The sequence below is a fragment of the Felis catus genome, chromosome D2 (assembly GCF_018350175.1).
Source record: "Felis catus isolate Fca126 chromosome D2, F.catus_Fca126_mat1.0, whole genome shotgun sequence".
Lineage (NCBI taxonomy): Eukaryota > Metazoa > Chordata > Mammalia > Carnivora > Felidae > Felis > Felis catus.
The window spans coordinates 64,041,982-64,186,160 of NC_058378.1; the positions used below are offsets into that span (position 1 = coordinate 64,041,982).

The window sequence follows — 144,179 nt, forward strand, 5'->3', positions numbered from 1 at the left end:
TATAAATTTTAGGATTTTTTTCTACTTGTGCAAAAAAATGCCATTAGAATTATGATGGAATTATGATAAGGATTGAATTGAATTTATACGTAGCTTTCTGTATCACAGATGTATTAACAATCTTAGTTCTTCCAATTCATGAACATTAAATACATTTCCATTTATTTGTGTCTTTGGTTTCTTTCATCAATGTCTTATAGTTGTCAGTGTATAGCACTCCCCTTCTTGGCTAAATGTTTTCAAAAATATTTTATTTTAAATTCTATTGTAAATGGAATCATTTTCTTATGTTTCAGATACTTTGTTGTTACTGTATAACACTGCTATATTTTTTATGTTAATTTTGTACCTGGCAACTACTAAATTCATTGATCTAATATTTTCAGTATGAGTCTTTAGGTTTTTCTCTCTACGTATAACATCATGGTACTTGCCAATAGAGACCATTTTACTTCTCTCTTTCCAATTCTGATGCCTTCCCCCTGCCCCTCTGCCCCCGGCTGATTGGTCAAGTTGGGACTCTAATACTCTTGTGTAGGAGTAGTGAGAGTGAGACCCTTATCTTGATACTGATCTTAGAGGGGAAGTTTTCATCCTTTTATTATTGAAGATGATGTTAGCTGTGGGCTTGTCATAGATGGCCTTAATTGTGCTAAGGTATTTTCACTCTATACCTAATTTGTTAGAAGATTTTATCATTAATGGATACTAAATTTTGTCAAATGCTTTTTCTGGATCTATTGAGATGATAATGTGATTTTTTTTCTTTCATTCTATTAATGTGATTTATTATATTGACTGATTTGTATATGTTGAACCATCTTTGAAACCCAGGGATAAATCGTACTTGATCATGAAAATTTTTTTAATTGCTAATAACTTAGTATTTTATTGATATTTTTGTATCTGTATTCCTCACGCATACTGACCTATAGTTTTCTTTTCTAGTAGTGGTTTGTTTGTGGTTTTTTGTTTTGTTTTGTTTTTTTTTTGGTCTTTCCCCCCCTGGCTTTGGTATCAGACAGTGCTGACTTCATAAAATAAGTTCATTTGGAAGGGTTTCCTTCTTTTCAATTTTTTCTGTAACATAAAGGAGGCTTGCCATTAATTCTTGTTTAAATGTTGCTAAAATTCACCTGTCAGTACATCTGATTCTGGGCTTTTTTTCTTTCTTTTGTTTAATTTTTTTAATGTTTATTATTTTGAGAGAGGGAGGGAGGGAGGGAGAGAGAGAGAGAACATGAGTGGGGGAGGAGAAGAGAGAGAGGGAGACAGAGAATCCAAAGCAGGCCCCGGGCTCAGAGCTGTCAGCACAGAGCCCGATGTGGGGCTCAAATCCACAAACCATGAGATCATGCCCTAAGCTGAAGTCGGATGCTTAACCGACCAAGCCACCCAGATGGCCCTGGGCTTTTTTCATTGGGAGATTTTTGATTACTTATTCAACCTGCTTACTAGTAACTGGTCTGTTCAAATTTCTTATTTTTTTCTGATTCATTATTGGTAGTTTGCATGTTTCCAATAATTTTTCCATTTCTTCTAGTTTGTCTAGTTTGTTGATGTATAGTTGACCTTTTGTGATCTTTTTATTTCTATGGTATTAGTTGAAATGTCTCTTTTCATTTATAATTTTGTTGAATGTGTCCTTTTTTTCTTTCTTGATCTAAGTAAAAAGATTTGTGTTTTTGTTTATCTTTTCAATGAACCAACTCTTTTTTTGGTTAATCTGTTGTATTGTTTTCCAGTTTTCTATTTTTGTTCTATGATTTATTATTTCCTTCCTATTGATAACTTCAGGCTTAGTTTTTTTTTTTCTTTTGTTAGGCTCAGTTTTTTTTCTTTTGTTCCTTAAGGTATAGACTTGTTTATTTGATATCTTTTGTTTTGTTTTTTTGTAGGCCTTTATTGCTATAAAATTCCCTCCTAAAACTGTAGTTGCTGGATAAGTTTTGGTGTGTTGGGTTTCCATTTTCATTTTTCTCAAGGTACTTTTAAATTTACCCTTTATTTTCATTTTTTTTGTTGTTGTTCACTAGCTGTTGAGAGTGCTGTTTAATTTCCTTATACATATTAACATTCCAGTTTTCTTCCTGTTTTGAATTTCTACTTTTCTACCATTGTGGTCAGAGAAGATACTTTAATCTTTTTTAACCTGCTAAAATGTGTTGTGCATTCCAGAAAATGTTCCGTGTGCAGTTGAGACAAATGTGTATTCCCCTGTTGTCTGATAAACATTATGTATATGTCTGACAGGTCTATTTTATCTATAGTGTTTTTCAAATGCACTATTTCCTTATTGATTCCCTGTATGATCTATTTATCCATTATTGACAGTAGGGTACTAACATCCTCACCTGTCATAATGCTGTTTATTTATCCTTTTACTTCAGTTATTTTTTGCTCCATATATTTGTGTTCTGTGAGTTGAGTATATAAATATTTACAATCATTATGTTGTTGGTGTATTGACCCCTTCATCACTATTTAATAATCTTCTTTCTCTCTGTATCTTAAGGTCTACTGTTTTTTCCTGATGGAAATATAGCTTCACTGCTTTTTTTTTCTTTTGATACCATTTTCTTGAAATAACTTTTTCCATTCTCTTTCTCTAACTCTGTGTGTCTCTAAGGCTAATGTGAGTCTCTTGTAGCCATAATTTGAATTTTTTTTCATAATTTTACCTTTAAGGTATTCTTAAAGCTTTTGATTAGAGAATTTAATCCATTCATGTTTAAAGTACTATTGATAAGTAAGGACTTACTATTGCTGTTTTTTTTTTTCCTGACTGCTTTGTAGACTAGTTATTCCTTATATCCTCCTGTTGTGTGTGTATGTGTGTGTGTTGATATCTTTTGGTATCAGTAAGCTTTGACATTTTTTATCATGTTTATTTGTATATCTACTATAGATTTTTCCCTTGCAGTTCTCATAAGGTTTACATAAATATCTTAAAATTATAATACCCTATTTAAACTGATAACTTCACTGAATAGAATTCCTAAACTTTACAATTTAACTTCCCCTCATATTTTAGATTATTAATGTTAGTTTACATATTTTATATTGTGTAACTAATAACAGATTATTGTAGTTATGATAAATTTTAAACTACAATTGTAGATAAATTACCCAAATTACCATATTATAGAATCTACTTTTATGTATTCACCAATATCCATGAGCCTTATACTGCCTTCTTATGCTTTTACAATTTCAATTAACATCATTTTTCTCAGTTTTTATCTCTCCTTCATTTCTGAAAGACAACTTTGCCAAGTATAGAATACTTGCTTGAGAGTTTTATTTTTCAGTATTTTGAATATACCCTCTCATTTTCTCCCAGCCTGAAACATTTCTGTTGTGAAATCCACATGTAATTTCTCTTTTCTCTTGCTGTTTTAAAGATTCTTCCCTTTACTTTTGACAATTTAATGTGTCTCAGTGTAGTCCTATTCAGGTTCAACCTATTTGTGTTTTTTTTTTTTTTAATTTTTTTTTCAACCTTTATTTATTTTTGGGACAGAGAGAGACAGAGCATGAATGGGGGAGGGGCAGAGAGAGAGAGGGAGACACAGAATCGCAAACAGGCTCCAGGCTCTGAGCCATCAGCCCAGAGCCTGACGCGGGGCTCGAACTCACCAACCGCGAGATCGTGACCTGGCTGAAGTCAGACGCTTAACCGACTGCGCCACCCAGGCGCCCCGCTATTTGTGGTTTTTGAGTCCTCTGGATTTAAGAGTTCATTTTTCTCCCCAGTTTTGGAAAACTTTCAGCCACTATCATTTAAAATATACTTTTGGTTCTTACTCTTTCTCTTCTAGAATTTACATAACGTGGATAATGTCAATTTGATTGTGTCCCATAAGTGTTATAGACTTCTTTACTTTTGTTCATTTCTTTTTGCTCCTCTAATTGGATAATTTTAAATGTCCTTTCTTATATTTGAGTGTTTTATTTTTTATTTTTTTTTTCCCTTCCCATATTTGACTCTGCTTTGGGGCTCTTTTCTGAAGTCTTCAGTATAGTCACTGTATTTTTTAGCTCTAGGATTTTTTATTTGTTGGTTTTTGATGGTCTCTATCCTTGCTGAAATTCTCATTTTGTTCATGTATTGTTTTCCTATTTTTGTTCAGTTTTTTGTCTGTTTTTATACTTCATTAAACATCAAGGGGAGGATTATTCTAAAATCTTTGTGTGGCAGTTCATATTTATCCATTTCTTTAGAGTCAAGCTTTATTAGATTCATTTGTCATGTCATGTTTACCAAATTTGTCATGATCTTTGATTCCTTACATTGTTATCTATGCATCTGAGTAAGTGGTCGCCACTTCCAGCCTTTACAGGTTTGCTTTGACCTAGACCATTCTTCTCTAGTCAGGTCAGTTGGTTTTCTAGATGCATCTTCTAGGCAGGTAGGACTTGCTATCAGGTTTATTTTGGGTCAAGGTCACTTTCTGAGCTTTGGAGTAGGAGGGTGCTGCCGGCTGAGAATAATTAGCTATGTTTGATGGCTTGGTTCCCTGCCTAGAAAAAACTACTAGAGAGGTTCTGCAGTCACCTGGGTTTTCTGGTCAGGCTTATTATCAGTCAAGACTGGTACTATATTGAGCAGTGAGTGAGACTATGAATTAGCTTCTCTGCCCTGGCAAGTCAGCAAGGAGGGTCCCAGGGACTGCACAAATTTTTCTAGGGGACCTGAAACAGGCAAAACTATGCACTGAATTTTCTGACCAGATAGAGCCAGTGGTTTTGCTCTGCAAATGGAAAGAGACACAGGTTTTCTCTGTGTTTATATGCCACTATATGTATGGCTGTTGGATAGGCAGTGCAGCTTGCTGTGTGCTTTGGTTAGGTTCTTTGGTCAGGCAGGTTGAAATATTTTTTTCAGCAATAGGTGGGGCTACCCATTAGTTTCCCTGCCCAATGGCAGTAAAAGAACTTGCTTTAAGGCTGATAAAGTTTTTGTGCATATTACTGAATCAAGGCAACCTTTGCCCCAATCTCCTTGGCCAAACAGAGCCATTGACTTTGCTTTGCAGACTATCACCTCTGCTGCCATTCTCTCTGCTCAGTGAAAAAGTTGGTCTACACAATGTTTTAGGTGTTCTGGCCAGGATTTCTGGTCATGTAAGGCTGGGAGCTTCAATTAGCAACAGGCAGGGCTGTGACTTAACTCCAATGCCTGGTCAGGGCAGAGCAGGCTCTGGAACTTGCAAATCTCTTTATTTGAGAACCTAAATTATACAGAATAGCACCCATCAGGTTACCTAGTCAGACTGTGCCGTTGATTCTTCTGATAAGCAAAACTGCTGGTCAGGAATACTCTTTAGGTGCTATGGGTAGGAATTTGGTCTGCCAAGATCCAAATACTGGTTGTGGCAAATCTTTCCCTTCCTTCTCTGTTATAGTTAGATTTCTAGTGGTCAAGGTCCACAGATCCCCCTGCAATTCTTGTGGGGCAAGACCAGAGTGGGTACTTCCAATAAAGTGACCCACAGTTCTGGGGGTCTGGAAGTGTACCCTGGGCTCTGTTTTCCCACTAGGAGAATAGCATGCTCAGTGGCATGATACTGTGCTAGCCTAGAGGAATGGGCAATGTGGTCAGTGCGTAGTCCCTCCTCTTACTCTTCCTATGTGGTCTCTCTTGGTCTGTGTGGTACAAAGATGTCGAAATTTTGTGGTGGAAACATTATAATATTTATTAATTATAATGTATAATTAATATAATTATACATTATAATTATACATATTATTAAATTATACATATATACACACATACATGCATATATATACATACACATACATACACATATATGTATATACTACATATATGTATATGTAAACATATACTATATATATGTAGTACATATATACTTTTAGAGTTTGACATGTTCAAGGAGCATTCACATTGAGCTATCTCCTGAAAAGGTGAAACAAGAAGCTAGCAGAGGTCAGGACTAGATATATTGCAGATTTGGGCAGAGATAGATTGTAAGGGGAAAATAACAAAATGTGAAGAGTTCTTAAGGACAAAAGAGGAAAATAAATAGGATTGGGGTGAAAAGATAGGAGTTTAGTAAGGGACCTTGTGATTTTCAGGTTCAAAAGAAGTGTAAGAATGGATTCACTGGAGGGTAAATGTTTTAGCTCAAGAGAGAGGTCAGAACCAAAGATATAAAGTCATTGTTATAAAGGCTATATCATAGAGCTATGTATGGAATGACTCAGAAAAAGAAAAGACAGGGAAGGAAAGACTCCAGGAGAGCTCTGCCAAAAAGGAAATTGGAGAGAGGAATGCGGTGTACACTTATAGAAAGTGAGATAATAAAGAGAAAACATTCACTTTCTAGTGAAAGAAGAGAATTTCAAGAAAAAAAATACATTGACATCAACAGTGTCCACTATCCTGTTAATGTCTGGATATGTAAGGACTAGATTTTCCATTAAATTGGGTAGTTTAAAGGTCATTAGTATACTTAGAAGACCATTCCTAATAGATAGATGCAACAATCCCATGACCTGAGATTTACAAGAAAACATTATAAAAAAATAACTAAAAAGGTTAATACTTCTTTACCGAATGTAGACATGCAGGAAAAATTGTTTGCCAAAATGGAAAATGTTGGGGTAATAAAGGGAAAAGTGAAGGCACAGGGGAGGAAAGAGAAAGAGACAGAAAGTCAAAATCACTGACCCCAAGGAAAACAGTGATAGAATTATTTGGCACTTTTATTTGCATCTCTATTTATTTTTATTTCCTTTCTTATCTTGAGGAAGAAAAAAAAAATGGCCGTTCCCGAGTTTTTAATGCAAGCTCTCAATTTTCTTTGTTAAGAAGAGACAATGGCATTGGCTGGGGTGGGGGGGGGGAGAACCTTGAGGAACAGAAAGATCTAAAATAACTTTATTATTTAAGATATATTATGGTACAATAGAACATGATCATCTCAATAAGTGAAGAAAAACAGATACTGTCTAAACACTGACACTGCTTATTTGTGGTGTAACACTATGTAAGTAACTCCCCAAACCCAAGCAGTCTGAAAAATTGGGATAATATTGTTACATGGTGAAAATTAAGAACTCACATTCATTGAGTGCATCCAGTATTTCAGATTGTAGAGCAATATCTTGAAGGGTATTTCCATTTATATTTCTATATTTTAATTTTCTAACTTAATTGTAAGGATTCACAATGGTATGTACTATACCTGGTATAGTTTTTTTATGTTTTTCTCTACTCAGCATGGAGAATGGTACACAGTGAGAGCTTTAAATGTATTTGAATTCTCTAGAATTTTGAAAACATTTCTTTGGGTCAGTCTTGTGTCTCTTAACCACAATAGGCTTTTTAGAGTGGGAGACAATAGTACAAAGGAATTTTTCTAGAAGAGACCAGTAACTAACAACATACACTATGAATTAACATTTTTAGAGTAATGTAAAAAAAATCCCTTTGTTGTCTGTTACAGGTCTATTATAAGCTTATGGAGAGTTTGGGCTTCTATCACTTCTATAATATTTCAGTGCTTAAAGACTTTCATTTTGACTTAATTTTCTACCTATTTGCATAAAGTATGTCTTTATTTGCTCCCTATCTAAGTTCTCTCATTCTTATATTTTGTGTTATATTAGATATTTTGCTAATTTTACGGGTTCTAGTCTTATGTATGAATATATTTTTTCCATTCTTGGCACATGTATTATATAATTACATATCTATGAAGCCTTGGACATCTTAACCATTTTACCTATGTTTTGTGGAATCAACTCTATTCCTTTGGATATTTCTTTCTCTCCTCTAGGTATGGAAATTAATCTTACATTCTATTGCAATTATAAAATTTACCTCAGAATCCACTGACACTTGTAACAATAAATTTCTAAAAATAAGTGAAGTCATGTACAAATGACATATGATACAGTTCTATTGTTTCCTGGGATGATTTCACGTCAAACAAAATTAGAATAAGCTAAAGCTTTATATTTGTGAGAGAGATACAGCTTTGTTTTTCCTCTAATTAATATACTAAAGCATAGCCTATTGAAGATGTTGTTGATGGAAAAGATCTAAGAAAGCTTTTTGCCTAGGGTTTCTTAAAACAATTTTCTATAATATTTTATCAAAACATTCATGGAATCTCGACAAATAAACCAAAGCAATTACACTTTGATATGTTACACGTGGGGGTCATAGCTCTTCTTTCCTTTTTCAGCTCTCTTGTGGATGTGAAGCAACATGGCGCCTCCACAGCATAGTGCAGTAGTGAAGAGAATATATCTTCATCTTTGAGAGTATGGACGGACGTAAGTAAGTGAATGATCCTCCCTTTTAAACTGCGATGATCCAAGGTTTTGTTGTCGGTATTTGGAGGCTAATATATTCCTAACTACAAGTAACAAATTCTACTTGAGGATGTTCTTGAGTTATCAATGCGTCCAGTTCTAGTGAGTTCTCTATAAGAAAAGAAAAAAACAGTGTACAGGCATACTTGAGACATTGCAGGTTTGATTCCAGACTACTGCAATTAAGTGAATATTACAACAAAGCAAATCAAATTAATTTTTTGCTTTTCCACTGCATGTGAAAGTTATGTTTACACTATATTTTAGAATACAATTGCATACTTAATAGGCTATCTAAAAAAAAAAAAAAACAACATATATACCTTAATTTAAAAATACCTTATTGCTACAAAAAATTCCAGGTTGGAACTTTTTTGTTGGTGGAAGGTCTTGCCTCAATGTTGACGGCTGCTGACTGATCAGAGTGGTGGTTGCTGAAGGCTGGTGTGGCTATGGTAAGTTCTTAAAATAAGACAACAATAAGGTTTACTGCATCAAGTGACTCTCAGGAACAATTTCTCTGTAGCATGCAAGGCTGTTTGATCGCATTTTACCAATAGAACTCTTTTTTTCAAATTTAGAGTTAGTGCTCTCAAACCCTGATGTGTTTTATCAACTAATTCTACATATATTCTATATCCTTTGTTGTTTTTCAAGAATCTTTACAGCATCTTCACCAGGAGTAGTCTCCATCTCATAAACCACTTTATCCATCCATTAGAAGCAACTCCTCATCTGTTCAAGTTTTATCATGAGAATGCCATAATTCTGTCCCATCTTTGGGCTTCACTTCTAATTCTAGTTCCCTTGCTATTTTCACCACATCTGCAGTTATGCCCTCCACTGAAATCTTAAAGCCATCACAGTCATCCATCAAGTTTGGAATCAACTTCTACCAAACTCCTGGTAATGATGATGATTGACCTTTTCCCATAAATTGTGAGTGTTCTTAATGTGATCTAGAATGGTGAATATATTCCAGAATATGTTCAATGGGCTTTGCCCAGGTCACTATCTGTGGCAGCTATAGCCTTATGAAATGTAAAATTTGAATCCTTGATCCATGTGCTACAGAATGGATGTTGTGGTAGCAGCCATGGGGAAAAAACAAAACATTAATCTCATAGTACATCTACATCAGAACTCTTGGGTGGCCAGGTGCATTATCAATGAGCAGTAATATTTTGAAAGGATTTTTTTCCCAAACTGTAGGTCTTAAGATTGGGCTTAAAATAGTCAGTAACCCATGTTGTAAAGAGATGTGCTGTCACCCAGGCTTTTTTGTACCATTTATAGAGCAGAGGAAGAGATTTACTATAATTATAACAGCCCTAGGATTTACAGAATGGTAAATGGACATCAGCTTTAGCTTAAAGTCACTAGCTGCCACAGCTCCTAACAGAGTCCGCCTGCCTTTAAAAGGAGGCATTGGCTTCTCCTGTCTAGCTAAGACAGACCTAGGTGACACCTTCTTCCAATAGAAGGCTGTTTTGTCTATGTTGAAAATCTGTTATGTAGTGTACTGCCTTCAATAATTATCTTAGCTACATCTTTTCATGAAGCTTCTACATCAGCACTTGCTGCTTCACCTTATACTTTTATGTTATGGAGATGGCTTCTTTCTTAATGAAGCAACTGCTGCTAGCTTCAAACTCTTCCTCTGCAGTTTCCTCACATCTCCAGCCTTCACAGAATTTAAGTTAGAGTGTTGCTCTGTATTAAGATTTAGCTAAAGGGGATGTTGTGGCTGGTTTGATCTTCCTTCCAGACCACTGAGACTTTCACCATAAAGTTGTTTCACCTACCTATCATTCAACTGTCCACGGGAATTGCACTTCTAATTTTCTGTATATTCACAACTTGGCTAATTCGTGCAAGAGGCCTGGCTTTTGGCATACTTTTCTCACTGAGCTTAAAAAGTAAGAGATGTGTGACTGTTCCTTTAGAGGCCATTATAGGATTAGCTAACGGACCTAAATTCAATATTGTGTCTCAGGGAATAGGGACACCTCAGGAAGAGGGCGAAGGATGGCTGCTGGAAAAATGGTGCTGATAGACTTGCTCAACAAAGGGTTGCCACACCCCCTCAGTTCGTGCAGGCGGAAAAAAATCACAGTATCTGTGAAGTGCAATAAAGTGAAGCACAATAAAATGAGGTATGCCTGTATATTGTGTATACCTTATTTTTTATTTTTTTTAAATCAAAATGTAGTGTTCTGTGATCCAGAATCCATAATATATGCTGGGGACTTATTGCAGTCAAGAGGACACAGGCTAGGGAGTAATGGGAGGGAGATATAGGAAGACATTGATACTATTTATTTGCACATTAACTACAATATTTGAGGAACATTTTTACAGTAATTTCTTTAAAAATAAACTTTAAAACACTGGCATAGTAATTATATATATCTGCATCTATCTATCCACACACAGCATTTAGAGTTTTAACTGGTCAATTAGTAACACCAAATCTCACTTGCATCTATATTAAATACATAATTAAAGTTTCCACACACAAATTTTATTGGTCAGATAAACCAATCACTGATGGATCGATCTATATCTATCCATACATATCCTGTAATGGGAGTCAAGAAAATTTTATCTATTTCTTACAGGTTTATAATATGAAGGCTTGGCCAACATAATTTTTGAAGAAACCTTTTACACATATTCTTCTTTCACTGTGTTTAAGAAATCCGTCATTAATCTATCTTCCCTTAAAAAGTATTCCTAAGAATATTTCTAATTAAGAAAAACTTATTTCCATTCCCCACTAATTCATGATTGATATGTAACAAGTAAACCACTTTATTTGTTCAAGTGCTAATTTTGATGTGGACGACTCCCCATAGTCTATGCACCTTTGCTAGCAGAGACACCAAAGCGAAAATAATTTAGTAATAATGAAAATTAACTGTAAGTAGTTGCCTCAAAACTGACTGAATGTGGCTAAAGGAAGAAAAATGATTCATTTTTAACTTATTTATCTGGTAGTGACTTCCTGCTCTAAGTAATCATGCATGGGCATATTGTTATGAATATTCAAAAGGTTTTTTAACGGCTTAATAATTTTTCTTCCTTTGTTTCTAGGAACAGAAGTCATAACACACACTGAAATAGAGTATCACACTTGTCAGCAGCAGATAAAGTAATGTATCATTTGATGCTTTCTCTATCCTCCATGGCACCAACAAAGGCAGACCTGCCATCAAAGGAAAGCATCACTCCCATCTGGGTTTTAATGCAGAAATAACACATAGCTGACTTAGTCTGGGTTCCCTTGATTAAAGTTAGAATATCCAAAGTAAAAGTTTCACTCACCAAGAGTCCTCTCTATCAAAAGCGTGTCACAGATCTATTTGAAATAGATCATGTGTTAGCTCCAGGTTTTCTCAGCAGGATGTTTCTGCTCACTTCCTTCCTGAGTATATAGAAACTGGTAGTTGGCAAAGTCACCTGGAATAAAGAAGAAGAATCAAGTTTTGTTCATTTTTGCTTCACATCTAACAACTTGATGCTTTTGTTGTGTAAGTTCCTTTTTACCTGGGGAACTTTTACTCTGGGAATCACCCTCTGCCCTTCTTTGCTCACTTTGTGCCCTGGGATACTTGCTTCCTTACCTTCTGGCTTCCAGCTGAGTTTGGTCAACAGGAGGCCCTGTTAGGAAGTGGAAGAGAGATTTATGTCTTCTCCTGTTTCACTGATTTGTCTATAGTGTTTGGTGAATGCACTGCATGTTTATTGGTCCTAGGGAAAGATTTTCTTTCAGAGCTTAACATTTTCTAAAGGCTCGTGTTGTACAGCCTCACTCTTTCCCTCCAACAGGCCTAGAAATGGTAATTGTTTGTTTGCCTCTGTTGCAGTGGTGTGCATCATCATTTTGTTGTGGTTTCATTAGCCCTATCCCAAATTCTGTGAAAGCTACTGTAGGTTTAGAACCCTTTCGATTGAGTCTATCATTAAGAGTCCCAGAAGGAAACAACATACTCAAAGGGTTTATCTAAGCAGCCTCAAGAACGCATAAAAGCCTTTTGCGTTTGGCTTATCTTTAAGGTCAAGTATATATTCCTCAGGAAAGCATTATTGTCACTATTCTACTTCTCTTCCATTTTGCATTAGTGGAAGGCAAAAATATAACTTACAAGCAAGTGATTTCTAATCATTTTTTCATGCCTCTAGACATATACCACAAAATATTCACATGTTCAATTCGTTACTAGGCACAAGATAAGGTTGATACCTGCACAAGGTAAGATTTTGCCCTTTTCTGCTTAAGAAAGCCTGTCATAAAACAAGTGTGTGAGAATACAGTTGAGACAGGTGGAACACTGAAACTGTGCAATGTTAATTTTAAAGAAAAGTATTTTCAAACTTTGTTAGTAATAACTCATAATTTTCAAAATGCCACAGGTTATCGTGTGGGTCACCTATGCTTGAGTCATGAACAGCTTTTCCTGAGACACAGATGGACAGATAATTTTCTTTCAGGAACTTCCATCAGCAGATGAGTGACAAAGTGTGCTACTTCTTCCACTAATTACAGTAGGCTGGCCCTTTAGGTATGACTCAAATGTGAATGGAATAACACTGCCACAAATGCAAATATGATAGATCATTCAAAACTCTTTGAGTATGTTGTCATTATTTGCTATCTAGAATGGAACAAAACTGCAGAAACAAAGCAAACTGTTAGAAAGAAATGTGAGAGAAGACATGCCTTCTTGGCCAGTTACCACCAGGTTCCTTTCATTAGAACTGCATAATGCTCATCAAGCATCTACTAAAGATTGTTTCAGAGTGAAATATGCATTATTAATACCCACTCAGAAAAAGACTGACAAGTTTGAGAAACTTAACAGAAGACCAGAGGGGAAGGGAAGGGGAAAAAATAGTTTCAAACAGAGAGGGAGGCAAACCATAAGAGACTCTTAAATACAAAGAACAAACTGAGGGTTGATGGGGGGAGCAGCAGAGAGGGGAAAATGGGTGATGGGCATTGAGGAGGGTACTTGTTGGGATGAGCACTGAGTGCTGTATAAAGGCAACGAATCATGGGAATCTACTCCCCAGGCCAAGAGCACAGTGTATATACACTGTATGTTAGCTAACTTGACAATAAATTATCTTTTTAATAAAACACTACGCTTAGTTCTCTAAACATGGTTTTTGGTTCTCTGTTAAGAAAGGATCAAATTGATTCTATTAGAATTATCTTTGTTAATGGACAAACTCAAATGTTTTATAAGTTCAGTATTTCAATCTTTTAATGATATTTCTTACTTGAAATCACCACTTCCTGACATATTCACAAGTAGTAGTGTGCTTGCATATTTATATCCTTGGCTTCAGGTAACCATACAGATTTGCACATAGTTTTTTTCATCCACAAATTTAAATTTTGCCATATGTGAGCCGTTTTATCACCCATTAGCAAAATCATTCCATACAGTATCTTCAACAACTGGAGACACTACAGAACTGGCTTTTCAAGTTAGTCTCCATTGTGAAAGGGAGTACCTTTATTAAAAAGCTTTCCTAGTTTTGACATTTCTTGCTTCCACTTTAGAGAAATATTAAATATTTTAAAGAAAAAATAGGTTGAATAAAATGTTTGTTTTTCCTGCCATGTTTCCCTCACTATAGCATATAAAACCCCTCAAAGAAGTCCCAGCATCGAAAATGCCATGAAACAATAAATGAAAGACACTAACATTAACCCCATTTTCAGGGAAGGCAGCTAAAAGACTTGAAAGGTTTTCGTCTCTGTCTTAGGCACTTACTGTGCTAGTAAGTGACACAGTCAGGACTTGCAAGACTAGGTTCAATTCCCAAGCTCCTTCTAATGGACCAGCAGTGTCCTGGTGAAAATTATACCAGCAAAGGAATGGCAGAAGTGAGAGCATAGGCAAATCCTAAAAAATGATTTAATAGTCAGTGTCATCTTACCTTCAGAATAAAAGGAGCTAAAGTATGACTTTTTATTAGCTTCAGGTAACTGCTTTGCCAAAGCCAATTAGTAAAATACTGTAGATTTCTTCACCCTGCTCCTGAGATTCCCATTATGAGTCTGCAATACAACCCAGGAATTTGGATAGTGAGTGATCATACTGGATGATACAATATGAGGGCTCAAGGGCTATACTTTGAAAAATGTTGCCATAGAGAATATAAAGGTATAACTTAAGATTTATTACTGGTCATATAAATTTAAAAAAATGAGTTTTCTCAGTGTCCAAACAGATGGACTCATTTGCTTGCCACTGATACTTATTAAATCTAATTCTAAAAGTATTTAATTAAAATTATATGTAGGAAAGATTGAGAAATTAGAGGATTTAATAAGCTGGTTCTTAGAACTAAATAATCTGGTATTACCAGTGAATATAGTCAAACTGATAAGAGATCACCAGTGTCTGGCAGAATTCTCCAGAATGTGGTGAGATAAAAATTAAATATTTCCTCAGGTTAGAGATTAGTTTTGAGTCTAAATGGATACAAGAACCATAGAGACGTTAAAAAAGATTCTTCTGAACTCTTTTGTACTCATGTGTTGTGGTTGCAAATTTCAATAAGTAATGTTCCTGACCCTAGAGATACCTCTATGAAGAGAGTAAGAATGACCTTCTTACTTCTCCCCACCTTCCACTCCCCTAGAACCAGCCCTCTGCTGTCACTAACTGGAAGGGACTCCTAGCAGAAGTGGGAGGAGCCTTTTTCCTGTACTTCACCTTTCACCCACTAGTCTCTTATGGCATAGAAAAGACCCCTAGTGCCCACTTATTTCACATAGTTTATTTCTTGGTTTTAAGTACAGGTAGTGAAGTGTAGATTACTCAAGCATGTGGGAAATAAAATATGGAACTAAACGACTTATAGAAAGGACAACTGCTTATTAGAGATCTATAGTCTGTGTGTGTGGAGGGGAGGCAACAGGTGTGGTGCACGAACCTGAATTTTAGTATTACAAAATAAAACCCAAGTCCTTTAAAGATAATCAAAGGCTAAGTTTGGTCTGAGCAGTGTTTATGAGCTTTGAAGGGCATTAATGGCAAGATCAGTAAAGCAATACTAGAGACTCCAGAAATGGTAACAGAATGAAGCTTAAAAATCTGTACAGGGGCTCCTGGGTGGCTCAATCAATTGAGTGTCTAACTCTTGATTTCAGCTCAGGTCATGATCCCAGCCATGAACTCTGTGCTGAGCATGGACCCTGCTTAGGATTCTTTCTCTTGCTCTCCCCCATTCATGCTCTCTAAAATAAAAATTTAAAAATCTGCACAGTTACTAGGAAACCTTTGTGTTTGGTTTCAAATTGAGCTTCATATTTTTTTCAGATGTTACTGGAACAGCACATTTATAATTGAATTTTCTCTTTTTTCTTAAATGTTACCAACCTTCTGTATGATCATCAGATCATCTAAAAACGTTTAATCTGTGCAGTTTTATATTATTCTTTTTTGCATAAAGATACTTTTTAATAAAAGCAAAAAAATGATAAAGGAACAAATGTATTTTAGACAGACCTTGGAGTCTTGGTACTTTTTATTCACTGTCTTATCAAAACCATGTTAATAACATTTAAGGTTATTTTTCATCAAGAGGATCAAGCAAAGGTTGTCGACTTATCCTCAATAAATAAATTAAAATATAGACATGGATTTTACCTAAACTTGGCCAAAGGAAGTCAAAAGCCCCATAATTCCATCAGCTCCTACTTTCTGATAATGTTACTTAGATGCATGTAAAGAAAGTTGTTTTTTGTTTTTTAAAGCTTTACATTAGTGGTAAGTTTTTCATCATGAACATTTGAATCAATCTATAGCTAATATTTAACTTACTATTCAAAAATAACTCCCCTTCCCATATATGAAACCAGTAATGAAAGGTTTAATAGGACTAACTTTTCACCCACATCTCTTTGTTCTCAGGCTGTCTGCCACCATGTCTCTGTAAGATAACATTTATGCCTAGCACCATGATAATAAAATGTTGATTTAGTTGTTTTACAGGGACTTAAGCCTTCACAAAGACAGGACCACCAACCTTCTCTTTGACCATGGTGTGCATCAATGGCTGATGGATGAACTTGTGATGTAGAAGGGCCTAAAAATCCACCCTTCAATATGCCAAGAATTCCATGCTCTTGTCCTGTATGCCATGGCCATGTAAGCAGAAGATTTGCACTGGTACAGACAAAGTGACTTTAACCTTCCTTTACTATTAAGTTTATCTGATTTTAAAGTCATATAGCTCCTTTCCTCTATACACACATCCTTCTTTCTTTTACCTTAAAAGGTCCTTGACTATCCCCTTTCCAGGAGGTGGATTTGCTCTCCTGGCTCATTGTTTGCCTGCCTCTCAAAGCCTTTCTTTGCTGCATTCTTGTTGTCTCAGTGACTGGCTTTGCTTTGCATCAGGCAAACAAAGTTCCGTTTGATTAAAAATTTGGTGAGCCCGCCAGAACCTCACTGCCCATGGTTCATTTGCCCCAGCCAATGGGAATCCAATGAGGAATCCAAGCAGCTTCCTAGACTCTGTCCTAGGGAGAGTCCCCACGGCCCTACCCCAACTGGGCACCACTGTCCTTCGGTATTTAAGTTAACCCTTATGACAGGGATGTGATTTTTGGTTCCAATTTGAACAGACATCTCTTGGTGAGTATTTTGTGTGTGATGGCACATGAGCTTATTTCTTACTTTTCTGTCATTTGGCTTCTTTCTCCCTTCCTTTCATTTGCCTCCAAGTAGGGCTTTGGGTTTGTTGCCTTAGCCTTTTGCTTGCTTAAGAAAGGTTGACTAGGAAGCCCTTTGGTTCAGTTGGTGAAGCCCCAACTTTTAGAGAGAAACTAACACCCACAGAGGTTCTCTGGGCTTCATTTGTTTTGTTGCTACAGCTTTGGGTATCTTTGGATAAAACCAGCCATGTTCTAAGTGGAAAATAGGAAATGCAGCTCTTTTGGCTGTATTCTCCAAAGTTGAGCAATGTTTAGTTATAAACCTATAAAAACAAAAAAATATGACATTCTTTTGCAACACTTCTTGGCCACATATTTGTTAGACTCTGGAGAAAAATAGCCAATTAACACATCCGTAACTCATAATACCATGCTACAATGAGATTTGTTTTATAAAAGGGAAAAATAGGATGACATACCTTATGTTCCATCTTTTATGATTTCAGAATATCAGAATAAGCCAGCTCAGGAAAAATGTAAAGTTTTACTCCAATAGCACAGTGACACTCTGAAGTATGTGCTACCCAATCCTAACCAGGGAAAAGAGGATATTTTGATTAGTTTATTGAATTAAATCCCCGTATAGCTCCTCCACTCTATGGAGGTGACAGAGTGCCTGTCCCTCCCCAGCAGCCCTAGTCCTAAAACCTTGAGCCCCAACTAGGCCCTGCACCAGTACCTTCTACCTTGGGGGGCCAAGCGGTAGGAATGGCCTTTTCTTCTCATTCCCTACAGGGTGCTCAATTTTATCAGCGAGCCACTCATTCCCAAGGAGGGCAATATACGCTAAGGTAAGTCCCACTTGGAGCTTTGATGGCAGGGGACAACCTTCAGGAAAGATTTAGATCCACTCTCCATTCTCTGCCTTGTATCTGTTTAATTGAATAAGCAATATGACTATTTATAGAAATGACTTCAAGAGGATGAAAACTTTGTTCTCATCTATTTTGTCACCCATGACCTCACTTGGGCAGATGTACAAAATTTATTAATCACTCTCCTTACTTCTGAGGAACACTATATGGTGCTAAAAAAGCTAGGGAAGAAGCTAATTGGCTGCTGCTGAAACCCCCAATCACCCCCTAAATGCTGATGCCATAATGGTTCTTCCTAACATGGATCTCAACAATGCAGACAAAGGGAAGCTCAAATACTATTGGGATTTTATTGTAGTTGGATTTTTAAAAAGGGGCCCCAAAACGAAAAACAAAGTTTTTAAAAAAAGCTCAAGAAGTTAAGCAAAAACTTCAGAATTTGAAAAAAAAAATTGAGATATCTGAGGCACCAGAAAATTTAAAAATGAGCAATGTTTATCAGGCAAGGTGACACAGACATTCAAAAGAAACTCCACAAGTTAGAGGATTCATTGGGAATGCCTGTATTACTGTTGGTTAAAATTGCCTTTAATGTTTTTGACAGCAGAAACCAAGTGCAACAAAGAAAAGATCACTGAAAAGTGAAACAGCAGGCTATTTTGTTAGCTGTTGCCCTAATTCAAGGGAATCCAAGACCAGGGTCACTACAAGGATGAGATCAACCCAAGGTAAGAAGTTTGGGGTCTCATCAGTGACCCTACTGTAAAGAAGAGACCCATTGAAAGACAGAATGCCCAAGCTCATGAGCTCTCTTGAGGAGACAGAGCCCTCAGCTGACCACCAGATGGTCGAAATGTCAATAGTGACCTGGAATGAAGGGGCCTAAGGGTTCCTGTCTACCTTGCAAAATCTGCCATCAAAAGGAACCCCAGGCTATAGTGGCAAATAAGCTCATAGATGTTTTGGCTGATATTAGGGGCGCCTATTCAGTACTAAATACCTGGCCCTCCTGGTATTTCAAATCAAACTATGGATGTAATGGGAGTTTCAGGAGAAGTATTGACTAAAACCTTATACAACCACCCTGGACTGACACATAGGTCACATTCACCTTAAACATAATTTTCTATATATGTTGAATGCCCTACCTCTTCACTAGGTTATGACTTATTAACTAAACTGAAATGCTGAAGTTACTTTTGTACCTGGGTATATGGATATAAAGGTAGCATCAGAGCAAGCTTGAGCCTTTCAAGCAATGTTACTCCATCAAGGTGGAAAAGTCGTATCAGAGCTGCCTGAAGACGTCATTGAAAATGTAAGATTGGATATTTGGGCAGATAGCAAGCCAGCAAGAGCAAAACTGGCAATATCCATACATGTCAAATTTCATGATGGGCTTAAGATTCCAAACCTCAGACAGTGCCCCTTGAAGGTACAAGCTAAAATGAACATCAACCCATTCTCTCTCCCTCCTTGGAATTTGGTCTCACTTGTCCTTATCACTATACAATACACCTATTTTATCTGTGCAAAAACAAAGCACCCAAGACTTGATTTGTGCAAGTTAAAAACCATTAACCAAATTGTAGTAGATATTCATATGGTGGTACCCACTCCACATACTATTAACAACTTTGGGGACATTCAGTGGTTCATTGGAGAGGATTTAAAAGATGCATTCTTTTGCATCCCTCTCAGTCTAGACACCCAAAACTAAGAATAAGCAGCAACATTGTGGGACAACCTTTCCTCAAGGCTTTAAGAACTCCCCTCCAACACTGGGGGGAAATATTAGCCAAAGAGTAAAAGGGCCACCAGTTTCAATGAGGAACCCTTTTTACTTGGTTTTTGGTTGCTATCAAGACTAGAAAATAGTCTCACCTCAAAACATGATTTTGACCCCGAACTTTTGGTTACTGACTACCTATTCAGTGTTTTTTTCCCTCCAATATCTATCTGTTAAATAGCCGGGCTATGAAATGTCACAGAGAAAAATGAATCTTAAGGAAAGCATTACCACTACTCAAATACAGTCATGTACATTCTACTGTATCTTGATTCCCAATTTTGAACTCCTTGGTAAACCCCTGTATGAAGTAATTAGAGGTAGAGGAAATGGGCCTCTTAATTCTGAAGAATGCCATAGGCATTCCAAGTTACTGAAGAGAAGCTATTCAAAGCTTCCACTTTAGGCCTTCCAGAAAGTATTTTATTTGTCCATGAGAGGCAAGAGATCAATCTGGGAGTTCTAACCCAGAATTGGGAGAACATAAAAGTAACTATTGTGTATTTTTCAAAACAATTGTACCTAATAACTAAGGGATGGCCTGTGTGTTTGAAAGCAATAATGGCCCCTGTGAAGTATTATAAGCAGCAGAAAGATTTGCTTTAGGGTAGCCTATCATACTGCAGACTCTACATCATGTACTGGCTCACTTCTGAAAGATAAGGCAAATATCAGGCTATCCTATTGAACAATCTCAAAAAAACTTTCTTCCAGCCATTCCAATTTAATGGATCTACTTGTGGAAAAACGCTACCTTGCAATATTCTCGGATGGGAATTTTATTGAACAGGTACAATAAAAAATTAGCTATGCAGTGGTGACCCATCAACAGACACTGGAAGTTCAGAAACCTTCCCTTCAGGTACCTCTGCTCAGAAAACTGAGATAGTATCTCTCATAAGAGCCCTCTATTTACGTTCAGGACAAGAGAGTGACTGTTTTTATCGATTCTATATATGCTTTTTCAGTGGTTTACACACATGGATCCATCCAGAAGAAAATGGGTTAACTATAGAAAATAGAAAAATTATGCCAAAGAAATTTTACAATTATTGAAGGCTGCAAGGAGGTAGCTATTGTCTACTGCTGAGGAGACCAGAAATCAAACTGCTTGGTTGTACCAGGGAACAGTGATGTAGATCAAGCTTCCAAGCTTAAACATCTTACAAAAGTGATAATTAGTCATTCACCAAAGCACCCGTTATAGGTGAGATGCTACTCTCCAATGGATCCTAAAGTATACTGTAGGTCCCAATCTTCAGAAAATATTTAAGTGATAGTCCAAAATCTACTAAAAAACCTTTCTGCTAAAAAAAACCCAAAAATGTAAGTCTGGGCTCCCACCAACTCTAAAAGGTATACCCTCTACAGTCAGTGATTTTATAACAACACTGGCAAACAGACTTTACCACAATGCCAAAACAACAGGTAATTTTCAATATTTGCTAGTATTTGTAGATACTTTTGCAAGTTGAGGTGAAGCTTTCTCATGCATTTAGAGAAGGCCTCAAGGGGCGCCTGGGTGGCGCAGTCGGTTAAGCGTCCGACTTCAGCCAGGTCACGATCTCGCGGTCCGTGAGTTCGAGCCCCGCGTCGGGCTCTGGGCTGATGGCTCAGAGCCTGGAGCCTGTTTCCGATTCTGTGTCTCCCTCTCTCTCTGCCCCTCCCCCGTTCATGCTCTCTCTCTGTCCCAAGAATAAATAAACGTTGGAAAAAAAAAACTAAAAAAAAAAATAGAGAAGGCCTCAAAAGTTGTCAAGAACAAGATTATTCCTAAATTGGAGTACCACTAACAATGCAGAGTAACAATTGAGTGGCATTTGAGTGGCATTTGTGGTGAAAGTAAATGGAAATTACACACTTCCTGGAGACCCCAATTGACTGGGAAAACAGAAAGTCCATACACTTAAAAAAGCTTTGGCACAATTAACTTGGAAAATGACCTGCTTCTGGCTAGAGTAGCCCCTACAAGTAAGGTTGGTTTAAGATTGTATGGACTGCCATAGGTTAGACCCTTTCTACAGTCTTTTCATGACATAGGAGTTCTTGAAGGCGCTTAAATTAGGAAACTGGATACTATCAGGTGCATTTAATCTTTAGGAAATACGCTAACTACTATATATAAATTTGCTTCCTATAGGTTGATATACCCTACAGATGTGCTCCTGCACCACTAAATCCCAGAGACTTGGTGTTATTGAAGATTGGGAAGAACAGGCACCCAGAAGAGCAACTCTAACCTCCTTGAACAGGACATTTTGAGGTGCCATTGACTACCTATTCAGTAAAACTCAAGAGTATTAAGCCATGGATTCACCACACCCAAGGTAAGCTGGATCCACAAGAATTCACAGGTCACCTATACACCGTCAGCAAGGAAAACATTGGAAAGAACTGTGCTTGCACCAGAAAACTTCTGATGTACCTGAAATAGCTATTTAGTACAGCTGGTTGGAAAGGAGCAATCTATGGTAAGTAAAAAATAACCTTCTCATCTACGAATAACTTATACATTATCAAAGGTATTCTTTTTTTGCATTGCATTTTCCTATTGTTTACAAGTTCTCATGCTTGGGAAGATCTAGGATTTCTCAAACTTTGGCCAAGGCTGGCAATCCTCCTCACTGTTGGATATGTCACCCTAAGGCACAGTGTGTGACCACAGCAACCCAATAGTAATGCCTATCATCAACTTCTTTCTAAGTTTTCAATACATCCAAATTGACAATCTACATTAGCATATAGGGTCAGATTAATTAAGTTGGCTTTCCTCACTGTTGTCATCTCTCATTTTAACTATCCCAAAATATTGGCTCCTTGCATTCAATAATTGGGATCCACCCCAAGAAGCTTGAAACAGTTACTAACTTCACCTCTTGTAAAAACAATTAAAACTTTTTTCCTTTCACCACCTTCCAGAGACTTTGTGGAAACACTCTTAACAAACGTTGCTCATCTGATTCTGCTCCTCTTGGTACAATACTGACAAATAAAAAACCTGGCCCCATGGGACCCCCACATCCTCTCCTCTCAGTTACGCAAAACTTAATCATACTTATTGGTTCCAAATGGTACCTTTAGTAATTTCACAGAACAAAAGTATTAAGCCCCCTGAATTAACAGAAACACTGTGTGCACCTCAGGTTACTTTTATGACTAGGAATATAAACACTTCCCTTGGGAATATGAACATTTAAATGGCTGGAGCATGGGAAGTACTTGTCTTTAGGACTTTTGGTCACCCCTTTTAGATATTATAATTCTGATAAAGTCAGTCATTTGACTGTTTTTCTGAAACTGTTTTATAGGTTAAAGTGAGAATACTACAAAACATTCTCATTATTTTTCCAGCAATCAGGAGGAAAAATTTTGGTACATATTTGGGAGACCATTACTTCCATGGTGGAGAATTATATCACGTGAACATATAAGTAGAAACCTTTCAATAACTTTTGGAATCATAGTGAATAACACTGCCCAAATCATACATGGAAGCCCAACAAAAGGCCTTCGACTCTTTGGCTAGAGTAATTTTAAATAACAGAGTAACTTTTTATTTTACCAAAACAAGGAAGTTTTTGTGTAGTGGCTAATTCATCACAATGTACACGTACTAATATTCCCTCCGAATTTAAAATTCCTTTTGACAAAGTGAGACAAGTTACTTGGTTACAAAAATCTCCCCTAAAGTCCAAGAATAGACTTGGGCTGGTTTTTAGGGATATTTTCCTGGATTCCCCCAAGAAATTAGGAATATTCACATGAAATAATCTTAGTAAAACTGACTTAACTCTCCTTCTTTGCAACTTAATCATAAAATGTGCTATAAAATATTGTACTGAAACTGTTAACCAAAGAATCAGTAATGCAAAATATTGGGTTTTAACCTAAAAATAAGGAATATTTCCTAATGAGTGCAAAAAGTCTCATTCATCTAAGTCTGATCTTTACCCTCTTTTAGCAGGAAGGAGCCAGAGCCACGATGATCCCAATTTCCTCAAGAATGAGGAATAACAAAAAGACTGTGGGGACTCAAATCAGTAACCAAAGAGTTAATGGAACTAAGAAGTGCAACTACAACTTTTTACCAAAATCAGCTTGTTCTCAAAATGCTGTCTGCCACTGAAAGGGTGGGCCTACGCCTGCCAACTCCATCTTGTTCTGTGTCCTTCACCTTGACCACACCTCCTCCCCTTGAGCAACCTCCCCCTCACCTGCCTAACAGGACTCGGACCCTTCCCCAGCCAATTGGCTGAGGCCATAGCCATTACCTCACCAACTGCCCCTAGATCCCTATAAAATCTTTGTGCTTTTGAAACTCGCTCGCTCTCCCAGGTATCTCACGGCTGCGTCAGTGCAGGTAGGGGATTGAGCTCGAGCTAGCTCGAATAAAGGCTCTTTTGCTTTTACATCGGACTCGGCTCCCTGGCGGTATTTGGGGATCATGAATTCTGGGCATAACACCACCATGTTTCTGTAAGATAACAACATTCTTGCCTGACACCATGATAACAAAATAATGATTTAGTTGTTTTGCAGAGACTCAGGCCTTGACAAAGAAACTGGCCAGAACCTGTCAGGACTACCAATTTTTTCTTTGAGCATGTGTAAGTATCTCATGGATGGACTTCTGATGTATAGGAGCCTAAAAATCCACCCTTGGATCATGCCACGGATGCCATTTTCTGGTCATGGATCACATTGCAACGTATGCAGAAGATCTGTGCAAACAGCGACAAAAAAATGACTTTGAACCTCTCTCAGTAACTTCCTTTATCTGATTTTATTGTTTATTTAGAGAGAAAATCTTAAACAGGATCCACACTGAGCACGAGCCTGATACGGGGCTTGATCCCATGACCTTGGGATCACAACCTAAGCCAAAATCAAGAGTCACATGCTTAACTGACTAAAAACAAATAAACGGGGGGGGGGGGGGGGGGCACCTGAGTGGTTCAAAGTCTTGTAGCTCTTCTCTCCTGTACCCAGATTCTTTTGCCTTTAAATATCCCTCATTGTACCCCTACAGGGAAGCAGGTTTGGGGCTTGCTCTTCCATCTCCTCATTTGGCTGTCTCTCAAACCCTTTCCTTGCTGCACATTGGGCAACTAAAGTTGAGTTCAACTAAATATATAGTAGGCCCATGTGGGGAATAAATTTAAGAACTCCCTGGGCTTACACCGATGGGTTAACAAGGAATAAAGAATTAGAAAGCCATAGGATGCTTACATCCAAGCTTGGGCAAACCAGATTAGGTAAATAAGTATAGATAGGTTGGGACAAAGGTATAGCAAGTAAACAAAATTAGGTATTCAGGGTAGAAATGCGCCCCTCCCCGCCAATTTAGTACAATAGCAGAAAGCTGCTTTCACAGGAAGAAAGGACCAAATTAGGTAAACAGGTAAATAGGGTTTATAGACCCCTTAGAGGTGAAGTCCAGAGCAGAGCTAATTAGCAAAAGAACCATACCTTGTTGACACTGAGGTAGCATGCTCTTTCTTGTCACCTAGGCCAGTTTAGGGAAACAGAGGTGGTGCCTCATATCTGCCATAAACAATCCTCTGCCAGGCACCAGGATTTTGTTTTGTATAAACCCAAACCCCTAAGACCACGTATCTTCAAAACCCCCTTTTCCTCATGCCCATGAGGTAATCTTCAGTTTCACTGTCTCTTTGTGCACGTCCATCACCATGTTTGTAAGCCTTCTGATCCTAATAAAGATCCTGGGGCTCATGTCTTCTTCCCGACATTAGCTATCTCTTGCATTTTTTTAAAAAAAAAATTTTTTTAACGTTTTATTTTTATTTTTGGGACAGAGAGAGAGCATGAACGGGGGAGGGGCAGAGAGAGAGGGAGACACAGAATCAGAAACAGGCTCCAGGCTCCGAGCCATCAGCCCAGAGCCCGACGCGGGGCTCGAACTCACAGACCGCGAGATCATGACCTGGCTGAAATTGGACGCTTAACCGACTGCGCCACCCAGGCGCCCCTATCTCTTGCATTTTAATCCTGCATCCCGCTTTCTTGCTGGACAAGAAAGAACTCTAGACCCAGTGTCTATGACAGCCCCAAATGTAAAGTGAAGAGGCTAAGACTTATTTTACAATTATGTAAAGAAAGTGAAGTGGCTTTCCCTCCACCCTGTGGAGGGTGGATGCCTTGAAATCCCACCAGTTCCTCTACTTGAGACACTTTCTCCAAAGTTACAGGATACAAATGCAGATTATGAAAGGTAATTTATCACTCCAAAAACACCCAATACTTCTTTGAGTAATCAAGTAGAGTGGGAACCAGCAAAGGTGAATTCTAAATGACAGAATACTGGGAAGAAAAATGGAAACACCGATGTTCAGAGATTAGAGGAGAGCAGGCATAAATGCTATATTTTTGTTACAGCATAAGCAAATCAGGTCACAGAGGATGAGGCCAGGGCTCTATGGAGAAAGGTGCCAAGAAAGAACATAAAGAGATGAAACCAACATTGAATACAAACATAATGTACAATTTTGTAAGCAGCAAAACCATGTTATAGAAGAGCATCTCATAATCTGGGATTTTAATAAAGATGCATTAAGTGTAAAAAGTTGATATAAATGGAAAGTTTGTACGAAAGTATGAAGCAAGCTGTCAGGAGACCTTTGACAATTTGAATAAAAATTAATTGGATAAATATGTGTCTCTCCTTCATTTGAAATAGATATGTATAGAGATTTAAGCATTTATTTTTTTTTCTGAGCTTTTTTGGTTTTAATCTCAGTATTGAGAGAGTCACAAGAATGGAAGGTCCTCACTTGCAGAGATTAATGATTTACTACTGCTACAAGCGCAGTAAGAGTACCCATTCTCAAGAGCACTGCCTGATCCTGAATGATCATCTAGATCCCACGAGGCTTTTTGGGCTCATAGAAGCTTTTTAGCTTGGTTTTTCCTGACATTAAAGAATTTTTAAGTATTCCTGTATGGCCAGATGATGGTGCTAAGGTTTCTTAACTTGACATACCCCTCAAGTTACTCTCTCCCCTCATTCCAAATTCCTGAGTGAATCTCTGGTTCATATACCAATGTCTTAACATTGATTTTGAATCACTTACTCAGACTCTATAGATATATAGAATACAGATATAGAATATATAGACATATGATATGTAGATAAGTTACAGATGGAGAGACAGATCTCAGATAATTAAATAGCAAGTGTTGATAAGGACATGATACATTGAGAATTAGTAGGGAGAAATGTAAATCGGTCCAAAGACTTTAGAAACTAATTAGACATTACTTCCACTTTTGGGTATGTACATTCTGAATAAACTTGCATTGGTGCACCCCCCCCCAAATACATGGAAACAAATGTTTGTAGCACACCATCTAAAAGAAAATTCTAGAAACCAAATTTCCAGTAAAAGGAGAATGTATACTAAACTGAAGTGTATTTTGAAAAAGTTTTGGGAATAAATCAAGTATAGCTACCTGCATCAACATGAATAAATTGTGTCAACAATATTGCTTGAAAAAATTAAGTCACAATAGAATACAGAGTCTAACAGCATTTATATAAAGTTCAAAAACACTAATATATTTCATATGGAAATACTTAGATACGTTTCTTAAGAGAATGATAAACACATGCTCAAAATAGTGGTTATCCCTGTGGAGAATTGAGGAGGAAGATGATCAGGGAGGGACAAAATGTATCAATAGTATTCTGTTTTTAAGCTGTGGTGAGTACACATGTGGCCTTTTGATTATCTTTTATAATGTATAAATATGTTCCTATCTATAAATATGTCCCTATACTATAAATAAATAAATATATGTATGTATATATATATGTGTGTGTGTGTATATATATATATATATATATATACATATATACACATATATATATGTATATATGTATATATAGTGTATTTCAAAAACAGATTTAGGAAATTAAAGTTAAAAAATTTTAAATTGTATCAGAAATCTCTGCCTTGACAGAAAACATGAATAGACACTTCTCTAAAGAAGACATCCAGATGGCCAACAGGCACATGAAAAGATGCTCAACGTCACTCCTCATCAGGGAAATACAAATCAAAACCACACTCAGATATCACCTCACGCCAGTCAGAGTGGCCAAAATGAACAAATCAGGAGACTATAAATGCTGGAGAGGATGTGGAGAAACGGGAACCCTCTTGCACTGTTGGTGGGAATGCAAATTGGTGCAGCCACTCTGGAAAACAGTGTGGAGTTTCCTCAAAAAATTAAAAATAGACCTACCCTATGACCCAGTAGTAGCACTGCTAGGAATTTACCCAAGGGATACAGGAGTACTGATGCATAGGGGCACTTGTACCCCAATGTTTATAGCAGCACTCTCAACAATAGCCTAATTATGGAAAGAACCTAAATGTCCATCACCTGATGAATGGATAAAGAAATTGTGGTTTATATACACAATGGAGTACTACGTGGCAATGAGAAAGAATGAAATATGGCCCTTTGTAGCAATGTGGATGGAACTGGAAAGTGTTATGCTAAGTGAAATAAGCCATACAGAGAAAGATACCATATGTTTTCACTCTTATGTGGATCCTGAGAAACTTAACAGAAACCGATGGGGGAGGGGAAGGAAAAAAAAGAGGTTAGAGTGGTAGAGAGCCAAAGCATAAGAGTCTCTTAGAACAAACTGGGGCACCTGGGTGGCTCAGTCAGTTAAGCGTCCGACTTCGGCTCAGGTCACGATCTCGCGGTATGTGAGTTCGAGCCCCGCGTCGGGCTCTGTGCTGACTGCTCAGAGCCTGGAGCCTGTTTCAGATTCTGTGTCTGCCTCTCTCTCTGACCCTCCCCTGTTCATGCTCTCTCTCTGTCTCAAAAATAAATAAATGTTAAAAAAAAAATTAAAAAAAAAAACAGAACAAACTGAGGGGATGAAGGGTGGGTGATGGATATTGAGGAGGGCACCTTTTGGGATGAGCACTTGGTGTTGTATGGAAACCAATTTGACAATAAATTTCATATATTGAAAAAAATAGAAATCTCTGCCTTGAACTGAAAAAAATATATATATAAAGTGAATAATACACATATTTGACTAAAATGGTGCTATTGACAAAGAATACTGAATATTATATCTAATATGATAAAATACATAAAGTCATTTTCATCCATGGTAAACACTTAATATATGATAAACATCCTCCCCCTTTCCATCATCACAAAAAAAGCATTTAGCATTGGATAATAATAATGATTCAAGAGAACACAATGATTAAGAGTGGGAGTACATGTGTGTATGTGTATATGGGTATGCGCATGTTACTTAGAGGTCATGGGTTTGAATATAAGCTCTGGGTGTTATGTGAGTTGCCCAATTTGTCCTCTGTGCTGTTTATTTTTAAAATTGAGATAATAGGTATTATATTATTGTGATGAGTAATTAAGATAAAACTAGGTGAGCTATTTAATAATTTTCATGCATCAGGAACTGTGTTGAATTCTGTGTATAAATTAATACAAATATCAACATGACAACAGCACTAATTTCTTAGAATTATATTCATCTACTCATACTTTAATCCACCTATTGTTACTGAACTTAAGAGGTAACTAGAAAATCCCAAGGTTGGCAATATTGATAATTGTTCGAATGTCTCATCTCTTGTTTATAACCTACAATTGCTTTCTTTTTACTAAGAAAAAAAGATTGAGTCTCTATTCTGATTTTTTAAAGGGGGAAAAAGCACAGAAGATTTTGAAGAAAGAATCACCAGAACGATCATATACACATTCCTTAAATTAAACAACCTGATTAAATGCCAGGCTGAATTTGATTTACCATATGTTAGAACGAGGAAAGATTATTTTGAGGCCAGCTTAAGGTCTAAGTATTCACTGCATCAGAAAATAGCAGTCTTCAGCTCAGAACTTAGATAGACCTAATTCAAAACAGGATTAGACATGCATAAAAAGTTCCACTCAATATAATTTTGTTTCTTCAAGTGAGTACACTTCTAAGTACCACCTTTATTTAGCATGACCTTTGGCAAACATTTCAATATGACTTTCTGACAGCTTCAGATTGAAAAAAATTGTATTTGAAGAAACACATCTAATTGTAATATAACAAAGAAGCTTTTCTTAAATTTCCAGTTCAGATTCAATACATCTAGCCATCTATTAATAATGATAAAAAAAAAAAGAAAGTTCAAGGAATTACTCTGACTCCAAGACTTAGTGTAAAGCTATAGTAATCAGCACAATATAGTATTGGTGAAAGAATAGACACATAGATTAATAGACACTAAATAGAGCCCAGAAATATACCTTAATAAATACAGTCAATTCACCACTGACAAAGGAAGAAAAGCCGCACAGTGGAACCAAGATGGTGTCTTCAACAAATGACACTGGAATAGCTGGATATCCATATGCAAAAATACCCACAAGACCTTGTGCTCATCACAGAAGTTAACTCAAAATGGATCATAGATCTAAATGTAAAATTAAAAAAAAAAAGGAACTCTAAAACTCCTGTAAGACAAACATGAGAAAGCCTACATGCCTCAGTTATGGTGATGCCTTTTTAGGTACAACAGCAAAGATACAATCCATGAAAAAAAATGTTAAACTGGAGTAGATTAAAATCGAAAAACTCTGCTCTGTGAAAGACTATATGAATAGAAGACAAGACACACTGGGAGAAACCCATCTGCTAAAGGTCTATTATCCAAAATATGTAAAGACCTCTTCAAACTCAACTAGAAAATAACAAATTTGAAAATGGGCCAAAAAACATTAATGCACTCACAAAAGAAGATATACAAATGACAAATAAGCTTATGAAAAGATGTTCCACATTGTTCATCAGAAAAGTACTAAATAAAACAATGAGCTACAATTAAGCATCTATTAGAATAGCCAAAACCTCAGACAGTGACAATACCAAATGCTGATAAGGATGTAGAACCATAGGAAGACTCATACTTTGCTGTGGGAATGCAAACTGGTACAGCCGTGTTAGAAAGTAGTTGGAAGTTTCTTACAAAACTAAATACATTCAGCATATTAACTAGCAATTACTCCTTGGTATTTATCCAAAGGAATATAAAACTATGTCACATACACACACACACACACACACACACACACACAAGCTGTACATGGATATTTATAGGTTTATTCAGAATTGCCCAAAGTGGAAAAAACCAGATAACCAAGATATCCTTCAATAGGTGAGTGGACAAATAAACTACACCTAGACAATGGAGTATTGTATTATTCAGTGCTAAAAAGTATGAGCTATCAAGCCAAAAAAAAAAAAAAAAAAAAAAAAAAGGAGAGAGCTTAAGTACATATAAAAGTGGAAAAAGCTTTAAGAGTTTGTTACCACTAGACCACCCTTACAATAAATGTTACAATAAATGTTAAAGGGAGTTTAAAATGAAATAAAAGAAGGCTAATTTGTTACAGGAAACATTGTCAAAGTATAAAAATCACTGGCAAAAGTAAATATATAATTAAATTTAGAATACTTTAACATAGTAATAGTGGAAAATACATCACTTTTATCTCTAGCAGAAATGCTAAATGATAAAATATTAAAAATAACTATGTAATTTGTTAATAGATATTTATTGTAAAAAGATGCAAATTGTGACATCAAAAATAAAATGGGGGAGAGAGTATAAAAATGCGGAGCTTTTATGTGTGTTTGAAGCTTAAAATAGAGTATTATAAATATATGTTTTATGTAAGATTGATGTTAATGACAAAGGAAAAGTTCACAGTAAATACATAAAAGAGAAAGAGAAATCAAAGCATACAACTACAGAAAACTATCAAATCACAAAGGGAGAGAGCAAGAGAAGGAATAAAGGATTTATGGAACAAATGGAAAACAGTTAACAAAATGACAGTAGTAAATTCATACCTATCAATAATTACTTTAAGTGTAAACGGACTAATTTCTCCAATAAAAAGAGAACAAGTGACTGAATGGATAAAAACAAAAACAAAACAAAACAAAACAAAAAACCACTATGCAATGCCTATAAGGGACTCATCTCACTCTAGAGACACACTGGAAGTGAAGTGATAGAAGAGGGTATTTCATGCAAATGGAAGCCAAAAGGAAACAGTAATAACTAGTATCCAACAAAATAGACTTTAAGCCAAATATTATAAGGAAGAAGGTAATTATCTAATGATACAGGTGTCAATCCAAAAAGAGGACATATATGCAAATATTTGCCCAACATAGTGAGTATTGACATAATAAGTCAATACAAACAGCCCTAACATAAGACATAGACAGCAATAATATTAGAGGATTTAATAAACCACTTTCAACAATGGATAGATCATCCAGGCAGAAAATCAACAAGTAAGCATTGGACTTAAAGGACACATTAGAACAAATGGACCTAGTAGGCATTTTTGGAATATTCCATTCAGCAGCAGCAGAATACACATTCTTCTCAGGTACACATGGAATCTTCTCCAAGATAGTTCATATGTTAGGTCACAAAACAGGTCTTAAAAAATAACATCATGTCAAGCATCTCTTTTGATGGCAATGGTATGAAAGTAGAAATTAATTATAAGAAGCAAGTTGGAAATTTTATAAATATGGAGATTAAACCATAATTTCCAAAAAAAAAAGAAAACACAAACAATGACTCAGTAAAGAAACAAAAGGAAAACAAAAAAATATCTTGAGACAAATGAAAATGGAAATACAACATGTTAAATCTTCCTAGATGCAACAAAAGTAGTTCTAAGAGGGAAGTTCATCAAAATAATGCCTGGATTCAGAAAAAGTCATCTCAAGCCAGTTAACTTTGCACTTCAAGGAACAAGAAAAAAAGAACAAAGTAAACTCAAAGTTAGTATAATGAAGAAAATAAAAATGATCAGAGGAAATAAAAGAAATAGAGACCAAAAAGACAATAGATAAGATCAATAAAACTAAGTGCTAGATTTTTGAAATGATAAGCAAAATAGATGAAATTAGCTAGATTTATCCAGGAAACAAAAAGGAAAGAACTCATAATTCTCAATGAAAGAGAAGACATTACAGTGATACCACTATAACACAAAGGATCAGAAAAGACTACTTTGAAACATTATATGCTAACAAATTGGATAACCTCAAAGAATAGATTCCAGTAAACCTACAATCTACCAAAAGGGGATCATGAAGATACAGAAAATCCAAACAGAGCAGTTACTAATAAAGAGATTAAATCAGTAATCCAAAACCTCCCAACCAGGATCAGACTGCTACACCAGTAGATGTTCCTACCAAACATCTAAAGAACTAACGCCAAACCTTCTGAATCTTCCAAAAAAATAGAAAAAGAGGAACGCTCCCAAATTCATTTTGACACCAGAATTAATCTGATACTAAACCCAGATAAGGATACTATAAGAAAATTACATGCCGATTTCTGATGAACATAAATGCAAAAGTCATCCACAAAATATTAGCAAAGTGAATTCTACAGTGTATTAAAATGAAATACCATGATCATGGTCATAATCAAGTAAGATTTATTGATCCCATATTAACCATGTTAACAAAATGAGGAATAAAAATAGTATGGCCATCTCAAGAGGTGCAGAAAAAACATTTTATGCAATTCAACATAATCTTATAAAAATTGCCAACAAACTGGGAACAGACGGAATGTGCTTCACTATGATAAAAGCCATGTATGACAAGCCCACAGCTAACATCGTACTCAATGGTGAAGAGCTGAAAACTTTTCCTCTAAGATCAGGAACAAGACAAGAGTGCCCATATTCACCATTTTTTTTTCAACATAGCATTGGAAAGCCTAGCCAGAGCACAAAGAGAAGAAAAAATCAAATAAAATCATCTAAATTAGGAAGGAAGAAGTAAAATTGTCTCTCTTTACAGATGACATAATATATTAAAAAAAAACAAAAACCTAAAGATCTCAGAAAAAAATCTAGGACTAATAAGTTCAGTAACATCACAAGATACATAATCAGTGTACAAACAATTTGCATTTCTATACACCAGTGAACTGTAAGAAAGGTAATCTAAGAAAAACATTTTATTTATAATACCATCAAAAAGAATAATATACTTAGGAATACATTTAACCAAGGGAATAAAAGATCTGTACACTGAAAAGACTGGTGAAAAAAAATTGAAGAGGTTATAAATATATAGAAAGATATCCTGTGCTTATGTGTTGGAAAATTAATATGTTAAAATGTATATACTACCCAAGTGATCTACACATTTAATGCAATCCCTATCATAATTCCAATGGTATTTTTCACAGAAATAGAACAATCCCCAAGTTTTAATGGAACCAAACAGATCCCAAATAGCCAAAGCAATATCAAGAAAGAGCAACTAATTTAAAAGCATCATACTTCCTGTTCAAGTGGTAATACAATGCTATACCAATCAAAAGGTATGGTATTGGCATAACAGCAGACATTTAGATAAATGGAACAAAACTGAGAGCCCAGAAATAAACCCATGCATGTACGTTTAGTTCATTTATAAGAAAGGAGCCAAGTACATACAATGAAGAAAGGATAGTCTCTTCAATGAATGGTGCTGGGAAAACTGGACAGACACATGCAAAAGAATGAAACTGGACCACTGTCTTACACCACTCACAAAAAATGACTCAAAAAGGATTTTATACTTCAGTGTAAGACCTGAAACCATAAAAGTCGTAAAGGAAAACATAGGCAATCACTCCTTGATATTGGTCTTGGCAGTGCCTTTTTGAATTTGACACCAAAAGCAAAAGCAGTTAAAGCAAAATTTAACAAGCAGATCATCAAACTAAAAAGCTTCTGCATAACAGAGGAAAACGTCAACAAAATGAAAAGGCAATCTATGAAATAGAAGAAATATTTGCAAACCATGTATCTAATAATGGATCAATATCTGAAATATAAGAATTCACACAACTCAATAGCAAAAAATAAAAATTTAAACATTTAAGAATTTTTAAATGGCCAAAGGATGTGAATAGGCACTTTTCCAAATAAGACATATAAATGGCCAACAGATACTCAATAGGTGCTCACTGTCACTAATCATCTGAGGAATACAAGTCAAAACCACAATGAGGTATCATAGTGGTTAGAATTTCTATTATCAAAAAGACAATAGATAACAAATGCTGTGGTGGATGTAGAGAAAAGAAAACATTTGTTCACTATTTGGGGGAATGTAAACTGGTATAGCCACTATGGAAAGATGTATGTATAGTTCTTTATTTCTTCAAGGAATTAAAAATAGAATTACCATATGATCTAACATTCCTATTTCTGCAGTTAAATATTCTTTTCAAAGGAAAATCTTTATTTCAAAGAGATAGCTGTACTCCCATATTTACTACAGCATTATTCATGACAACCAAGGCGTAGAAACAATGTAAATGTCCATAGACAGATGAAAGGATGGAGAAAATGTGGAATGAATACATCTGTATCTCTTTATCATCTATCTATCTATAAAATAGAATACTATCCAACATATAAAAATAAGGAAATTCAGTCATTTGCATCAACTAGAATCACCCTGGAGGGCATTATGCTAAGTGAAATAAGCCAGAGATGATACTGCATATATGTAGATTATATTTTAAAAGTACAAACTCCTAAAATCAGGGTAGAAAAGTAGTTGTTGAAGGGTAGGGGAAACAAGGAAGGTTGGGAGAATGGTACAAACTTTCAGTTATCAAATGATAAGGTCTTAGGATCTAATGTATAACAAGGTGACTATAGTTGATAATACTGTATTATATACCTCAAATTAGCAAAGAGTCAAATTTTTTTTTAATGTTTATTTATTTTTGAGAGAGAAAGACACAGAGCATGAATGGGGAGGGTCAGAGAAAGGGAGACACAGAATCTGAAGCAGGCTCCAGGCTCGAAGCTGTCAGCACAGAGCCCGACGTGGGGCTCGAACTCACAGACTGCGAGATCATGACCTGAGCCGAAGTCGGATGCTCAACCGACTGAGCCACCCAGGCGCCCCAGCAAAGAGTCGAATTTAAATTCTATCTCTTTCTCTCATGCATGCACGCGCATGTGCACATTCGCACACACGCGCGCGCGCGCACACACACACACACACACACACACACACAATGAAAAAGACAAATATGTGAGGTTATAGATTTGGTAATTAACTTGATATATGGAATTCTTTTCCAACAAATATGTATATAAAAACATCACATTGTATACTTTAAATATTTTATAATTACATTTATCAATTTACTTCAAAAAAGCTAAAAACAAAAAAAGATCAGCTGGTAAGAACAAGGGGTGGGAGAGATAAATTGGCAGAGTGCATAGGATTTTTAGGGCAATGAAAATACTCTATTATAATGATGCATGTATGTCATTATACAATTGTCCAAACCAATAGAATACAAATAATGAACCCTAAGGTTCACCTGTGTGATGATGATTTGTCAAAGTAGGTTGGTATTTGATGAAAAATATACAATTCTGGTGCATAATGTTGATAAGAGGGGAAATCACTGTACCTCTTACTCAATGCTGGGGGAATTCACTATATGAGGTCAGGGGGGGAAATCACTGTACCTCTTACTCAATTCTGCTGTAAGCCAAAACTGCTATTTAAAAAAAAAAAAGCCTTTGAGCACCTGGGTGGCTCAGTTTGTTAAAGCCTCTGACTTCTGCTGAGGTCATGATCTACAGTTTGTGAGTTCAAGCCCCACATTGGGCTTTCTGCTGTCAGCACTTGGACCTCTTCAGATCCTATGTCCCCTCCCCCCCCTTTCTTTCTCTCTGCCCCTTCCACAAACTCTCTCTCTAAAATAAATAGGTTTTTAAAAATCTAAAAAAATAAAATAAAATAAAGCCTTACAAAGAAAAAACACAACAATAAAAACCCTACAAATCACCAAACTGAGTATGGTTCTATTCTTCAACAAGTACTATCATATGACTGTCACATTGACTAGCATATTGCCTGGATAGGAAGATGAAGTGTAGGTCTTTAAAAGAAGTCTATGTCTTTAAATAAAGTGTATGTCTTTTCATGAAAGTTTTGATCATCGGGTGATCTAAGGAATTGCCAAATCACTCTATTAAACACCTGATGCTAATATCACGCTGTATGTTTACTAACTGGAATTAAAGTAAAAACTTAAAAGGTTTTGAATACAGCAACAGCATAGCTTGAGTAAACAGGAATGTCTCAAAGCAGCATTGACATAGATCTACTTATCAAGGATGTCATTTTGTGTATTTCCTTACGTCAATAGTCATCAGAGTCTAGGAAAAAAAAGTTTAATACTATAAAAACACCACCAGTCTTTTTCCATTTCCATTCTTTTGTATTTGCTTCTTTAAGGAAAAATATAATTGACAGCTGATTGTAAATTAAATACAACTTACGGTCTGCGAGGGCCATACACTCATTCTCTATCAAAACAACAGGCCCCAGCAGAATAATTCTATGTGTATCCCTACATTTACATGGTATGACCTTCCTCCTAGACCCAACTTAGACACTATAGCACATCAATACCACTGTCACATAACATAATACTCCCAGTTAGTTTGGCTTCTTGAATTTAGAGTTCACTGTGGCATGGTGATTATGCCCACAATAGTGTAAGCCAAAGCAGCTTTCATAATCAAGCCTGAATGAACCACACCCATGGAAGTTATTTCATCCAATTCTAGATCAGAAGAGTAGCATGCCATTGAGAACTGGCCTCCACTACACATATTCAGAGAAGCCTAGTGATATACTTGGAGATGCAGGAAATTAAAGCCCTATGGATTTAGTTAATAATATTTGTTAATATAGTTTGTTAATATAATAATTTGTTAATAGTTAATAATAAGTGGCTACAGTTAATAATGAATTCTATATTTAAAGATTGCTAAGAGAGTTGGTCTCAAATATTCTCACCACAAAAAAGCAAAAAAATTGTAACTATGTGATGTGATGGGAATGTTCATTAACCTCATTGTGGCAATCATTCCACAATTTATATGTGTATCAAATCATCACATGATACACCTTGAACTTACAAAATGTTACATGTCAATTAAATCTCAATAAATCATGAAAAAAAGAGATAAAATCTTAAAAGCAGCCACACACAAAAAATGACACATCACACAGAAAAGAACAATAAAAATCAGGCTGACTTATCAGAAATGATAGAGACCCAAAGGAAAATGAAATATTTTTTTTCTTTCTGTGCTTTCAGTATCTAAACTGTTCACATTCTGTAACTTTCAAAAATATGAATGAATTCAAAGGCACTGAAAGCAGGAATTCAGATTACTTGTGTGCCAATGATCATTGCAACATTACTCACAATACCCAATAAGTGTAAACACAAATATCCATCAACGAACGAGTGGGTAAACAAATGTAGTATATCCACAGAATGGAGTATTATTCAGCCTTAAATAAAGTACTGATACTTGCTACATCATTGATAAACTTCGAAAATATATATGTTAAATAAGGCAGACACAAAATGACAAATTATTATAGGATTCAATTTATATGACTTACTGCAAATAGGTAAATATATGGAAATAAAAGTAGAGAGACGGGGAGAGGAGAAGAGGAAAAATTGGGGAGTTATTACTTATTACAAAGTTTCTGTATAAGATAATGAGAAATTTTGGAAATAGTGGCAAATGGCAACACAATGTTATGAATGTAGCTAAAGCCACTGAATTGTATATTTAAAATTATTAAAAAATAAATAAAATGGCAGGGCACCTGGGTGGCTCAGTCAGTTGAGCATGTGACTTTGGCTCAGGTCAGGATCTCACAGTTTCTGAGTTGGAACCCCATTTAGGGCTCTGTGCTGACAGTTCAGAGCCTGGAGCCTGCTTTGGATTCTGTGTCTCCTTTTCTCTTTGCCCCTCCCCCACTCACACTCTGTCTTTTTCTCTCTCAAAAATAAACATTAAAAAATAACAATAAAATAAAATGGCAAAATCTCTGTTACATATGTTTTACAATTTTTAAAACATCAAGGTAATATACCCTAAACCCTTGAATTGTATGTTTTAAATGGGTGAATTTAATGTTGTAAATATCTTAATAAAGATGTTAAAAAATTAAAGGGAAAAAAGTCAAAAAATGTTGACTAGAGAAAAGATAGGAAAGAAAAAACATCCTTCTACTTCTCAACAGATTCTTCTGAAGGTGAGTGGTAGGTGGTACAGGCTGTCCCAAGTTATCCCATGTGACTGAGAAGTCGTTGTGGTTTTGTGTTAAATTGTGGCCATCTTTACTTCTTTATTCCTAGGTACTAGGATTATACCACCTATACCATTCCCTCCCCCTGGCACACTGTTAATGTGTAAACCTTACTTCTGTGTTTTCAAGAGGGTCCTGGTTAAGACATAAACCAGGTATGTAGCAGATAAGTTTGTTGTTAGCATAATTTACGTTTCCTGGCCCAGTTTTGATTTCAGCCCCACTGTGGTTCAAAATTTCATGCATACTGAAAGATTCGTATTTATCTCTCCTTTTCAACCTCAGGGCACTTTCTGAACATGGGAGAGTTGGCTTAGTTAATGTATTTTTTTGCAAAGCTCTAAAGAGCGTTGGAGTTAATACCCCTCAGGGACAACTCTCAACTCGAAGAAGCTCCCCATGTTTATCAGACATTGAATACAAGGAGGCATTCCCTTTGCTTCACAGAAGGACCAGTGGAATCTAGCCCTCAACAACAACTTAAATCTCACCCTTAATTCAAATTGTTCTTCTTTTATCTTTCACCTATTCTATAATTCTTCATGGAACAACCTTTCAAATAAACTGCCTTTTAAAATTCTATTCTTCGAGCTCTACAATTGGCAAGACCTACACATTTTTTTTTTCCGGAAGTAGTCTTAGAAAAAATATCCTTTAGGATAGAGTTTTGGAACCAGATTCCTTCCTGTCCAGATGTCAGTTATTGATGACAGTATATAGGGTGATGATAACCTGTGATGTGTGATGCAGTATCACAACCACCAATAATTTTACTTGTGGTGGAACTGAAATGACGTACAATAAGAGGAAACATAATGTATGCATTTGTTCTGGCACTTGAATGGTGTGAGGCAATGGTAATTATAAAGATTAGGAGGTAGCTGGCTTTTGTTACATTTCTTAAAAGACTTAAAAAAAGAGGATGGCATGGTTAGGTCTGCCAACTAGCAGAGCATGACATAAAAGCCTGAAGACTGTGGCATAATTTAAAGAGACCTTTCAATAAAGCCAGTGCTGTGCTAAAAATTAAGCTCAGAATTTAATTGTTAGCAGAATAGCAAAGGAGATCATATACTATCTTGGCAGGTAGCCCAGGGTAAAGTCAGGGACTTCTGTAGGACCTTGGTATTTGTAATTAGTATGTAAATGCCTTAGTAGATTCCTGGGAACCTCCCATTTTGGCTGAAGCTTTGACACCTCAACCGCACTCCTGGTTTAGTGGTGACTATCTTTGTAGGCAAAAATTTGCATTACAGGATGCTGCCATGGAACTGAGCTCGCAAGTGACAATGGGCATAGAAGAAGCCAGGTAGTGACATTTAACTATCAGATACAACACTGACTTTTTTTTTAACTGGAAGATGATAACAGAGCAGCAACCAGGCTGTGCTTTTGTCTACAGATTTGGTGGCAATGACTAACAGATGGGTTTCTTGGGTAAGATACTAAGGCAGTTGATAAGGATACTGCTTTTCTTCTTATAAAAGAAAAAAAAATAAAAGAGCTAAGAAGGCTGACAGAAATCTTAAAAGTATTTCCCTCCCAGTTTTCAGATGCAGTTCCCGCCAACTGAATGGGAGACCAATTTCTACTTGGGTAGGGCCTCTGAAATGTCATTACAAATGAATACAATCATCCTATCAGTTCTTCTCCAAAGAGAACTTCAGCCACATATCCTATAAATGTATATGAGTGAGAACTTAAGAGGGGATACTAAATACAGGGTCTGAGCAGACATTGATGCCAGAGAAGTCAAAATACCATCATGGACATCTTACATAACTGTCATACATTCTCCATGAGCTTCCAAACACACTTTTATCTCACAGTAGAGGGAATGGGCCCTCAGATACACCTTATGGTTTTTTTCCATACATGACTTCAAATTTAGAAGTAAATTTAATATCCATTTATGCTAAAAACTTTCAGCAAGGTGGGTATAGAGGTAACAACATACCTCAACGTGACAAATGCCATATATGACAAGCCCACAGCTAATATCAATTGTGCAAAGCCAAAAGCTTTTCTTCTAAGATCACGAACAAGATGCTTGCCACTTTTTTTTTTCACCATAGTACTGGAAGTCCTCACCAGAATCATTAAGCAAGAAACATACATGCAAGTTATTCAAATCAAAAAGGAAGAAGTAAAACTGTCATCATTTGCAGAAGCTATAATATGATATATATAAAATCCTAATGGCCATCACAAAACCATTATATAAACTCAGTAAAGTTTCAGGATGCAAAATCAATATACAAAAATCTGTTCAGTTTCCACACACTAGTAACAACAACTATCAAAAAGAGATTAAGAAAACAATCCCATTTACAACTGCATCAAAGAGAATAAAATAATAAAAAATAAATTTAACCAAGGAGATTAAAGATCTGTATGCTGAAACTAGAAGACATAGATGAAAGTAATTGAATAAGACACAAATGAAAAAAATATTTTATGTTTATGGACTGGAAGAATATTGTTAAAATGTCCATACTACCCAAATCAGATTCAATGTAATGTTGATCAAAATTCCAATTGAATTTTTCACAGAAAGAGAACAGTATTGAACTTTGCATGGAACCACAAAAGACCCCAAATAGCCAAAGCGATATTGAGAAAGAGGAACAAATCTGGAGGCCTCACATTTCCTGACTTCAAACTATATTACAATGTTATCACAATCACAATTGTATGGTATTGGCATAAAAACAGATATATACATCAGAGACATTTCAAGATGGCAGCAGAGTAGGAGGATTTAGAATTGCATTGACCCATGAACACAGCTAGATAACTACCAAATCATTCTAAATACCCCAGAAATTGACCTGAAGACTGACGGAACAAACTCCACAACTAAAGGAAGAGAAGAGACCACATCAAAGAAGGTAAGAAATGCAGAGCCATGGTTTAGGGGAGAAAGGATCATGGGTCCTATGCAGGGAAGGGAGTCATGGTTGCAGAGAAGGATGAGAAAGAGAGGAACACACAGGGGGACATACAAGGGGAATGTTTCCCCAAAGCCACTGGCTTGGAAAATGAGAAGCTGAATTTCTTGAGTTCTTGCAACCAGTGGTGTTAAAGCTGGAGTTTTAAAGTCAGCAAGCTTGGCTGGATAGAGCCCAGAGAGCACTCCACTGCACTTGGACAGAGGGCAGACAAACAATCCGGGGATGGATCGCGTAGAAATGGTGATCTGTGGAATGTCTGCAGCACACAGAGGGAGACTGTTCACTCTTCTCAGGATGTGTCCCTGAGAGGCCATTTTCTTGGAAACACTTCTCTGAAACAAAGACTGGCTGGCACCATTTTTCTCTCCCATCCTTCAGCATAAACATAGAGCCACCTGTGGGAAGCAACACAGCACTAACAATAACTACCTACATTGCTTAGACCAAGCCCCACCCATCCCACAATCTGATGGGGCTGCCTTTCTGAGTCAAGCTAGTCTCAGTCCCAGTGTGGTGCTCCCCAGCTCCAAAGACCAGGACAAACTCCTGCCCATACAGGAGACTTCTGCAGGGCCTCAATTCTGGTGGAGTTAGTGTTCGGTCTTATTTCATAAGTGGACCAGAGCACACCTGGTTAAAACTTGCCACAGTCAGGCCAGGGACCACACACTGCCCGCAGCAGGCAAGGAGAGCCTCTGCAATTGACTGGCTCAAGGACACAGCAGCTAAAACACCACAGCATAGCACAAGTGGCACACTCCCTGGAGATAACTCCCTGAAGCACCAGGCCCTGGGCACTACTTGATCTCTTCTTAAGGCCATTAAGAGCAGGAGACCTAACTGGCTTTTCTAACACAGAGAAGAAAGCAGAGACTTATACAAAATGCCAAGATGGAGGATTTCATCCCAAATCAAAGAACAAAATAAGGCCACAGCCAGAAAGCTAAGCAAAACAGATATCAGTAGCATGCCTGGTGGAGAATTTAAAGCAAAAGTCAAAGGGATACGCCATAGGCTTGAGAAAAGAATAGAAGACATCACTGAGACCCTTACAACAAAGATAAAAGAGTTAAGGAAGAACCAGAGATTAAGAGTGCAATAAACAAGATTGGAAACAGGCTTGATGTAATAAACAGCAGTCTGGAAGAAGCAGAGAAATGAATTAGTGACCTAGAAAACAAAGTAATGGAAAATAATGAAGCTGAACAAGAGAGAAAGAATTATGGAACACAAGAATATATCTAGGGAACTCAGTAACTCCATTCAACATAATAACATTTCTATTATAGGAGTCCCAGAAGAAGATAGAGAAAGGGAGCCAGAAAACTTATTTCAAGAGATAATAACAGAAAACTTCCCTAATCTGGGGAAGAAAACCAACATCCAACTCCAGGAGGCACAGAGAACTCCCATCCAAATCAACAAAAGCAGGATAATACCAGGACATATTTTAATTGAATTTGCAAAATACAGTGATAAAGAAAAAATCTAAAAAGCACAAAGACAAAAGAAATCATTAATTTACAAGGGAAAACCCCTAATGCTAAGTGCAGGCTACTCAACAGAAACTTGGCAAGCCAGAAGGGAGTGGCATGATATATTCAAAGTGCTGAAGGGGAAACACCTGCAGCCAAGAACTGTCCACCCAACAAGGCTATCATTAAGAATAAGAGAGATAAAAAGTTTGCCAAACAAAAACTAAGGGAGTTTGTGACCACTCAACCCACTCTGCAAGAAATATTAAAGGGGACTCTTTGAATGCAAAGAAGAGACCAAAAGTGACAAAGATAGGAAAGGATCACAGAAAATCTCCAAAACAATGACAAAATAAGTAATACAATGGTAATAGATACATATCAGTAATTACTTTGAATGTAAATGGATTAAATGCTCCAATTAGAATCTATAGGGTGTCAGAATGGGTAAAAAAAACAAACAAAAAACACATCTATATGCCACCTCACTTTAGACCTAAAGCCACCTGCAGATTGAAAGTGAGGGGATGGTGAAAATTTATCATGCAAATGGTTATCAAAAGAAAGCTGGAGTAGCAGTACTTCTATCAGACAAACTAGATTTTAAAACAAGGAATGTAACAAGAGACAAAGAATGGCCTTATGTAATAAAGGAGACAATTCAACTCTTATAAATATTTATGCACCGAACATTTCATAGAATTCAAAGAACATTCTAATTGACATACCATTTAAGAAACCCATTTCCACTGGGGTACCTGGGCAGCTCAGTCTCTTAAGTGTTGAACTCTTGATTTTGGCTCAGGTCATGTTCTCATGGTTTGTGAGACTGAGTTCTGTGTCAGGTTCTGGGCTGACAGCATGGAGCCTGCTTGGGATTCTCTCTTTCCCTCTCTCTCTGCCCCTCCCATGTTCATGCCCACTCTCTTTCAAAATTAGTGAGCTTAAAAAAAAAAAAAAAGACTTGTTTTCAGTTTATGACCGCAATGAGCCACATACTACTATCCTACTTGGAAAGTCACTGGTTTTGGTTTTCCAAAAGAAAATTTTCCTTCTACAATTCTGATTTGAATGTTTTCCTTGCCTTAAAAATGGAAATTAAAAAAAATTTTTTGAATATTTACTTATTTTTGAGACACAGAGTGTGAGCAAGGAAGGGGGCAGAGACAAAGGGAGACACCGAATCTGAAGCAGGCTCCAGGCTCTGAGCTGTCAGCACAGAGCACGACACAGGGCAAGAACTCAGGAACCATGAGATCATGACCTGAGCTGAAGTTAGATGCTTAACCAACTGAGCCACTCAGGAGCCCCTTAAAAATGGAAATTTATTAACAAACCCATTAATGTATGTATGTATTTTATACAAAATGTTTTCGAGATGCAATTCAAAATCTGTCTTAGAGATCATTTTTTCTTTAATAAGGTCAAATACATGTGTTATGTTTTCATGTCATGATCTTATTTTTAAAATTTCTTTAGTTTTGAGGCAACTTGATCAGGTGTGAGTATAGGCTGTTGTAGAATATGAATTAAAATATACCAGTCAAAAATGTTACTTAGTGAACAAATTGGGTATTAGTAATAGAATTGACAGAAGGGTTTGATAATGGGTTTGGGAAAATTCTTTCAGAAAAATTAAAAATTTAAATATGCAAGAATATTCTACATACATATTAGACATAGTAAGCTAATTTACCTTTCCTATCTTGAATTTTGATATTTAAACATTTACGGCATTGATACTCAAGTATTATTAAAATCAAATATTTTATATCATCTTAAATGTTTTATTAGTCAAGAAGCTATAGAGTTAGATATTTTATTTTCCTTCCTTTTTTAATTTGAATTTTAGTTAACATACAGTGTAATATTGATTTTAGGAGTAGAATTCAGTGATTCATCACTTACATACAATACCAAGGGCTCATCACATCAAGCGCTCTCCTAAATACCCATCACCCATCTAGCCCATCGCCCGCCCACCTCCTTCCAGGCTCTGCACCTTGAGCACAGAGTCCAACATGTGGCTCAGTCTCACAAACTATGAGATGGTGACATGAGCTGAGATCAAGAGTTAGTTAACAGACTGAGGCACCCAGGTGCCCCAGCTGAATAATATTCCACTATATATATATCCTACATCTTTATAAATTCATCAGTTGATGGACATTTGGGATCTCTCCAAAGTTTGGCAATTGTCGAAAATGCTGCTATAAATATTAGGGTTAAAGTATCCCTTCAAATCTGTATTATTGTATCCTTTGGGCAAATACCTAATAGTGCAATTGTGGGATTGTAGGGTATTTTATTTTTAGTTTCTTGAGGAACTTCCATACTATTCTCCAGAATGGCTGCACCATGAGTAAGAGATTTTATTTTTTTAATATTATTTTGTAATAATTATATTATCTTCTCAGAAACAAGCTAAAAATCATAAAGAGAAAATTATGTTAGTAAATTCATTTTCAGGTAACATTTCCCTGAGATTTCTTCCATCTACTAAAACTGTTACTGCTCAGGGCACCTGAGTGGCTTAGTCGGTTGAGCATCTGACTGTTAGTTTTGGCTCATCAAGATCTCACAGTTCATTCGTGAGTTCTACCCCACTTCAGGCTCTGTGCTGACAGTCCAGAGCCTGCTTGGGATTTCTCTCTCTCCATCTCCCTCAAAAGAAGGATAAATAAACAACAACAACAACAACAACAACAACAACAAAACTGTTACTGCTTATTGGTAGGAAATAATGTGTTTGACTCTTAGTAGTATGAGTTTGTATATAATTTAAAAATATTTTTTGATTGAAGGTTACGTGAGGTCTTTTCTGGCAGTAACTCACTCTATAGAGTAACACTGTACAGATGATGTTCTTAAAACAATGAGCTATTAAGTTTACACTAAAAAATATAGGAAACTCATCAAACAACCTATAAATAGCTGTTATTAAATATGGAATTTTGACTCCTTATTCCTAAGTGGATGAAAGAATAAAGAAAATATGGTGGGTGGACAACATGTAAGTTTTTTGTATGTCTCGCATCCATGAAATGCAGCCAGACCAACACTAAACCATCCTACAGACCTCAAAAACTGATTGGAGGATTAACACAATAATCTGCACAACCTGAACCACAGAATTATGCAATGTGAAATAAGTCAGACAAAGACAGGTGGGTAAATTGGGTGAAGGAGGTTAAAAGCTACAATCTTCCAGTTATAAAATAAATAAACATGAGCATGTATTATACACCATGGTTGCTATGGTTAATACTATATTGCATCTTTCAAAGTTTATGAGGAAGTAGATCTTAGAAGTTCTCTTCGCAAGAAAAAATAGTTGCAACTTTATATGACAGTAAATTTTAACTAGGCTTACTGTAGTGATCATTTTGTAATATATACACCTATCAAATCATATTGTACACCTGAAACTAATATTGCTATATGACACTTACACCTCAATTAAAATAAAACAAACAAAAAGATTAGCCTAGATCTGGCACAGATTTTGAATTAGCAGACAAGAACATGAAAACAGTTATTATAACCATAATATATGTGCATAAAGGTGATTATTGACATGGAAAATACTTAAAAATACCAAACATAATTTCTAATAATGAAAACTACAATTATTATGAGAAAAACACCACTGGATAAGATTAACAGCAGATTAACATCACAGAGAATAAGACTGGTGAACTTTATGACACAACAAGAAGAAAAATCTAAAATCAAAGAGAAAAAGACACATACAAAAAAAATGAACAGAGCACCTATGAAAATGTGATACAACTTCAATCAGCTTAATGTACATGTAATTAGAAATATATCCAGAGGAATTATTTCCAGATTCCCAAATCTGATGAAACTATAAATCTACATATCCAGGAGGCTTAATGAAACCCAAGCACAAGAAGCATAAAGAAAACTACACCAAGATGTATCATAATCAAATTACCCAAAACCAATAATATAGAGAAAATCTTTTTTTTTAATTTCTTAAATGTTTATTTTTGAGAGAGGGAGGGAGGGAGGGAGACAGAGAGAGAGAGAGAGAGAGAGAGAGAGAGAACACGCGCACATGCATGAGTGGGGGAGGGGCAGAGAGAGAGGGAGACACAGAATCCCAAGCAGGCTCCAGGCTCTGGCTCTCAGCACAGAGCCTGATGTGGGGTCGAAGTCACCGACCACAGATCATGACCTGAGCGGAAGTCGGAGGCTTAACCGACTGAGCCACCCAGGCACCCCAAGGGAACATCTTTTAGATGGCTGGAGAAAAGATGTATTACATACAAAGGAACGAAGATAAGGATGACAGCTGTTGTCTTGACATAAAAATAAGCCATAGAGAGTAGAGCACTATCTTTTAATTTGGGAATGAAATGAGAAAGGGATTCTAAAGGAGCATAAAGTAAATTTTGAGGGTGATGGTATGTTCATTATCTTGATTGTGATAATGGTTTCACTGGCCTATACAGATCAAAACTTCTTAAATGTTAGACATTAAATATGTACATTTTATCATAGGTCAATTATATGTCAATAGAAGTATTTAAAAAAATAAATGAAACCAAGTTCACCTTCACCAATAACTAAATAAATATGAATCAAAACAATGAGGTTTGTTCCTGTTTCATGTGTCTGAATACATGATTTTGACTGTAATGATTAATGATCCCGATAGTCTAGGTAAAACATGGCACTCAACTCAATGAACTTATGATAGAAACAACCCTTGGGAAACCAACTTGGAAGCCTCAGAAACTTTGAACCATTAATTCCATGCCTGATCATCTATATGGAGAAAATCATCCCAATGATAGAAAATATTTCAACCCACAATTATTTTCAGTGTGACATTATCTGTAATAGTCCAAAAAATGGACCCAAGCTAAATTGCTCATGCATCAGTCCAGATAATAAACTCTAGGCTACACTATGAAAATAAACAATACATTGGCTCTGCAGAAACAGAAGTTTATTTCTCCCTCACACAAAGATGAAGGCCAAGGAGTCCTCCTCTACTCATTCACTGGTCAGAGATCCAGACTCACTCCATCTCATGCTTCTGCTTTCTCAAATGTGGCATTGTGTCAGGGGAAGGCAATATAACAAAATCATACCTTAATTGTTACCACATCATTTTACTCATAGTCCATTGGCCTAAACTAGCCACCTGTCTCCTAACCAGTAAAAGAAAGCCTGGTACATATCATGGAACATATGGAATAGTACTACAAACTCTGCTATAACCCACAAGAAGGGAATTGGTTTTTAAAATATTGCCTGGCATAGATTAGACGTTGAATATCCACCAATAATATTATGTAGAAATTTAAAATAATGTTTAAAAAACTGGTAACATAAAAAAATGTTCTTAGTATGTTTAAAAAATATAATTTTACACATGTGAAAGTTAGGTAGTTATAGTTCCTTCCTAGGGTTGATGTGAAGGAAAAAACAAAAACGGAAATCAAACCCCAAACAGATATGCATGTTGAACTCTTGGGTCAGTGCCTAGATCTACAAGATGGTCAAGAAATAACTTGTAATATTTATTTTTGTCTGTTGCCCTCATTACCTAACTTGGTATATATATAAAATCATTTTCTATTCTTCTCAAAAGATCAGGACTTTTGCTTGTTCAGTGATATATTTCTAGTGCCTAGAAAAAACAAATAGAACTGCGTAAGTAATTATATTAGTTGTGAGAGCACCTTTTTGTTGTTTTGTTTTAGTGGCTATCCTAGATTTACATACTTATTATTGTCTACCCTGAATTAGTATATTCACTACATCTAGAATAATCCAAGAAACTTTAATAATTTTATTAAACCCTTCCTGTGGTTTTGCCATCAGATATTTTCCTTTGACATGTTTATGTAAGACACGGATATTGTTTTTCACACTCAGTACTCTTTCTTATTTACCCCCATGTTTTTCTTGTCTGTAATCCTTTATTCTTTCATGTAGTTCAAAGCTTCCATCTGAAATCATTTTTCTTCAGCCTAAAAAACTTCTTTTCAGATTTCATGCAGTGTGACTGTCTGGTAATAAATTCTTTCAACTCTTGTTTGTCTCAAAGAATCTTCACTCTGCCTTCACTATTGATGAATATTTTCACTAGGTATAGGATTCAAGACTGGAATTCTTTTTTTTTTTTAAGTACTTAAAAAAACGTCATTTTTATTGTTTCCTGGATTTCATTGTTTCTGTTGAAAAGTCACACATCACTTTATTGTTCCTCCTTTGAAGGTAATGTTTCTATTTTCTCTAGCTGCTTTAAAGTTTATTCTTTAATTTCCAACAATCTGACGAGGAGGTGTCTAAAGGTGACATTCTTTACATTTCGTCTGTTCCGGTTTCACCAATCTGGGATTTGTGGGTTGTGATCTTTTACCAGGTTGGGGCAATTCTCAGTCATTAGGTCTTCAAGTTTTGTTTCTTCCTCATTCCCCCTCTCCTTTTTTTTTTTTTTTTATGTATATATGTTTTTATTTATTCTTAAGAGAGACAGAGACACAGCATGAGCGGGTGAGGGGCTGAGCGAGAGAGGGGCACAGAATCCGAAGCAGGCTCCAGGCTCTGAGCTGTCAGTACAGAGCCTGATGCAGGGCTCGAACTCACAAGCCCTGAGATTATGACCTGAGCCCAAGTCGGACGCTTAACCAACTGAGCCACCCAGCCGAACCCTCAACTCCTCTTTTTATGCGACTCCACTTCCATTGCATTAGGAGACATAACCATGTCTCATGTGTCTTTCGTACCCTCTTTTATTCTATTTTATTCCCATCTATACTTCAGTTTAAATGCTTTTCTCTTGGGGCGCCTGGGTGGCACAGTTGATTGAGCATCCAACTTCATTCTGCCCAGGTCATGATCTTGTGGTTCTCAAGTTCAAGCTCCGTGTTGAGCTTTGTGCTGACAGCTCAGAACCTGGACCCTGCTTCAGATTCTGTGTGTGTGTCTCTCTCTCTGTCCCTCCCCACCTCATGCTCTTTCTCTCAAAAAAAATAAAAAATGAACAAAAAATTAATAAAAAAAAAATAAATGCTTTTCTTTTGACTTATGGTTGAATCCCTTAATCCTGTTTTCTACTGTGTCCAGATAATTTTTATATTCACAAAACGGGTATTTAATATTGTATATTATTTTTTAATAAAATAGCCAAGTTATTAATTTTACAGCAGTAATTCTGTATTGGAATTCTGAAGGTTTTCTTCCACTTTTAACCATCTTTCCCTCTATTTCAACACTTTTAAATAGTTATTTTAAAATCATGTCTCAAGTCTAATATCTAAATAAATTGTGATTAAGTTACTTTTATGTGTTTTCATAGTTTCCTATATACTAGTCCTTTAAATAATTATGTGCTTTCTTTAGGAGCACGTATACAAAAAATAATTATGTGTCAGAGTTTTTGATTGGATGCCAGTCGTATGGCTTCTATAGAGTCCCTGAGAGATTATACATATATCTCCCCTAACATCATGATACATATAACTCCTCTCCATCCTGACAAAAAACAAACAAACAAACAAACAAACTTAAGCATTATAGTTCCTCACAATCCTTTGCAGAGATTAATTTCACCCTCAAAAATCTATGGAATTTACAAAAATCAAAGTATTGTTTTGGAGGACTAGTAAGTACATTTCAGTGATATCCACAATCCTAACTGTTCTGATAGGTAAAGGACTATTTCCTGGACCCTGTATGTGGCTATTTGTATGAAAAATATGTTCTTTTCAAAACCCACCCATAATGGAAATTTATTTCAGTTTGCTTTTACATGGGAAATAGAGCAATACACATTCAGTGTCTCAACCCAGGGTTAACTCTTTTGATTTCTGTCATGATACAGTCCACAGGAATGTGAAATAAACTTTGTATTCATGCCTAAACTTTTTATTGTTCACATCAGGTCTAATCAGCAGCAATCTAGGATACAATGAAGATGATGCTTTGAAAATTGTGCCCAAGCAGGTCCAGAGAGTACAACTCAGTTTCACGAACAAAAACGACAGACCTATGCTCCTTACTTATATTGCACCAATGGTCATGGCTGTGGCCTTGTGTGTCATTCCCTCCAGGAAGATGGATGAGGAAGAGAAAACTCAGGCCTGCTGTGCAAAAGCCTTGTCTAGCCAATAAATAAAGCTGAAATGTTATTCTGCCATTCTACCACTTGTCTGAGGATTATCCCTAAAAGAAAGTGGTGAGAGGAACTTGTAGAAATACACTTGTTTGGGGCGCCTGGGTGGCGCAGTCGGTTAAGCGTCCGACTTCAGCCAGGTCACGATTTCGCGGTCCGTGAGTTCGAGCCCCGCGTCGGGCTCTGGGCTGATGGCTCAGAGCCTGGAGCCTGTTTCCCATTCTTTGTCTCCCTCTCTCTCTGCCCCACCCCCATTCATGCTCTGTCTCTCTCTGTCCCAAAAATAAATAAACGTTGAAAAAAAAATTAAAAAAAAAAAAAGAAATACACTTGTTTGATTTTTTTTTTTTTTTTTTGCAGGGGGTGGGGGGGAGGGAGGCAAAAGAGGTCTGAGGTAAGGATATACATAACTCATGAAAAATTACAATTATCTTGGCTGGCTGGTCAGGTGACTGGAAAAAAATTGGGAAATCAAATCCAAGAAGTTGTGGGAGTAGATGCATCTTCATGGATCCATGCTAGTGAGCACCAAGGACATGAATATCTGGGTATCATATCAATAAACACAAAGAAGACCCACTGCGAAGGAGGCACACAATAACAAGTGGACAGAATGGCTCATCCAATGGGTGTTAGCCAGCTTCTATATTCTGTCCATCTCTGCTTGTGCTACAGGCTCAGAAGAAGTATATCCATTTTACATGGGTGTCTATGCATGATCCCAACAGGAAAAGCCCATCTAAGTAAAGCTAATTTATCTACTAAAACAGCTGAACAGCAGACACATCATCAACACAATTCCATTCTGAGACCCCAGTGGAATAAAGTCCTTTGAGGAGATTGGTTTACCATTTTCTATCTAGTTGAAGACATTGGATCCCTTCTACCCTATAGGGGGCAATTTTATATCCTTATTAGATTTGAAACTTACTCTAGATATGTTTCCCTTCCCTTCTCAAAGAGCTTATTATAGCAGCACTATTAGAGTACGTATAGAATGTCTATTACACTGGCATAGACTACTGTATAACATCACCTGAGACCAACTGGCCAAGTTTGCAGTGAAGGGGGAGTAGCAATTATTGCATTATCACTTAACTGACTTTACCACACAGTGCATCACATGGAAGTAATCAGTCTAACAGAATGTTAGAGTGACCCATTAAAGGCTCCACTAAGGTTCTAGGGTAACATTCTGTCCTCCAGAATGGAATATATACAACGAACCAATAGCCCATATATGCTGCATCTCCAGTAGCCAGATCACACAGGTCTGGGAGCTGAGTTGCAGAAGGACTGATCCCTCCCACCATCACTTCCTGGTGAGCCACTTGCAAAATTTGTCTTCTTGTACTCCTTTAGATAAGAGGTCTTGGTTCCAGTGGGGAAGGTGTATTTTCACCAGAGGGCATAGTCAATGTTTTCTCAAAACTAAAATTACAGCTACCACCTGTTCACTTTCGATTATTCATGATTTTATTGTTACTTTACTTTAACTAAAGAACTACGGTTACTGCTATATAATGGCAGGGGTGGGGTGGGGGATACAGTTTCTGGAATCAACAGAGTCATTGGGAGCTCTTCTTGGTACTCATTAGGTAACTATGGCCTAACAAGGGCAGAATTCCTCAGGAACAAGGCTGAGTCACATCAGCAGGCAAGAACTATAAAACACTGAAGGGCTGACAAAAGATGTAGGGATGTAGAATCAGCAATGGAGGAGGAAATTGAGGATTTCACATGGTGTAAGCACCATCTGCAGCAGTAGGGTGTGTAATATATTATTTTAATTTTTTAATGTTTATGTGTTTTTGAGACAGAGAGTGAATGGGGAAAGGGCAGAGAGAGAGAGAGGGAGACACAGAATCCGAAGCAGGTTTCAGACTCTGAGCTGTCAGCACAGAGCCCCACATGGGGCTCAAACTCATTAACTGTGAGATCATGACCTGAGCCAAAGTTGAATGCTTAACCGACTGAACCACCCGGGTGTCCTGGGCCTGTAGTATATATTTAGTGAATTCTTCCCACATATACGCTTTTGAAGAGATTTTTTTCTGGCCCTCATCTTCAAAAATCAGTAAGACATTATATCTATATCTCTATATCTCTGTATCTCTATATCTATCTATATATATAGAGAGAGAATGAATCCTAAGCAGGCTCCACGCTCAGCATGAAGCCCAATGCAGGGCTTGATCCCACGCCCCTGACCTCATGACCTGAGCTGAAACTAAGAGTCAGACACACAGCTAAGTGAACCACCAAAGTAACCCCAAGATGGAGATAATATTGAGCAAAAGTGGATCTGAGTCATTCAAGGGAAGGTCTATACGGATGCATTTTCTTTTATTTATTTCTTTTTTTTTTTTTTGGACAAATTCTGATATCTGATCAGCAGTGATAAACATTTTCAGGCAGACAGCACCCCAACTTAAATGCATACTGTGTGTCTTTTTTCTGATTTTATGTGTCAGGGCCTTCCTCAAAGCCATGGGATTCTAGTCAGCCAACATAAAAATGTAGTGCAGATACAAGAGACTTGACGCTCTCAGAAGCCGTTCTCCACTAGTGGGGAAAAGGAATCGAGTCATCATTGCCTACAGAAGCAACCATAATAATGTACTTTTATATTGTTTACCTTTGTTTTTTTTTCCCTCTCCTTCTTGGTCTCACTTTACTTTCTCCCTCACCCTATCATTTCACTGAGATTCTGAAGCTCTGTTTCCAGAGTCTGGTGTATAGAAACCAAAATCAGGAGAACTCTATATACTTTCTACCTTCCATCCCTTCCCTGAGTCAATAAATACAGAACAGTAAGAGGTGGGAGGAATTCTAGGAGAAAGAGGAAAAAAAAAATACTTACAAACATAGATTAAATCTAAAAGGTTATATGTGAAACACTCATCACTATTTTTGTGTCCTCATTGAACCTAATCATAAAGAAAAGAAAAATAGTAATTTTGTCTATTTTCCCAAAGCTTTTAGTCACCATTCCAAATACAAATTATACTGTAGTTAGACAAGAGCTGTGTGCCTGTGCATGCGTATGCACAACTCTGTCAATGTTGGGAGGGAAGTAAGGAATGCCTTTCATTTATAATCTACTTGGCCTCTGTTCACATAATCTCAAACCAACCTGCTAATTCAGAAAAGTCATCATGTTCCATAATACCCAGTTATCTTTATTTTTACTTTTCAAACTTCTTCTAGAATGATATAGACAGATCCTTTGTTCTCTATTTTCATCTTCTATATAGTACATATTTTTATCTCTGCCAAAATTTCTTTGTACTTGAAAAATCGATTTTCATCACAGGGTGAGTCCTGAAGATGCCTGGAAAATAAATTCCACCTCATAAGCAGAATTCCAGCATACTCTGTGGTTCTCTTTCATGGAACCCTAAAGTTATTCTCAGTGACTTCCTCCATCTGAGCATTCATCTGTATGCGTCTTTTAGATGACTGAATTCACCACTCATTCATCTGGCTTGGGGAACTGCAACCCTGTCCATAGGTGGCATTTTCAGTATTTTGAGATAAGAAAAGGAACAAATCTTCAAGCTTACCAGAAGGAAAAAGTCCAGGAAATTGGACGCTGCTATACACTCCTGTACTCAAGGCCCAATTATGAGCACAAAAATGATAAAAAGAAATAATACCCCAAAATGTTAAGACAAACAGATTTCATTACATGTGGGACCTTAGCAGCAGGAACTGCAAAAGAGTGTGAGAAAGGTTCAGGTAATTAGGATTAAATGCAAAATAGTTTAAAACATTAACGACACCCTGAGAAGCACTGATAAAATTACTTGAAAAACAATAGTGCTATGATATGACAATTAACACCTATTTCAACTCCGTATGGTAGGTGTTCACAGCATGAGTAGAGGTTTGAGGGATTTTTTCCCCCCTGAATGGGAACAAACAGTTTGCTGCACAAAAGAGAAAACAGTGCTATTTGAATTGCAAATTTCTGCTGCAATCATTTGTTTCCCCTAATATTTTTTAGACTGGCTTGAAATTTGGACTATTCAGCCATTTCCAGTTGAAATACATTGTCCTTAGTCATAAGCACCTTGAAACACAGTTTACAAGATCTTCAGAATCTCTGCCTTAGAGTTGTAAGCAAGCATATGCTAAGAAAAAAAAAAAAAGGTTAGATTTCATTTCTGATTGCCCTTTTGTCACTATCTACCATTTCTCTCATTAATATGTTCATTTAAATACAGAATCAATCTGACAATTTGCCATTATGTTTTTACCACTGAGCTGGAATCTCTCAAGTGGAATGAGATCCAGGATATGCTAGAAGCCTGACATTTCAGGATCTAGTTTTTCAAAAGGCAGTGCATTCTTTCTACTAAAAGAGAAAAAAAAAAAAAAAAAGTAAGGGGGGGGGCATATCAATGTTATCAATATTCTTAACTATTTACTAGGTTATCCAATTTTAAGTGGCCACCAGAAAGAGAAAAAACCTTTTGTCTGAAACAGTGCAACAGAAATAAATGGGAATTAATTGAAAGCCAATGAATGGCTAAGGAAAACAACCTGCATCCACTTAGTTTGAAGCTACTCATCAGCGTTTTCAACTGCTCTCTGAACTACTGGATTCTTATAACTATGATAAGAACACTCTACATACTCTAAGAAAAGTAGCAGCTTGAGTAAAGAACAAACTGCCTTTTAATTAGGTAGTAATTTAAAAGAGCTCCCAGGTACACACTTGGTAAATACATTGTAATCATCTATTCCAGCTGACAGTAGTTTCCTGCTCTCTAATTTCATTTCATATTGTATGCTGGCTGGACAGCATGGAGTATATTGAACAACCTGTCAAAGTAAATGTTCATTCATATATAGCCAGTTAAGGATATCTATTAACTTCTGTAATAATGTAATATCCAAACCAAAATGTTTAAGGAGTTTTCCCTACACCCCCTTTGGTGGTTCAAAGGAGATCATTCTCTTTGGTGGTGGGTGGTGGGAAGGAAAGGGCACGGCCATGTTTTGGAAAATGATTTGTATTCTAGAATTACCTCCCCAGAATCTTTGATATTTCCATTTGTAATAACAAGGATGAATTTCACTTGTAGATTTCTTTGTACCTGGCTATCTCAAAACACTTCACAGATGTCTCATTCTTACTGACTTACCATCAGGTATAAGGAACCAGGCAGAGCCTGCCATGTGTAATTTGTCATCTGTACTTTGTCTTCATAAGACAAGTCATCTGGGGTAGAACACAATAGGCCAGACCCTGACAGGAAGAGTGTCTTTTCACCACCAGTGGATCAAGCAGGTGGGTGCAGATTTTCTTTAATAGGTATTTTTGGGTCGACACTTTGGTAACCTGAGTCGAGTCACTAAAAACAGAATAATAAAGCATACATCCAAATTGAAGTTAAATTTTGTGTCTCTGACAGTCACAAAGTTCTCTGGTACAACAGGAAAGTACTCAAAACCCGTGAGGAGCATAGAAGTGCTTTTGGAAAAGCATTTGTTTATCAAGGTTTTTGGAAACAAAATATTAATAAAAAATTTCACACCATTCTGACAAAGACAAAAGCTCACTAGTAGGGGCTGTATCTAAGTAGCTTAGAACAAAAAAGTGGAACTGAAAGCAGTCACAAGAAAAAAGCCTCTCACTGAGACACAATAGACATTTTTAGGGTGGTGGTAGTATTTTTAAATAATGGTCTATGTTTCAACATGAACTATATTAATTTACAAAGCCAAGAATATCCCATTCCTCCTGGATGGAATAGTCACACACGGCATTTGAAAGTAATAGATGCTAAAATATTATTACATCCATTCTAAGAAATTACAGTGCCCAACACGCTCCTAGGACCTCATGCAAAAGCCACCACATCAAAGAATAGCAACCGTCCCATATTGCGTTGCTGCAAGGATTGCCTTCTCTGCATGAAAATTAAGCAATGCAGACTGATACTCATTATGAAAACTGCACGAAAAAAGATGAAGAACTTGGATATAAAGAGCCATGAAGTAATAACAAAGACATTAGGGTCATTTAAAGGGCATGCAATTCATTCATTAATTAATTAAAAAATGTGGTTTCTACTGTCATGGTTCATTGGTCAGTGGCCCCATTATCCTGTATCAAGTAAAGTGCTGGTTTCTCTTCTGTTTTATACCACATTACTGATAGACTTTCTACTGTTGCCACTAAAAACACAATTTGCAGGCACCATGTTGATCAATGAGATAGTTTGGCCAACGTATTAAGATTGCCTGTTGGTGCACCTCAATCTTCCAACCTTATCTACTTATTTGTTTTGCCATATCTTCACACTTTTAATTATCTCATTTCTAATTCAAACTTTCTTCTCTCAGACTAACACTTTTATTTATCTATGCAGGTCAGCCTTCCACAATCTTTTTTTTTTTATGGCTTCTTAATCCCTTCGTATTTAAAATGCGTGCACCATCATTGAAAATGGGAAATGCAGAATATTTTAATATGCACAAATAGATTTTTGTTAGATCTTAAAGACCCTCTGCTGAGCACACAGCTAACTGGAATTTTTAGACTTTCTTATTACATGAATATCTGTAGTCATTTTAAATTTGGGGTAAAGGCATTTGGATGAAGTTTGAAATACAGTTGATCCTTGAACAACATGGTTTGAACTGCATGGGTCCACTTACACACGTACAGGCTTTTTTTGTGTGATAAATACAGTATGGTATTGTAAATTTATTTTCTCTCCCTTATGATTTTAATGATATTGTGTTTCCCTAGCTTACTTTATTGTACAGACACACAGTATACAATACACACCAAATATGTGTCAATGTACTGTTAATGTTATTAGTGTGGCTTCTGGTCAAGTTAAGTTTTGGAGGCGTCTATCTTTATACATGGATTTTCGACTGTGGGGAGAGTCAGTGTCCCTAACCCTTGCAAAACTGTAGTATTCAGTAGGCTATCAGTACTATAAATTGGGTAAATGAATTATGTGTCCCCACGTCATTGGCATTTTTTATTTATCTTCTTTGGATGCAAACACACCCATTTATATAAATTCTGTCTAAAGATTAGAAAGAGATGGCAATACACAGAGATACCCTAACAATTTTCCATGAATTTAGAATCTACTGGGGCTTTAAGTGAGTTGTAAGTATGAAAGAACAGTCCACTTCTCATGCCTCAGTATATTTCTCTGGCTATGACAACTGTTCAGTAAGGAGTTCAGATGGAGTAAATGCCAGTGGGCATTATAATTCTTTCAGATGTGCTATATAATGAGGTATCAAGATTGGGTCTATCTGTCCAAAGACAGAGATGTGAAAGTCTAGGGAACTGAGAAAATCCATATTGTGGCATTAAGAAAATATTTTTAAAAAATCAAAATAGAGTCTAAGACATGAAGATTCATGGCAATAATACGGTCCTAGAGATCAAATATAATCCTCGTCCACTTCTGAGAGCTTTGTGAGGGTTAAAAGTTATTAAAATTACTTACTAATGTTACTCATGCAAAAAAGGAAAAAAGAGATTTTTGTACAGATAAAAATATGAGTGGCGAGTGAAGTAAGTATCTGGAACATCAGCCTACACCCTGCAAAGGGAGAACCAAGCTTTCACATAATCACCTAAGGTTGACTTCGAGTTCTCTTTTGCAAATGTTTCCTATCTTGATATCCTGGGTCATCCTTCCCTTTATAATTCCACAATTCAGAGGTTTGACTGATTAGCCCTGCTCAGACTGGACTCACCCAAATGGGGAAACATCACAGTACCAGAGAATACTACAACACCCACCAAAAGTCTGTGCTTTGAGGCAAGAATGACACTAGGGCTTACCCAGCAGTCTATGCAAACATGAGATGCTTGGCCATTACTGCTGTGGCTGCTGGTGTGGTTCCACTGCTCATGGGTTAGCCAGCTCATCTTAACTTCTTCCCCTTTGCTGATAGAGACAGAGCTGATGGCCCCAACCTGAGAGGCCAAGACTGTTACACTGACATTCAAGAAGTGATAGCATCTTCCTTTCTGGACTTTTTGACTGTCAGTTGCAACAACAGGGTTTACAATATGCTGAGATGCCAACTGCCTTACAAAGAGGTAGTATCATTATTGACAGCATTTTGCCACCTCTATCAAGTCCACAGAGTATGGTCTGCTCTGTCCAGTGCTTTCCGGTGGATTGCAAGGAAGTCTGTTGTGTGTTATTGGAGGAGAAGTCGTACTTCTATATCCCTTAAGTCAGGTCAGCACACTGACATTTCTTTGAAGTTTCAGAATTCGTACAGCAATTCCAAGTGTGTTCCTTATACTCACAAAATTTCTAAGACTCAGACCAGGTACAACTGCTTCAAAATCCAAGTTCCTGTCATTACAACAACGTATAAACAAATATGATCCTGCAGAATAGATGCTCTTACCCTCCAGCTAGACTGTAAGCACCATGAAAATAATATTCTTGTTTGATTTTGCCAATATATCATCGCATTGAACAGATACCTATGTAATAATTGTAGGTGATCTCCAGCCTTATATAAACTGCATTCCTGACAGTTTTATCCTTATATATATATGTTTTTTCAATTCAAGCCATTACTTTACCTGGGAAGACCTTTCATATCAGGATTAAGTCTTACATTTTTCTTTTAAACAAGGTCATATTCTATCTTATCCCAGTTGTCTTCCCAGCAGCTCCACTCAGAATTTTAACCTCCTTTCTCCTACTCCCTTAATATAGTGATGACAATTTGATCACTTATCCTCTCCACTAACTAGCAGTGCCATTTATGTAGTTTTCTCCGTCATTCACTAGATCGTAGGCATCTACAGGCTAAGACATTAATGTTTGAGTTCAAGAGTCTAACCAGTAGCTGACAGTAGGTATTCAATAAATGTTGGATTGATACAATTTATACAATTTGTCATTTTAAAAAATAATGTCATATAACAAAGAAAGAATCATGTATTAGGTCATACTCCCCTCTAGGCCAAACACTACATATACATATACATATACATATACATATACATATACATATACATATACATATACATACACATATTCATATACATATTCATATACATATTCATATACATACACATACACACACATACACACACACATATATATACATATACATACTTATGATTTTAATAAGGCAACAGCATAGTGCCTTTCCTAGAGCAGGTCTCAATAAGTATATTAATTACATAACTACAAATGCAATGAAAGTATTCATGATGCTTAAATTATTAAAGGACTAGGTGAGCATATCTGTCCATTTTATTATGCTATTGATATTATGTACTGAAGAAAAGTGATGGGGTTAAGGAGTCCTTATCCAAAAAGAACAGCTGCAGGGCAGAAAAATGCCAGCATTTAAAAAAAATGCCCTTTGTCATCATCTGTCTGGCAGTGCACTGACAGAGTGTCACCGATTAAGAAAACTACCTCGTGGCTTTCCCTTAATAATACATCACATTTCTCACCACATTTGTTGTTCGTCTACAACATACACTCCCACACTCATTGGGGAACTTGTAATTATTTGACTAGTATCCAGTTTAGGTAATACCAGGGGAGCCATAAATCGTAATTAGAGGTTTCTAGAAAGGCTTTTTAATTTGTTACTCCACATCTTATTTACGTTCTATGCTATATGTCACTGAAAATATACCAATGATACAGGGACTGGATAGGGAACATTATGCACATTATCACATGTGTTATAAAAATGGACTTTTTCCTCCTCACTAAGGTTGCTGTAAAAAGTAAGAAGCTAAGGGCTTTAAAGCCACAGGGCATCAGGTAGAAAAATGTGCGGCTGTTCTAAGACTGTGTGGGGTGCATATGTGGGTTTTAGAGGACTGAGGTTGGGCTTTGGTACCTAATTGAAGCAATTCTATAGATTCCAGGTGAGCGTGAAAATCTGCACAACCCCAGCTGCAACAGCAAAACAGAAACAACGGAATGTTTGACTGATTCCCCTTCCTTTCTTCAAACCATAACGAGAAGATAATTAGTTTTGGGGTTTTTTTTTGTTTTTTACATTTTTTAAGATCATGTTTTCCTTAAGGGACTGCCCATGTTCCCACTTCCCAAGTGGAAAAATAAAACTTGCAAACAAAACAAAAAAAAATGTCTTAAAAATATTTTTTTCCAAATCACTGGGACTTTGACTTAATAGTGGATCTATGGCTTCATGAGTGGTTTTATTGTATAAACCTGCAGAGGTAAAAAATGGCTGTGTATCCTAAAGCCAAAGTGGTTTTTCCATCCACATGTAAGGAAAGGGGTTTTCAAATCCTCCAATTTTCAGATTCTAAAAAAATCTGCACTCTTTCCATGAATCCTTGTGATGATTTGACTGACCTTCATTCTCTTGCTTAAATTTAGATCCGTACCTTCTTCACTAGTAGCTGATGATGTCAGTGCTTCCTTGATTACATCCACGTCTCATAAATCATTATTTTTTAATTAAAATCTAAGCAGCTCCTGAAGATGGGACTTCTTCAATTCCATGGTATGTATAAATTTGTTATTTCAATTTCGCTGCAACGGATCCTTGGCTATTTTTCTCCAAAGCAGCACATGTGTTATTATGTGCTTGATATCTGCCTGAAAATCTTGCATTTTTCTTAGTATTGCGAACAAGAAGCTTGATTTACAAATCTTTCACTCTCTACAGTGCCTGCAAAGCTGATTTTTTGGTGAAAGATCTTTTAGAATATGGTGACATTTTTATGCAAAGAGATAATCAAAGGAGTAGTGAGTAAACTATCAAAAGCTGCAATTGTACCCCCTACTTTAATTAGCTTAGATGGCAAGCAGAATAATTTTTTTCAAGATTTTAAGATTTCAGACATGACCTAAGACTTTTCACCAGGTTTAGAGATAAGCTCATATTGTTCTAACAGAAGACTGACTGGGAAAATGCCAGATTTCTGGTTTAATTTGTTCCTAAAAGACAGCAAACAACCATGTAAGTATGCTTTTTATTTGCTTCCAGTGAAGCTCTAAAAATTAAGGTTCAGATCTTGAAAGTCTGTGTACTATTTGCTCAAATTATGTAAATAACACAGTATTATATGTTTTAATAAGTGTTTTTATATTTTAATTTAAAACTGAAGACTAAAAATATTGCAGGTGTTCTTTTTTGTGAGCTTTTTAACAGGAACCGAATGCCCTGATGAGGCTTTTTAAACCTTAGGTTTAGTAAACTTTGCACTGAATGTTTGTCTTTTTTTTGTTTTTATTCTAGTAAAGATTCCTTTACTAAAGCTTTCTTTAAGAGTTGAAGGTAGAGATTGACAACAAGAAGACTGCAGGCCAAATCTACCCATCCACCTGCTTCTGGAGATAAAGGCTTACTGGAACATGGCCATGCCCTTTTGTTTACATACAGTCTAGGAACACTTTCACTCTGTACAGGCTGAATTGCATAGATGCAACAGAAATCCTAGGGCCCACACAGGTTAAAATTAAGTGCCAGCCCTTTCCGGAAAGACGTGTCAGCTTCCGATTTAAATAACTTCATTCAAAGTAGGTCCATCTGCCTGAAAAAGTGTCAGTTTCCTTCAAGTATCTGTCAATACCACCAAATGCTTCAGAAAACATGTGCTGAACAACAGCATACTTTCTCTTCGTCTTGTCCTCTCAGTTTGCCCAATGCAGAGGAGCAAGGCAAATCAACAGATCTCTGATAGAATTAGAGGAGGATGAACAGGAGGAAGTCTTTCCTTGATTCCCTTATAAAACTTTTCTTTTTTTTTTTTTCTTTTTTGGCCAGTATAGCTTTGCAAATGTATCAATTTCCAGAATGTCTTTACACTTCTTGCAGAAAATGCCTTTCCTCTACAATTATTTCAATGATTTCTTAATGAGAATTCTTTTACACTGGCACTTACAACCTACTCCTGTCCTCAGAAATTATATCAAGGTATCTTCCTGAGTCATGTGCTATGTGTCAAAAAAACTCCTCTGACTTTCCCCTCTAAGCGTGTTAACCTCTAAAAAGGCAGACATCGTCTTAGCCAGAATTCATTCTCGATTCAGAGGGATGATTCCGGGCACAGCAAAAGTTTTTCTTCTCAAGTGTTCAATTACATGAAACTCCTGCTTTGCAAAACATTCTATTTTTTCCTTGTAAGTTAGAAATTGTGTGTAGAGTGAAATTTTTGATTTAGAGGCTAGCTCACTTTCATGAAGGAATTTGGTGGACTCGACATACTTTATGTACAGATATATGAGACATTCTATGTGTCATTGTTTCATTTTTTAAGTATGATGAAATCAATTTCTAAATTTGAAAAAAAAAAAAATACCCCAAGATGAAAGGGTCATGTTAGACAGGTCTTTCCCGGGGCGCCTGGGTGGCGCAGTCGGTTAAGTGTCCGACTTCAGCCAGGTCACGATCTCGCGGTCCGTGAGTTCGAGCCCCGCGTCAGGCTCTGGGCTGATGGCCCAGAGCCTGGAGCCTGTTTCCGATTCTGTGTCTCCCTCTCTCTCTGCCCATCCCCCGTTCATGCTCTGTCTCTCTCTGTCCCAAAAATAAATAAACGTTTGAAAAAAAAAAATTTTAGACAGGTCTTTCCCCTGATCCTATGTACAGACTCGGTCAGCCATGTTAACTCCCACCTCACCCTCCTATGAGGGTTGTCAATGGACCTGTTGCAGTGGGGTCAGCTGTCAGCTGTTCATCAATAAAAATCACAGCCATTAATATTATCAAAGAAGAGCAATGTTGTAGATCAAAACATCTTGCAGCTTAAAATTTTCTTTCATTTATTTTAACCATTATACTATTTTTAACATTTATTTACTTTAGAGAGCCAGAGCGCAAATGGGGAGAAGGTCAGAGAGAAGGAGAAACCGAGAGAATCCTAAGCAGAATCCACGCTATCAGGGCAGAGCTGATGTGGGGCTCAAACTCACAAACCAGGAGATCATGACCTGAGCTAAAATCAAGAGTCAGATACTTAACTGACTGAGCCACCCAGACATCCCAACAATTATATCTTAGACAAAAATTTTAGTATCATTATCTTCTATGGGTAGTCATCATTAAATATGCAATATAAAAATGTAAGAAAATTAAGAATCCAGAAGCCTCCTTGGTAGGAGGATAAAGGAAAGGAAACAAAGGCTAAAAAAATAAAAGAGATTAGGCTCAACAGAAAACATTACGTTCATTCTCCCACTCATATTCTCCTATTGAAATCTCTCAGTCTGGTGAAAATTAACTCTCCATGTTCTCTAACATACAAAAAGAATTAAGAGTAACCATCTATGCTGTGGGGTGAACAATGGAATGGCATGCAGGCACATTTACTGAAATGGGTAAGGGTAGAAAAACACATTTCTGTGGAAAATTGGGAAACCTATCAGCTCTGAGATGTTTCAATGTCTTAGCACTTTAGTCTCCATTTCAGTGTCCAATTCTAGAGCTCAAGGGAAAGTGCATGATTCAATTCAAAGCTGAGCGTCATCAGAAACACAGTATTTCAAGCTTCTTGGAGGTAGAGATAGATACAGTGTATCTGAGAAGACTCAACTTTCCAGTATCCAAGAGCAGGTAGAGAAGGAACAGCTGTGAGGGTAAAAAGAGAAAGAAGAGATACCTAAGCCTAATTTACATGATCCCACAATCCAAGAAGGCCTGCGTTAAGAGGCTGAGAGACACAACATGTCCCCATAACACAGAGCGGTGTGCTAACCGCTGCTGCTGAGATGTTAAAGCAAGGTGCATACAGAGAAACAGTCCCTTGATTTGACCACTTAAAAGAGCAGTTTAGTTGGAGATGCGGACAGAATGGAGCAAACTAAAGAGTAGCTAGTAAATAAAGAGGATAGAACATAATGAGTAGGGCTCTGTCAGGGGATATCTACTTTTTGCAGACCAGTTTTGCAGCATCAGTGTGATGAACTCAGATCCCCCTCTCACCCTGATTGATAAATAATCAAACAAGGCGGGGGGGAACACACTATAAATGATATAGTTGATTGTTTCACTTAATATTATTAAGGCATCTGGGTGATGTCTGAACCCACCAAAGCCATTTTGGCAGGAGGCTAAAGAGAGAGGACAGCATGTTAGAGTAGTACATGACCTGCTAACATGAACTTTGCCTGCTTGTCAAGGCGAGATACCTTGCTGTGGCCATGGATGGGGAGCTGCTTATAAATTTATGGTCAACACTGAATCCATGATGATATAGTGTCATGTTCCATTCAATAGAAAAATTGGGGAGGATGAAATTTATTAGAGGAAAATTTTTTAAAAAAAGTCTTTGTCCAAATGAATAACATAGGATATACAAGCATGAGGGTTACATCTCAAAATGACATGCTCAGACTTTTTCTACATCATTTTGTTGGACTAACAGTGTAGGGCCTGACTCAAGAAAGCCCCTCAATTCAGACTTGCAGTTGTGGAAACAAGACAGTATACCTTTCTAAAGCTTTATAATGATACATTTAGACTAGAGCCATAGACCTTGTGAGGGTGAGGGCGAAAGGAAGGGGATTCAAAAGCAGGATACAAACTTACGGATTAAGGGGCGCCTGGGTGGCGCAGTCGGTTAAGCGTCTGACTTCAGCCAGGTCACGATCTCGCGGTCCGTGAGTTCGAGCCCCGCGTTGGGCTCTGGGCTGATGGCTCAGAGCCTGGAGCCTGTTTCCGATTCTGTGTCTCCCTCTCTCTCTGCCCCTCCCCCGTTCATGCTCTGTCTCTCTCTGTCCCAAAAATAAATAAATGTTAAAAAAAAAAAAAAAAAAAACTTACGGATTAAGGTACTGCAAGGAAGTACCAACGGGTAAAAGGAATTATTGACAATGGTTGTAATGTGCAGTAATTCAATTTACTCTGCTGGATTCTGCCAAGGGAGATGCGTGGGTGAGACCAGTGAACGACCTGCAGAACACAGCCATTTGAGTTGAACTGTTAAGTCTATTGTTGCTATTTCAGAAGTCTAGAGAGAATAATCTGTTTATTTACTAAATAAAGTACCTGGATTACAAAAATGTGTGAAACGAACTGAATTTATAAACTTGTTTACAAATTTATAAATTTGTTTAGAGTGGAGACCCATTTTTCACAGAATAGGTACAATACAAGGATGTTACCATTCCAGAATATTCATTAGGAACGCATTATTCCCTGGGTCTTTTAGGACGGTAAATCTGTTTTGTGTCTGTAAATGAACTGGAACTTGTTGCATACATTCTCTTCCTGCAAGTTGTCCATCAATTCCGTAAATAAAATTCCTGATTTGAGGTTATGGATCGTGAAGCTGACTGGAACCAGGTAGAAAACAGACAAATCTAGTAGTAAGGTATCTTTGTGGTCCATGGTGAGAGTGCAGGGGTGCTATTTCTTTGCTGATTGAAGCACACATTTCAAAACATTTTGTGCCTTTATTAATCACGAACATGATAGCCAAGTTTATGATGATGGCACTGAACTGTTATCCTTTTAAAAAAGGAAAGATTAATTCAAGAGTGATTTAGAATAATGCGTTCTTGCAGGAAATCTTATCTGTGACTTGAAACACACTAAACTTTTACTGTATCACTACATTTTTTTTTCCCAGATAAGCCTTTGACAGAACTCTCCACAGAGGAACCAGCCAGTTTATATGGAGAAACTTTTCTGACATAATCAGAATAATAGCATCAGAGTAACAGATAACAATTACTGATTGTTTACTCATCCCCACCATGGGCATGCATATATACCTTTAACTGGTAAAAATAGCCCATGAAATATGTACCTTCCTTATCTTTAATTTACAGATGAGGACAGTGAAGGTTAACTAGATTGAGCGATTTACTCAAAGTTGTACCATTTACAGTAGACTCTGGAATGGGGTGGCGGGGAAAGGAGGGGTTTACTCCAGAGCCTATGTTTTTAAATTCACTTGTCATACTGTATAGCCATGAGACCTTCAGGTTTTGAACCAAGACTATGAAGGCTTGAATCCCAGCTTGGCTCTATGGACAAAGTACCCTATTTTCTTGTCATGCCAGTCTTCTTACTGGTGGAGGATAAATAAAGGAACTGTGGTAAAGACAAAATCAAACAATGTATGTAAAATATTTATAATTATCTCTGGTACTTAGTAAATACTTAGTATACAATAGGTCCTAACCACACCAAGAGCACAATAATACTACTGCATAACTTAAAAATATTTGTCAATCATTGAAAAATGGGTGTTGATTAGCAAAAAAGTTACAGAAAGACATTTCAAGTTTAGGAGTTAGTGACATGAATTATGAAGCTCAAACTAGAACTTTTTGGTGGATCTTCCTACTATCCTGCTAAATTAATAATTTTAAAGGGACAAACGAATTTTCCAGATTCAGCATTGTCACCATGTGCTTTTCTAGCTTATGAGTGACTTTGGCTGAAACCCTTCTAAAAGGATTAAACTTGTCAACTGTAAAACAGATGGAGTGACCATGGTTCTTTCTCTGAATACATTTTGAAGGGGGAACGAAATTGGAAATCTGTCAGAGAAAACTAAGTTTACATTCCAAACTCAGCCTTAATCCAAATGAGTCCGTTTGTTTGGTCATGAAACCAAATGAAACTCCAACCCGTTGTTTCTCTAAAACCACCATCTTGGACTCTAATCTTTAAAAAGTTCATTGTCAACCAACACTGAAAGGGTGGAAAACAATCCAGGGTGCATTTTCTTCTCTCATTCTCATCATAAATTTGAAAGCAACTTCTACCTGTCAAATTGACTTTGACTCATATGAACAGAACAAGTTCACCCAGTGAACCATTCAGCAGTAACAAGAGGTAACACATTCTTCACAGATGCCTTAACTCACTGCACACTTCGGAGACTAGAGGAGAGTGTGGAATGGCGGGGTCAATTTAACAGGCTGGATTTCATTGTCAGGAGGTTAAGAACAAAGAGGATTATCCTTAAAGGGTCACACTAGACAAAGTGCTGAATTTCCTATAGAAATTTGTAACAGATATCACTTATGTGTTTATCTAGTATCATGTATTATCTCATACATGAATCAATTGCAGTGAGGGAATTTTCAAGGTCAAATGATTATTTGCCTGAACAAAGTAGGAAATTTAACAAGATATAATGGCCCATACTGTGAAATATTCAAAGAAATGGTCAGTGGCAAACCATTAAAATTTAATTCTTTAAAAATGTTTTTTAATTTATTTTTGAGAGATAGAGTGCGAGTAGGAGAGGGGCAGAGAGAGAGAGGGAAATACAGAATCTGAAGCAGGTCCGAGGCTCTGAGCTGTCAGAACAGAGCTCGACGCGGGGCTCAAACCTATGAACCGTGAGATCATGACCTGAGCTGTAGGGGGCTGCTCAACCGACTGAACCACCCAGGCGCCCCACACCATTAAAATTTAAAACGGAACTCTATGGGCAAACAAGTTGAATCTCTGCATACTATAGATCCCTCATGCGGATTCATAATACACATTAGCAAATATAAATGCTTTCAATACACGTGCAATTAAAAGAATCAATTTAGCTTTTTCTACACACAAGTCATCCCAAAATGTATTTACCAGGGAATCCTATCCTGGGCTGTCTTTGCCAGATGAAAAGAATAGCACAGTTAGGAGCTAGAGAAGTAAGCATAGAGCACATAATGGAAACTCTCAGTTTTCTGTACCAAATACTGGTTCCTAAGTACAAAGTGCGGGGCTAGAAAAATAGGTTGCTGGAGGAGTGGATATGAAATAAAATAGGCTTGAGTGCTAAGCAAAGGAGTTAGTTGTTGCTAAAATTTAAAATATAATATTAATAAAAACTACCACTCTTATAAAAATAAAATGCATTCAAATCTATTTGAAAAATAAAACATAATAGGAAAAAAATCACTTATAATTGAACCAAAATCATTTATAAAATATAAAAGTGGGAAAAACACAGACTTATAAAATGTCATGAAATTTTTATTGATTTAAATAATTCATACATTCATATGTTCTATAAATATTTTGAGCACCTATTTTGTAACACACACTTTTCCAGCTATTGAGGATACAGCAGTGACTAAGACAAATTTTCTAACCATGATGGATCTTGAATTCTGGAGGGAGAGAAAGAATAAATATTTTAACAAATAAATATGTAATGTGAAGTAGTGATATAACAATAAATAATCCACATTCTTGTGGAATCCTAGGGGGAAAGACTGAAAGGAGACCAACCAGTAGTGCAATGTAGTGTCAGATAACATTCAGAATAATTAAAGGAATAAAATAGGATAAGAAGATGGAGATTGGAGTTGAGAGAGACAAATCATTTTAATATGGTGGTCAAGAAAGGTATTTCTGAAGAGGATACTTTAGAGCAAACATGAGGGAGTTAAGAAGGAAATCATTTGTTCCCTGTTCATAGAAACATGGGTTAATTTTAATTTTTTTGCTAATACAAAAAAATAATGATCAACTACTTTGGTATCCTTTTGCACATACAATGAAGAGTCTCTTTGGGGTATATGATGAAAAACAGGATTCAAGGGCTGTTTATATTCTAGTTTGCCTGATACGGTCTTGTACGTGGCACACCAAAATGGCTGTTCAAATGTTCATCCACCTAGTAGTACATAAACGTAAAGGGATGAAAGTCTTCTTCTCCTATCAAAGGATCTGTGGTCCCAAGAGGGTGAAGAAAATCCCAGTTATGTTTTTTTCTTGTCCTCCCCTTGGCCAAAAAGCTAGAGCTTCAGTTATTCTGTTCTATTATGTTCCTGATGCTGGCCAAGTCATAGGAAGTACATGGCAAATTCAGTAGCTCAAGTTCCACATTTGTGGCCAGGGCACAGAAGAGGAAACCCCAGTGTACTGGATAGTATCACAGAAAATTTGGAGAGGGAGGAGCTCAGGAATGCATGCCCCTATGGTTGCTTGTGGACTAATGGGCTCTAAATGATCTAAATCATTACTCACAGTAAGAGATCGGCAAGTGGGTTTAAAAAAGTGACTCATCTGTGTGCTATCTACAAGAAACTCATGTCAAATGCAAGGTTATATTTGGGTGAAAATTAAGTGGATGGAAAAATATTTCCCACACAAACACTAATCCTGAGAAACCTGGAATGGATATATTAATTTCAAAGCAGACTTCAGAGTAAAGAAAATTACCAGAAATTAAGGGAGTAATTATATAATGACAAAATGTAATGGCATCATGACAAAAGGTTAAACCCAAAAAGAAGCCAAAATGGCTTGAAATGTATATAAACATTAGAAGAGAACTTGGGAATACGAAGCAGAAACTGAATAAAGAGAAAAAAAAAGAAACTAGTATAGCTGTGGATGTCCTAATCAATCATAAATAGAACTACTGGACAGAAAACCAGCAGATATGAAAGAAGTGAACAATATCATCGACCAATGGATTCTAACTTATATTTATAAAATATTCCACTCCAAGAAGCAAAATACACATTGTTTTCAATTGTGCATACTTTAACCAAGATAAATGTATTCTGGTTCATAAAACAAAGTTTAAAAATATAAAATTAAAGTCCTAAAAAACATGTCCTCTGACCATACTGAAATTAAAATATAAACCAGAAAGATAACAGGTAAATCTCCCAATACTTAGAAATTAGACAAAGTAGGGGCACGTGGGCGGCTCAGTTGGTTACGCATCAGACTCTTGATTGCAGCTCAGGTCATGATCTCACAGTTCATGGGATGGAACCCCACATTGGGCTCCGCACTGATAGCATGGAGCCTTCTTAGGATTCTCTCTCTTCTTCTCTCTCTGCCCTTCCCCTGCTTGTTCTTTCTCTCTCTCTGTCTCTCTCCCTCTCTCTCTTTTGCTTTCAAAATAAATAATGAAAACATTTAAACAATTAAAGAAATTAAACACAATGCTTCTAAATCATCTGTGAGTAAAGGAGAAAGTCCTAAAGGAAATTAGAATATATTTTAACTGAATGAAAATGAAAACATAATATATGAAAATTTGAGGGATGCTAATCAGTATTTAGTGGTAAATGGGTAAGAGTAAATGCTTATTTTAGAAATCAAGTCTCAATTAAAAGTAGTACAACCATTTTGGAAAAAGAGTTGGTCAGTTTCCTATGAAGTTAAACACTATCCTGCCCAACAATTCTGTTCCTAGATCTTTACCACGGAGAAATGAAACATTTCCACACAAAGAACACTTGAAAATGTATATTGCTCCTATATTTACTATAGCAAAAATAACTGGAAACAATCCAAATGGCCACAAATTTATGACTACATAATCAAATTATGCCATATCCACCCAATGAACAAACTTTTGATGTAGGAAACATTGTGCATGAATCTTAAAAGCATTATGCTAAATGAATGAGGTCAGGCACAAAAATGTTTTCAGAGTAGATGGCCTTGATTTTCTCCCAAACTCAGGGGACAGCATTCATTATTTGTTTAACCATGAAAAAACATTATCTGATGCCTTTGCATTGAAATCCTTTAATGTATTAAGAAAGTTTTCTTCTGCAAATACATTGCAAGTATTTATGTTTGTTTAATTCTATTGATTTTTTTTCTTTATTGAGAAGAATTATTTCTCTTTATAATAGATTTTTAAATCTTAAAATCTTCACTGGGGGAAGACTTACTTGGCCATGTTATATGCATTACAAGATTAAATTTGCTAATCATTTTCTATTTTTGTGTTCATTCTCAGGAGATAATTCTCTTTTCTTACTATTATTTAGGTACTGTTATAACGGATTATGATAGCTTTATAAAAAGGAGAAAAGGTTTTCTTTTTTTCCTGGAATCACCTTTCCTGCTCTAAATGTTTGTTCATCACAAAGTCACTGGAGCTTAGATGATTTTTAATTATGAATTCCTTATTTTTAAACAGATGAGGGCAGGTCATTTTAACATTTTTTCTTCTCTAACTTTAATTTTGCAAAACAAAATATTAGCTTCATCAAAGTTGTTAAATTTATTGCCATGAAGTTGCTCATAATATCCTTACAATTATTTTAATGACTATAGGCTCTGGAGAAATGTCCCTATTCTTCAACACTGTCCAAAATTCAGCATAAATGTCTTTTAAAGAATAAAATCAGCTAATTTTTTACTTTTACAGTAAAAAAATTCTACAGGTTCAATTCCCTAAGTGGTCCACAAAAAGCCAAGAACAGCTCTGCCCATTTCTTTCATGCTGCAGGAGAATACTTTGCCCATCTATACCAAGAATATACAAGTGCCCACAGTAGGAAACCGGCATTTTGCTCCTTCTACTTCGCAGAAGGTACTATTTGTAATTTTGTCCTTTTAGGTTTCTTCGCATCCCTTGCTTTCTACTGGATTAAAAAAAAGTGGAACACACCTAACATCCAGATCTTAGTTTCAAATACAATGCTCTAATAAAAGTAATTGGCTGATTCTTACACCGGGGAAGGAAATACACAAGATCAGCTAGAGCATCTTATAATAACAGAAAGAAGTACTAAAAAAATACCACAAAGGGGATATCACAAAGAGATACAAGAGCCAACTAAAAGAGTAATGGACACAACTAGAGCAATTTGAACAAAGTAAGACAGTATTGGATGACTACCCAAAGTATAAAATAAACATGCTTGAGTCTCCGGTGATATATGACTATGACTGAATAAATAAATCAATGAGGGACAAGAGACACATCTCTCATGCAGAATAAATCCAGGTAATTTATGTAGATACTCCACCCTCAAGGAGGAGGAGATAATTTTCTACTCCTTAAGTATGAGCTGTGCATAGTGACATCCTTGCAAAAACTTTAGTATAGAGGGTAAAGAGAGGAGATTTAGAATGGAGAACTCAACCAGTATCGCCTCAGCCAGTTGATCTAGATCAACATCAAGAGTGAGGTTGATACTACTTACTCTTGATACAATGTTACAAAATGAAACTTAAAATCTGTGCTTTTCCTACAAAAACAACAAAAATCAAAACTAAAACCATCACCGTAATATAATCATGGGGGAAAACATCAGAAAAATTCCAATGGGGGCTATTTTACAAAACGCCTGACTAGTACTCCTCAAAACTCTTGAAGTCATCAAAAACATGGAACATCAGAGAAGCTGTCACAGCCAAAAAGAGGCTAAAGAAATAGGACAGCTAACTGTACTGTGATATATTTGATGGAATCCTGTAACAGAAAAAGGCCATTTGATTAAAAAAAAATCAAGGAATTATAGCCTATGAATGTGAAATACTAGCAATGTATCAATATTGTTTTGTTGGTTGTTACAAATGTACCCTGCTAATGTCAGTTGTACACAGGAAACTGGGTACATGAGTATATGGAAACATCATGCACTACCTTCTCAAATTTTTCCAGTAATTTTGAAATTGTTCTTAAAAATAAATTCTATATAAAATTTTTAAGAATAATTAAATAAATGATTCTGTAGTTCATCTTTTTGGGGGGTTCGGGGGGGGGGTTTTGTTTGTTGTTTTTTTTTTTGGTGAGTGAGGTGCTGTTAAGATATCTGTATCTAAATCATTTTGGAATGTGTTCATGTTCATTTGTTCTGTTATCTTGCTATTTGTTTATTAACATTTAGCCAGTTTTCTTCACACTATTAATTTATACTTGCTTTCCATGATCTTTTTTTTTAAATCACACATTAAATTCTTATGTAATTAAATCAATCAAACAGGACTTCTAGTGATCTTTAAGCAACTTCTCTAGCTACCCATTCTGGGACCTATTCTGTTGGACTTTTAACTGTTTATTTAAAGGTAATTTATTTTAAAAAGTTATCTTTGGTCTTCACTCACACATCTCTCCACCCAAAGGGAGCCATGACTCCAATTCCACTACCCCCAAAACTAAACCACTTTAATATTCCTCATTAGAAAAACTGAGTGTTTCCAAAACTCATTGGCTCACAGAACATTTTTATTTTAAGCCATTTGTCAGACTTTGTGTTTCATAAAACAACTACTCATACATCACTGACATAAACAAAGCTAATTAAAATTCAACAAATATATGTATCTTCTAAACTCAGCTAATAATCATTAATTCTTTTCATCTTTATCCATGTATTTACTCATGACTTCTTTGAAAGAAAAAGTACAAAAATTGTAGTTAGTATTGTACCTAAAAATCATCTTTAAATCCTCATTTCAAAACATAGACTACAGATCAAGTGAGAAGACATGTACATAAATTTTAAGATATTGTTTGCCACATATTGATATAATGGTTGTAGAAAATGTTTCAGTCTTTGGATGGGAGACTCACTAAGAAGCTCTTGCAACAGTATATTGATTCCTTAATGCTTTCATTTCCTTTAAATCTACTCGTCTTGATCTGGCTCTTTACTGTAAAAACTTAATCACAGTAGTTATTGGTTCACCACTTTGTGGTCTTTTAAAATTTTCAAGTATCTCTGATTACCATCTGAGATTAAATAAGGTAACCACTGACCTTGGCAGGTAGATGAAAGAACAGAGCAGTCATACTTCCTTACATCAACAGTGTTCTCAGAATTTTTTTTTTTTGTTCTGCAGTCTCAAATGTTTTCCCAAGGATGCCAAGCAACACTGATATGAAGATATTTCCCCACTAGTTTATATAAGGACTGTATTGTGCATTACATTATGAGACTCTAGAATATCTTTCCCCAACTCTCAGAGTATCCCCTTTCAAACCTGCATTCGTACCAACGTGTTTTATTCTCCCTACCTCTAATTTTAGCTGTGTATCATATAGGATGAAGACAATGAATTCATCCTTATCTGTATTTAATGTGATGATAAGCACAAGACTGAGGTATAGAGTTAGGAATTACAGGATTACTGTAAAATAAGGAGAGTCTTTGAAATCCCACAAAATCTGCCCACACTGGCTAGTTATCCAAATTCTGCCACTCACCTGTTAGATAGGAAACCGTGATTGATGAGGTAGCTATAGGATATCATTACCCTTACCACACAAGTATGATCATGTTTGGATTTTCTGCAATCACATTATAGGGATGATAGAATTTTTTCAATACTCAATGTTAAAAAACAAAAACCAAAACAAAAAAACAGGATGACATTCTGAATTCTGGAGATATGAAGATGTTATTAGCATCCCTTCACACAAAGTTCCCAAAGAGTCTGTGTATGTATGTGTTTGTGTTTATGTGTGTATAAAATGAGATTAAATTTTGTATTATTATTTTTTTTAATCTGTGGCTTAAGTTTGAAATATCAAAGGAAAATTTCTTTTACAAACTGGCCTAGGCCGGCTAATGAACTTGTTTGCCCTCAGGTAGCTTGGTTTAAGAGCTGTAGTGGAATAGAACAAGTTTGAGAAGTGCTCTGTTCTGGGACTACTCAAACCTATGAATTACACTCCATGTTAGCATATGAAGGAAGATCAAACACACACATCCTCAAACGGGGACAAAGGGAACAACCACAGACAGGTGGAGACCAAGGAAGAACATTTAATGGGGAAAATGCCAAAGCAATACAAGAGTCAACGGAGAGAGCTCCTGAGGGCCAAAACGGAAGCAATCGGAGAAACTGAAATTAATACAGTAGTATTAAATTTCCACTTAAAGCATAAAATACACATGAGCCCACAATGATACAAATCATCCACACAACCACACACATAAAAATATTTTTTCTTTATTCCACACAAATCCAGACTTTTCCACAGTGCCTATAGTTTGGATTAGAACCACATTTTAATATTTTTCCAGTTGTCATCATCTATTCAAAGGGCTTAAGAATGTGTGATGGACTCCAACTGGACTTGAAGTAAAATGTTGATGGTACCCCACTGATCCTATTTCCTATGGGAACAAAAACCCTCACCGCCCTGGGATAGACTAAAAACCCTCCTTTGCTGATCTTAGAGCTAGGCTATCCTGTTCCTGCAGGAGTACTTCTTGCTCAAAATGACCCTTCTGATTCTGGTAACTATATGAGAACTGTCTTAGCATATTATTAGAGTGCAGCAGATACGGGAAAGCAAGGGAGATGGCACTCATTTCATTCAATTCAGTTTTGGTTAATCTGCTGCTTTCCTGTGCTTCAGTCCTCTGTGGTAGGCAAGGGACTTTGGAGCTGTGTTGGCCACAGTCTGCAGGGATTGGTAGAAAGATCATGCAGCTAATAACGGATTACCTTCAAGTTTTGCCCAAAACTAGACCCAGGAACTTAGTTTTCCATTAAAAAATGGATTCACAAATGGATGCCATGTTGGTTCCATCCACCATTTCAACAACTTCTATATCAAACTTAGTAACAACACAAGAATAGAAGATTTGTGCCTCTTGATCAAAGTCATCATAGATTTTGAAGAGCCCACAGACAAATAATTGTACATGGTCCTAGAGAAACCATCAAAGCCAGTGGAAAAGTCTGTGTAAAATGAAGGCAGGGATGGGGCGCCTGGGTGGCTCAGTCAGTTAGGCGCCCGACTTTGGCTCAGGTCATGATCTCGCGGTCCGTGAGTTCGAGCCCCGCGTCGGGCTCTGTGCTGACTGCTCAGAGCCTGGAGCCTGCTTCAGATTCTGTGTCTCCCTCTCTCTCTGACCCTCCCCCATTCATGTTCTGTCTCCCTCTGTCTCAAAAATAAATAAACATTAAAAAAATTAAAAAAAAAATAAAATGAAGGGAGGGGCTGGTGCCATGGCTGATTATGTCATTGAGGTGACTCTGCCCTCACTTGGTCCTGTGTTCCTGGACTGCTTGGGCCCTGAGGACCTCCATATACCTTTAGGAAAAACTACCAGCTTTTCCAGTAAGATATCCTGTACTAGGATCCAAGGCAAAATGCAGGTCATAAAAGATAGTTCACAGCTTTTAACCAAGTACAATACACATTTGTTTGATATGGGAAAGTTAGCCTCGAGATTAAAGACAGACTGCGGACTTAATTTTTAAACAGGGAAAACTGAAGGAAATAGCTTTAGTCAGGTCTTTAAAGTTAGACAAGAAATTACATCATAATAGAATCAAAATTCCAGGGTGGATATAACAAGTTTGCCTCAGGGTTGCCTGTGAATGATTTACTCTCAAAGTGGGGATTGGAGATCTTTAAGTCCCTGAACTCTGCCCACTCTCCTGCTTCCTTCTTGTCTCCCTGGGAGCCATGCAAGAAGCTTTAGAAGACTTGAAGCATAGTCCTCAGAGCAAACCTGTCTGGAACTCCCTGGAGAAAGGGTATCTGGCTATGGGCAGAAGCACCAGCCTAAGGTTCTAACAGTAACAGAAGAGAACAGTTATAGAGTGGGACATTAAAATAGCTAATAGCTGAACCAGAAAAGGAAAACTTCCCATGGCATGTTCAGAAGTTACAAGGTACCTTCAGAATATGTAAACAATGATGAATACATGTCAATATTGCATTGCTATGGACACACACACTCTGAAAGGGAAATTTAACTCCATATTCAACAGAACTCCAGAACGGACGCAGAGTCTCACATATCAAAACTCAACTTACAAAGAGTTCTTAAAGGTTTACTTCCTTGAAACAAAGAGGACACAATGTTTGTGTTTGTTCATCAGTTCTGAGTATTTTTCACTTCTGTGAACAAAAGTTTTCTTTTTATCCAAAAAATTTTCCTGGAGAAATGCCATGATCCTTTAAAATGCATATCATTAGTTCCATTTTCCAAATGGCTAATTTCAAACAATAAAGTTTTATTTCTGCTTCCCTGCTGAGTGTCATGTTTTCTCATATACTCAGAGTCAAGAGAATCCTCTGCCCTGCAGACCACAAGGCAATTCTTGGAGAAGGTATTCATACGCATCCTTCCTCCAATGTAATTCTTACTGGCAAAGTAATGATTTTGAATTGTGAAACCGTAGCCCTTTTTTCCCCATAACAAAATTCATGTGATTCCACATAAATGTTGAAATGGATGTAATAGCATGTGTTTGTTTAATCCAAGAACATGCATGAATGGTATAGAGAGCAAGTTCCCTTATTTGCATGCCTGAATTGTTGGTCCTTGGTTTATAACTTGGCTCTGAAGGTTTAAGGATTTTCTGAACACTTTGCAGGGGCATAGCAAGTCTTGGTACTTGAGGTGATAAGTTTAAGAAGACACTTATAGTGACTCCTGCACTGGGACAGGAGCAAAACAGAGAGTCATAACTGCTACTTTCACTTGTTTCAACCATGGATGATGCTCAGTCCAGATTCTTATGATATAACCAGTTGAACTTTTGGAATTAAATGAAAAGGTCATGCCTTAGGACATTGGAAAATCCAGTGGTACATGAGTCATTTGCACATAGCATTGCTCAAATATTGCATAGAGATTGGTCACAGTATATTTAGGAACTATAACTTCATGGACTCTTGCAGCCATTGAATTTTATTTAGAGTAGTTGTTTACTAAGAATCAGAGCCTCTATGTCTCTATTACTGAAATATTCTGTAATCACTACCCTTTGTAAATTTTAGTAATGCTATATTTTGCCAAGACATTCTCCATTGCCTCAACCATGTTTATCTAAGTTTGTTCCTTATAATACACAAAAACATGTTTTCTTAAATCTGTAGTATCATTGTTAAAGAATTAACTGAGTATATACATGAATTCATACAAACACACATAAAACAAGCAAGCAAGCAAGCAAGCAGAAAAAGGATTTAAGTGGAAGCTGGGAGGGAGTGTTCAATTTTTGATGAGGAAGACAGAGGAAATATCTCTGAAAAACTAGTTTGAGTAAAGTAGGATCCAGTAAAAGGAATTGTGAAGGTGACTCACGTGAATTCCTTGAGGGGGAATGCTTCTGGCAAAGAAAAGGAAAAATAAAGATCCAGAGGGAGAAGTCCATTTGACATGGATAGAGGTCAAAGACAACATGACTAGAGTAGAACAAAAGAAGTAGAACATGTGTTCTATTTCCAGAAGAGCCTGATTGCATGGGCTCTTACAGGCCACCCCAAGAACCTTCCCTTTTAGATTCAATAAACAGGTATTTTTACTCTAAACATATCGAGATGAAATTGAAGCTCATTCTATCTTTGACACTCCTTGTAGTTAATTCGCTAGGTGTTATTTTTCTAGTAATGAGAGTCAAGCCATCCACTACTTCTCACATAATCCTCTTCATTGGCAGTAGTCTTGAGATTAGAGACTATAGCTATGAAATAAATAAAATGAGCCACAATCCTTACTGATTTTGTATGGAATATAAATACTCCTCATTAATTAATTCTTTGGATGAATATCCATAAGAATATTCTATGTGCTCAGTTCTACTCTAGAAACCCACTGGTGAACTCTAGGAGGAATGGGGCATGATTGTTTCATACTTCTTTTTCTTCACGATGTGCACAGCTTCTAGTTAGGTAGACACATATTCAGCAGTACGTGCTGAATAAATAAATTATTAACATGTGGACGCAATGAGGAAGCGTATATACTTGGAGCCTAAATTTATGAAATTTACTGTCAAGTGAAAGCGATTATTAAATCAGTGATTTTATTAGTCATAAGGGTGATGGAAGAAGGGTAGTTCAGAGTGATCAGTGATTAATCGCTGTGACATTTTTTTAATTTTTTAAAAAATGTTTAGTGTTTATATATATATTTTTAAAATTTTTTAACGTTTATTTATTTTTGAGACAGAGAGAAACAGAGCAAGAATGGGAGAGGGTCAGAGAGAGAGGGAGACACAGAATCTGAAACAGGCTCCAGGCTCTGAGCAGTCCGCACAGAGCCCGATGCGGGGCTCGAACTCACAGACCGCGAGATCGTGACCTGAGCCGAAGTCAGACGCTTAACCGACTGAGCCACCCAGGCGCCCCTAGTGTTTATATATTTTTGAGAGAGACAGAGACAGAATGCGATTGGTTAGGGGCAGAGAGAGAGGGAGACACAGAAGCAGAAGCAGGCTCCAGGCTCTGAGCTGTCAGTACAGAGCCCGACATGGGGCTGGAACTCACCAGCTGTGAGATGATGACCTGAGCCAAAGTCAGACGCTCAGCCGACTGAGCCACTCAGGCACCCCATTGCTGCGACATTTTTTAATGGGATGACTACTATCCAACAAAATAACAATAACAAGTCATTGAAACACTGATTGATGTTCCTGGAGAATATTGAAAGGCAAAGATTCAGAATACAATTTGCAGATACTCATTACTTGTTTAAAACATGATTAGTCAAAGTGTTGAAAGGCACCTAACAATATTAAGCCAAACTTATAAATGATGCCAGGATGTTTAGTGGATTTGTTTGGAAGTTTCTCAAAAACAAAAATAATACAAGACTTTGCCAATTTCCTGCAAAGTTAATTCTATAACTATATGCACATAAGAACAAATCTATCAACTCACCGTCTTGACTAAGAACAAGAGTAGGCACAAAAACTTTTAAGAGTCATTTCAAAGCAGATGTTGATTTCCCTCCTATTCTTCTCATAGATAATTCATTAAAAGCTTGCAAATGTCAATTCACAAATCAAAGACACATTTGTATCTTCAGGTTCTTACATGTAAAAGGAGAAATGCATTCATGTTTATGTAGGATATGCCATTTCAATTTATAATTACCTGTCAGCTTTAAGGGAAAATGAATATTCAAGGACACAGGAAGAATCACCCATGCAACAAAAACCAAAACCTCATTGATTGTTTTGGAAAGCATTAAGCTGTCTATGTACAAACCTTAGTATGAATCTAAAATTATCTCAAGTTTTTCCTATAGATCATTTAAAAAAAGGAATAGAATCTAACCAACAGTATCTTGACTGCAAGAAGTGATGTTTATCCTCTCTAAAGCAGCATTTGGCAAACTTTTTCTGCAAAGGGTCAGACTGTAAATATTTCCAGTTGCATAGGGCAAACATTCTGTTACAGCTAGTCAAACTCTGCCCTAGCATGAAAAGAGCCTAAGCCAACAAATGAGTGTGACTGATAAAACTTTAGTTACAAAAGCTGGAGGCAGACCAGGTTTGGATCTAGGGTTTTACTTCACAAACACTATTCTAGAAGATACTAGTATTAAAGAAGTTCAGGGCTGCTTAACACAAATTATCACAACCAGGTACATTCCAAATTCTTCAATGTTATGGTGTCTCAGGTGATATCAAACCTGGTAAATAAATCCCATTTATGTTAATGAATTCAATACTCAAATGAAAACACCTGAACTTGACTGTAGGTGATACATTCAGGCAAACACCGGAAATTTTTATTAAAAATAAATAAATTAATTAATTAACCCATAAAATGAAGTTTGAGCAAAAGGGATGCATAAATCAAGTGCCTAAAATCTTTTCCAAGGGACTCACCTGCAATTCATGAAAGCAGAAAACACATTAAACTACAAGTCAAGATGTCTGAATTCTCTTACTGGCTTTGCTACTAAGATACATGTATACAGTACACTTCAATTTCACTAACCCTAAAATATAACAAAAATTAAAAATATGTGAACTCAATTAACTGTGAAATTATCTCCAACTAGAAAAGCTGCTGGTCTTATGAATGAAATGGCCTGTTTGAGGGTATTTCCAATAGCAGGGAGTCACTGCAGGGACAGCCAATGACAATCCAGAGGGTATATGCTCCATCAATCAGATCTTCTTCCATCAATGAAAACTGAGTTTCCAGGGGCAATTACAATTAATGACAATTACAATAAGATGTTGGAATACCTTACTGCATACATCCCATGCATTACAGAAAGAGTCTGTTCAACCCTCAGATAACCAAGTAAACAAATGTATTACCAGTAAGCCAATATATTTAATTGCTTGCAAACTCGAAGTCTGGTTTACCTGAGAATATATGGATCATAGCCTCCTCTACAATGTGTGTTAGTACCCTCACATTTCTTTTTCTAAAAGTCAATTTGTACTTTGTATTTGATTATTTAACTGTGAATTTTAGATAGCCTCAATCCAAGTAGTTTTCAAAAAATATAATCTCAAATTCCCAGAAGCTCAGCTTTCAAAACTCAGCAGAGAAAAATATTGGAGATGCCTGAAGAATATACTGCCTATTGATTAGATGGGATTCCTTAAAATCTGTCTTTCCATTAGGCCAGGTCAGCAGAAAAGCAAACCTCTAACATGCATTTGTTGTCCAACCCACCCCTCTCACCTGCTCATCATACAACTGTTTTACAGAATTACACTTTGCTGTGATGCTATAGACATTAACTTAGGATACTAGTATACAAAGAGGCTATGTACTCTGGTTTGCTTGTGACAATCCCAGCTTATTACTGTGGTCCTGGAACAATGACTAATAATGCCCTTCTAAGCATATTTTTTCCCCTAAATGACCAAGATTTAAACAATTAACACCTTTTCAATAATCGCAGGGAAAAGAAAACAAAAACAAAAACAACCTTCAATGCTCTTATTTTCCCTAAGCCAAGTGAGAAGAAAGGGAAGGATCAACCAACAGATTCATTGTTCTAGTAAATGTATGGCAAATATTGATGTTCAAGCAGGAAGACTAGTGGCTTTCTACTTCTTGGTTACCAACGAAGCCAGATCGTGACTTCTGCAATCACAAGAGCAGGGATGAGTAGAAGAATGCTGGCTGTATAGACCAGACAGGTGCCTATCCTCTTGCCTGAGGCTGCCTTGGGCAGATGACCACAGAGGTCTCACTTTTTAAGGACTTGCTCTCTTTGCAAGTAGTCAAACACTTGGGGCCTAGAATGTCTAGGCAAAAACAAATCACAATCCTTCTAAAAATACTTTGAGGGAAATAACGCTATTTCCCTCAAAGTCCCACTTGGACCTGAATTCAGATAGCTAGACGATATTCAAGTTTTATCAGTTCACTATATATTTTTTATTTTTTTAATTTAATTTAATTATCTTTTCTCACTGTATTTTTTAAATACACAAATTTCAACGACTATCTGGGACAGCAAATGGTTACGTGGGGAGAACATTTATTCTGAAGGGCCTACTTCCCAAAATGTTATTGTCTAAATCCCCTCATTCTCTTCTGTAGTTTACATTTATTATAGCTACTTGCCTGTATTTTTATGTCATTGTAAATCTTTGCTCGAACAAGCCAACTTATAAATAAATGAGTAGAAAAATATCAATGAATGGGGATATGGCATGACATTTCTGTGGCTTCTGCAAAACATGCTGAGATTTTCCAAAGACGGATGATACTTGTTCGTCTAACAATTATTAAGTATTAGCAGTATGCACTAAATTAGGGATGATAACACTGTATCACCCCCATGTAATTATATGTAATTTATTTCTTTTCCTTTCTTTCTCTAGCAGTAGAGTGTAGATGGAAACAGTGAACTCCTCTCTGCTGCCCATTTCTCTTTATGAAGAGCACACAATTACTCAAATGCCCAGCCTGAAGAATGGGAGGCAATGGAGGATTTTGTCCTACCCACTGATGTATTTAAAATCCTTTGGCCTCTCATGCATCCTGCATGAAGTATAATACTTCATGAAGGAAGATAACCCAAACATAACTTTTTAAAGAAACATGGCTATTAAAGGAAATGGGGTAGTAGTGTTGTGGGTTAAACTATGTTCCCCCAAAAGATGAGGTGAAGTCCTAACACTCAGTTCCTGTAAATGGGACCCTATTTGGTAATAGAGCCTTTGCAGATGTGAATAATCAGGAAGAGGCTCTATTGGATTATGGTAAGCCCCAAGTCCAATGACTTATCCTTTAAAAAAGTCCATATCAAGACACAGACACAAAGACACAGAAGGAAGAAGACCATGTGGCAATGGAAGCAGGGAGTGGAGTGATCCAAAGCCGTGTACATGCTTGCAGCTGCACCTGCCCTATTTTTTTTTTTAATTATTTAAAATGTTTTTATTTTTGAGAGAGTAAGACAGAGCATGAGCTGGGCAGGGGCAGAGAGACAGGAAGACACAGAATCTGAAGCAAGCTCCAGGCTCTGAGCTGTCAGCACAGAGCCCTACGTGGGGCTCAAACTCACAAACCATGAGATCATGACCTGAGCTGACGTCAGATGCTCAACTGACTGAGCCACACAGGTGCCCCTGGACACTACCCTATTAATTTTATCATCATATCCTCCAGGTAAAAAACCTTTTCATACACCATACATTCCCCTTCAACCTTGCCTCTGCTGAAATCATACTTCTGGTTCATTCGAACCAGAATTCTAAATGAATTCTAAATGAAGAACTAGCGGATACCTAATCAGTATAATGGTTCCCATTAAATGAACATATTCTATATGTCAGATACAATGCCAAGTGTTTACAGGATATCGTTAACCCAACCTGTCAACACATAGAAAGCATTCAATGATGTCTGTTCAATAAATAAATGGATAAACACGAGTAACACATCAGTGACCCACAAACTTAATACAGGCATCAAATTGTAGAGAAAGTATTTGAAATTTTCTATTGACAACAAAGGAAAGGAGCCATTTTGTGGATTAATGTTACCATTGAGAAAGTATGTTTTAAAATTAGGTTTCTGTAACATTATCTTTTACTTCAGTTTTACTAAAATCATTTTTAACCAGAGTATCAGAAATCACATTCTTACTGTTTATGTTGTTGTGTTGTTCTAGTCTCCATCTTCTGGCTCAGAGCTGGTCCTCCATGATCTCACATCTCAAGGGAAGGTACTGCTCCAACAGCCAGAGAGACCAACATTCTTCTTTGGAGTAGGTCTTGCTGCTCACATGGAGACTTTGGGCACTTGTCAGATCCTCTCCTCCGAGTTTTGCTTGTTTGTTTGCTCATAAATAGCACAAGTAATAAACCCTTTTTCTGTAGATCAATGATTATGAGCTTAACCCCTGGAGTCAGACAGCCTGGATTTACCATTCACACCACTTAAAATCTGTTTGAACTTGGCAACTCATTTCCACTCCCTGAGCCTATTTCTGCATCTATAGAATACGCTTAAAATAGTGCCTAACTCAAAGTTTTATTCTAATGGTAACATTGGGAAGTGGAAACTCACAGCACAGTGCCTGGTACATCGTGAGCATTTAACAACTAAAAGATTAAAGCATAGTGATCATCAAAATGTACACTGTCTTTCCCTTTCTCCTTCCCTACTACAGACCACACTCCCACAACTCTCCTCCATTACCTTACACAAACATACTCTGAAAACGTGCTGGTGTTTGAGAATCCTGCATGCTTATGAAGGGTGTGGACATGAAGAATTCCCATAGCACCGGAACCTGTGTGCAGATACAGCAGCCTAACATCGGTCTCTTATTTGGTTTCTTTTTTTTTTTTTTTAGCATTTATTTATTTTTGAGAGAGAAACAGAGCACAAAGAAGAGAGGAAGACGCAGAATCCGAAGCAGGCTTCAGGCTCTGAGCTGTCAGCACAGAGTCCGATGCAGGGCTTGAACCCACCAATTGAGAGATCATGACCTGAGCTGAAGTCGGTCACTCAACCAACTGAGCCACCCGGGCACCCCTCTTATTAGGGTTCTGTATCTTATGCCCAGTGGATTCACTGCAGTTATAGGATTTCTCTAGGTCCGTGGTGGAGATGGTGTGTGTGTGTGGGGGGGGGGGGGGGGATCATGGGCAGAGAGAGTCCCAGAATTCAAGAACAGAACACTAAAACTGGAAGAGACATTCTAGATCAAGATACCTATTAAATAAAGACACGAATCCGGAGAAGTGGCATGTCTGACTGAAATCTGGATTCACTGAAATCCTTGGCTTCTGCCTCTCTCTGTGATCCATATTCCTGTCCCACTCTATCTCCCTAGAAACTTTAGTAATGCCAACAACAAAGTAGCAGAGAAGAGATTCACTACCATGGGGCCCAATTTGCAAGAAAAGGATGATTCTGTATCATTAATTGATTAAATGAAGCAGATTCCAATGTATCATTTCCTTTCTCTCTGCCACTCCTTGGAGGATAATTTTAGGAAGAGTGAACAAAACTACTCATCAATTAAGTGTTAAGTATTCCAATAATCTATCTGTAACAGATGATTTTAGTATTTTAAGTTAGAAAGAGCCTGTCTTAAAATGAGAATCTAGATTCACTTTGTTATTTTAACTTTTGCTTAGCTACACTATAACGATATTGCACTTATATAAATGTAAATCATTTAGTTTGGAGAGATGTTCCAAGAGCTTTCCAGAGTACGAGGACTCATGAGGAGAGGGATTTTACATGCCTAAGGATCCTCCAAGGCATCTGATGATAATCATCAAGTGAGGGCAGGGTGATGTATCAGGTCTTCATTTAACACATGTATATGGATTGGGTACCGTGCCAGGTATCACATCAGCTACCAAGTATATGAAAATAAGATTTGGACCTTGTTCTCAAGAAGCATATAGTCTAATAGCAGATGCTAACATGTTAATTATTAGAATAAGTGGCAGTGAATCTAAAGCTATATATAGGTAAGCCCTATATACTACATTAATCTTAAAAGTGGTCCCTCAATCATACTGGAGCTAAAAAGAAAGACCTATCATTGCAGAATGGGCTCTTGATGGCCAAATTGATTGGGAAAGAGAAACTCTTTGAATGAAGGAATAATGGAGGTTTAGAAGCTTTGGTTTTACATTACCAGGTATCTGGTAAAATCTGATCCAGCATCATCTCACTCTCCATTTAATAGCTATTAAAATCATACAAATAATTTTAGACCAGGATACTAATTGAAAGCTTGTAAGATTCTGTAGGGAACTGTCATTAATTAAAGCCCAGATGTAGTCTTATGGCCAAATATGTAGAGAACACTGAGAGGAGGTGTTTGTTTTTTCTTTTATTTTGTTTTTTTACATCACTTGCCTGCTCCTATCCCAGTGACAAGATCTCTGGTCATAAAAGAAAGTCAGGAACACTGGATACACTTGGGGCCCTGAGTCGATCTTTCCAATAGTGCTGGACTTCCTCCTATCTTCTTCCCGGGTCACGGTCTTCGTTATTAGCAAATTAAACTATCTATGTATGTGAGTTCACCTTTCCCTTTCATGGATTTGGGAGAATAGTGATCTACTTCACAATTCAACAATGGGATATTATTTTTATTGTAAAGGACACTTGTTTCATTACAAATACCATAAATCTTGGCAAAGATAAAGTTTGAGATATAGTGCATTTTTACAAAGTCATGGTCTCACAGAGCACCCTCTACCCTTGCCATTGTCCTACACTTACAGATGTCAAATTTAATCTCCAGGATTCCATCATGAAAGGGGATTCAGGGGCTAGGGCTCTGACTTGAAATTAGGATTTGGAATTTTAGCCTGATTCCAGAGCCCACAACCAATTTCTTGTTTAAGATCAGTTTAATAGTTTAATGCAGTCATTCAACAGTTATTTACTGAACATTCACTCCATGCCAGGCAGTATTTTATGTGCTAGAATATACCAGTAAATAAGACAACTAGAACGGCCTACACACTGTGATTGTTTTGTGGAACTGGAAAACTGTCCGTCAAAATGGAATAAAAGCACTTACTTATCAGTCCAATTACTTGTCAGTTCTATTGCTCCTCAACAACATTAGTGGATTCAACTGCTGTTTCATATTCATGAAATAGGAGAAGTTTGAAATTGGTCATTTCCATTACAACAATGACTGGTGTAACAAATGGACAAGAGAGGGAGGAAGTTAAGATCATCAGGAGATATAATGTTTAAGTACAGAACATTCTTACTCATTAACATTCACTGTGCTGCCTATTTAAAACCTTATTTTAAAATATGAATTACAATATGTGCACAGATCATAAGTGTACATCCCCTGATGATTTGCATATTATTTTAATTTCTTATTGCAGGGGCGCCTGAGTGGCTCAGTCGGTTTAGCATCCAACTTCTACTCAGGTCATGATCTCGTGGTTTGTGAGTTCAAGCCCTGCATCAGGCCCTGTGCTGACATCTTGGAGCCTGGAGCCTGCTTTGGAGCTCTATCTCCCTCTCTCTCTGCCCCTCCCCTGGCACGCTCTGTCTTTCCCTCTTTCAAAAATAAACATTAAAAAATAATAATTTATTACAAATATAACCTCTGATATTCATGAGACTCAGTTGATGCATAACCCCCAATATCATACATAGAAATTGATAAATACCCATTGAAATATAATTAATTCCATATTTAAAATATAAAAGGTGAATTGAAGGAAAATCCTAGGACTAGAAACAAAGAACAATCTGAAAAAGAGCAATAATCCTTTAAGCTGGCACCATGGCAATCTAGTTTAATATGGTGATAATGGTCAGTTCTGCATATAAACCCATATTGCTGTAGTTGTGAAATCTTGACTTAACATGGCAAGAGAACTAAAAAAGCAATGCCCCCACAAACACACATTCATGCACACACACATACACGCACAGAGCCTTGAATTTAAAATTAAACAAAATACGAGCACTTTGAATTAGAATTGGGATCCAAATTTCTACCACACACACTGTGAATTGTGTGATGACAATTATTGCTGACACAGGCCCAGGTTTATTAAGCTTTACATGCTTTTGTCAAAAATATAACTCCAGGTTTCACTCATTATACAGAAACCACTATGACCATGACCAGTATAAACAAAACTCCTATTTTATTTCAATGGTAATCTGCCATCAAAAGTTAGCAAACAAATGAGGAAGTGATCCTACCTAATAGACAGTCAATTGGCACAACATCAAAAAATTAGTATCCAAGAACTTGATGTAATGGGGTAATCTGAAAGAAGTTTTAAAATAAGTATGTTAAAATGAGATAAGGGAGGTTTGAAAATAAAGAAAATAAACCATAATGAAAGAATGAGAGTCTATGATTAATCAGCTAAGAGTTTAATAAAAAATAGAATTTTTATAAATAAAGACTAGTCCTTGAAATTTAAACTACATAAAATGAGCTAAATAACAAATTAGACACTGCTGAAGAGAGACTTGTAAACAGAAAGACAATCTGAGGAAATCATTTGAAGTTCAGAAAAGAGATAAAAGAACTAGAGAAGCAGATCTCAAAGTATCCTCTCTGGATCAAAAGTATCAAGGGGTGATGGGGTGGCTCAGTTGGCTAAGCATCCAACTTCGGCTCAGGTCGTTATCTCTTGATTCATGAGTTCAAGCCCTGTGTCAGGCTCTGTTGGAGCCTGCATCGTATTCTGTGTCTCCCTCTCTCTCTACTCCTCCCCCATTCACACTCTGCGTCTCTCTTTCAAAAATAAACAAACTTTAAAAAAAAAGTATTGGCATCACCTAAAATTTTGTTAGAAATAAAATTTTTGAGTCCTGCCCTGGATTTATTGAATCAGAAATTCTGGGAGGATAGACCAGCAATCTATCTTTTAATAAATTCTCCAGGTAATTCAGATACTTACTATATTTGAGGATATCTTAACTAGAAAAGATGAAAAATAGATTTGGATGTATGGAGATGTGGAAGTTCTTCAACATACCTGAAATAGTAGGGGGTGGGGAGAGGAATAGAATAAATTTAAAAAAAAGATTCACTGTTATAAACCATGGTTGCTGTACTACCAAATTGAAGATTAAAAAAAAAGAAGGAGGAGAGTTTTAAGGTTTACAAAGAAAATTATCCACTAGAGTAATAAATGCAAACAAATTTATACATCATGGTGAAATGGCAGAATATCAAAGATAAGATATTATCTTAAAAGGGGCGCCTGGGTGGCTCAGTCATTGGGCGTCCAACTTCAGCTCAGGTCATGATCTCATGGTCCGTGGGTTCGAGCCCCACGTCGGGTTCTGTGCTGACAGCTCAGAGCCTGGAGCCTGTTTCAGATTCTGTGTCTCCCTCTCTCTCTGACCCTCCCCCGTTCATGCTGTCTCTCCCTGTCTCAAAATTAAATAAACGTTAAAAAAAAATTAAAAAAAAAGTAACCAGTGAGATTGACTTTCAAAATGGCAGTGTAAGGACTCTTTTCCAGTCAGACAAAGACTTTAAGTCTTTAGAAATTGTCTTAAGTGTATATAGCACACGGATAACCATCTAGTCAAGACCATCTACTACATCTAGATAAAAACAGCAAGAATCTGTGGCATTTAAATCATGATTCACTATAATTCCCTACCCTGTTCCCCTCCACCTCCAGCTCAAAGTGATGTGAGTTCTACTTCAGGCATTTGAGGTCAAGCAGATAGGTCTTCCCATCTACTAGCTCTCAGTCTAGGGCCACAGTAGGACCCAGGAGGACACTCTACTCCCACCTCAACTCTGAATTTAATAAACCCTACTCTGGGAACTGCTTCTAAGAAGATTGATCTCTTCTTCACCCTGTCCCCACTCATATGGCTAAAGCTCTATTTCAAGTACAACGGGCCATGGAAGCCTGAACCCAAATAGCCCTACTCAGGTAACTTGTAGGGCAGAGGTTCCATCCCAAAAAGGTCAAGTTCAGAAGTCCAGGGGCTACTTATCTGCACAGAGTCCCACTTGCTGAATAGAGTGTCACTCTAGAAGAAGTAGGTGAGTGTTTTCTACCCTCAGTGGCACAGAGGTTCTGTCCAGTAGGAGAGGCAAACAGTAAGCATAGAGTTCACTCCTTTGCCTAACTAATCTTCACTGAATTTGGAAGAGATCGTGAGCATTTTCAAACATAGAGATTACTAAATGAGAAATTTAGAGCAGACTGATAACTCTCTAAATCTAATTGCAAAAGTCAAAACGGTAAACAGTAAAGAATTTTAACTGAGAAAACCAGGGAAAGAGACAATTAAGGAGAGCCTTCAGGGAGTTTGAACAACCACAAAGACTGTTAAGACTCTGTACCTATAGAGGGGCCTTACTTTAGTTGTATCAGATTGTGGGACAATTTATGCCTCAGGATAGTATTGCAAAAAACACAGCAATCAGTTAGTACTTAGTGAAAGCTAATAAACGGGTCTGAGTAGAGGCTGACCATCTCAGGTGCTCAGGTGGATCGAACATGGCCAAGCCGCACACTCCCAAAAGAAATACCAGAGACTTCACATTACCGGAGAAATCAAATTCATTAAACTAGTCAAATTATCGAACAACTAAACGTACAAACAGTAAGAAGTCCCAAAAGGTGGAGGCGATAAGGATCCAGAGTTGCTGGAATCTATTGCCTAAAACACGTTTCCCGGAAAAAAAAATTATGAATCGTGCAAGGAAACAATAAAGTACAACTCATACACAGGAATAAAAGCAAGTCATAGAATATGTCTGTGAAAAGGCCAAAAATATCAGAGACAATAATAACAACAAAAAAGTTCAAAGCATCAATTAGAGAAAATCTACTTTCAAATTAATAAAAACCAATATACTTATGTTGTAATTAAGAAATTCTGAGAACCCCGGTGAAATTTCTCTCGCTTTCAGGTCCCCCATATCCAACATGTTTCTCAAATACTTCAAAAAGTTCCTCATTTCCAAAATCCCAAAGAAATAAAAATATTTGCAAGAGATGAGGGATCAGTTTTTTCTTCTAGAACATTTGAAGGTTTATCTGTTTATTTAGTTTAACTCTGAGCTTAATCCTCAACAGCTTCTTGGGAGAGGGGGTCTCTGACCATATTCATAGATCACAATCTGATGAGACCTTCCACTCTTGGACTGTTCTCAATTATAGGATGTTTTTCTCTATATTGTGCTGAAATCAACCACATTATCACTTTACCACCTAGTTCTGAAAGTGTCCTCCAGAGCAATGTAGAATAAAGTGATACAGCCTTCATCTTTGGATATTTACAGTACTTGCCCTTAATCTTCATCTTGCACATGACATGTCTTATGTTGTGGCATTTTGAACATCTCCCTGCAATGTTACTCCCATACCACTGATCCAGATTTGATTATGCTGCTGTATCCTAACTGTAGTAACTTGGGACATCTCATAAAAGCAAGTGGTTCTTTAAGGGTTTTCACACACAATCATCAAGTAATAATAGGCATTGCCAATATCTTTATTTTTTTAAACTTTTAAAAATGTTTATTTGGGGTGCCTGGGTGGCGCAGTCGGTTAAGCGTCCGACTTCAGCCAGGTCACGATCTCGCGGTCCGTGAGTTCGAGCCCCGTGTCAGGCACTGGGCTGACGGCTCAGAGCCTGGAGCCTGTTTCCGATTCTGTGTCTCCCTCTCTCTCTGCCCCTCCCCCGTTCATGCTCTGTCTCTCTCTGTCCCAAAAATAAATAAATGTTGAAAAAAAATTAAAAAAAAAATGTTTATTTATTTATTCATTCATTCATTCATTCATTCATTTATTTGAGAGACAGACATATGGAGTGTGAGCAGAGGAGGGCAGAGAGAGGGAGTCATAGAATCAGAAGCAGGCTCCAGACTCTGAGCTGTCAGCACAGAGCCGGACATGGGACTTGAACTCACATGCCCTAAGATCATGACCTGAGCGCAGTTGGATGCTTAACAGACTGAGTCACCCAGGTGCCCCAACATTGCCAGTATCTAATTCAAGGTATTTTCGTACTTTTCACTTTTCATCCCTTGTGTACTTGATTAACTACCATACCCTGATATATTCAGGACTTCTGACTCCTAGAGCCATCACATGTGATTTCCTGCAACAGCAGGCAGGATCAGAGAAGCTTGTTGTCCAAAGTTTGCCTAGTAAAGACCATTTTGTCAGCCATTTCGCAACATCCTGACTTATTGCTGTGGTTCACTAATCCTCACTCTGTGCTTCAGTATGAGTTACTATGGGTCTGGGTTTCTGCAAGGTAGCGATATGTTTTCAATTGCTAGTTATTTTCCAGGAATGTCGTTTCTTGTCATGTATTCAATTAGTCATTAAAAAAAAAACCACATTTATCGCTATAAAGCAAGGCTAGGATTAATGCTGACCTATTTCTTTCCCCTGAATTAGTGCATTTTTTTCTCCTATTTGTGCCTTAGTACATGAACCCTATGTTCTCTTATTAAGGAAAAAAATGTTTATAAAAATGTTTATTAGCCAACTTCACAGCATTTTGCTCAATGCCATTTATTCCAAAGATTCAATGTGTGTTCTAACCAACACTGTTAATATCTAAAATGGCCATCATATTATTTAATAAGTGACTTATTTAATAAGTCATTTTCTACTCCATTTGTGATCTCCTTGGTCTAGATACTACAACATATTTAAAATTTTGTTTTAATTATTAATTTGTACAGTGTTGGACCTGAGATTTAGAAGTGGTATTCTTAGACAATAGTATTTTCTTTTTGTTTTTTTTTCTTTTTATTTATTTATTTATTTTTGTTTTACATTTATTTATTCTTAAGAGACAGAGCACAAGTTGGGGAGGAGCAGAGAGAGTGGGAGACACAGAATCCGAAGCAGGCTCCAGGCTCTGAGCTGTCAGCACAGAGCCCAATGCAGGGCCCGAACTCACAAACTACAAGATCATGACTTGAGCCTAAGTCAGACACTCAACTGACTGAGCCACCAGGCGCCCCTTGGTTTATTTTTAAATATAATTTATTGTCAATCAGCTAACATACAGTGTATACAGTGTGCTCTTGGCTTTGGGGGTAGATTCCCATGATTCATCACTTACATACAACACCCACTGCTCATCCCAACAAGTGCCCTCCTCAATGCCCAGCACCTATTTTCCCCTTCTCCCACCCCAGTCAACCCTCGGTGTGTTCTCTGTATTCAAGAGTCTCATGGTTTGCCTCCCTCCCTCTTCCAAACTATTTTTTTCCCCTTCCCTTCCCTCATGGTCTTCTGTTAAGTTTCTCAAATTCCACCTATGAACTAAAAGGCAACTGATGCAATGGGAGGAGATATTTGCAAGTGACATATTGGATCAAGGGCTACTATCCAAAATCTACAAAGAACTTACCAAACTCAACACCTAAAAAACAAATTATCCAGTGAAGAAAAGGGCAGAAGACGTGAATAGACACTTTTCCAAAGAAGACATCCAGATGGTCAACAGACACGTGACAAGATGGCCAATGGTGTTTTCAAACAAATTATAGCTTATGGTAAAAAATACAAAGTTACTTCCCAAGCTGGTACTTCAAGATGGCTTTACGATGTGAAGAAGAAGATGCATATTGTGTTTAGGGTAGACTACACTATTTCCTGTGGAATCAGTTTGTTTTTTTTTACCTCTCGTGAGGAACGAAATTGAACAGTCTCATAGCTGGCAGATTGGCCCATGTGTGGTATAGGGCTGTTGCTAAAATAAAAACTGCTTGAGCCCACACTAGCTATATGCTATTCCCTTTAACCTATGTACAGCAGCTGAGAGATAACAGCTGCTTCAGTGAACATCAAAACTTGCCCAGAGGAACATATGCATTGCTCCTTCTGTATATATAGAAATTTCTCTTGATTCCCTACCCATGCACATCTGCTGGAGTATCACAACTTACAATGATGACAACTCTTACTGAACACCATGGGAGTGATTTTGAGATGTTTTTGCATTCAGAATCCTTGCTCTGGATTAAAAACAAAGGAATAGAACCTCATGAGATACCCCTGCCAAGGAAAATCAGATGCTAATAACAACCTCTTACATTTGTAAAGCACCTTACAGCCGTATGAATGGGGATTCACAGATGTCATCACTTTTTAATTCCAACTCCATCACATGAGGTAAGATACTAGGCTTTTTTAGTAACCTCCTCAGAATCCACCTCAATATTAACCTTTTGCAAAAGTTCCACTTTCTGTTAGATAAATTATATGTATCTTAAGAAGCCACTTCCTTTCATAGATCTAGGGTAAAACCCCTGAATCACCCTAAGCCAGCCAGCAACTCCCCTGGTCATACTGATTGGCACCAGTGTGGACATAAAACCCATGCTGACATTTTCGAAGCATGCTGGGATGAAAATATTACCTCTTTCATACTACATGTAAATGACAAAATATCTGACTCTGGAAGCCACTCAAACCCATCTTGAGGCTATGAAGAAAATCAACCAGAGGATGAGCAGATACACTGGAGGACAAGAATAGTAATGGAGAAAAAGCAAATCTTTGGAATATGGTAAAAAAATAATGCAGGGATCAAAATGCACATGAAACTATTCCTTCTTTTGGAAGTTTTGCTTGTCTAAAGCAGTAAAACCTCTTGTTGTCCCAGTTTTTATTTGGTAACTGAAAGCAATGGATAAAGAGAGTGGCCTTCGGTGAACTCCCTGGAAACAGAGCTTGAAGGACTTGGGTACAGGTTGTCTATTTAAGATAAAATTCTAAGTAAGACGATGAGAGGAAGAGATAGTGGAGAGAAAAAGGCAAGGAAGGATACAAGTCAATAGGGGAATGTTATCAAGTTGGTCACTGCTGGGGCAATTGGGGTGCAAATTCTGGGGATCCTGAGGTATCAATGTAAAATGTGCCTTGGGGTTGTTTCTCTGAAGGACAGGAAGCTGCAAGTTTATTCACCAGCGCCCACATCCCATTGATTGAGAGTAAGTGCTAACGCTCCTGTACCTCCAGGTTGCACGTCAGGTTGAATGGCTTCCGGCTGCAGGAAAGCCTTAAGGCAGAAAATTGACTTTGCAGTGGCCTCAGGCTGTGTATCAGCCAGTGCACTGACCTGTCTACAACAGCAGTACGGATATCAGAAGTGGTTAAAGGGATGGATTTTAAGCAAAAAAAGTAGAGAAGGAAGGGAGGGAGGGAGGGAAGGAAGAAAGAAAGAAAGGGCACGTGCTATGGTAGGCCGATCAGGAATTGCCACCATTTTTTGTATACATCTCTTTTAGAGGATTACAGTATATCTTCACAGTCAAGAATTAATAAGCAGGAATTGTGACACAACAGTCCAGAAAACTGGTATTTGTTGAAATTTTACTATCAACAAGACACCGTGTTATGTTCTTTTCATGTGTTATCACATTTAAACTTTCAAATCGTCTCTTGAGAAAAGGGAACCCTTGTGCACTGTTGGTAAGGATATAAACTGGTACAACTACTATGGAAAACAGTAGAGAGGTTCCTCAAACAATTAAAACTAGGACTACCAAATGACCCAGCAAGTCCACTAATATTTACACAAGGAAAACAAAAACACTAATTCAAAAAAATATATGGTTCCCTATTTTTATTGCAGCATTATTTATAATAGCCAGGATATGGAAACAACTTAAGCGTTCATCAATATATAAATGGATAAAGAACATGTGATATGCACACACAGAATATTATGTAACCATAAAAAGAATGAAATGTTGCCATTTGTGACAACATGGATGGACCTAGAGAGTATTATGCTACAAGAATTAAGCGAGATAAAGACAAGTACCATATGATTTCCCTTATATGTGGAATCTAAAGCCACACACGGCCATAAATAGAGAACAAACTGGAGGTTGGTTACGAGAGAGGAAATAGATAGAAGGATGGGTGAAACAGATGAAGGGGATTAAGAGGTACAAACTTCCAATTATAAAATAAATAAGTTGTGGAGAATGAAAAGTATAGCGTAAGGAAAGCAGTCAATCATATTGTATTAAGGTATGGTGACAGACGGTGGCTGCACTTATCATAGTGAGCGTTGAATCATATATAAAATTATGGGATCAGTATCAGTTGTACACCTGAAACTAACATAACAATGTATATCAATTATACTTCAATTAAAATCTAAAAAATTAAACATCCCTAAAATGAATTGATGAATTAATGAGCCTCTTGAGATAACGTTAACATCCAATTTATAGAAAAAGAACTCGGGTTTAGAAAATTGCGCAACAGACTCCATGCCCCATGTGGAACATGCCTGAATTAGATCTCGGGTTCAGATCTTCCTGACTTCACTACCCACACGTCACTGCCTTATCCTCAGCCACAATACGTAAGCAAGGGAGGGAATGAACAACATAGATACTCTCATTACTCAAAGAAATGTTTAGGTGGATTGTCTGGATTTCCTTGGCAAATTTAAAATCTTTTTAATGTTGATTTATTTTTGAGACAATGCAAGAGACAGAATGCAAGCAGCGGAGGGGCAGACAGAGGGAGACACCGAATCCAAAGTGGGCCCCAGGCTCTGAGCTGTCAGCCCAGAGCCCGACACAGGGCTCAAACTCACGAAGGGGGAGATCATGATCTGAACCAAAGTTGGACACTTCTAACCGACTGAGCCCCTGAGGCGCCCCAAAATATTATTTAATTTTAAAGTAAGGATGTCCTCATTTCTCAAACATTCACTTGATCCTTGAAACAAGCAAGAGTCAGGCAATGTTATCTCTAAGGACCCTAGTAAATCCTAGATTATATAATTGTCTGGCATAAGCATTTACAGAAATTCACTACAAGTAAGCTTTACACTATTGTCAGATGTAAGTACATCTGAGAATATGTTTTTTAAAAGTTCAATGTGCTTTTGGGTTTTGGGGGGGCCTGAGGGAAAACAAGTGTTATTCATGGACCCATCAAATATTAATACAGATTAATAATATTTAGCCATTCAAGGATATTGGAGTACCTGATTTGGGGAGATGTTATTTAGTGGTTAAAAGTAAAGGGGGATGAAAAGATACCAAAGAGTTGATGGCAACAAATTGCAGGCCACCAGAGTTTTCTTTTTTCTGGAGTGGAATGAGGATAGTATAGACTGGTATCAGAAAACAACAGGGGCACCTGTCCTGAGCACCTGGGTAGCTCAGTCAGTTAAGCGTCCGACTACAGCTCAGGTCATGATTTCACAGTTCCTGAGTTGGAGCCCCTTGTCGGGCTCTGGGCTGACATCTCAAAGCCTGGAGCCTGCTTCAGATGCTGTGTCTCCCTCTCTCTCTCTCTGCCGCTCCCTCAAGTTTGTTCTCTTCTGTTTCTGTCTCAAATGTAAACATTAAGAAAAATAAAAAGAATAATAAATAATCTAATCTGCATCTCATTTTCTTCCCATATATTGAAGCTGGTTAGGGACTTGTCTAAGAGATAAAAATTTATATAAACCTATATATGTCTGTGCAAGCAAACACACACGCACACCTATAATGTGATTGTTTCCCACTATGGTTCTCCATAAGGAGGCAACATAACCTGGAAGAAAGAGCACCGAGTTGGAAATTAGGTTGATTTTAGAGTGAACCTCAGCTGAGCCATTTTCTAACTGATAAGTCACTGCCTCTCTGAGCTAGAATGTTCCCATCTTTTGAGTGATTTGTTGAAACTGCCAATCTGTTGGTTGATGCATATGCAGTGCCTGATACAGGTACTCAAACAGAGGAATAATAACAGCAGCCACTGTTCATTGAGTAGCATTTTAGCAATCATTTAACATATGGGTTTTGAGGGGCACCTGGGTGGCTCAGTCGGTTTAGCGGTCAACTCGGTTTCAGCTCAGGTCGTGGTGTGTGGGTTCAAGTCCCTCTCATTGGGCTCCATGCTAACAGTTCAGAGCCTGCTTGGGATTCTCTCTCCCTCTCTCTCTGCCCCTCCTCTGCTCATGCTCTCTCTCTCTCAAAAAAAAAAAACAAAAACAAATAAACTTTAAAAATATATATATGTGAGTTTTGAAAAACAATTTCCTTGAAAATATAACTTCTTCAGCCTAAAATCACAAAGTGAATTATGTTTTATAAAACATTTTAAATGTCATGAATGATTGTACATAATTAACAACCATTGACAATTAAAAAAAAATCTAATGTGGGATTCTCCCTGGGAATCCAAAAGTTAATTTAAAAAATACTGGTAGTGAAATTAAATTCTTTTAAGCGTAGGGATTGTTTTTCTATTTTAGCAGACTTCTCCTTTGTTTTCATCACATAAAGATTTAAAAGCAAAGGACTTTGAAAGCTTATTCTTCTGAGCTAATCATCCCTGATATCAAAGTCTGAAGCGTGAATTTTGGAAAATCATAGATACCGAAGCAAAGTCATCCATAGGTTTGTATCACTTTACCTTACATGGTGTTTATTTAATTCAACATTTTAATTAGCTGTTCCATATAGCAAGAAAATGTTTTTAAATATAAGCAGTCCCCATCAACCACATTAATAGTTAATGATTAATAATTCTCATTATCAGAATTCAAGTAGTTGTACCGGATAAAAATTTGTCCAAGAAATGGATTTGAATGATCAAATTGGTCCCTTTAATGTTGGTGAAGATCTTCAGATACAGTCATGTGATTTATCTATAATTCTTCATATATTATATTGTGCCATTTTTGTCATTTGTTAATATTTGTGTTAAAATCTAAGCTAATCTTAGGTGCTGACATCTTTCCTCCCCAGTAAGATTGTAGGATTGTTGGTAAAATGTGACCAGCCTTAGGCAGTTCCTCTTGTAGCCCTGAGGTCATGTACCACATATTCTTTATGCATAGCAAGAGCCAGTGTATAATTTGGTGTTTGGCTGATTAGTTCACTCATCTCTGCGCACATCTCCAGCTCTTCATGCTGATTTCTTTCTGCTCTGCAACCCCTGTTCTCCAATTTGACCTCTGCATCATCATCATCCCCGTTTTATCAAATTTCCTCATTTTAAATCAAATCAAGTCTTTCTGTTTACTTTCCACTGACATTGCTACCTGCAAACGTCTATCAGGTACACTTACGCCTAGCTTATTGATGCTGGGGCTGTAATGCATTTCACGGCACCGTATGCATCAACGAGGCTTCCCAGAACAAAAACCCTTTCCCCTTTTATCACATCCACCCAATTTCGCACAACTATGACTCCTTCCAGTTGTCATTTCCATAATAGGGCCAGGGAGGACACTGAAGTATGAAGATCTTATAAGATGCCTCCCTGTCTAGGCCATTTTTTAGTTAATCAGTTTATTTTGTTTTTTCCTCCCAGTCCCTGATAATCACCACCCACTCTATATTCTTCCATATTTGAGAATTTCTACAGGCTACTCCTCGTTTAATTCACATTCAGTTCATTTCAGACATGAGCTTCTCACGGACATTTCAATCAGCTTCTCTATGTACCAAAATAGATGTGTTGAAACATAAGCAGGCTTCATCACCCACATTAACAAAATGTAGGATCTGTCACTGGTTTTATTCGCACCTAAATAACTGACAAAGAATACAGAGGTAGATTGTAACTAACCTGTTACGTTACATTGTTTGTTCTATTACACCAGCCTGTTTCAGTGAAAACAATTACAGTGTAACTTTGCTAATCTCTGATCCTCACTAGATCTGTTTCCTTTCCTATACAGAAGGGAGAGGGGGAAGGGCTAGAAGGCCCCTGACATCCTCATTTGAAAACACTATCCACTGTCTGCCTTGTTAGTTGCGTGATGTAGAAAATATATTGTTTTCTCTATTGTAAATCTGTTTATTTCATAATTGTCCAATGCTAAGGGGAGACACGATAAAATTCTGAATAGAAGGATCAGACCACAGAGCAATGACATTTTTTTTTTTTTTTTTGGCAGGGGTGGGCGGGGCTCTAATTTCTGAGAGTCTAATATCAGAGTATCTCAAGCCAGGGGTTAAGGTGTATCTCTTTGCCAAGGCAGGTATACGAGAGGTAGCAAAACCTGACAGGGAGGACTTGTTCCTTACGTCTCGCTGCTAGAGCCACATCTTCACACCATATTCTAGCCCATGAACAAGACGTCTCCCAGGGTAAGTAGCAAACTTAAATTAGGACTGAGCGTCTGTTGTCACACTCTTGACAGAAGCCAGGTACCCATGGTTGAAAGGTAAATCAAGACTGCCTTTAAAAATAATCTATTTTCAAGTCTGAAATGTGAAACATAAACTATAGAAATATAAATAATCATATAGAATAATCAAGATCAACATTTTAAAGTCATTTTTGTCTTGACAAATTTGGGATATATGGTCACTGCAGTCAAAGTGGACAAGTCCCTTCTCTTTCCATAAACTCCACCCTGTGAAATGTACATGTGGATTTCTAAGAAGCAACCAGAAACAGAGAGACTTCAGAACTAATCAGATTTCATAGGGACAATCTGCTTTCCTGTTCATACCTGGGGGAGCGGGGGTGGTGGGGGGGTTGGGGGGGGTGGGGAAGCTGCAGTTCAGACCTAAATGGACTGATCTAGAATTAAAGACTTTACCCATTAACAATATAAACAAAGACACCTTGCTACTGATATATGTGACACATTTAACCATGTTTTTTTCCAAACTGCATTAGATTTACTCGGCTTTTGGGGAAGGCTTTTAACAATGGAGGCTGGTTGGGTAAGATTTCGGTTTTGATGCGTCTTTATTAAAAAGGCTTGAATTTAGACGTATCTAGAGAGTGCCACCTTGTGGACAAAAGGCAGTAGAGGTAGGTGGAGGAAAACTCACATATATGACATGTAAACTTTACTATTTGTACCTGATTGCTATTTTATGCGAACTTTGATAATCCCAATGTTTCTTCAATTATACACAGATATTATTATCTAAGAGAATGGTACAGATTGACCTAAAGATTATAGCTAAACCATTCCCTCCACACTGTTTATTCCATGTTGTTATGTAAAGAAAAATATAGTGCATTACATAAAAAAAAAGAATCACAGATGTACATGCATTTATACAAAATTTCACTTTGGTGGAGTTCATAAAAACACACAGAAAAAAAGTCAGCAAATCTTACTTAATATGTAAATATTAAATTTACCAACTACCTTCACATTTTGGTTAGTCAGCTCATCCTCAATCCCACGTAATTATTAATTTCAAGTATTTAGATTCTAAAACTCAGCATAAACATTGCATTATTTTTTACTGAAGAAGAATGTGGTTATAAAGAGGAAAAATACAGTAGTGCAGTGGATTTCTAATGGTGGCAACCTCTCATTCAATATATCATGTTAACATTATGCAAATTTAATGCTAAAAACAAACACATCTCAATTCTGGGGGTAACTAATTTCATCCAGATTTTTATAATCTGCAAACACTATACTGTCTTTGATTATAGAAAGATAAACTGGAAAGACATCAAATAAAATCAAATCCTTCCAAAGAAACCTTAATATTATCGTATATATCTATAGCTGTTTATGTTTTTTATTATCTCAAATTCACCTCTAAATACAGAACTCCTTTGAGCTCTTCAAAGGAAAGAACTTGGATATGAGGACTTTTTAGTACTTATTATAAAGAAATCAATTTCTTTCTGATTTACCAAGTATTTTATGGATCCTGAATAAAAAAAAAATAGTACATAATAGCTGAACTCTATTCTAATCTCAGACAAAAACAAAAACAAACAAACAAACAAACAAAAAACCTGGAGATGCAGTAGGTTGACTTGTCTCCTAAAAAACCATCTTATTTTTCTTTGAAATGTGCATACTTGCTGTCCTCTCTTCCCAAATATCCAAACTCTGAGCCATTGTACATCCATGTCTCCACCTGTCCTGGCCAAGTCCCAGAAGTGCATGTTGCAAGGCAAAGAGTCAGAGAAGGGGGTTTAGTTAGGAATCACTTTCCAATGGGCTCGCCATTTCCTCTTTCTTTCCATCTCCTCCATGAAGCCACCCTTGACTTCTTCATCAGCAATTTCCATTCCTTCCAGTCTCTATACATCTTCACCACACCATTAAACTCTTAATTATATAACATCATGTTCTGCCCTCTAATTGGTTTACAAGGCTGATCTTGATTCACTGCTACCTGGCACGCAACTTGGGAAGAGAGATCATATATATATATATTATTTTTTTTTCTAAATCCTGCACAGCATCCATCATAGGACTGAGCACAGTGAGTGCTCCATAAATATTGTAAGTAGAATGAATTTGGACTACGGCAAGGCCTTGGCCTTGTCCTGTTGAATATTTGCGGAAATGACTTCGAAGACCTAGAAGAAAAGCCTTTCAAGTTTGTGGATGTCTTCAGGTTGCGAATGAGAACTCAGTCTCACAGGGAAGACAGATATGCATGCAATTAACATATCATCTATAGGCCAATATTACAGATATGAAAAAATACTGTGGGGAAATTTAGGATGGAGAAACTAAGTGCGTGAGTCCATAAATAGAGACAGAGGACATCTGAGCTGGGACAGAAGGGCATTCTGAACACAAGTGGCAATGTACAAAGCAAAAGAACAGAGAGTGATCCAGAATTATTTACAGAATTGTGTTATTTGAATTACAGCAGTGTTTGTGGATAAGTGGGCCTTGAAATAGGCTACTCTGGGAGAGATCAATTAAATCCGGGCTGTAAAAAACCTTATTTACCTCACAAAATGCTAGAATTGAACCCGTGGATTCTGTCCATCTCAGTCTTCCTATTTCCAACACCACCCCTCTGAAGTTCCTCTTTGTCTCTTGAAATAGTAGAATAACCACTTAATTGTTCTCCCCATCCCCAGGTTTTTGTTTTTGTTTTGTTTTTTTAATATATAAATGAAACTTCCAACCAGTCTTACAGTATCAAGCCACATGTGGTTTGGTTCCTACCAAATTGAGAATAACCTCTCCTGCAGTAAGTGTTCTCTGATGTAGGACCATGACCTAAATATCCTGCACCATCTACACCAATACTCAGGAGACTGTCAAATCCAATTTGCCCTGGCACCCAAACATATTTCAGTATTTGGAAATTATTCATGCTTTCCAATTACTCATGTCTTTCATTTTGCTTTAAGCGCCCCATCTGCTTACTAACTTCTACCTCCTTCAAGTCCCACCTTGAGTGATGAATTCTACATAAATTATCCCCAGCAACTCGCTAAACCAGCCTTTGAATATTTCAATCCTTTGTTTTTAAGTCTGACAACTTAACACATATTTTCTGTCCTAAGAGCTATCTGTGTTCTTGCCATCACATGATCACCTTATCAATCCCACCTTGTTCTCTCCTTGAAGGAAAATATGTGGATCATGGTCATATATGCAGACCCCAAAGCAGTAGGTACATTTGACAAAAGTATAAAATTGTGTTTGTTTTTGTTTTGCTCTTGGTCATGGTGTGATGTCCTAACACAAAGGATGTGTTGCCATATCATACACAGAGTTGTATTTTCTAAATTGGATTAAATGGAAAGCAGTTGTTGGGGACAAACCACCACAATCAAGACTACATAGTCTCATCTCAAATTTACCTCAAGATGATTTCTGGTGTGAATACTTCTACCTAATGTTTCTCCTCTTGTTATTCTGGAAACATCACCAAAGTAGGCATATAATGGAAACATCCATTGATGGGGTGTGTATGCTCTTCTGTGGTGAAATAACTTTGTTCATCCAATTACCTTCAAAGACAACCAACTCAAAGCAGAGACCTCCCTGAAGAGACAGTGCACCTCATTCCCACATCAAGCATCAGCTGCTTTTCCAAGATGGGCCATAGACAGGCAGACAAAGGAGCAATTGCCGAAGAAACCAATGGAGAAGTGAAAATTTGTTCTTCTTGACACAAGCTTCATCTCCAGAAAGCAGCACACCCAAGAGGCATAGGGTGGGCTTTGATTCAGCCATCCCTCGGGTCTAGTCCAGGAGCTGGTTCCTTATCTACATCTGTGTCTCATTCATTAAAATTGTTAATATCCACTTGGAATAATCAGTGTGGAGTTCGCAAATTGATAACAACAATAAATTTACCCTTAAAATTGATAATGGTAACATAATAATAAATACGCTGGCTCAGAGTCTGCCAACAGATGATTTTTTTTTTTTTTTGGTAAAATGAAATTTCAGTTCTATCTGCACGTGGATGCTCAAGAAGCAAATTTATAGACGGAAGGGGGTCAAAAAAAGGTTAAAGAAAGACACAACCTCAAACTTATCTTAGTAATGGATTTTATGATTCCCTTAGAGCCCTAATATATAATCCTGTATATGTCAGATAAAGATATATAAATGTAGATGTATAGATATGAAGCTATGTATAAATATAAAATCGAGTAGTTAGCCACAAGCCAAAAATATGTAGTAAGTGTTTTATTGTGTCATTTCATTTAGCAACCAAAGGAAACTATTGTACCCTTCACTCTCTGATGAAGAAAATGAATTCTGCATTTGCCATTGACCTTACAGCTAGCCTACCTAAAAACTAAAGACTATGCTCTCATAGTCCTGCTGCTGTTGACGCTACCGTTACCAGTTATAGTGCAGATGCTGTATTTACTATTAACAATATCATTATCATTTATTTCATACTTAGCATCTATTCATTGAGTGTTTGCATTATGTGTTAAGCTAAGCAACTGCTAGGTTAGATACATGTAGTTTTTAACTTTGTGGTACTTCCGTGACTCAGGTCTACTGGACATCTCTTTCTTGGTGTTGTTTTTCTTTTCTTTGGCAAAGTTCCCCTTCCCTAGTCCATGAGATTTTTTTTTTTTAACATTTATTTACTTTTGAGAGACTGACAGAGACAGAGCACGAGCAGGGGAGGGGCAGACAAAGGGATACAGAATCTGAAGCAGGCTCCAGGCTCCGAGGTGTCAGCACAGAGCCAGACACAGAGCTCGAACCCATGAACCGTGAGATCATGACCTGAGCTGAAGTCAGATGCTCAACCAACTGAGCCACTCATGTGCCCCTTACCTAGTCCATGAGATTGTTGTGGGGCTGAAAGGGACTTGTTCCCCCTGCTACAAAGACATGTGGTGAGACCCAAACTAACACCACCCGTTTCTCTCCTCCAGAAATTGAAACCACGTACACATAGAGAGGAAACAGACTTGGAGCCCAGGCATTTGTTCAGAAACACCCAGCTCTGCTTTAAGGTCATGCTCTTTCCAACAACACTCAATTGCTCAGTCCTTCCTGTGATTTGGGGGCTCTACACTCAAGTCATTTTTATTGTATCCTTTCAATGAAGTGATTTGACAAACACAAAGTGAGTCACTTTGACTCCTGTTTCTTGCATTCACATTCAAATTACCACCTCATTCACAAATGAGGCCACTGAAATTCAGCTATAAAACTGTGATGGCAAGACGTGGAAAGGGCCACCAGAGATGTTCCCCTAATCAGCAAGTAGGATTTGAACACAGCTCAGGCTGACCCCCAAGTCTGCACCCAGTTGTGCAGCTTTGCCCCCCAACAGGGTCCCCATTCCTTTAGCAGAGGCCTTCTAAGGAATCTGAAAGATTTCCAAAGTTAGGGGAGACCCAAAGGCACTGGACGATGTTCTCCCTTTTGGTTAAGCAGGACCGTCATTCATAATATTTAGCCTTTTGTCAGCATAGGCACTGAGCAGACACAACTGTTGTTGCCCACCTGCTCAGACAGAGATCTGCAGGCTACCTCCCAGGTTCAATGCCAACTTGCATCATGAAAAGTCTGTGAGTTCCAAGAAGAAACCAGAGTGGTCAGGGCACCTGAGGAAACGAGGGGGCTTAGGGAAAAGCTCTTTTACCAAACCGTATGGAAATATTTCATTTTTTGTTTCATTTTGTTTTTTTTAATTTTTTTTATGTTTTTATTTTTGAGAGAGACACAGTGAGAGCAGGGGAGAGGCTGAGAGAGACGGAGACAGAATCTGAAGCAAGCTCCAGGCTCTGAGCTGTTAGCTCAGAGCCCGACACGGGGCTTGAACTCAGACTGCGAGATTATGACCTGAGCTGAAATCGGACATCCAACTGAGCCACCAAGATGCCCCTTTTTTTTTTTTTTTTTTTTTTTTTTTTAAATCACACATATGTTTATTCCAGCATGCATGAGCTGAATTTCAGACCTGGATAAAAGGTCATCTTTGAAGATACCCAAAGAGCCTATCTTGAGACTTTGTTCTCTCGAGCTGAACTTGAAGTAACGAAGAGGCTGTTAGGGATGTACGGAAGCTCAAGCTATCCCTTCCAGAGGCAAATTTCCATGGGTGCCCGACCCCCCACAAGGGTGTGTCTAGTAGAGAAACAGCATTTTACTTCCTGCTTGAAACTATTTCCATAGGCTACACATACCCTTTTGGGCTACACTAACCCCTGTGAAATGGAGTATGTCTCCATGTGTTTGCCTTTAACGTAGATATAGTTCTAACACTACAAGGTTGTCCACCTAGAAGTTCTGCTGCTTTGCAGAGTGGCTGTACCAGTTTGCATTCCCACCAGCACATGTACCCCAATGTTTATGGCAGCACTTTCAACAATAGCCAAATTATGGAAAGGGCCTAAATGTCCATCAACTGATGAATGGATAAAGAAGATATGGTTTATGTATACAATGCAATAATACTTGGCAATGAGAAAGAATGAAATCTGGCCATTTGCAGCAACATGGATGGAAATGGAGAGTATTAAGTGAAATAAGCCAGGCAGAGAAAGACAGATACCATACATTTTCACTCATATGTGGATCTTGAGAAACTTAGAAGATCATGGGGGAGGCAAAGGAGGAAAAAAAGAAAAGTTACTGAGAGAGAGGGAGGCAAACCATAAGAGACTCTTAACGACTGAGAACAAACTAAGGGTAGGTAGGGGGTGGGGGAGAGGGGAAAGTGGGTGATGGGTAGGGAGGAGGGTACTTGTTGGAATGAGCACTGGGTGTTGTATGGAAACCAACTTGAAAATAAATTATATTAAAAAAAAGAAACTAGAAGAAACCTAAAAAAAATTGAAAAATGACAAATAAAATACTGATTTTTCTCCAGAGAAAAAAAGTTCTGCTGCTGGCTGAAGCTCATTAAGAGGCCTATTTAAAATACACAGCTCTTGGGGCGCCTGGGTGGCTCAGTGGTTAAGCATCCGACTTCCGCTCAGGTCAAGATCTCACAGTTCATGAATTTGGACCCCTCGTCAGGCTCTGTGCTGACAGCTCAGAGCGTGGAGCTTGCTTCCTATTCTGTGTCTCCCTCTCTCTCTTCCCCTCTCCCATTCATGCTGTCTTGCTCAAAAATAAACATTAAAAAAAATTTAAATCAATGAAATAAAATAAAATAACACAGCTCTTGCTTGAAACAGGGAAGGCAGGCTCACACCTTCACTTTTCTCCTCACTCATTTCTCTCTTGAAAATAGCAAGTAACTTGTTCCTCCCTGAGGCTCTGCATGAGTTCTCACTCTCCTATGTGGTTTTCCTCCATAAAACTGTGAACTGGAGTCAGAAACTAAAGCAGATCAATAGCGCCTGAGGGGATGGCATACAATGTGTTGTGCTCCCAGACATCTTCATTACTTTAATTACCTAAAAAACATATTAATAGTTTGGCAGGGCAGCAATCGTATTCCTCAGCCTCAAAGAGTACAGTGTCTGGGAGAGATGGTTCCAAAGCCTTTCACTTCGAGATTTCAAAAATAAATAGATAAGCAAACAAATAAATAAATTCACACACACATACTCCATATATATGTGCATGTTTAGGTATTTCTGGGAGCAGACCCTATGACTTTGATGTGTGTATGATATGGGTCCTTGAAAGTGGCTTAGGGGCTAGGCTTTGGACCACCTGAGAAATTGGGAAAGTTAACAGCAAATGGTATTTACTACAGGTCTACCACATGTTGTCCTTTCCTTCTTTAAATAGTTAATGTGGCTCCTCTGTGGCAGGTGGTATTCTAGGCACCGGGAATCCAACAGTGGAAAGACAGTCCCATTTCTTGCTCTCCTGAAGTTTACGTTCCCGCTGGGGTAGGAGGAACAGGAGAAAGTGATCAAAAACAGAGACACAGACTATTTCTAGATGATGAAAAATAGAGAAATGTGACAATCTGGGGGCAGCCCATTTCAGGAAGATAAAAGAATGTAAAAGGTCCTAAGGTCAGCGAGCCAGTGTGGCACAGCCAAAAATGGCAGATAAGATGGGCTGAGCAGATTGGGTTCGGATCTTATTTTTGACAGCCTAGCTCTGCCACTTACTAGCCATGTGAATGTAAAAGAATCACTTCACATCGATCACTTTCAGTCCCTCCATCATTATATGTGGTTAATAATGCTTCTCTTACAAGGTTTTATAAAGTTAAGTTACAGGATGGAAATTGACCACTTAGTGCTTGGTAAATATAAAGATCACAATAAATGACATTGCCTCTGACGTTGTTATTAATTTGTAACATCACTCCTTCTCTTCTATAGTATCCTAAACTCCAAAGTGAATCATTATTCTTTCTTTCTTTCTTTCTTTCTTTCTTTCTTTCTTTCTCTTTCTTTCTTTCTTAAAGTTTATTTATTTTTGAGACAGAGAGAGACAGAGCATGAACGGGGGAGGGTCAGAGAGAGGGAGACACAGAATCTGAAACAGGCTCCAGGCTCTGAGCTGTCAGCACAGAGCCCAATGCGGGGCTCGAACTCACGGACCGTGAGATAATGACCTGAGCTGAAGTCGGATGTTTAACTGACTGAGCCACCCAGACGCCCCGAATCATTACTCTCTAAACGTGCTATTTTTTCTGATGTGTCAACCCTCATCCTGAATGCCATACATAAAACACTCCCCATTGCCACCTTGCCATCAGCCTGCTGTAAAGCTCTGTCTTTCTTGATGGCTTTTGAGAGGTTCTCTTTTCACATCTGGCAATCAGTTAATGAGATACATATACAGATCTCAGCTCAAATGCTTATTGTCTTACCAATGTTTAGACACATCAGGGCACATCTCAAGGTTTCGCAGGGTCAGAGCGCCCAAGGTCTTTTTGCATGGGACTAGGGTAGGAAAGTAATGCCCATTCCAGGTAAATAGTAGAATCTTAATACAAAGGGCTAGTTACAAAGGTGTAGGAAGTCAACATATCAAACAGTAGACAACTCAGAAATGGGCCCAACCAGAAAGACATATCACCCTTGGGCTGTAGGGATAAGGGGAGGGAATGGAATTGCTAGAGGCCAGAAACTGGTTACCCTCAAGGGGGCAGAAACGGTAGGAGGTGGGGCCACAGAGAGAGGAGCCATCCAGCAAGAGCAGAATGTGGTCCTGACGAGGAACGGTGCCAAAACCAGAGTAAAACATAGCAAAGATTCTCCTTTTCTCCTCAAGTTCAAGCTCTGGTCAGTGTTTGCCACTGGCCAAAGCTAGCTGCAGGCCAGATGAAAGAAAGGTAGTCTGGGAAATACAGTTTGTAGAGGTCCGTCTCCTGTGATACGGAGTGGAGCCACCGATGGGTAAGTCCAGCCCTTTGCATACAAACAAACCAATGGATGGCATAGACACAGACCCCAGGGTGGTCCCGCCATACACCACACGTTACAGCCCGAGTATTCAGCTACGGCATTTATGCAGCACACGTAGGCACCTTGGAAGGAGAACAGATACCTAGGAAACCATTCATCCTCAAACAAGAGTCAGACACCCTTAACTGCTGAAGGGGAGAAGCAATCTGTGAGGACTGCACGTGGCAGGACATTCCGTTTCTCCCAGCCTGTGCTTAAGCCCAGGATATAAGCCTGAGCCTTAGGAAGGCTAGTCTACAAACCAAACCTGAAAGAGCTCATTCATTAAATCTGTGAAGTATAAAGACTCTGAGGTGGTGCTGGCGGTAAGTTGTGAGTAACAACATGGTACAAGGTGCATCAGCGAGATTGGCTCCGTGTTAGCAGAAAGTCATTTTTAGCATAATGAGCACTAATCCCTCTTACAGTAAAGGAAATTAGTGCTCTCCATAGATACCTCAACGCCCCAGACCTTGACTGCTGAACTGCTCAGGTCCCAGCAACAGCAGCGGCGCACAAGTAGTTTTATTAGATTCCAGCTGTAGTGCTCACATAATTACACAAACCAGACCTAAATGTCAAATCATCACACTGAACTGGAGCAAGAAGAAAAAACAGGGGTCCTGCGTGGTTCAGTTGGTAAGTGTCTGACACTGCTTTTCAGCTCAGGTCATGATCTCACAGTTTGTGAGTTTGAGCTGCACATAGGGCTCTGGGCTGACAGCACAGAGTCGGCTTGGGATTCTCTCTCTCTCGCTCTCTCTCGCTCGCTCTCACTCGCTCGCTCTCACTCGCTCGCTCTCACTCTGTGTGTCCCTGGCCTGCTCATTCTTTCTCTCTCAAAATAAGTAAAGATTATCAAAACTAGAAAGAAAAAACAGATAATATGCAGGTAGCTGATCAAGGCTGCTCATGAACCTATGATAATACGTATTATCATAAATGTTACCTGAATACCTTATAAATGCATATACACATATTACATAAATATGCATTTTATAGAATTCTCCTTCATTGAATTTGAGACATTGTATGTTTGATTCATATTCCAGCTCAGAGATGTTTAGAAATATCCATCTCAGAGTCAATGAAACATGTAATATTACATACAAAGATTTATAATAAATGTCGATTGAGGTTGCTATCAGATACTATACACCGAGTGTTTTTACCTTAGTTGATCTTTATAGAAAATCTGGCAGGGAGAGTAAATAATTCACCCCCACTTTTCCGATGATGAAAATAAGGTTAAACAACTTGTCCCAGGTTACCACGCTATCAAATAGTAGGGATAAAATTCAAATTCCAAACTTGTGCTTACATCCATTTGCTTACACTGCTTCTATGGGAGACACTTCTTGAGAGCTTCCAAAACTTTGGGGTCTGAGAGAGAATTTGAGAGGAGGATCTAAATCTGAAAATATTAAGACACTGAGCTACCTGGGCTGTTTTGTTATTGTGAATTTGTAGCTATGTCCCTGGGACCTGTGCATGCATATACACACAGACACCACACACATGTTGACACAGTAATGTAGTCTAGGGAAAGTTGGATTTCATGCATGTGTTTAATCATTATGAGGTCTATACTTTGTTGGTGGCCCTGGAGTATGTATCTCTCATCACCATATACCTCACGACGCCTATTCCTCCATCAACAACTCAAGAAATGCTTTCTCAGTGAGTGAAAAGTAAGTTAAACTGTTGTGTGCATGTGGTGGTTAGGGGTACGGCGATCCTGGGCACAGAGGGTCAGAGAGACCGTTCCTATCTCATTCAGAACCTCATCAATGATGCCAATTGGAAGGTTAGATCTCTTTTAATTATACTGGGACACTGGCAAAGAGGGGCTGGCTCATACATTTTTCACTTGCTCAAACAATAAAATATTGATTCAGGACTCACAATTAATCCTTACAAACCAACCAGGCTTTTAATAATTCAGTCCCATCTCTCAGTGGTCTTGTTTGTTCCCTCCCCATAGTTGAGGAGAAATTGCTTTCTGAAAAGATGGGGACCATTTTTACCCAAGAGCATCAGTTCAGATTCCTGTAATTACACATCATGGTAAATATTAACTCACTCTAAGTGCTTTGCCTCATTCCCAAAACATTTTTTTTTTAAAGCAGAAACTCAGGCTATTCTTTTCCTTCTATACCCACTTGAAATCCATTTTCTTTTGTATGTTCATTGGATGCCTTCTTGTCAGGACTTCTAATTAGCTTTGAAGCCTTCTGAGTTACAAGATACACTATAACTTTGAGGATGTAGATATAAAATTACATGTGGATGGGCTCTCAAAGAGCTGTGGATAGCGTTAACTAGAAATGTAAAGCCCTGACTCTGTCATCAACCTGCGTTGAGAATGTAAGTCTCCTTTGAAGGCCTCAGTTTCTTCATGTGTAAAATTTAAGACCCAAGGCTCCTTTTGATTTAAACAACTTGCTTGAATCTAAGTCCTGTAATGTTATGAATTCAGGTACTTATAGTTGAGGCAAATTCTGTAGAGTTCACAAAGTAGAGACAGCATCTTACTCAACGAAAAGAATTAATCTCGGTAGAAAAGATGCCAGATGTGGGGTCTTTCAATTCCTAAAGACTTTTCTTTCTGTGATATGGGGTTTACTCTGCTTCCAAAGTAAACAAATTCCCATTTTAGCCATATGCTCAGTATGTTGTTGATATAATGATCATTTCAAATACATACATGTTAATTTTTTCTTCTGTTTTTATATCCTACAGGTCTTAGTGGGCAGACTCATCTTTGATTCAAAAGGTAAAAATACAGATTGTCATGTAATTTTTGATGCTTTTTAATCCCTATACAAGTGTGTCCATTGCATAGATACAGTCTTAGAGGGAAGAAAAGATAGAAATTTCAGATGAGGTCTCCAGATACAAGAGTTAAAATATTTTAAATCAAGCAGATAGGATAGTCTGCCTCTGTCTCCCTAATCTTCTCTAAACTTCTACAGTTTCTTGTCTTCTTTCCCTAATAATATTATTTTCTCCTATTTGTTGCTTCCATTTTCCTGCTCTGACAACTGCAATATCCAGTGATGAGGCAAGGTGGCTAGAATGGAAACTTAAACTTGGACCTTCCTTAGGTAAAAGGAAGAACCAAGTTGAGGTTCAGCTTGAGTAATGATAGACTCTTCCAGGCTGACAATCTACATTATTACTTTCTCTTTTGCCTTGATCCATTAAATTCACCAACGAGCCTGATTTGTTTTGGCTTTCTTTTCTTATATATATGCAAATATCTATCTTGCTATAAGTCACCTCAAATCCTTTGTGGAATAAAAAAAAAAAAAAGCAAGTATAGTAAGTGTTGTGAGCCATTTCCTTAGGTAAACTATAGTTTCAAGTAATGTACTTACAAAAAAAGGCAACTGGGAAAAAACCGGGAAAAGTTTCAGATATAGTAATTATGTGCATCAGTTTCCTCGATTAAATACCAATGCATTTAAATAATTATATTGTATACATCAGATTTAAACTACTAAGAAAATCTTCCTCCATCTCTGACATCAGCATTATGATTGTCCTATTGTTAAGGCTAAAAATGAAGAAAATGATATTAACTTGTCCTATTGTGGGGAATAGGGGCTATGTGGGGTGGGTGGGGGAGGTGTTTCTTTGATGCTCCAAGCAGGATGGAATGCTAGATTTCTATCTTTGTCTTGTATTCTTTCCCTAGTTCAGTGCTTCCCAAACTGTATTCCACTAGAGATAATATTCTGTAATATACTGATCATGTTTTATGTTAGATATCCCTCTTGGAGAAGTACTACAAGAAATAAACTTGCTTAAGATTATGTACCCCAGATTTGTCATGAATCCTACCCTCCCTCCTACTCACACAGAACCAGCCCCCGACCCAACACCTAGGAACATCTTGCAGAAACATTCAGATCTCATGAGTATAAATGCAGGACACCACATGAGATGATCATCAGAGCACTACAGGATGGTAGTCGTGGTCGTGACAGTTTTCCAGGGTACCAAATTGCTCACAAGGCCTGACATACACAGGCTTGGCCAACTTATTCTGGTATATTAAATTCCCAAAGTTTGCTTCTTCATTAGTAAATTGAGGGTAATGAAAATCTTATGTATTTGTTTTGCAAATCAAAAGAGTATGTGAAGCTCGACTGAGTAATAACACAGCTGGTAATTATGATTGTTACTGCTACTAAGATCATTACTTCTATCTGGGCCTGGCCCAGTGTTGCCAGTATTGCCGCCCTCTACTGGAATTGGAGACTATTTTGCCTCTTCCAACAAATGCAGTTCATTGATCTTTTCATGAAACCTCTCAAATTCATGACAGCCTTTCACCCAATACTGGTTTTCTCAGCAGTGGATACAGTGACCTTGCAGGTGCTAAGAAAGGGATAATTAGCCGTGCTCTTAAGTCATCCAAATCATCTTACCAGTCACTTTAATGTAAGGTGATAAAATCTGTAATTTTTATAACGCTTACCCTGCAGATGCTAACTATAAAATGTGCCACGGAAAGATAGGGGATAATGGGAGGAACCACTACCTGAAGTTTAAAATACACCCCGAAAGAACACTGCTCACCTCTACCAGCCATGCTTCAGAATCACAGAGAATGGGTACCGGTGACAACAAAAACGTCGATAGAAAGAGGTCTCCTTTACCCCTGCTTTCTTCTTGCCCTTATTTATAATTTAAGACTCTCTTAAAGTAGCCTCACACAAATACAATCAAAGTCTAGCGGTTTTCAATGGGTAAGACAGAGTGTGTATCCCAACAGTTTTCTCTTGATAACCATTTTCTTGAAAAGCCATTTTCTCTTAATAATGGAGAGAACCCATCAACAGCTCCTATCAGTTTTTATGAGTGTGGGCTACAGCACAGACCTAAGACATTCATACCCCTACTTGTATTTTCCTCGTATTTTCACCCTTGATATCACAGACCTTCCTCTCCCCCCGCAAAGTAGATCTTTCACTTGTCTGCTCACAATTTAATCATCAACCATCACCAGACAAATTTGTGCTATTTCCTCTCTCTGCATCACCTAGGAATTCAAATTTGCCTTATTGATTCTCTATCATCAAATCTGTACTACAAACTATTCTATTCGTTCAAAACAGAGCAGCAGTCATTAGTAAGCAAAACACATTGGCAAAGGTAAAGTAAATACTGAAGATGAGTTATGGGAAAAAAGTAACCAATGTGCTAATCCAAATTCTGTCACATTGGTGAAAAAAAAAAATTATTCCCTTACCTTTTCTTCTGATAACAGCTGTGTGGCTGTCCGTGGGTCTCAAGGGTTAAAATGCTGGTGACTTCCTTTTAGAACAAACATACTGTGACCGGAGCCTGGTAATAGAAGATTTTCACGATTTCAGATTCTTTTTGAATTGCCAAAACCTAACAAATATTTCTACCTGAGGTGATTTCTCAGCTGTGAAGGGCCCCTGAAGCCGAGTTCTTTTTCTGTGTAAACTGATACAAAGGATCTCAAGAAAATTCCCTAGAAACTAAAAGTTACAAGATATCTCAAGACCAACACAACCAATCCAGTTACCTACCTTCTTGCAAACAGAGTGCCTTTCCAGGAGAAACCCACTCCTCCTCGTGTCGGGGTCAGCTTTTTCCTCCTGAGTCCTGATTGCTTATGACCATGATTCACAACTAAGTATGCACAGTAGAAACACCTTTTCCCCCAGATGAATTCAATCAAGATCTAGTCAAGATGTCTGTTGTTCCAAATGAGGTCCATGAATCAGTAGCATCAGCATCACCTGAGAGCTCACCAGAACTGCAGAATCTCAAACCCCAGCCCAGACAAAATCAGAATCTGCATTTTAACAGTATTTCAGCTGATTTGTATTCATGTTAAAAAATACACATCAGAGATTCTCATTTGTTTTGAAATGGGGCTTAACAGCAGTTCTCAAAGTGCAAACCCTGGATCAGCATTATCATCATCACCTGGGAAGGTGTTAAATACAAAAAGGTTAAAATACAAATTATTGGGTCCCAGACCTACCCATTTAGAAACTCTAGTAGAGATACCCAGTAGTCTGTTTTAACAAGTAATGTAGATGATTCTAATGCATGCTAAAAATGGAAAACTCTTGCTCAGGGGGATATGCCAAATTTATAGTATATTCATAGTCTATTTTCCAGATTATGGGTCAGAGATGGGTTTATAACACAGATTTACATGGTCAGCACATTCAGGAAAGGTTTGAGACTGAAAGTGTGCACTTTAATGAAGCTGAGATTTTTTTTGTCCAAATACAAATCAAGATTTATGCAACTTGAAGTCAATGTGAGTGAAGCCAGGTTGAAAAACAGAACCATATCTTGGTGACAGGGGTACATGAACTTTGAGGTCTTAACTATTTCTGAAGCATGCCCTATTTTCTGACTTCCATTCATATAAACTAATGAGTTACCTTATATGTTGAGCTCATTTGTGTTGGATTACCTCTTCTTTCAAACATGGAAAATCCTGGTGTTAAGGGATCTCCCACATCCAAGAGGAAAATCAGAAAAGGACAGTATCTTTGACAAGAAGTGCTCAACCTGTATTGTCAAATGTCTCGTGATCAGAAATTTACCTACTTCAGTGATAATCCACCCCAACTTAAAAGTCAATTATTAAAAATGCCCTTCTTGGAGAACCTGGGTGGTTCAGTTGGTTAAGCATCCAACTCTTTGTATCAGCTCAGGTCATAATCTCACTGTTCGTGGGATTGAGCCCTGTGTTGGGCTCTGCAATGACAATGTGGACTCTGCTTAGGATCCTCTCTCTCCCTCTCTCTCTGCCCTCTCCTGCTCATGTTCTATCTCTCTCAAGGAAAAAAAATGCCCTTATATTAAGCTGAACTTGGAAAAAACTTATATTTACAACAACCCCAAACATTTTCTCCAAGTAATCCAAATCCGGTTTTTTCCAAGTAATAAGTCTTTAAACATTTGAAGGGCACATCTCATGCTCCCCTCTCTTCTTTAAATAAGAATCCAGATTTATTTTCCATCATAAAATGGTTGTGAATGCCCTCACCATACTAATTGCTTGACCCTGAATACTTGACACTTTATCAATTTCTCTTAATTAGTGCCTTGCAAATAGATGCTATAAGTATTATCTAACCCATGGAGAAAAGACACCAAATATTCTCTTTCTTGGAATAGTGGATTGAAGCATCATCATGGAAGTTCACTCTTCATGTTGCTGCCAACTCATATTTGTGAGGCAGAGATCCTCAATTAGGTACGGGAGAGAGACAGAGACAGAGAGAGAAAGAGAGAGAGAAACAGACAGAGACAGAACCAAAATCCCTTGGGGAAATTTTTAATTTTTTTTTTAATGTTTATTCATTTTGGAGAAACAGAGAGCGCGAGTGGGGGAGGGGCAGAGAGAGAGGGAGACAGAATCCGAAGCAGGCTCCAGGCTCTGAGCTGTCAGCACAGAGCCCGATGCGGGGCTTGAACTCACAGACCCTGAGATCATGACGTGAGCTGAAGCCGGACGCTCAACCGACTGAGCCACCCAGGCACCCCCCGCCCCCCTTAGGGAAATTTTGTACACCTCTGTCACTCCTCACAATTACTATTCTTTGATTAAAAACCAAAGAAATTTCCATCTATTTTATAATCTAGATCTGACACTTTCACTCTTCTGTTCCAATTGTTTCATTGATTCAGTCTCTTTGTGGTTATTTGCAGCTTCTTAGCAAGTTAATTCAAACTTCCCTTCTCTACTTATTCTTAGCTATTGTATTTTTTTAAGGCTTAGTTTCTACATTTATAATATGTGAATAGCAATCCTTTTTATTTTATGATATTGCAAAGATTAAATGAGATATATTATACATAAACTGATTCGTTACAAAGTCCGGCATACATACAGTGCTCAATCAATCTTGACTTAAAAATAATACCATACAGGGCTTTCATGAACTGATTTATATCTATCTTCCAACCTCATGAACTTTTAGTTCTGTTGTGCTAAATTCCAACCATTATCAATGATGTATAATTTCTATGACATGCGTATTTTCTCTTACTGCCTTAGTTTGCAGTCAAATGCAATACTTTCCTTTCTCACATATTCATATATTTTCTATTTTCACATATATTTTTATTCTACAACATAATTCTATTATGCACTTGGGCTTCAGTTTCTGCAGACTAAAACGTAGCACTTTTCGATAATCAAAATTCAATTTCACCTCATCAGATGAGACACATTCCTTCAATATTAATATTTTGATCCTAGCTCTGTCATGTAACTTATTAATTATATCTTTTCTGCCATCACTCTTTAAGCCCTAAGTAAATAGGACCATGACAGAATAAAGTTTCTCCTATTTAGAAGCTTATCCTCTCAGAAATACACAACATAGTCAAAGAATGATGGAAAAATAACACCCTGACAAGGTAAAGCATAAATACATGATAGAATGAATATATTAAAATGGCTAGATAGGCACCACATGGAAATCTGGATAAAAGAATTATCAGAGTAGGAAAATCTTGGAAGGTAACTTGGAGAAAACTAGTTTTGAGATAGAACTTAAAAAGTAACCCCTCAACTTGGACTAACGTATTGGAGAGGAGAGGAGGGAATTATCACAGGAAGATGTGTGGAAATGGTTGGAGGCAGGGATGAACAAGTTTTATATTATGGAATTAAAGTTGAGAGAAGGAGGAGTTGCTTTTCCTAAAGCAAATAAACATTTTCATTTTGATTCTCTGCCTGTGTTTGCCTAAACAGGGGTTGTGAAAACATAACACAAATTCATAGGTGAACCTTTAGCGTATGCTAACCATTTAGAGATGTCTGGCCTGGAATGATATGTGATTGGTCCACACTAGGAATTTGCATTCCAAAGAAAAATACTGCCAAGGCAGGGAAATATTTTATCCAAATCTTTGAGGTGAAGAAAGGAGAGAATTAAAATTATGATTAAAAAAGACATTTACATGTTTTTCTCTTTTGATTAATCTTCTCTGTATTGTATGAATACCACAATATGCAATGTACCATCTGGAAAACCAAACACAGGAAAGCTGCAGGGCTAATGTTTTATAAATCTCTGGATTCCAACATTCTCTGGTCTCCAAAGTATTATAAAATAGACATAGAATCAGCGGACTATCTTCTCTTTTCCAACTTTCTGACTCATATAAACTAGTTTCTGTTATGAAACTTGGACCGTATCTGCAATTCCCCAAAACACCCAGATTGAAATATTTTTAAGCAATTACTTAAATATGGTACAAAATGATAGGAAATCTTTTCATATTCAACATGTTTCTTATTAAAAAATCATAGAGGGTAACTAATTTGCACAAAGCTCTACTAATTGCCAGTGAAAATTTATAATGCATCAAGGGTGCTAAAACATGTACACTATTATCAAAAATGCATGCCAGTACTGGATAAGAGATAAGAAATTCAATTTCCAATCACTGTCGTTAAGGAAATCGTTGAGAAAGAGGTGAAATTTGAATTGTGACTAGGTAGAAGAAATAGTATGACTGAAGTTGAGGAGGACTTGCCAGGCGATGAAAATGGCAAGATGCTATCTTGTTAACTGTGAAACATTTTTGTGCATTCCTAGCAGAGTGAATTCAGATAAGCTAGGTAGGTCCTCAAATATCAGATAGTCAGACCTGGCAATAGACCATTTACCTTCTGGCTTTGCATTTAGAGTGTGCGTTCTGTTTGGCAAGGGACTTTATCTGTCTTTTGAATGACATCTATTGCAGAAGAGCAGGATTATGTCATTGTTTTCTTGACCCCATAAAGTATCTATGCCAATTATGCTGTAAAATTAGATTAGGTACATAAATATCTAAAAAAACAAATTTAAGGGGCGCCTGGGTGGCTCAGTCGGTTAAGCGTCCGACTTCATCCAGGTCACGATCTCGCGGTCCGGGAGTTCGAGCCCCGCGTCAGGCTCTGGGCCGATGGCTCAGAGCCTGGAGCCTGTTTCCGATTCTGTGTCTCCCTCTCTCTCTGCCCCTCCCCCATTCATGCTCTGTCTCTCTCTGTCCCAAAAATAAATTTAAAAAGTTGAAAAAAAATTTAAAAAAAATAAATAAATAATAAAAAAAAATTTTAAGGGGCGCCTGGATGGCTCAGTATGGCTCAGTCGGTTAAGCAGCCGACTTCAGCCAGGTCACGATCTCGCGGTCCGTGAGTTCGAGCCCCGCGTCAGGCTCTGGGCTGATGGCTCAGAGCCTGGAGCCTGCTTCCGATTCTGTGTCTCCCTCTCTCTCTGCCCCTCCCCCGTTCATGCTCTGTCTCTCTCTGTCTCAAAAATAAATAAACGTTAAAAAAAATTAAAAAAAACAAATTTAAAAATGTATTCTTATAATAAAATAGAAAAAGCTTCACTTAACAGAAAAGATAAGGATTATTACAGATTAAAAATTCTAATAACTTGTAACAAAATTTCACTCAACTTTCTCTGTTGCTACATAACCATTTTAGATGGAGACATAAACTAAGTGTACTCAGCACTCCTAATTTAGAAAGCAATTTCTTGAGATAGAACTCATGGAAGCACAATTCCCAATTTAGGGTTTTTTTTGTGTGTGTTTTGTTTTTCTGAATTAAACTTTGACCGATCTACTGCCAAAACCATCGATTAAGTTGTTAAAATAATTATATCAGTTAATTAAGGCATAAGTACACAATGATCAGAGGGCTCTAAATTGGTAACTGATCTTAATGCACAGTAGAAAGTGTGGTAACAGGGCAGTCATACAGGAAGCTGGTTCTATATAAGTAGGAACACTCTCTTTTTGCAAGTTTCAAATATTTAGACAATACCCAGGATTTGACTCAGGGATGTTAACAATGAGCAATTGTGTGTGTGTGTGTGTGTGTGTGTGTAAAGAGAATATTAAAATATCTGTAAATGTTAAATGATATTTTGTGTAGCTTTCTATTTTTGTTCTTTATTCTTATTTCAAAGTATTTTCTTTTTAAATGAATCATTTGTGATAGTTTTTAACTGCATAACTCTTTATTATCTCCAAATTCCCTTCTTCATTCCCAACATACTGATATAGTTAATATTATTTAGTACATATCCTTCCATAGTTGTTTTTATGTCCCTATACATTCATAAGTGCGTTTTTCCCTTTCTTGTTTGTTCTTTTTGTTTGTTTGTTTTTTGAGATAGAGAGAGAGAGAGAGCAAGCGGAGGAGAGGGGAAGAGCAAGAGAGAGAGAAAGAATCCTCAGGAGGCCCCATGCTCAGCACAGAACCCAAAGTAGGCCTTGATCCTATGACCCTGGGATCATGACCTGAGCCAAAACCAAGAATTAGAGGCTCAACCGACTGAGCTACCCTAGCACCCCTCTTTCTTGTTTTTTGATCAAATAAAATTATGCAATATATACTCTTTTGTATATTTTCTCCTTGTTAACAGATCAATACATGCAGATATAACCTGTTTTTATTTGTTTCACACTGTTTCATAAAATAAATGCTTACAACCTCTTCAAACTTTTCTGCTATGATGCACGTTTTTTACTCAAGTATTTGGTGTCACAATACAGTAATAAGAATCTTTGTAAACATTTTCTTTGATACTGATATTTCTATCTCTCTATAGTAGATGACTATTTAGAGGATTGCAGAAGCAAAGCAAGGCATGTTTGAGTCTAAGATCATAGATAAGGCCATTTTACCATCCAAGAATATGGCCATAGAAATTTACACTCACAGCAGTAATCTATGATGGTGCTTTCATTACTGTATTTTTTCATCACTGAATGAAATCAATATTCTCCATTTTGCCAATGGGGGAAAAATGACACGTTATTATTTTAATTTGTGATTGACCAGCTACTAGTGAAATGGAACACCTTTTCATAAGCTTATTTCACATGAGAATTTAATTTCTTGTGAGTTTTTCATTCAAATTTATTGTCCATTTTTCTACCAGATTCTCTTGAGAAATCTGCAGATCTTTGTATGTTAAAGATATTAATATTTTGTCTGTTATATGCATGTTTTTTCTATATTTAAAAAAGTTTTTTTTTTTATTTTTTAAAAATTTAGCCACAGAAAGATCCTAATTATAATGTCATCTAACCTTTCAGAGTTGACTTGTTTACTTGTGCTTTTGTTTTTGTTTTTTAAGAGAGAGAGTGCCAGCAGGGTAGAGGGGCAGAGGGAGAGAGAGAATGAGAAAGAGAGAATCCTCAGCAGGCTCCATGCCTACTGCAGAACCCAATGGGGAGCTCAGTCCCATGAAAGGTGAAATCATGACCTGAGCCAAAATCAAGAATCCGACGCTTGACTGAGCCACCCAGGTGCTGCTGCTTGTTTTGCTTTATGGTTTCTGAGTTTTATGCTTCCTCCCACAAAATTATTCAAATATTTTCTTCAAATGTTTTATAGTATATACATTCTATTTAAAGCTGTAATATATTAGGAGGATGGGCAGTGTGTGTGTGTGTTGCCTGTGATATGAGATGAGGTATACTTTTACATCCTTCAAACTGAATAACTCTATCAGTTAGGATCCTGGCTGGCATGGAAACGATGGCACATTCAAACAGGGTAAATTAGAAGACTTAATAAAGAAACTATTTATAAAGGTGAGGCAAGATTGGGGAAACCAATAGTGAAGCGCCTTTCCTTTCTTCTACTTGGAGCAGGAAGGGCAGAAAAAGCAGGAGGACAGAGTGGTTACCAGAACTCAGCAGGAGAGGGATGAAACCAACTCAGCCCAGCAGGGAGGTACATGGAGGAATAAATGCACCAATACTCCAGTTAATACTCCTTTCACTCTAAGTTTCTCTCCTTGGTGTTTTCTTTGGCTGAACTCTACGAGAATTCATAGAACAAAGGGGTCTGATGAGTGCAGTTCACAGCACTGATCTCATCAATTGGAGATGCTGGAGAGAGAGACAGGATCCAATATGGCAGCCAGTAGTTACATGCTGCTCCTGAGTAGTTAAAATATGCTAGTCTAAATAGATGTGCTGTCTGTGTAAAATGGATACTGGCGTCAAAGAACTAGTAGGAAAAACAAACAGAAAAGAATATATATTTAACAATTGCTTATAATCATTGTGTATTGAAATGGTAATAGATTGGATTAAATAAAATATATTAAAATGAATGTGGTCTATTTCTTTTTACTTCTTAAATATGGCTCCTAGTTTAAAATTACATATATGACTTGCAACAATGATATAGATAAATAAATGGAAAGAATCCAATTATTCTTATAAAAAATCTCTTTTCCACAAAATTCAAGTGCTATTCCTCACATATATTAAGTTTCCCTACAAAATAAAATTTGTTCTTGAACTCTATATTCTGTTTAGCTTATCCTTATCCATTTGCCTATCTCTGTTCTGATAACATGCGGTTAAGATTAAAGAAATGTTATGGAAAATACTAATGTGAAGGAGGTACAAATGCTTCCTCACTATCAGCTTTGTTTTTTTTTCTTCTTCTTCCTCTTTTCTTACCAATTTCCATATATATATTAGTTTATGTAAAACTGAAATTGGCCTAGTATTTCCTTCTCCCAAAAATATCAGTTGGTAATCTGAATCAAAGTATACTTTAAAAAACTCATATCAAAGTTTATATCTACATTTGGAAGGAAATGGCATTTTTAAGCTGCTAATTTATACCATCTAGTGAAATGGTCTGTTACTTCATTTCTCAAGATCTTGTTTAATGTTCTTCTGTAACATTTTATAGATGTCTTCATGTTTTATATTACATATTTCTTATTAAATTCACATCTAGGTATTTCATACTTTTTGGTCACTATAATTTTTTTCCAGTTTTCATTCTCAACAATAACTATTGGGATTAATAAATTTATTTTGTAATCAAATGACTTACTAATTCCTATGTATTAGATTTACTTGACTATTTTTAAAGCACAGGCATGTTATCTATATTTCAAGTTTATTTTCTTTTACTCATGTTTTTATCTATTTTAAATTATATCAATCAGATAAAACATCAACTACAATATTGATTAGTAGTAGTGGCAGAAGTCATCCCTGTTCTGATCAACATTTCAATGAGAATTATCATTTCACTTTTAAGATGATGTTTGCTTTTAGTTTTGAGTAAAGAAATAGGATTCTGTACAGGCAGTTTCCTACTATTTCTGTTTAATTCACATTAGATATTTTTTACAATGAATTTTTGTTCATCTTTAACTTATTGATATATTTAATATGTGGTAGATGTTATTTTTAACTTTAATTTAAATATAATATTCATATTTTGAGAGTCTACCTAACATTGAACAACGTTGGCATTCCTAGAAAAATCCCAACTTTCTCATGGCATGCTGTTCTTTTAATATATAATTTATTAACACTTATGCAGAACATTCACACCTGTATTTAAAAATTAAGTTTGTTGGGGCGCCTGGGTGGCGCAGTCGGTTAAGCGCCCGACTTCAGCCAGGTCACGATCTCGCGGTCTGTGAGTTCGAGCCCCACGTCGGGCTCTGGGCTGATGGCTCAGAGCCTGGAGCCTGTTTCCTATTCCGTGTCTCCCTCTCTCTCTGCCCCTCGCCCGTTCATGCTCTGTCTCTCTCTGTCCCAAAAATAAATAAACGTTGAAAAAAAAATTTAAAAAATAAATAAATAAAAAAATTAAGTTTGTCTATAGTTCTTGTACTGTATTTTTCTTATTTGACTGAGACAATTTGTGATTACTTACAAAATTATCTGAGGAAATCTCCAGATTTTTCTTCGGTATAGGATTATGAGAATTATAAATTAATTTTAAATTCAATTCTTATGTCAACCCTTGAGGAACCTATAACTCCTAAGCCCATCTGAATTTGGCACCTTTCAAGTTGTAATTTCTTAAAAAAAACTTTTCAGATTTTCTAATGATTATCTGTTGTTATGTCATAAGTCTTCTTAATCAAAATGATATTTATTTTTTATCACAAAATCATTCATTTTTCCCAAAGCTTTAATATATTTTCCAAGAGTTATTCACAACACTACCCTGTAACTTTCTGTAGTTTTACATAATTCAGGTTAGATTTTATACTTATTGTTGTATGTGTTTGTTTTCCTTCCTTCCTTACCCAAACCAACCAGCATCTCAAAGAGTAGCTATTCATTGTATATACTATTACCAGTTTCTTATTTCACTAATTTCTATTTCGGTCTTTATTAAAAAGTTTCTTTCAATTTGGGGGCTTAGTTTTAGTTTCATTTTACTTGTTATTAATAATAATTCACTCACAACTTTCTTTTTTAATTAAAAAATACTTTAAGCTACAAATAATATTCTGAGTCTAGCTTTAAGTTAAGCTCATGTTTTACTATGACTTGTTATTTTCATAATTTCTAGATAGTTTTTTTTATGTTTTATTTTATTTTTGAGACAGAGAGAGATGGAGCATGAATGGGGGAGGGGCAGAGAGAGAGGGAGACACAGAATCTGAAACAGGCTCCAGGCTCTGAGCTGTCAGCACAAAGCCCTACGCGGGGCTCTAACGCACAGACCCTGAGATCATGACCTGAGCCAAAGTCGGAAGCTCAACCGACTGAGCCACCCAGGTGCCCCTAGATAGTTTTTAATGCTGAGTTTATCACCGCTATGGTTAGAAAATACTTACAAAAACTGTTTCTTAATTTTTAAGGAGTAAAATTTGTTTAATGTTTTGAATTTGTGTGTTTATTTCTTTGTTACTGTTGTATAGTCTTATTGGACTATGATAAAAGAATTTGGCCTATGACGTACCTAGTATTCAGAAATTTAGGTTTTCTTTGTTGTTAGCTATATTAGGGAATTTTTCTGTAAATATTCTATTGATTTAAGAAAAGAATATGTATGTATGTGATCTCTTTGGTAATGCTTGATTATATTATTCAAATTTCTGTTTGATTTTTGGCTACTGGAATTATCAATTTCTGTAAAAGACAAACACCTCCTTTTGTGTATTTTTCTGCCATAAGATTGGTACAAGACAGTAATGACTAATGCTATTACTGTAGATTGTTTCCTTTAAGACAGAAAGCTGTATCTTTTCCTTTAGCTTAATGTAGTTAGTATTAAATGGACCATCAATATTAATAAAGCCAATTTCTTTTTTAGCATTTACATTATGTAGATAAAGTAAATACAAAATACATACTAGAAATGTATGCTTGTCTGTGGGCATGTTTTTACGATTGACTGATTTTAAACATGATGGCTTTTTTTTTTTAAGTTTATTTATCTATTCAGAGAGAGAGGGAGAGAGAGAATCCCAAGCAGGCTCCATCCTGGCAGCACAGAACCTAACATGAGTGAGGCTTGAACTCACAGACTGTGACATCATGACCCGAGCCAAAACCAAGAGTCATACACTTAACCAACTGAGCCACCCAGGCCCCCCAGACATGTTTTTATTTAAAGTAAACTTTTTCAACAGCTTTATAGAGATCTAATGCTTAACAACGGCACGTATTTAATTGTATACAATTTGATGAGTTAGTACATATGAAAACACTTGTTATAACATCACCACAATGAAGATAATAAATGTATTCAATACCTTCCAGAGTACCCTTGTTTTCTTTCTTTTCTGTTTTTTTGTGGAAAGAACACAACCTGAGATCTATTCTCTTAGAAATTTTGACGTGCACAATACTGTGTTGTTACTATAGCCTTCATGCTGTATGGTAGACCTCTAGAATTTATTCATCTAGTATAACTGAAACTTTACACTGTTTAAGAACCACTCCCAAATCCCCCTGTCCCCAGCTCCTGGTACTAGATCCCTCATACAAGTGGCAGAGGACTTGACAGATGTTTTGCCAAAGGAAACATACAAATGGCTAACAGATTTATGAAAATATTTTCAGCATTATGATTTTAAGTAAACTTTTAATCAAAACATAACTTTCATAAAGGGCCCAAATCATAAGTGCACAGCTTGCTAAGTCATGATGGAGTGATTATACTTTTATAGCCACCAATGAAATGAAGAAATATAGTATTACCAGTATCTCAAAAAACACCCTCATTTCTGGTTCCAGTTATTTCCCTTTAAATGAACATCTTTATGTATGTACTTGGCAGGCAGACTTTAAGGTACCTTTGCCACCCCCTTCCATTCCCTTAACCAACGATCTTGACTTGCTTCTAACCAAAAGAAGGAGTAAAGGTGATGAAATGTCACTATGTGCTTATTATCTGTGCCTTCATCTTGCCAGTGAATTGGCTCTGTGGACTCCTTCCTGAACTGACAGAGCAAGTGACTATGTTGGGAAAACCCACATGGCAAGGAGTTAAGGGCAGCCTCTAGGAACTGCGAGAAGTCTCTGTCAGCTGACAGCCAGACAGAAGCCATGTCTGTTATTCTTACAAGGAAATCAATTCTACCAGCAAACTGAATCACTTTGGAAACAGATTCTTCCCCAGACACACTTTCAAAAGACAATGAACTGAGCAGATGTCTTGACTGCTTCTTTGTGATAACTGAGGCAGAGAATCCAGCTAAGCCATGCTCGACCTCGGAACCCAAGAACACTTGAAATAATAAACACGTGTTGTTTTAATTCTCTAAATTTGTGAGAATTTGTCGCAGTGGTACGTAACTAATATACCCCTATTCTGGATTCTATCACCATACTTTTCCCTGGTTAGAATTTTACATCAATAATTTAGTGCGTGGTCACTTGTATCTGGCTTCATTTGCTCAGTGTTATGTTGCTTTGGCAGCTCTTTGATGCCTTAATGTATATAACTTTGGATTGTATTCGCATTTTCTTTTTGTTTTTATGGGAACATTGGCCTATATATGTGGCTCTCCACTAGGTATCTATAGGCAGTCATCATTGCTTTACTAGTCATAGTACAAGCAGGTGACCCAAAGTACACATGAGGAACACCTATTTAATTGGCCATCTTTCCTGATTTCCCTCCATTTTAGTTTATTACTAAATTATAGTACAGGCCTTTTATCTCTGAATTTTTGAAAGTATGCACACAAATTTATCTGTAATTCAATTCACAATTTTAATATTTTCCCAAGTTATTTTGAGTGAATGCCACTTAGAAAATGCTGGTTATAAAAAGAGTTTTATTTTGCCACTAGCTAATATGGAGTGTTCTCATAGAGCTGTAAATGAGCTCAATATTCATTATGCAAATGAATAGAACCAGACAAAATTAAATGGGTTCGGCTTTGTGGCATCATTTCAGGGATCTAATTCAGGGGTTTCAGGCCTCTGGGCTAAGAGAGTCATGTTAAGTTGCTCTTGAGAAATAATAAAACATTTCAAAGAGAAATTTCACTGAGAGGGGTCTGACCTAAAGAGAGGCGGGGTTGCAGGGAGGTGACACCAGGACTGGATGATAACTCCATCATACCCTGATCCATGCCTGAAGGCGACTTTCCTGGTCCATTCTGCTGTATTTGCTTTGGTGATCAACTTTTAGCCCTCAGTTTTAAAGGACCAGTTACCCATTTTTTTACCAGCTTCTTCCTGATGAACTGGAAGATACATATTCTCATCTATTTAACTTTTTGAGAGTTGGATCAAACAGAAGAATATTCCTAATATACCTGGCACCAAACTAAATCTAGATACTGTTTCTGGCTCTGCCACCAAAAAGCTGTATATCTTTGAGTAAATAAACTTCATCTTCCTGGCTCTTCATTTCTTCCTTGATTAAAATACTATTATCATACTACTATTAGTAATAATAATGAAAGAGGAGAGATGGATGGACCAGATAATCTTACAGGCAACTAAAACCTCAGATGCTAAGATCTAAAGAGTGTTGAGCACAATCTGATTCGCAGACTTGATGCGTGCAAGGATGGAACCTGTCCTAGGTAAGGTAAAGTAACATCTCATGGGACTAGCTGCTGACTCCATTCCAGGTTCCTTGATTCAATTCCTGATTTTTTTTTTAGTACGATACTCTAATTTCTAAGTGCATTTAGGTTTCAAAATATATACATGGCTCAACATTCTTTTTTAGACAACATAAAATATGCAAAACGATCTGCAAGATAACTGAAAGCTATATTGGAAAAAAAAAAACATCTGGGATTCTTTGGCTGAATAAAACAAGTTAATCAAAAAATAAACATTTCTGGATTATGGACAATATGTGGAGAATTCTATATACTCTGTTCTGTTTTTAAGTTTTTTATTTACTGTCAGACAGAGAGAGAGAGAGCAAGCACATGTGCTTGGGGAGAGGCAGAGAGTGAGGGAGAGAGAGAATCCCAAGTAGGCTCTGTGCCCTGTCAGTGCAGAGGCCCACACAGAACTTGAGCTCACAAACTGAGATCATGACCTGAGCCAAAATCGAGTCCAATGCTTAACCAACTGAGCCACTCAGGTGTCCCTATAAATTCTATTTTCTTATTCAACAATGTCATACCATTAAGAGAGACATTTACTTCAGCACCCCAAGGAAATATGTAAGGATAAATTATGACATAATAATCCTAAATATGGCTTAACACGTAAAAATTATGATGAGGAGTGCCTCTTTACCAAATTCAAAGAAACTAATAATTTTTACCATTTTCTTACTTAAGAAACAAGTGAATGAGTGGGGCGCCTGGGTGGCGCAGTCGGTTAAGCGTCCGACTTCAGCTCAGGTCACGATCTCACGGTCCGTGAGTTCGAGCCCCGCATCGGGCTCTGGGCTGATGGCTCAGGGCCTGGAGCCTGCTTCCGATTCTGTGTCTCCTTCTCTCTCTGTCCTTCCCCCCTGCATGCTCTGTCTCTCTCTGTCTCAAAAATAAATAAAAACGTTAAAAAAAAAAGAAACAAGTGAATGAGTAAAAATATAATAAAATTAGACTTTATTTTATGCTTATGGACCTGCTTTAATATGCAATATCACTTGATTTATTTATCATTTTATTATTATTGCCAGATATAAAATTCATCTGCATTTCTCAGATGGAATTTTGCCTCTATTTTTGTAGTATCACCAAGAAAAACAGGGTGCCCCCTATAATTGTTTCAGAACATCCAAATAAGGCCAACTCTTTAGAGAGAGCTGTAATTACTTTGATGAGGTTGTCTAAACAACCAGCCATAATGTCTTTGCAGGGCTAGATGCAAAAGAAGCAGTCATTTCTCTAATGCCTTCTGCTAATCTCAAGGAATTGTTTTCAAATGGGAGGAGAAAGTTAGTCATTTTTCTTGCAAGCTGTTTTATAAGTATTATTATCAAAATAATTGCAATTTCAAACTAATCAAGGACATATTTTAGTAGAACTAGCAAATGCTGAAGCCTAGCATTTCATCGGGTGCTCTAAGAATTTTGTATGAGCTCACACCTTCCATCAGTATCCCTTCATGCCTCATTCCTCCCAAACTCATCCAGAAAAATCTCTCTTTTGCTGCTGCATGTCGAGACCCCAAGATAAATCCAAACAACGTAAACTGCTGGTATGAGCTAATGGCAGGACCCCGGGGAAGCCTGCCAGGTCCCACCACAGGTAGTTTCCTAATAAATAGCCATGTTCATTACGTCATGCCTTATATGACATTTTTAGCAGTGTTGGTGTGTGTTGAACCATTCCACCCATAAGACAACAGTATTGTTTTGAGAGTTTTTCCCCAGCTTCAGTGACAGTTTTCAAGTGTCTTTTACAAGGATCCTGGGCAGTTGCTTTGAAGACAAATTGGAGAAAATGAAGTGACTATAAATCAGAGTAGAGTTTGGTAGAACATTACGAAGAACATCTTATTTGCCTGAGATGAAAACAGAAACAAGTGACTGATGAAGGCTGAAAATCTTCCAGAAAAAAAAAAAAAAAAAAAAACAAACCAAAAACAACAAGCAACAAGCTCCATTTCTGAGTGAGCCTGAAGGCAGGGCTTCTATCAAATGTTCTCTTCAACTTTTAATCTGAGAAGATATAGTTCATCTCAGAGCACAGGTAAGGAACACAGGAACACACACTCAGAAAAGAGCCTAATGGGTGGATTGTTTACTTAATACATTGGAAAGTCAACTTCACTGCTTTTATGGAATTTCTAATCTTGTTTTCAAGTGCACCCCCAAAATTTAGCCTACCCCAGGTATTCAAAAGATATTAGTTGAATAAAAGTGTAAGGGAATTAACCACTGTCCCTTATTTCATAGTAGAAGTATCTCAGTTCTAAAAAGGTAAAATGGGGGCGCCTGGGTGGCTCAGTCAGTTAAGCGTCCGACTTCAGCTCAGGTCACGATCTCACGGTCCGTGAGTCCATGAGTTCGAGCCCCGCGTCGGGCTCTGGGATGATGGCTCAGAGCTTGGAGCCTGCTTCCGATTCTGTGTCTCCCTCTCTCTCTGCCCTTCCCCCGTTCATGCTCTGTCTCTCTCTGTCTCAAAAATAAATAAACGTTAAAAAAAGAAAAAAATTAAAAAAAAAATAAAATAAAAAGGTAAAATGATTCATCCAAGGCCACACAGTAAGCCTTGAAGCTCACTCCAATTAAAAAAAAAAAAAAAAAAAAAAACATGATCAGAATGATTGATCAGAATACTGTATGGAGGACAAAGGAGAAAGTCTTCTTGGAAGTCTTCACATCAGACCCCCTATAATTCAAGTCTAGGGTGTAAAGATCAACTCTACTTCTTCTTTTGTTTGGGGAATTTCTAACATGGCAATGCAGCAAAACCTGACATTGGCAATAATTCCTTCCTGAACCCTCTTTAATTGAGGCCCAACATCTCATTAACTTATCAACTTGGTCACTCACCTTCACTAATTAAGGCGTTTTTTCCTTTTACCCTAAAGAAATAAACCAGCTCCTTATTTGCACTTCTTATGAAAAATCTTTTGCTTAAACACCAACTTGCTGTATGTGAAGTGCTTATATTTTCGAACCTGAGAGGTAATCATCACCCAATTATCATCTTAGGTGTTACTTGAGAACTTTGTTTTTCTTGTTTTCTATACACCTGATTGATCATGAAGAGCAAGTTTGTATAAGGGGATTGAGTATGCTGTTGTCATGTATTTATCAAGATAATAATAGTATCCTGATGGACTTAAGGGAGGGATACAAAACAGGCAGATAGTTAATAGATTAAGAAAATAAATAAATATTTGGACCTCTTGAGGCATTGAGTCCCAGATGGAAAAGACTCTAAAGGTCATCTCATCCCTCTGTAACAACACCAGTCACTTGGTCACTCTATGTACGCATGAAAACACCAATTTCCAGTCTCTGCTATCCTTTCGATTCAAGACTCTGCCACAATCTTGGCCAACATGTCAACTTATCACAATAGTTTGCCTGATGGGAAGACCCAGGCCCTTATTCCTGATATATTTTTGCTCTTAATTTATTCTTGTAATGTCAAGGTTTTGCAAGTGCTCATTCACTCTTATTGCTGGGCATAGAAGCACAAATGCCACAATGAATGCCCTAGTTCAGGATATCCCCTCCATCATCTACTACTATGTAGAACCAACTCCACCTCATTCTGATAATCTAGACCTGCTACTCCCATCAGTATATTGACTCTTTCTTATGCCTGTTCCTCTGGCATAAGAAAAGCCAAACAACAAGAAAGCAGTTATGGATTAAAATTCAACAGAACTCTTGGGGGTGCCTGGGTGGCTCAGTTGGTTGAGCATCCAACTTTGGCTCAGGTCATGATCTCACAGTTTGTGACTTTGAGCCCCACGTGTCAGGCTCTGTGCTGACACCTCGGAGCCGGGAGCCTGCTTTGGATTCTGTGTCTCCCTCTCTCTCTTTCTGCCCCTCCCCCACCTCTCAAAAATGAATAAACATTAAATTTCTTTTTTTTCTTAATTCAACAGAACTCTTGATATTTCTAGCAGAAGACTCTTTCTCCCAAGATCTATTTGGGAAAGCCTAAAGTCTGAGGAAGAGAAATCACTAATTCCATAAGCACAACACCAGGAGTAAGGTGAGAAGAGCCCATCCTACTTCCACTGCTTGGTTCCCAGACCCATATATACAAGCTATTATGGACATTGTTGGTCCACCAAACAGACTTCATTCTAGTGATCAGTGCCCTATTCTCCAGGATGTTGTTCCTGAATTGTTTTATTAGCTGTACTTTTAACAGTGCATTCTACTATTCTGTCTGGATGATGCAGTTTATGGTAAGACCAATTTATCTGTTATCACGCATTTATTGTCATAGTTCCTTTGCTATAAAAGGGTCGCTTGCTTTGAAAAAAAATGCTATGTAGGCTATGATGATAACAAATTAAGCATTTTGTAAGTTCTTAAGCATTTTGTAAGTTCTTAAGTGGTGATGGTGGGTGCAGTGCTGGCAGGGAAGGAAAATCCATATAGGTAGTAGAAGTCAATTCTTTCCCTTTCTGAGTGGAAGGAATCCAATTTAACTGACCTACCACCATGTGCATAACTGGTTTTCTGGAGGAATTATGCCATATGGAGGGATCATCCTTACAATGGACCTAATTTTCTGTGCAGTCTGTGCTGTGGCTTCAGAAGATGAAAATCTCCTTAATAGCTGCCCCAGAGGCTTTCTGGCTTTAGTGTATTTTGAGATAGCAGTTGGCTGCCCTGAAGCTATCATCATCTTATTTCAAGTTTTCCCATAAAGAACCAAATGAATTCACATTCTTTATAATTATCATTTCCCCCATGTCATTCAAGCCCTCAGCTACTGCACAGCCATTGCCTTACCTTCCACCTACACTTCATTCTGATTACTTGCAGCATAAGCCCCAATGGTAATGACACCATTATCACCAGTAATGAGATCCTTATTATCATCAGATCAGACAGTAATCCAGCTCCAAATCCCCATCTCCTTTGTAGAGCCAGCCCTCAATTCCACTGTCTTAGTCTTCCTTCCTATACAACACAGGATCTAATATGACGAGGTATAAGTTACTGTTTTATCCAGAATACTATCCCAGAGAGCAATGGTTGAGTTAAAGAAATTGAGGTAGGAAGGAAGGAAGAGACAATATGAGGATGTGTTCTGGAGTCAGGTTTCTATAACAAAAGTCTTCTCCTTGACCATAGTCATATGGCTCATAGTTGAATTCTTGACTTCTTCAAAACCTCTCCTCCACTCCAACCATTTTCCTACTGGGTATAATACATAAATAATATGTGGTCTGTAGTTGGAAAGAATATAGCAGAAGCTTGGAATGAAACAAAGACAAACGATGGAGACAGATAGATGCCTTTTTCTTTATGGCAACCTGATCCCGCATTCCAAATTGTCCCTAAAGTCCAGAAACTACGAGATAGCTAGTTCTTTCAATTAATTATATTTTATAGTTTAAGCTAACTTTAATGATACTGTGATACAAGAGAAAAAATAAAAAGCCGTCAACTATTCACTATTCATATCTGAAGCTTGTTCCCCAGAAAATGCCAGAGGTTGGCCCTCTACAAGATACTGGTGAATGAGGACAGGTGCAAGAGTCAGGCATTTGAAACTATTTTATGCACCTTGTATGGAGTTTTCTTGTTTCCATTTTGCCAAGTGTAGGAAAGATTTTAAGTTGACCTCCATGATTCGTGCCTTCTGGTATCTGTGTCTTTGTGAAATCCCCTCACTTGAGTGGGAGGTGAACCTGGAACTTGCTTTTAACGAATGAAATGTGGCATAGCTTAGGGTGATTATATAAATATCTAGTACCCAATTTGCTACAGTGTCTAGTACTCCATCTTTGGCCTTGAAAGAGCAAGTTGCCATGTTGTAAGAGGGGCTACGGTGAAGGCCATCTGACAATGCAACTGACCTCTAGTTGCTGAAAGCAGCCTCAGGTCAAAATTCAGCAAAAAACCTGGGATGTACATCCCTCAACTGCATGGAAATGAATCCTTCCAAAAACCTATGTAGGGTTGGAGTCAGTTTCTTCTCCAGTCTAGACTCCCGGTGAGATTGCAGCATGAGTACGTATCAATTTCAGCTTTATGAGACTCTGAGAACCTTGCTAAGCTGTGCCAAGACTCCTAACCCACAAAACTGTGAGATACTTACTATATTAAGCTTCTAAATGTCCAGTAATTTGTTGCGCAACAATAGAAAATAAATATATATAAGAAAAGACCAATCATTGAACCCAGAATCTCAGAATATGGCTAGGACCTGGGTCATTGCAGAGGGATAGGAAAAAGAGTATTAGGGTCAGGGTCCTGACTTACTATGTTTCCTTGAATTGTTCCTTATGACTAATGCTAGGTGTCATCTTTTCAAGGTGGAGATTTATTTTTTTTATTTTTATTTTTTTTTTAATTTTTAATGTTTATTTATTTTTGAGAGAGAGAGCCAGAGACAGAGGGCAAGCAGGGGAGGAGCAGAGAGAGAGGGAGACACAGAATACGAAGCAGGCTCCAGGCTCCAAGCTGTGAGCATGGAGCCTGATGCGGGGCTCAGACTCATTAACTGTGAGATCATGACCTGAGCCGAAGTCAGATGCTTAACTGACTGAGCCACCCAGGCGCCCCTCCAGGTGGAGATTTAGAGCCACAGTGAAATTCTTAAAGAAGAATATTTGTTCATCATAACTCTGATACTTTTCTTCTGGGGACTCCTTGAACAAGTGTGAGTTTTAAAACAAACAAACAAACAAACAAACACATCTGGTTCTTCTTAGAATGTGGAACAGTAACTAACTTGAAAGCTAAATCACCAGGCCTGGTTAGATGGTTTGTAAACAATAGCAGTGACAAAAGATGCAAAAGTACCAAACTGTCCATGTAAGTGTCCACTCACTCAGTGGATCCCGATGGTGTCACTTTCAATTTGTCAGAAGCAGAAATGTTCTAGGAGATCAGTCTTAAACTTTGATGACTCTTTAAACTGAGAATAAGGAAAAGAGCAACTGACTTTTTTCTAGGGGACTTCATTGTATCAGAAGATGAAATGACACAATTGCAGCCTTTGTGTGCTTCTTATTAGAAGTGAGGCTGGTCCCACTGATGTGGGTTACAATTTCAGCTTCATTCTTCATTAACTGTGGGAAACTGAATGGACCATTTAATTTCCTTAGTCACTTAACATACCCCTGTGTTGGTAACAATTCATTCATTAATTCATTCATTTACTTACTTATTTATTCACTCATTCACTCACTCACTCACTTATTCATTCATTATTATTTCTGGTAACAATTTTTATATCATGATCTTGTGACAAAGCTTGAAAAGTAAGGTTATAAACTAATTAAGACCAGGACTTTTGACATCAGGCAATCCTGTATCTAATATAAAGCTCTAACTTTTCTGAGTTCGTGCCCATGAGTGACTGCCTTAATCAAACTAAGTCTCAACTTGCCATGTGTAACATGAGTATTCTAATTCCTACTCTATTCAATTGTTATTAAGATTAAATGTCATAGTGCACAAAATAACTTGATTTAGGATGTTATATATAGCAAATGTTCAATAAATGTTATCTAACATATTGGGTAAGATATAGCATATCATGCACTCAATACTTCCTTTTTCAATATACTTTTATCACCCTTTCCTGTGTGTCAATCTTCCTTAATGTTCAGAGATAATTCTTCCAGAGGTCCTGGTATACTATAAAGTTGTAAGAGACTAAAAAAGAAAAAGATGTTCAATCAAACATTCTCTGAAAACATAACCCTACTGAAATCTGAAAGAATGGTCCCAAACTTCAAGCTGCTTGGAGAAATGAAGTGCAGTATTTAAATTTCTTCTTGCACTTTGTCTGACAATATGAATACCTATATTCCAATCCATATTAAGTGTCTATGATGTGTTTGTCACTCTCCCAAGTACCATGTGTAATTTAAAAAATAGAATCTGTTTCCTGACACAATTTTATTTTCAATGTAGTTGAAGAAAAGATTTATGTACTATCTCAAAGGACATTTTTTAAAGTTTCTTTTTTAATGTTTATTTATTTTTGAGAGAGAGAGGGAGAGAGAGCAAGTGGGAGAGGGGTTGAAAAAGAGAGGAAGACACAGAATCTGAAGCAGGCTCCAGGCTCTGAGCCATCAGCACAGAGCCTGATGTGGGGCTTGAACTCATGAACCATGAGATCTTGACCTGAGCTAAAGTCAGACACTTACCCAACTGAGCCCCCCATGTGCCTCTCAAAGGACATTTTAAATGCATAATAAAATTATAGGTGAGGAGAACAAATATTCTGTTTGGATTTTGTTCACTTGTTTGTCTTAAAAATTTCAGAGCTCTGAAAAAAAAAAAACCTCCACAAACATAAATACATGTAGACCTCCCATTATTTTTTAGAGGTCTGGAAAAAATTGAGGATAGGAAATAGGGATAAACTAATATAATATTAATGTAGAAACTGAAAACTTGCCATAGATTTTTAAAGATTTATGGTGGGGATAATGGAAATAGGCTTTATTGTATTGACTGAAAATAGAATAAAATGCCAATATTGCAGATAGATAAGACAGTGAATTGTGAACACTTGATTAAGAAGTACATTGCCACCAACCTCCTACTTTCATTTGAGAAGAAAAATGATGTGAATCATATAGCAAAGGCAAATTTTGAATGTCTCATGGAACATCTGTGGCTAAACATTTTTCATGTTCTTCATCAAGACATAAGATATATAAAAGTATTCTTAAATAAGAATTTTTTAATTAGAAAGCTTCAAAATGTTTTTCACATATATGAAATTTATAGCATTTCAAAACAAAGTAGTAAATTAAAATATTATCTTTTAGATAGTTGAAGAAGAAGGAAATAAAAGAAGAAGGTAAGCTCACAATCTATTAAATCACTAGGTGGCTGGCTGACTTTATTGGGCCATGGTAACAGATGCTTCCCTCCCTCCCCCCACCTCATCCAACACATTTTTCTCTCTCTGTTCTTCTGGTAACTCACACAGTACTTTTGGTCACATAGATTGGCAGGTGAGCCAGATCTGTAGAATCATAGTACCCCCTCTTCCTGGTAAGAGTGAATAGGATATGGGATAGTCATAGCAAACTCCTTTTGTTAGAGCTGCTAAACTGGGGCTAACAATGGTTATCCAACCATAATGTTAAGAAACTGTTGCTTTAAGTAAAATGAAATGACACCAACACATTGAGAAGTTGGAAAACGCAGAAATGAACTACAGGTGGAGTCAAAGAGAGAGATTCTTCTGGAATAGCATCTCAGATTTCAATATCTTAGACCCTAGTTCCTACAGAACCTTCTCCATTCTACTAATTTCTCAGTATCTTTCTCAACTTCATGAGCCAATAAAAATCTTTCTTCATTAAGCTACTATGAATTGGGTTTCTGTTTCTTGGAACAGAAAAAGTCTTGACTGCTACAAGAATGTAGTTTAAGAAAGGATTCTATTAACCTCTTTAACAATGAAGAATTTCATTTTATTCCAGGATAAAAAAACCAAACAGAAGTGTGATTTACAGTATGAAAGAAGTTAGAAATTTTGAAAATGTTTCTAATAAAGTTCTAAAATTTTAGTGCATGTCTCACATTTATACCATTATACTATTCCTCAGAATATCTTTTTTCCCTCTCTCTCACTAAATAAAAAAGTAGAAACCTATATATAATTATATTTAGATGTTTGGACTGATGGTTAAAAATAAGACAGACTTGGAAGGGGCCAAGATGGCAAACATCATGCACTTTTTTTTTCCATCCCTCATTCCTGAAATGCAGCCAGATCAACACCAAACCACCTTGCACACCTAGAAAACTGATTTGAGGATTAACACAACCATCCACACAACCTGAAGCACAGAACTTGGCGAGGAGAGGTGAACTGGGGGAGAGAAAAGACGCAGAGGGCAGGGAGCTGTTTTTGCTTGAGGAAAGAGGATGGAGAAAAGGGGAGAGTATGGGAAAAGCATTCCCCCCCCAACAAAAACAGCTGGAGAGAAAGAGGAAGAGTGGAAACAGCCACAAGGGACTGAAAAAAAAAAGGGAGAAAAGAGAAAGGAGAAAGGAGAGGGTTTAAATTCCATTAAGACTACATAAGCAGGGGGAGTGCAGAGTCTGAAACTTTACAGTTTGATACCTAGCTGTGCTCTGGTAGGAAGGCAAATCTCCAAGAGCAGAGAGGGAGGTCTGAGGTGTCCTTGGGCCACATGGGGAGAGGTGGGTTCCCCAGCTGGGAGGACATTTGGTAGAGGCAGTGTGGTCTCCCCATAGGCAAAGATCCCAGACAACCCAGAAGATCAACTACATTTGCTAAAGTTGGAACAAGGATGTTAAAGGTGAAGCCTGGTGCCACATATGTGTTGTGAGTTACCATAATCATTGAAATGTTGCTGCTACAGGATCGCACAAACCTTTTCTGGGGCATGCTGGCACCTGGCTGTAGCTTCTCGACATTAGCTGCAGTGCAGTTGCACAAACGTTCCTGGGGGATGGCCAGCACCCAGCCATTGCTCCTTGAGACCCATCCCCAGAGGGGCTAAGCTGGTCAAAGCTGCAGTCCCTCAGAAGTGAGGGGTTGGAAAACACAGCTCCATCTGAGATAAAAATCAAGAGGGAGGTGACATCTGGCAGCCTGATAGCTTGGTCACGGACAGTGTAGAAGCAGGGAGTGGATGGAAGTCAGAGACAAAGGAGGGGTGCTTGATTGCTGGTCAGGGAGAGCACAGATTTCTGAAGATAGAGACTGGGTAGCTGGGTGAAGCCATTTTCATTGCTCCCATGCATGCACATACAAGCTTATACATACCACAACAATCCACCCCAATAAGCTAAGTAGGGCCATCTAGTGGAGAGCAGAGCCATTACACTAAATCCCACTCAACTGAGCCAACCGTGCTCTTGAGGAACACCACAAGTCTCTCTGCCTGCTTAGTTTATGGATTGGAAAGTGCTTCATAGTTTGACTTCTAGGGGAAACTGTATGTAATTTCAATCGTGTTTCATTCTGTTCACTGGTCCATCTATTTAATTTCTTTCCTTTTTCTTTTCTTATTCTTGAATAGCGAAAGAGAAAAAATAACTTTTATTTTCCATTTTTATAAAAAAAGATTTTTCTTTAAATTTTCTCTACTATATTCTTTACTTTTTTGTAAATTTTTAAATTCTATTTTACTTTCATCATTTCATTTTATTCTATTTTATTGTATTCATTTTTCCAAAATTTTCAAACATTTTCCTTTTTTCTTTTTCTTTCCTTTTCTTTCCTTTTTCTTCTCTATTGTATCAAGTTTCTTTCAACAACCAGAGCAAAGCAGGATATAGCATTCTTTATTTGATTTTTTTGTGTTGTTTTTAATTTTTAACTTTTTTTTCACTTTATTAATTCCTTTTCTTCCTTCAAAATGATGAAATGAAGTAATTTACCCCAAAATAAAGAACAGGAAGAAATTAAAACCAGGGACCTGGGGCGCCTGGGTGGCTCAGTCGGTTAAGCGGACGACTTCGGCTCAGGTCATGATTTCGTGGTCCGTGAGTTCGAGCCCCGCATCAGGCTCTGTGCTGACAGCTTACAGCCTGGAGCCTGTTTCAGATTCTGTGTCTCCCTCTCTCTGACCCTCCCCTGTTCATGCTCTGTCTCTCTCTGTATCAAAAATAAATAAATGTTAAAAAAAAAACATTTAAAAAAAAATAAAACCAGGGACTTAACATGGATACAAGCAAGAAGTCTGAAACAGAATTTAGAATAACGTTAATATTTGCTGGGGTTGAAAATAGACTGGAATCCCTCTCTGTGTAGATAAAACAAGTAAAAGTTAGTCAGGATGAAATTAAAAATGTGATAATTGACCTGCAATCTTGAAAGGATGCCACAGTGGCAAGGATGGATGAAACAGAGCAGTGAATCAGTGATATGGAAGACAAACTTATGGAGAATAATGAAACAAAGAAAAAGAGGGAGACTAAGACAAAAGAGTATGATATAATAATTAGAGAACTTAGTGACTCATTAAAAAGGAATAACATCAGAATCATAGGGGTCCTAGAAGATTAAGAGAGAGAAAAAGGGGTAGAAGGGTTATGTGAGCAAATCATAGTGGAAAACTTTCTTAGAAAGGACCAGAAAACACCACAAGAAACTTCAACACTACAGAAAACACAATGTCAATAAATTCATATCTTTCAGTACTCACTCTAAATGTCAATGGACTAAATGCTCCAATCAAAAGACATAGGATAATAGAATGGATAAGAAAACAAGATCCATCCATATGCTGTTTACAAGAACCCAGTTTAGACCTAAAGATACCTTCAGATTGAAAGTAAGGGGATGGAGAACCATCCGTCATAATAATGGTCACCGAAAGAAAACCGGAGTAGCCATACTTATATCAGACAATCTAGATTTTAAAATAAGGACTGTAACAATAGATGAATAAGGGTATTATATCATAATTAAGGTGTCTACTTCCAAGAAGAACTAACAATTGTAAACATTTATGCCCCAAAAGTGGAAGTACCCATATAAATTGATTAATCACAGACATAAACAAACTCATGTATAATAATACTATAATAGTAGGGGACTACAACACCACACTTACAGCAATGTACATATCATCTAAACAGAATATCAACAAGGAAACAATGGCTTTGAATGACACACTGGACCGGATGGATTTAACAGATATATGCAGAACATTTCATCCCAAAGCAGCAGAATACACATTCTTCTCAAGTGCACTTGGAACATTCTCCAGAATAAATCACATACTGGGACATAAATCAGCCCTCAACAAGTACAAAAAGAACAAGATTATACCATGCATATTTTCATACTACAATGCTATGAAACTCAAAATCAATCAGAAGAAAATTCTGGAAAGATAGCAAATACTTGGAGACTAAAGAATACCCTATTAAAGAATGAATGGGTCAACCAATAGGTTAAAGAGGAAATTAAAAAGTACATGGACGCCAATGAAAATGATAACACCATAGCCCAAAACCTCTGGGATGCAGCAAAGGTAATCACAAGAAGGAAGTATATAGCAATCCAGACCTTCCTAAAGAAGGAAGAAAGATCTCGGATACACAACCTAACCATACACCTTAAAAAGCTGGAAAAAGAATAGCAAATAAAACCCCAAACAAGCAGAAGACAGGAACTAATAAACATTAGAGCATGAATAAATGCTATTGAAACCAAAACAAAAAACAAAAACAAAACAAAACAAAAAAAACAAAACAAAAAAATCCAGTAGAACAGATCAATGAAACCAGGAACTGGTTCTTTGAAAGAATTAACAAAATTGATAAACCACTAGCCAGTTTGATCAAAAAGAAAAAGGAAATGACTCAAATAAATAAAATCAAGAATGAAAGAGGAGAGATCTCAAACAACATAGCAGAAATATAGACAATAGTAAGAAAATACTATGAGCAATTATACACCAATAAAATTGGCAATCTGGAAGAAACAGAAATTCCTAGAAACATATAAACTACCAAAACTGAAACAAGAAGAAATAGAAAATTTGAATAGATTCATAACCAGTAAAGAAATCTAATTAGTAATCAAAATCTCCCAAAAAACAAGAGACCAGGGCCAGATGGCTTTCCAGGGGAATTCTACCAAACATTTAAGGAAGAGTTAGCACCTATTCTCTTGAAGCTGTTCCAAAAAATAGAAATGGAAGGAAAACTTCCAAACTCTTTCTATGAAGCCAGCATTACCTTGTTTCCAAATCCAGACAAAGCTCCCACTAAAAAGGAGAACTATAGACCAATTTCCCTGATGAACATGGATGCAAAAATCCTCAACAAGATACTAGCCAACCAGATCCAATAATACATTAAGAAAATTATTCACCACAACCACATGGGATTTATACCTGGAATGCAGGACTGGTTCAGAATCCACAAAACAATCAATGTGATTTACTTCATCAATAAAAGAAAGGATGGGAACCACATGATTCTTTCAATAGACACAGAAAAAAGCATTTGACAAAATACAGCATTGTTTCTTGATTAAAAAAAAAACTCTTAAGAAAGTAGGGAGAGAAGGATCAGACCTCAAGATCATAAAAGCCAAAGATCATGAAAGATCCAACACTAATATCATTCTCAATGGGGAAAAAACAGAGTTTTGCCCCCTAAGGTCAGGAACATTACAGGGATGTCCACTTTCAAAACTGTTATTCAACATAGTATTGGAAGTCTCAGCCTCAGTAGTCAGACAACACAAAGGAATAAAAGGCATCCAAATCAGCAAGGAGGAAGTCAAACTTTCATACTTCACAGATGACAGGATACTCTATATGGAAAACCCAAAAGATTCCCCCAAACAACTGCTAGAGCTGATCCATGAATTCAGCAATGTCACAGGATATAAAGCCAATGCAAAAAAATCAGTTGCATTCCTATACACCAATAATGAAGCAACAGAAAGAGAAATCAAGGAATCTACCCCATTTACAGTTACACCAAAAACCATGAAATACCTAGGAATAAACCTAACCAAAGAGGTGAAATATCTATACCCTGAAAACTATAGAAAGCTTATGAAAAAAATTGCAGAAGACACACACACACACACACACACACACAAGGAAAAATATTCCATGCTCCTTGACTGGAAGGACGAATATTGTTAAAATGTTGATACTATTCAAAGAAATTTACATATTCAATCCAATCCCCATCAAAGTAACACTAGCATTCTTCACAGAGCTAGAACAAACAATTCTAAAATTTGAATGGAATCAGAAAAGACACCTACTAACCAAAACAATCCTGAAAAAGAAAACCAAAGCTGGAGGCATCACAATCCTGCACTTCAAGGTGTATTACAGGGGTGCCTGGGTGTCTCAGTCAGGCACTGACTTTAGCTTAGGTCATGATCTTATGGTTGGTGAGTTTGAGCCCCAC

The 144,179-nt window shown here is 37.2% G+C and overlaps 2 long non-coding RNA genes across 5 annotated transcripts; one reads left to right on the forward strand and one right to left on the reverse strand.

Annotated features, from left to right (window-relative positions):
* Positions 1-8,305: 8,305 nt before the first annotated feature.
* On the reverse strand, positions 8,306-116,103 carry LOC109492681. Of its 4 annotated transcripts, none has more exons than XR_006587292.1 (8): positions 115,978-116,103; positions 115,671-115,765; positions 17,506-17,616; positions 14,299-14,419; positions 11,973-12,009; positions 11,674-11,808; positions 8,670-8,808; positions 8,306-8,457 (listed from the first exon to the last, which is right to left on the reverse strand). It is a non-coding gene; the product is annotated as an uncharacterized LOC109492681 (long non-coding RNA). The 4 variants fall into 4 exon arrangements; XR_006587293.1 differs by having other exon boundaries at positions 8,686-8,808; positions 11,896-12,009; XR_006587291.1 differs by having other exon boundaries at positions 8,686-8,808; positions 115,978-116,102.
* On the forward strand, positions 13,423-24,099 carry LOC123380903. Its single transcript, XR_006587294.1, has 5 exons — positions 13,423-16,517; positions 17,822-17,877; positions 18,506-18,629; positions 21,831-22,017; positions 23,652-24,099. It is a non-coding gene; the product is annotated as an uncharacterized LOC123380903 (long non-coding RNA).
* Positions 116,104-144,179: the final 28,076 nt, after the last annotated feature.